Genomic DNA, 144,179 nt, shown 5'->3' with positions numbered 1-144,179 from the left:
GTAAATATGATATAACTAAATGTCCATCCAAATAAATTTCAGAAATACACGTAAATAGATTTTTTAAAAAGTTAACATATAAGCATAATTTAAATTGCAACTTAAACAAGGCTTAAATTTAATCTTAATTAAGCTACACATATCTTTGTATAATGTTCAGTGTGGGGATCTCATTAAATAAGTGTTTTCTTCTAAGTCTTCTCAAAAAGCAAGGGCATTATATTGCTTTTCATATGCTTAATGATATCTGTTTTGTAGTGTACTCTGATAGACACTAAAAAAATTCCTTTTATGGGCACCAAGATCCCTGACATCACAAGGAAATGATTCATTTACAACTTGGGTAACAGATGAGTTTTTTAAGCAGTGATTTGGGGCTATTGTTAATAACAAGGTACATGAAAGCTTCTTCATAAAACTAAAATTGTATAATAAAAATAAATAATACCATTTAGTAAATGGTAAATGTATTATGTAAATTTTTTCATGGAATCCCACACTGGGGACCTGGGCCTATTATTTCCCTTTGAATAACAGATTCTTCCCTAAATCGTTTGAAATCTGTTCCCTGTAAATTTTAAATAGGATAACATTATTTTGTTATAATAGAGTAGTTTAAATTTAAGCACAACCATTCTGTTTCAATTATAGAAGTGTCACTGGGATTTAATTACACAATTTGAAAGACTGAGAGCAAAAACTACCTGCGTGCTCCTGATCTGGGAAGGAAGGCCTGGCTCCTCTAGACCAGGATTTCTGGACTTTGGCATTATTGCCATTTTGGACGGGATTGTGCTTATGTGTGTGTCTGTGGTAGGGGGGGAGTGAGGAGGGATGCTGACTTGTACATTTTATGACATTTAGCAGCATCTTAGATGAGATTGCAATAGTATTGCACTCCTAGAATGACAATCAAAAATATTTCCAGATCTTACCAAATGTCCCAGGGAAGAATTACTCCAGGTGGAGACCTACTGCTTAAAAAAATAAATAAACACATAAAAAACTCTGAGCAACCCACCTAGCCACTTAAAAGCAAAATCCTTCAGCCTCTCTTCCTTGGAAACCTGGTGGAAACAGTGCCGCAGCTGTCACCCATTCCCTACGAAAATCACTGCCTTTGTCTGAAGTAGTAAAGCTGAGATACTTCACTCAAGAACTCACTACCAAGCAGTGAGCAATCTCCTCTCTACAAACATCATGGACTCAAGTCAGGAGCCCTTTATCCTTTACCCTCTTCCTCCACCCTCTAAGGTAGATGGAGGTAGTAACCAGATGTGCTTTATTCAATCTATGGTTTCTGCCAATAGCCACATTAGAGAAATGAAGCTGCTCTTGTTGGTTCAAAAACGGACCCCATACATAGAGTGCAAAGAGAGACTGAAGAAAGAGGCAAACCACTCCAGACTGGTATGTGGCAGGTTTAATAAGCATGGGAAGTTACATATGAGGTTTGTCTTGGGTGGCTGTGAGACAAATAGACTTCTGAACCTGCCCACCAGAATCTTAAAAGTTTATTTGGAGGCCTTTACTGGATTCAGTCACATGTACTTTCCAGATGGTCTCCATCATACATTGCTCTCTCAAGGCTGTGTCCTTGAAAACAGCTCCAGCTGTGGGAAAGGTGGTCAGAAGGTACATGGAAAGGGCAGGGGAGGGGTTGAGGAGCTCTGATTGGTGGGTCCAGCTCATGAGTCAGCTGAAGTCACATCCTCTCATTGATGACCTCCAATAGCTCTTTGTTTCTTTTTTGAAGCTCAAAGATCAATCTTTACCTAAGCCTTTATTAAGGACCTGTATGTGTTAATAAGCCAGGCCTGTTGACATTTTATATCTATTTAAAAGACCATGGTGATGTGTCCTTCCATGGACTGTGATCACATGTAACCATAGGTCCACAGTTTCTGCTCTGGAGAAAATAATAAATAGAAACAGTGCAGAATCCCACCTTTAGATGAGCAGCTGCCTTCAGATGTGGCTGACAGAGGACAAGGTCAATAAGCAGGCTAGTCCACTCTCATCCATCCTCTTAAGAAAGAAGCAACCGCAGCTCAGGATCTCTAGAATTTCTAGACAGGTGAAGAAAGCCACATTCTGGCAGGGGGCATGAATAGTGAACTTAATATCTAGATATCACTTGATATTTAATTTGTCAGGGAAAATTTATTGAAATAATTTTGCCCAATTCTTGTTGGTCAGTGTTGTATCAGTTATTTTGTGTTGAATGAAAGAAACACCTGGAAACTTAACAACTTAAAAAGATAACCATTACTTCTGTCAGGTTCTCTAGGTCAAAGCAAGTCATAGACAAGCCCAGATTCACAGAACTGAGATGCAGGTTCCATCTCTTGAATAGGAGGTTCTATAAAATATGTTAGTCATTTGTTTTGTAATTTTTCTTAGATGTTCTGAATTTCATTAATTTTGCAGTTAAAACAATTAAATGAGGTGTTTTTCAAAGTAAGAAAATATCCTTAATTTTGGCAGGAGCTATGAAATTTATAATATAGATTTGCACAATGTTTATAAATGATTCTATTTGAAGAGCAGGCATAGACAATTGTATTTTATAAAGTGCCAAGCCCAGGAAAAAGGTACTGCTTCTAGGAAAATTGACTGCAAGCCTTTTTTCTACTTATTTCTTTTTCTTCCTTTGTTCTTTCCACTCAAATTCTTGATACTTGGATGTCCTCAGGTGGTAGAACAGAAGTAGTATTTTTTTAAATAACATTGAATAAATATTTTACTATATCCACTTACACAGTTTCCTGTAATATTAATCTATAGGTTTATTTACTTTTATTGGAAATTATGATTCCTTTAATGTGCCCAGGATCTTTTAAAGAGTATTTTTGGTTCATATTCAGATAACAGATGCTCTGAGGCTATGTAAACTACATAACTTTCTCTCTGCCATGACAACAATTATAAGCACTTTGCTTACGGCTTATTTCCATAGATTTTAATATATAAAAATTCTAAATTATATCATTTTATATTTGGTGTCTGTGTATTTGCAAACATACTATTCACATGGAGATTTTGCTTATAAGCTTAAAAATGACAAAAATATTTGTATAAAATTATAGATTTAGGAGTCGTATAAAGTTTGCTATTCTATGATCATATATATATTACATATTTTTCTCTTAAAAAGATAAGATATATTCACAAATGTACTATAAGACTGTAGATCTAAGAATAAAGGCTTATGCCACAAAGAAACAAAGCACAGTATGAAAAAGGACATGAAGAAGGGACATAAGAAATTTTGAAGCCATTAAGTAAGAAAGGACAATAGAAAAGAGGATGAGGAGGAGAATGATATAGAGTAGTTTAAAAAAATTACAAAAAAGCAATGTATATGTTTTCTTTCCTCTTTTTCATAATTTTATGTGCTTTTACTGTTTTCAGAGTAAGCCACACAGTAAAAGAAACCCACATTCTACTGCTGAATACTCAAGCATGCTTTGAAAGAAGCCATGGTTTAAACTGTGTGGGACAGCAGAATAATTCGGTGGACCTGAGCTCAGATCTAGTCCTACCCCGACATTTGCCATCTGAAATGAGCTGGGGAAGCCTCCCTGAAACTCATTTTCTTCAACAGGCAATTGAACATGATAATAGTTCCCTGTTAGTGTCAATGTAAATTTTGAATTTTTTTTTAACACAATCTTTTTTTGAGGTGAGTGGGGGCCAAGGTAATTTGGTCTGTTTGTTTGTTTGTATAATGGAGGTCCGGGATTGAACGTAGGACCTCGTGCATGCTAGGCATGCACTCTACCACTGAACTCTAACCTCCTCCTCAAATCTGAATTCTTGAAAAATTAAAATATGTGCAGAAAAGTGTAATAGTCCAATAAATGGTAGATAATTTACAAATATACACCAATATATTTTTGAGGAACCACTTTTTATTCTGTTTCTGTTATACAAGAAATTTTTATATTTGTAGTAATTAAAATATATGCAGATACTTGAAAAGTCAACCTCTCAACTTTTGCTCAACCTTTAAGTAAACACGTCTAGACTGTTTAAAACTTCAGGGATGTCAAAAAATTTCAGTTGCATCTTGCTGATATTTATGTTTTTTGACAAAATCAAGGGTTTAAAAAATGTTAGTGTAAAGTTGATTCACCAATACTTAAATACTTAAAAAGTGCTTTTTTCCTCTTGTTCATCTGGACTGGAACTCAAAGCTTTCACAATTCAGTTCTCACATTGATTCCTTTGGACATCTTTCAGTACATGGTGTCCTATCTCTGTGTCTAGACAACTTTTTCATAAGACAAAAGATGTTGGAGTAGTGTGTGTGTGTGTGTAAATTTTTTAAGAAATTATCTAATAGATAATATCACTGCCTTAGAGAAAATGCTCCACTGAAGATCAATTGAAATTAGAAGAATACCTAAGACTTTTTCATGGCCAAATTGAGCCCATATTATTCCTTCACATCCACCCCATAAAACTTGTCATGGTTTTCTTCAATCCCACTAACATTTTCTCATCTTTTTCTCTCTTTCTCTCTCTCTCTCCCTCTTCCTTCCTTCCCTTTCTTCTTCAATTCTTTGGAAACCTCAAGCCACTATCCTCTTTGGAAATTAAGCCTGACATTCTCTTCTCCCAATATCCTGTTGTGGCTGAGTGTCCATTTGTCACACCCCAGCTTGAAATGTAACTCCCTAAGAGAAGACATTCAGAACACTAGCTCTAAAATAGCCATGAAAACATCCTCACTCTATACCTCTGCCGCCTTATTTCTTCTTTACTTTTTTATGTTTTGCATTCTGAAATTACTTTACTTATTTTTTTTCATTTAGAATGTCTCTCTCCCAGTTAGAATATAAGTTCTTGGAATGCAAAAATTCCACAGCCCTTTAGTATAGAGAAAATATGTGATGAATACATAGTATATATATTTGAATGACTAACCTTTTGAATCAATAGATGTATGAATATGTTAATAAGGGCTGGAGAGGGGACAGGGAGACACACTTTGACTTACTCCATTCATAATTATTTCCTAAAGAATGGGTGAGTGGTTTATCTCCTGGAACACATGTAAGTCAGTGTTACACTCCTATGTGTGTGTGGGGAGGAAGTTTATTATGACATCACTGAGTGGCTCACTTGAATCTCCTTTTATCCTGAAAATGTTTAGATATATCTGCTGTGCTACACACAGAAAAAGTGATAGAGAAAATTGCCCACCACTTGGTTTATTCCCTTCCAAGTCCATTATATTTTTCAATTTAAATATGAGAGATAATCAATACACTGGGTGCATTCCAGATGTGTTTTTAAGGCAGTCAACTGTAAATGTGATATGACCTGAGGTTGAAAAAAGAAAACTGTGTGCAGAGGCATCAGTGAATTTCAGTGCCATCACTGAGCAGAAGTAGCAAGAAGGATTTTGAAAGCAGGGAATGCAGCTTGTTCCTAGGGGCATTCTAAGTTTTAGGCAGTTTCTTCTTTTTTTCTCTTCCAAAAATATTAAATGATCTTACCAATGTTATTCATCTTTCTTACAGTAATTTTATTTTACATATTTACCATGGCTGATTCTACTAGAACCTGAGTTAACCTATCACAAGGAAATCATTCTGAACAGAGACACAGTATATTATCACAAGGTATGGGTAAAAGCAGTTTCTGAAAAAAACTATCTATCTTACTCAGGAAACAACTTAAAGGAAAATTGGATTAATTCTCTTCAGGAAGCAGAAAGTGTTTGTTTATTTAGTTATCTGCTTAGACATCAGGCATATAATCAAATTATAGATAGATATGCACGTATATGTATATAAAGTCCTGCTCTTCTTTTCTTCAAAATTCCTAGACTTTCTATGAAGTCTTTTCTATTAGCTTCATTACATTCAACCTTTTATTCATTTATCTATAAGTAAAGTTGTATTATAAAATTACCAAATGCCAGGCACTAATCTATAGTAGTGAATTCACAGGTCCCTAGCCTCACAGAGTTTACACTGTATTGGAAATTAGCTGGCATTTAAGAGCACTCCTGATACTCCAGCAGTCTTAGTTCTTTGGTGGGCATTATGTTAATATCATTTCTCATTCAAAGGACAAGGAGATGAAGTCTCAGAGCATGCAAATCACTTCTTCAAGATCATCAAACTAGTAAGCATTAAATATGAGATTTAACCCCATCCAGTTTGCCCATGCCCACAAGTCCAGCTGCCATGCTATTTCACCTTTTTAACACATATTCTTCTAATACGTATTATCTATGCTATTCACATGTTTCCTTGAGTTTTTAAGTAAATTTAATATTTTAATGGTGAAAATAGAAAACAACACAGAAATTTGGAAAATGGAGAAAATATTCATATTGACACCATGCTATAACTATTGTTCTCTAAATATTCTCATATTTCAACCTGTTAACACTTGGAATCATAGTTCATGAGCAATTTCACCTCCTGTCTTTTCCATTTTATTATAATGTTTCTATTATGTTACATGCAAATCACATACATTTTGTTATAATGTTTCCACAATGCTACACAGAGTTCATAATCATTATTTTTAGAGGCCACTTAAATGTCTATTGAGTTGATATAGCATAATATAATTAATACTCTCATTGGTAGCTATTTTACTTCACTGGAGGGAAGAACCTCATGAATTTATCACATAAAAAATGTCTTTAGAATTTCAATTCAACTTAAATTGAACATGTGCAATTGTTTGACAACTTTATGGTAGCTAGCTTTCCAGGTACTGATATGTCTCCAAAAATGCACTTCAACAAATATTTCTTGTAGCCTAACATTCACCACTCCCTGTGATAGGTCTTAAGGATGTTTAATTGGTGGGAAACAGTCTCTAAACTGAAGAAGCTTCTAAATCAGTCACAGGTGACAGAAATCCAAAACAGTATTAGATAGAACATATAAAAATGCAGCAAGTCTAGTAATGTGGTGTTGATGAAAATGGATGTGATAGAAAGGGCTTTGGAAAAGGTGATATTTACACAGAAATCTGAAAGGGTGGTAGAAATTGGTTGCTTAGGATGAGCCTGCTCATGCTACTATAACAAGATACCACAGACTGGGTGGCTTAAACAACAGGCACACTTATTTCCATACCATTCTGGAGGCTCACAGTCTGATATCTTGTTGCCAACAGGTTGGTCTCTGGGAGACCTCTCTTTCTGCCTTGTAGATGATGATCTGCTCTCTGTGTCTTCATATGTCCCCTTTTTAGTATGTACATGGAGAGAGAACCGGTATCTTTTCCTCTTTTGATAAAGACAGAAGTCCTGTGGGATTAGGGTCCTACCCTAATGACTTAATTTAACTAATTACCTCATAAGTGTCCTATGTATGGCCACAATCACATTGGGGGTTAGGACATCATATGACATCATATGAATTTTAGAAAGACAAAATTCAGTCCACAACAGATAAGCAGAAGGGTGGAGATGAGAAATGAGTTAAATCCTGAGGAAGGGAAGGGATAGATGGATAGATAGGTAGGTAAATTTCATCAATAATACATTTAGAAAATTGTTTTAAAAACTTATGATGGGGAGAGAAGAAACTAGTAAAATAACTGCATACTATCTTAGAGGAGATTAAATTGAAATTTCCAGCAAAATTAACAATCACAGTTTGAACAGGTCGCTTAAAACAAGACAGGAAATCAATTATTTAATAGCATTTTTAGTTTATAGATTTGCTTCTAGTTAGGGTCAAGTATGAATAATTAACTTCCTTGATTACAAAATAATTCTGAATAATCTGCCCATATTTTTAAAGATAATATGAAAACTATAATTATAAAATGTGAGAGAAAAAATATATAGAGAGATGAAAGAGTGTTGTTAACAAGAAATATGTACCTCCAACAGAGGTCTCTAAAGAAACTAAACTAGACCTTTGTCAGGGCAGGAGACAGGAATAAGATTGTAGACTCAGATTCTTCTTTTGACCAATATTTGGACAAACTTGATCAGATTGATAAAGATGAAAAGATGACACCTGCCTTAAACTTATTATCTAATAATGATGTACAAATATTTTCAAAGGCTGTCTGTATTTCAATATATGAAATCTCTCTCTGTATTATGGGAGTTAGAGTTCAAAAAATCTTCCTTTGTGGACTCACAATATATGTTAATATGACAGCTAAATTTTTTACATATTTTTAGAAAATGAAAATGATTTATTAAATACAATTTTAATAATTTGATTTATAAAAGAGCTGGAGGTGGCAACCCACAATAAATTAATCTATTGTGAATTATGAAAATATTAATCAGCTTGATGTAAACATCTGTGGTTCACAGAAATGGCCTGGAATTATTTATCAGTGTCATTTCTCCTTTCTGCCTCACCTAACTCCACTTAATGACTGGGACTCTCATGTCTTTGTCATTACATAGGGAATAGAATATGTGCCAAAACATACAGCTCAGGGTTTAAAAGTTAAATTGCATGAATATTTATGAATACACTGTCTATTATACAAAGATTCTAAAATACCTCAATGATTGAGGTTTAGCATTCAACTTGACAGAGTGAGAAAATGTTCGCTTTAAATTTAAAACAAAATAACTACCATTTCTTAATCTGTTAGACTGTACTAACAGCTTAACCTCCCCTATTTAATTTAACTGTTCAAAACAATTTTATTTAAAAAATACTGAAGATTGCATGGAAATGCAAACTGATGGTAAGTTATAAAGCCAGAATTTGAAATCAAGTATATCTGATTCAAGATGCCATGCTCATTTTTCTCATCTGCAAAATTGAAAAAATATATACCATGTCCTCCTTAACTCACATTATATTGAGGTTCAAATGTAAGAGTGAGAATATTGTAAACTGTGACATCAAAATAGTTGTACAATTATTTATTCAGCTATGGGTGATGGTTGCTAGTACAAGCTAATAACAACTTAAAACACATATATATGTGTATAGTTGAGTTAGAATGAAGTTCTTCAGTGGATTAAAAGGAATTACTGAAAACTAGTTTTCTGGTTGTTAAGTTCATCAAGTCATTGAAGAAGAAATGTTTGAAAAGTCCTTTAAATCACATAAAGAAGGTAGATGTTTGATCCAATTCCAAATCAATATCTCTTCCTCCTTTAAAAATATATGTCTAATTCCCAGCTCACCTTACAAATTTTTTCCAAACCTTTCAAATCTCTATGGCATTCTTCTCTGGTGTTTCTATATAAAGCTTCCTGAATGTCTGTTTTATATTGTTCTAGTACTTATCCAAATATTCATTTTTAATTAACATTTCCTATCTCTATTTCCTAAGGCTGTTATGTAACTGTGTCTATGATACCAGAGAGATTACGGACTTTGCTTCTGTAAGTCACAAAACCCTTCAACTAATTATCCTGCAATTAGTAATGCACAATGAAGAAGTAAGTTCTTAATATTTGCTTGCAGTTGACAAGTATTATGACAATGCAATTTTCTGAAAAGTTTACCAGCTCACTGGGAGTGTTTAACAACCTGGGGCCTGACATAATGGACCATATTGCATTCATATCTAACATCATGAGGCCCACTATAATATAAATGATGAAACTAAGCAAATAGCTAAACTGATAGAGACTTTATGCATGGATAAATGTCTTTGAAAAATGTTTATTGGTGTATTTGTACCTCCAGTATGTCTGAAAAACGTAGGTAATAATGTACCTTCTGGAACAGCACTGAATATATATATGTATATGTGTGTATATAAATATATATATGTATATGTGTATATATATATATATGTGTGTATGTATATATATATATATATATATATATGTGTGTGTGTGTGTATGTGAATACATTTATTTAGTTTCACATCCACACACCCACAAGCAAACATACAAAATATCCATTATATATATTTGTAAACTTATATAGAGGACTTCCTTTTTATGTGTGAACTATGCACGTGGTATCTTATTTTTAAAACACATTTTGCGTATAAGAAAGACTGCATTACATATATCCATATGTAGGAGCCTAAGCGATTGTTGACCTTTTTTTTAAATAGGACTATTACTCCATGATCTCTTATTTCTAAATCCAGAACTCTCTTCCCTACTGTCCTATGAAGGGGAAAGTGCAGTGTGTGTTGGAGAGCAGAAGTCGATGAGAGGCCTTTGTAAATCAAAGAATGAAAACTCATCATTTTGTCCTTAGATATGTGACATACAGTTTAACCACATTCATCAAAGGAAAAACATTCAGGAAAAACTTTAAGTCCCCTAGTTCCTTTTGTTAAAGGTGAAATAAGTTGATCTTTTTTATTGCTTTATGCTTTTTTTTTTTTTGAAAAATGAATTTTCCTCATGGAAGAAGTTTGCCCTGCCTTGGAAAACAGCTTGCCATCAAACATGTTCACAAGATATTTACAAGCTTGATGCATTAAAGGGAAGAATTTTTGTATACAAGTCTTTGCAAATTTTCTTGGATGAAATGCAAGAAGGGTTTGATTTGTATGAGATTCTACTTGATGGCAAACAGGGCAGAGCTATCACATGGTTCCCAGGAGGCTTACACCCAACAGCATGAAAACTTGGATGTCTGCCTGTATTACCTTATGTGATGACTGCAGAGCTCAATCGCATTTAAGATTTAATATCATTGGCAAGATGCCTCCAGCAGCCACTGAATAATATGGAGTAAAAATGTCTTAATCTCCAAAAGATTGCTACCTTGTGAAGTAAATTACTCTAGTTACATTAACAAGTTAACTAGGTACAAGGTGAGAATATAAAATCTTAGAACTAAACTCTGGTTCATATATATTCAAAAGGTAGCAGAATAAAAGCAATGTATAGACTAAGAAGGAGCAGGGAGAAATTTGTAATGTTTGGACACCAAAGATGTCTGAAATTTATGAGAAAGAAGTATCAACCTAGTTTAAAAAGCTGGGTCTCCTTTGGCTCTAATACTAAGCTTGTCATTTATAAGAAGTGTGATCTTGGACAAGTAACTTAAATTCTTATTATCTGTTTTCTTGATTGTAAAATTGTATTAATAGTGAAACCTAGCTCATGGAATTATCGGGGAGGCTTTAAAGGATAAAATACTTTAAATTATTAGAACATCTAGACTTTTATACTATAGTTTTATGTTATTATCATTATCAAAGTCATTAAAATTAGGAATTAAAAGTGATCATTTTCTTTACTTTTCTATGTGTAACTTCTATTGTTACCACGATTTCTTTATTTCTTAATGCCTACATTCAGTTCAAGCCCTAAAGAGAAAAGACTCAAATTTTTCTATTATTTTAAAGGGTTAATAATACATTCTTTAGAATGGAACAAAGTCTCTTATCCTTTATCTTAAAATGACCCACTAAAATAGTAACCTGTGAGTTACAGAGAATTTGGTAAATCTAAAAACTCACAGTGCTATTTATTTTAATAACATTAAATGAAGATGAATGCAAAGATTCTTTAATCTGGAAATAAAGATGAGAGATGCATCAGTACATATTTGGTGATTGAAGCCAAAAAATTAGTAATTTTGGACATTAGGAAACTTAAATCCTAGGATATTATTTAAGAACGTACAACTGCTAGACTGGCACTAAAACACAACCACTGGTGTGGAGGCTACCAATTGTAAAGCTAGTATTCATAAACACTAAGGACTTCTCTCACAATACTTTGATATTTTTTCCCCAAAGTGTGACCAAGGATAGAGCATTTATCGAGACTTAATTGTGATAAGTATCAGGATTATGTGTTTGTCTGAAATCCATCAGTGAAACATAATGAAATAATCTATAACCACTGATTTAATATTTCCCCTGTTATTTGATTGTAAATATGGGGAGTGGAGAATAAAGTTTAATAAAATTTCAATCACATACATGCAATAGCATTCAATCTCTATATCCCAAACAAGTGGTTCAAAACAGAATGTCATATATCAAATCACTGATATGCTCATCCAGGACAATGACATTAGCATTTGTCATCTTGTCACTCGTAAAATCCGTGAAGACCTCAAGAGGCAGATATATCCATTTTCCTGCCCCCAAAGGCCTGTCTCAGATAGGTTGATTTAAATTCTCATGTATTTAGAATCAATTGGAGTCTTTTCAATAAAACTAAAATTATATAGCAGTTTTAGAAAGAATTTTGCTACCAGAGGAAACACAGCAGTAATGAGAGAGAGAAAAAAAAATAAAAAATAACCCTTGCATTTACTTGGCATTAGTTTTTGCTATTTAGATTCTGCTTTCAAAGGATGTCCGTGATAATTATTTTTCTTTATTTTCCTTCGGATTGGCTCTTCATTTGACAATGACTGTGTAAGCTCTATGTTTTGAATATGCACCTGATTGACAACAGCAAAAGAGGAAGAAATGGTCACTTAACTTGAAACTCCACAGGAAAACAGGACACTCATATAAAGATGATTTTAAGAGCTGAATATATGTTATTCTGTTTGAAAATCATTGTACTGAGAGAATTTTAATAATAATATTTTAATTACTGTGCGATGAGAAGTCTGCATTTATGGTATTTGTACAATATTCACTTTGATTTCATGTCTTTAAAAATATATTTTCTACAGTAACATATTTGGTTCATTGACAGTCATTTATACTACTCATTAGATGATAATACATGAATGAAATTGTAGTTAAATGCATAAAATATCACTACATGAAGCAAAAATTCTAAAACAAATGTATTAAAGCTGTCTGCCATTCTGTCTGATACTCCAGTTGATCTCTGATATTTAGGTTACCATGACAACATGAAATTTGTGTACTACTTAGCATTTAAGAATTTATTTTAATTTTTATCCTTATTTGATTTTTTAATATATTAAATGATAATTTCTCACATATTTGTTATATATCAAAATAATAAAACATTTGAGTACCTTAAAATGTTCTAATAAGTTATTATAAATGTTATTTTAAGAAATTATATAGTTACTGTTTATGAAGTTACAATAAATTATATAATTAATAAAAATATATAGGTATATTGTTTTCTGACAAATTATTAAAATACTATAATAAAGGACACAAAAAATTATAGCAAATGCTTTGCCCTTATGGAATACTTCTTTATTCCTAATAATACAAATAATTCTAAGAATTAACAGCAGCCCTGATATTTAATAATTTAGTCCATACACACACATGCAGACACACATACACTCACACACTAACACAAAAAATCTTATACTGGCCAATGTTAAGGGCTCCTTCTTAAGAAGACAGTGCCATATCTAACACTTGTTTTGTTGTTTTGGTGGTTGAAACTCTCCCAGTAGGGACTTTGCTTTATTGGTAACCCTCTTTTCCCAAAATGCCATCAAAAGGAAGTGATTGATTCAACTGTGGCTAAAGAGCTTATGAGTGGTTTGTTCACAACTTATTTCTAAATGTTTTTTTCATTTTGTGAAGGTCAATGGAAGTCAGCAGTTATGATACTTAAAAATCTAAAAAGCATTAAGTGCACCACCACATAGTAGGTCCAGAAATGTTCCCATGCGTGTTTATCAGCTTTACTTATACAAAAACCTACAGCAAAACTCCAAAAAAGGACTCCATATATTCACCTCCTGCTCCTGGGAAGGCGGTGGGGATATTCAGCCTGAGGGGACAATCATATTAAAATAAAAGGTAAAGAAATGGAGCACAACCTTATACAAGGCCAAAAATAATATAGATCTTGTTTAGAACTATTACCTATTAAAGGACGTGTGAAAAGCAAGAACAACTACAAATAAACAAACACCATTTGATCCCAACAGCCTGTCTTTCCTTCCCACTTCTCTGTTAAAAACCACAAATAAACTTAATAAGGATATCAGTGTTTTCAGATGACACCTTAAACTCAGGAAATGACCAATATTCAGCCCAATTGGCTTAGTTTGTCAGGGATTGTCTTCAAAGAGAACATAAGAGAAAATACTTGGTGTTTCAGGGAACATTATTTCTTCCTGATGAAAAGGGAGAGTTGTAAGAAAGATCTCCTCTACACACTCCTTCCTTGCTGCTTTCAGATGTTGTTAACTGAGGATGTGATACTGAAACCCCAGCACCATCTGATGAATAGAGGAGTAGCCCAAATACTCAGCAGAATGCTTGAAAAGGATTCCATCATTCCATCACTGGAGCACCCTTTGTGAGATTCTCTTTTTCTAGAATCTCTATTAAAGGAAAGCATACAAGTGCCTACAGTAGAAGCCAAAATTATTCAGATTTTCTGCAACTTGAAGACAACACATCCTCACAGAATCAGATGCCCACTTGGAAATCAGAATCAGGATTACACATATTTGTTGATTTTCTCCATTCTCTTATTCCACCAGGAATCAGTTTTGGTTAATTTGTGAAACCAGAAAGAATTTGGAGCCATAGGAAATATACAAATTATGATGGCTATAGTATCTGCTTGCCCTCATTTTGTCCACTTGTAATTTTATCTGGTACCCTTCTTTTCTCTATTTCACTTAATTTTACTGCTTCATTTTCATGTGCTTTAACCTATCAATTGACATCAATTCATATTACCATATTTGGTTGGGCAAGATAAGAAATTATTACCCATGCTAATCCAAATAGCATAACATTCAACTATCAGTGAGCACACATGTATAGCATATAATTTTGTGCCTTATGTTTATCTTTGCAATTATGCTCTGTTTACCATGATATTAAAATTACTTTGATGCCTTCTACTGGTGCCAATTGAGGACAGAAAGAGGAAAAAGATAGAAAACATTCAGGAAAAAGTCAGAGCATACCACAAAAGTGCAACAAATTAGAAAGCTAGAAGGTTAATAGTAACTACTTAATCCAGTTCCATTAATAAGAAAACTAAGATGAGAGACACAAAGCAGTATCAATCCCTTGTGGTGGTATTGTCAAGAAATGAATCCGGGTTCCTATTTACTGACATGGTCCTCTCTTAATTGCATTACATGGCATGCTTTCAAATGGAGCATCTTGGATGTCACATGATTTGCCCTGTTGATAAGCCAAGGCAAGGTAGCCTTACCTATGTAAAATATTAAATGAAGGATGGATGCAGAAATGAGCTAACAAAAGAATGAGGCTAAAAGAACAATTTAATTTAATTCAAAACAGTACAGATAGATTTTCTTTTTAATCCTCTCTTCTCCCAATTCCCTGTTTGAATATTTCTTCTGGGCATTATCTTATTTAATTATAATTATTTGTTGATGTCTTCTTGCATCTGTATGTATATTTTTTAACTCTGGTCTTTCTATTCATGTATAGGCCAGGCATTTTTTCTAGGATCTAGGAAGATTGTGTAAATAAACTGACAAATTGCCCCTTCTCATGTATCTTTCACTCTAATGTGAGAAATAAATAATAACAAATAAATATATAACCTAACATTGGGTATTTTCCATGTGCCAGGCACTGTTTATAGCCCCTTAGATAAAGTAACATTATCACTATCAAGGCACTAATATTAGCCTCATTTTTAGGGTTATGGAAACCAGAGCACAGAGTGGTAAGGTAAAATTGCTCAAGGTCACATAACTACTAAGAAGTAAAACCCAGAAAATATGGATCCAAAAAGTCTGTACTCCTAACCACTATGCTATGACAGTTCTCCATGGAAGAAGAGTTCTGAAAACAAATTAGAGTGTAACTTGTTAAGAGAAAATAGAATTAATGTGTGAAAGGTGATAGAGTTTTTATTTAAGGAAGTAGATGCATGCACCCCAATGTTCATAGCAGCAATATATACAACAGCCAAGACATGGAAGCAACCTAAATGTCCATTGATAGATGACTGGATAAAGAAGTTGTGGTATATTTATACAATTGAATGCTACTCAGTGATTAAAAAAAAAAAGAATAAAATAATACCATTTGCAGCAACATGGATGGATCTGGAGATTGTCATTCTAAGTAAAGTAAGCCAGAAAGAGAAAGAAAAATACCATATGATATTACTCATATGAGGAATCTAAAAAAAAAAGAAAAGAAAAGAAAAAGGAAAAAGAGGGCACTAATGGACTCATCTACAAAACAGAAACAGATTCTCAGACATAGTAAACAATCTTATGATTACTGGGGGAAATGGGTTAGGAAGGGATAAATTTGGAAGTCTGAGATTTGCAAATGTTAACAATTATATATAAAAATAGATTAAAAACATATTTCTTTTATATAGCACAAGGAAGTATATTCAATATTTTGCAATAACTTTTAATGGAAAAGTATATGAAAATGAATATAAATATGTATATATGCATGACTGGGACATGATGCTGTACACCAGAAACTGATACATTGTAACTGACTGTATTTCAATTAAAAAATGAAATAAAATAAAAAAAAATAGCAGAGCCTCAATGAGAAGATAAGGGAGTTAGCCAAGTAACTAGATGAGAAAAACTTCAAAGGGGTCTGCAAAGGTAAAGCCTTACTGTGGGATGTGCTTCCTGTGTTCAGGGCATAATCAAGAAAACACCTTGGATGATCTGCAGATGGTGGATGGGTCAACAGAGTGAGAAATGACCAGATCATGTCAGACTTTTGATTGCAGTATGTTTTTTTATGAGTAATGAAAATATTTTGAGGAACTCTGAGCAACTAAGTAGCACATTCAGATGAAAAGGATTAGTTAGCCTGGGAAATAGCATATAGGCACTAAAAGTGAAAGAAGAATCAATAAATATTTGAGCTTTAACAGCAGAGGTGGTGAAAGGCGGTCAGTTTTTTTTTTTTTTTTTTTTTACATTTGTATCACAATTTCCTGGACACTGGATATGAGGGGTGGAAATAGCCTAGAGTTAATTCTGACTTCAAGATTTTTGACCTTAGCCCACAGGTAAATGACAGTGCCAGGTACTGTAGTCGGGAAGCCTAGGAGAGAAGCAGATTTGAGGGTAGGGTAAACATGCAATTTGTGAATCTGTAACTTTGAGACATCTGTTTTTCCTACATTGCTTTGTGTGGTAGCCTCTGGTACATAGCAGAGACCAAATTTTACATTTCATTTAATCTACTGAAGTTAAACTTAAATTTAAAGCTGCTACTCAACCCACTGAAAAATTTTCCTTGTATTTGGATCAGCTTAGGTTGTGACTGTACTTTCTGAGCTGCAAATTTTATAAAATCCAAATACAGATCAAGTAATTGTTGAAAATCTAGTATCTGAATTGGGATATCTTTTAAGTGTAAAATACATGCTAGTTTTCAAAAATTTGAGTTGAGTACCCCATAAAATATATTGTCTTCCATTAATTGGAGATATTGAGATTGGAGATACACATTTTGAAAGTATCAGTAAAAACACAGTGTTGCAGCTTTGGAACTTAATCATTTGATTAAAGAGTGTGGTTAGCAAGGAGTAACATCTTCCCATGGGTTGACAATGTGATCATGGTGAGCACCTGGCTTCTTCAGAGGAGGTCTGGTTTGCTTATTTGTGTTCAGGAGTTGGAGGATGGGTGGGGAAGGAAGAGAGAGGAAGGAGAGCTTTTATCCTCTTTGTTTTCATACAATCTTAGAAAAATAGCTAGATGCTTAGATTTCAGTCCTATTCACTCACCACTTTCAGTACATCTAGACCAATTTTGGCAAGATAAAACTAACCCTCAAATCATTTAGCTAATTTTAAAAAATTTTCCCAGAAAATTAGTGATTAATTAAGATTAGGATTTAAATACATTTCAATGTATAATTCAGCAATGATGCCATTATCCTCAGGGTGACCAGATGCCCAGGTTTTCACAAGTCTGCTCTAGTTAGAAGCATCTTGTTTGTTTTAATTATCAACAGTGCTCCTTTTCACCCTAAACTGTTTCCTGATTCAGATGATATATTATATATTCACCCAAATTATTCTACTGTTTTTCTTTAGTCTGATGAATCAAGGGGTTTTTTTTGTTAGTTTATTTCATCTGGTTTTCTGTTTTTGCCTTTATTTTGTTTTTTGGTTTTGTGCTTTACTTTGTTTAATTTCATATTTTTATTTTATATTTCCTAATACCTGTCTTATTGTTTTCTGTTCATCTCCACCACATTACTTTATATCAGATCAGCATCAATTCTTACTTGGATTATGCAATCAGACTCTTAACTAGTGTTCCTGCCTCCTCATCTCATTACTCTAATCCTATCAACACTGCAGGACTGATCTTTCTAAACTACTATAAAAGAAGTAAATGTGAAGGATTCAGAATGGCAGAAAAGGAAGAGATTGACAAAAGAAAGACAGAATTGGAGGTGAGACCAGCCTCACAATGTGCTGACATTTAAATTTGACCTTGATAAAGAGACAGACATTTCCCCATGGGGGTAAAAAATGAAAAGAAAAGGCAGAGACTCTGATAAAGATGAAAAGAAGGTAAAACCAGGAGAAGGTTGTAGACCTCCCTGACATAGGACTGTTCAGTTTATGCTTTCCTGCTACAAAGCTCTTAAACATTTTTTTAATCTCTTCTCAGAAAACATTTTTTGCAGAATAATGTTTATTTTTTACATAAAGGCATACTGAATGCACTGTAAAATGTGATAATTCAACAATATGATTCCAAACAAAGACACACCCAAAAATGAAAAGAGGTTTCTAGTGACAAATTGTCTAGCTTGTACAATGTCACATGGGGCATCTTTGAGTCACCTGCCATGTTTTGATGGACCCCAAGCATTTTACATTCCTCTACCTCTGCCAATCAAGACAAGTAAAAATGTAGCATTTTCTGCAACTCCTCTATCTGTTTTGCATATGCAATATTTCCAAATATTTTAAAATTCTCTCTAATATAGACTTTATCTTTTCCTAAGCAAATTTTCTGTGTTGTAACAGTATTTAAGGGCTGCTTGTTTGTTTGCCAGAATAAGTGGCACACTAAAAGACTGGAAACATAAACAAAGAATAATGTAACTTTCTAAGAATGATCCCTTTGCTGCTTTTATCTACCAACCACAAGTCATTTATTCTTTTTTTAGTGAGGCCAGCACACATTCAGTAGAATACATGTTATGGAAATAATTTTCTAATTAATAATTTGGTGTTTTAAATAATTACTTTTAGGACCAGAGATTCTTAGCATGTTAAAATGCTAAATGTAGCCAGTTCTTCCAAAAATACACACCTGGCTCATGGCATCATTGAGGTCACTTTCACTAGGGCATGATTGTAATGAGGTAGGCATAGTAATTGGGAATTGGGAAATCAGAACAAGAATCTTAATTCTGCTAAGAATATCCCCAGAATAGGGACTTTCTTTTATTTACTGCTGTGTTCTAGCATCTAGATCAAAGCCTGACTTTTATTAGCACTAAATAAACACTGATGAATGAACTCAAGGATACCAAGCACAGCAGTTCTTCAGTTTTCTCATCTGATGTTAAAGGGTCATATCAAAGAATACTGACGTTTCTGTTGCATCCTATATTCTATAGTTTAGCTAACAAAACAGTGTTAAATGTTATTTTTGTTGCCTATTATTTTCCCTATATCATTCTTCCTTCCTTCCTTCCTTTCCTTTCCTTCCTTTTCTTCTCTTTGCTTATTTCTCTTTTTTCCTCTCCATCTTTGTCTTTTTTCTTTTTTTTTTCTTTCTTATTAACACCTTAAAGATAGTAGCACTGAATCTTTTCAAGTTTAAATAGCATGAGTGATCTTTGCTTAGAAGCAGATGATATGCAGTGGTCCAGAAAAAAGGAAACAAGGAGCCCTTCTCTGCCTTTCAGAGAATGCACAGAACATAGGAAACACTTCTTTTCACATAGAAAAAGAAAAGCTGTCAGCCCTGAGACACAGGGAGTTGCTGAGATACAGGTACAAATGACTGATTATTAACTCAATTTTTGGCCTATCTCTCCTCCCTGGAGAACAGGGGATGAGGCTGAAAGTTCCAAACTTCTGATAATGGCTTGGTCTTTCTGGTGACCAGCTCTGATGCTGAAGGTATCCAAAATCCCACCAAGAATTTACTCATTAGAACAAAAGATATTCTCATCATCCAGGAAGTTACAAGAGATTTAGAAGCTCTGTGTCAGAAATTGGCAGCAAAGACCAAATATATATCCTATGTTTCACATATATTCATATATTCAAGATAAGGAAATATATTTAATAATTAAAATAATATGCCTTAAATGAGCATTTTACCTATATTGTAATATCAATTGCCATAATCACTCATTTGAAAAGTACTATTTTAATCCTTAGTTTTACAGATAAGGAAACTAAAGCATAAAGGCTTTAAGTTACTTGATTATATCTAGAACATACCTGAGCCAGAATTCCAATCCACGCAGTTTACTCTAGAGTTTACTATTTTAAACATTTGTATATTTATGTAGTGATAGCTGCAATTGTTTGGGTAAAACAATTATGAAATATTTTAAATAAGATTCTTTAGATAAGTGGCTTTTCATGGTTCTACTGCACATCATTATATAGTGATATCTGAGTTTACCATATTGAATGGAAACTAATAATATTGTTTTTTAAAATCATAAGTAGAAGGTTTGCCGGAAGTGTTAATAATTTCCTGAAAGTGCTATAACACTTGAGTAAAGAAATTGTTTTGATCTAGTGAGTTTGTAGATTGAAACAAATTTATCTCTGGGAGACTCATTAAAATAATTTGTTATCTTTTCCTCTTAAGGAATTATATGAATAGCAATAATTACATATCCTATAGTACTACCATCAATGACAGTTCTTTTTTTCTATAAAGTAATTTAAGATAAAACAGCTGATCAAAATGTTCATATTGATGCAAAATATTTTTAATGTATTAATGTCCATATGCATAAAATAGAAACGCTCACATGGTATCATGTAAAGGGTAAAACATATTGAAATCGGATGTGTTTTCCCCCCCACAAGATTAGTCTCCTACATTTCTAATGAAATCATCAAGACATATAAAATAAGTAAAATTTTCTATCAGCAAAATAGATTAAAATTTACTCACAGATTTGACATTTGAAAAATTATTCCCAGACAAAAAGAAGTAAAGCCAGCTTCAAAAATTTGCCAACCAAAAAATCTGTAAAGCAGAATTGAACACATAGGGATCAAAGAATGACCACATTCATGGCCTCCAGTATCACACTACATGAGAAAGCTTATTATTCTTTTTCAGATTTATTAAGAAAATTCTCACTTCTGTAGGAATCCCTGCTGGGTGCAGAAAAAAATTCATCCATTCAGGACACAAATCTCATTGAAATTCTTAGTCTAGCCCAGTCTTTCATATGCTTATTTGGCTGTGCAAGGCACTATGGGATAATTTTCATGAGTTTTTGATAATGCAGGCCACTGGGCTATAAATCCCAGCTTGTGGACTTTGTTCTAGATACATTCAATGACTTTGTCTTCAGAAAAAGAAATTTTTAGAGCAGGATGAATTTACCCACCTTGGCTACATCAGTATACAGCAACTTCCTTCCTGTTCATCAGCCATTAGCCTCATCTGAGGGCTGGAAAAATCAAACGCCCTCAGGATGGCAGAGAAGAAAGATGAGAAGAACTGGGTATTTGTTGATGTCACTGCATGTCAACAAATACAGTTTCATGATGTCCTGCCTCTAAATGTCTTGTATTCAAATAATATACATACAGTTAAATGCAAATTGTTTTGGAGTCTTCTGTTATTTGAAATCTAACAATATGTACCGGCCTGTTGTGCTTGATACTCTAGAAATTTTCCTGATGGACTTTATTGCCTTACAACATTGTTTCTGGGATGTAGAAGGTTTGTATCTAACACTTGAATTTTATAAACTATGGCCTAAGGCTTAAAATCTGTACCTTAATGTATTCTAACTTTTATTTTCAAACAGCAAAATTTGCAGTACTGAGATATGCTCCTCTAATTTTTGTACCTTCTTTATTTATTAAATACTTAGTGAAAGGAGCAAAACAAGCTGAGTTAGTGATTTTCATGTTACACGTTGCAACATCAAGTAAAATATTCACTTGCAGCTTAGACTAATCATGAAAAAAAATCCAAGTTTCCTTGGATAAAATATAATCCTTGCCATTCAGTGGTCAGAGATAAATTTATTATGGTTATTTATGTTGTTATGTTTTATTTTATCTAAACAATCTTTCAATCCCCCAAATGTGAGGTTTTTTGCTTGTGTTTTTTCTGCAATCTGACACCTATAGGTGAGAGAGAAAAGCCCTACACTCATTTCTTTCTTTATACACATTCTCTGAAAGCATTCTCAAATATATATCATGTCTCTAAAGAAAAGCATAGTACATCCTCTAAAATTATCCTGGTTCCCTCACCAGACACATCTTCAGCATCATGTTGATGGGCCTTTTCAGATTGTCAGCGTCAGTGATTTTATGCTTGCACTGTAGGGAAAACTGAATATGTAGTTAGATGATGCAACCAACCTATATACTTTAGCTTGACCATGATAATTTCAGTTAGACTTCATCAAACTATACGCACTTGGTTTTGTTCGTCTAAAGCTAAAGAATAACAAAGAAATACAATATTGAATATCTTTGTAGGACAATTTTTTTTTCAGGAGAATATATGTGCTTCTTCTTCTTCTTTTGCCTTTTACAGCAGAGCCTCTAAATACTCCACAAACAATATGAACAAATGAAACCAATGGATTTGTCAATATCTGAAATGTTGTCATAAGGAGAAGCCAAGAACTTAGATATATTGGGAAAGTCTTTAAAAACATGAGGAAAACAGATTAAACGGAGACACACATCTTGAATAATCATTTATAATAAGAGAAAAAAAAAAAGAAAAAAAAAGACTCTAGAGGGAATGCATGGAACTATTGTGTATTCATTTTAAAGGTTCTATTTGTTGGTTCTGTACTTAAGACTCACTCCCTAGAATTCTAAATAGAGCACTCAGTTTTTCTTTTGTGAAATGGCATTCCCATTCCACTCTCTCCTTGAGTTCAATGGGAATGATTAATCTTAAGCTCCATGAAGGACTCCTATTCTCCTAGCCACAGAATTCAGTTCTGAGATGACCACAAGACCTAATCCAGGTCATGTGACATTGAGAACACTTAGCTAAGACAGTAAGGAAAGAAGCTTTGTCTAACTCCTTGAGAACAACAGAATATTGGACTGGTTGGAGTAGCATAAGGATTTTAGGAACTCCTTTATATATTTTACTCATCAGATGAGCTGTCCTAATGGTGAAAGTGACTCACAGAGGAAAAAAGTGCCCAAAACATCACAGAATACACAGAAATAAAGCAAAATTTCTGAGGATGTGTGAATGTGGAAATTAACATTCAAAAGAATCCAGGGCTCTTTTTAAGCTTTTCTGCTCTGTGATCTAAACAGTTACCTTTTTATTTAAATGAGTATATATACATTTATTTACATATACTTCATATATTGAATATATTATGTATATAGTTATATTTAACTATAAAACTCTTAAATTTTTCAAAGACCAAGTTCAAAATTGAGACTACCAATAAGCCTTAGAAGTAAGTGAAACAATACTGAATTCAGATTTCTAATCACTTAATAATGAAGAAATAACATTGCAATATCTTTTATTCTAAAAATTGTACATAGTATAGTATACATATATTTTTATTTATTTTAAAATTTTGTTTATATATATATAAACAATCAAATATTTCAAGAAGGCAATTTTGCTGAGCATTTAATATGTCTCAAACATTGTTCTAAATATTTTCATATATTAAATCATGTAATCTGTAAAACAACACCATGAATTATATTTCTTTTTTATCTTGATATTATAGGAAAACACATCCAAGATATTGGGCATCAGCATCTAGGAAATTAACATTTATTTATTATATAAATAATAGGTTGATTGTGAAAAGAGATTGTAGGAGGTAAAGTATAAAACTAGTGTATCACAGGTTAAGATTTAAGTTTTACCCATTAGGTTAGAATAGCTCTATTTTTGTTTTTCCTCTCACTATTGCAGACTTGTAGTACAAGAATTAAGTACATATTTCCCCATTCTACTTTCTACATGCTTTCAATATCTCCAGTTCCCCCAACAGAGATATTTTAATGCTTTGGGCATGAATAATTGAATATATGTGTCTACACACATATGTTGGATATATATGTATCCTTTTAAGTATAATGCATTTTTCTTGCATATCTTCATTGTTTACATGCATAAATGTGATTGAGAAATGATAATACAATGACATTTTATTTTTCTTCTTGTTTGTGCTCAACTTCATGTTTTAAGATCCATCAAAATGCTCTGAGGGCCTCTAGTTTATACATATTTGTTTTGCTACCTATTATGGCATCGTATGTATTACACATATCCTACATTTACATTGTTATTTTTAGTAATCAGTAACAAGGATGGTTCCAATTGTTTGCTTCCACATAGAATGCTGTAATAAACGTCTTGAAAATATACACTAAAGGACATATCATGTACAGAGGCCCCTCTTTCCTTTGCTTATCAGTGAGCTTTGTCCTCTTCACATTTGGTCTCTACTCTTTTTTATTATGTTGATATAAACTTGTATAGTGTAGATGTGAAATATTTTTTCGATACTAATTTTGCAAATACCTTCATTTCTCTATTATCTCAGCTTATTTTTCAGTTGTGCCTTTGATTGAACAACAATATTAAATTTGCCAAAACTGAACCAGAATTTTTAATTTTTGGCCTTGTATATGTGCTTTCAAATGCTTTATTAAAATCCCTTACTGAACACAATGGTGAATATAGTTTCCTTGGTTTTATTCTATTACCTTTACAATTTTACTATTCCCATATAGTTCTTTGTGTATATTGATATGTAGAGATCCAAAGTTATAATCTTCTCCATGATTCAGTTTTTCAAATACCTTCCCTTAAACAAGCTGCACTTTGTCCAATTTTTGTGATACTTTTATCACAGAATAGATTCATTCATATGTGTCTTATTTCTATTTTAAAAATTTCCAATTTATTCCAAGAAGCTGATTTGTTTACTGTGATGTTTATACTACATTGTTTTGTTTCTTTAAAATATGACATCTTCTCAGGTAGGAAAAGTCTTCCAGGTCATTTTTTTTTTAAATGATTGAACTATCATTAAATAGATGCTCTTGTGTATGTATGTTGAGTATTTACTAAAAATAATTTGTCAGGAATTATAATTTAAACTTCATGGAAGTTATGATGTTTTGGGTAGTGATAGTGGGTGACCTGGTCTTATTGTCAATCTTAAGAAAATATGGAATGAGCAAATGCAAATTACAATATATAAAATAGATGAGCAATAAGGATTTACTGTATAACATGGGGAATTTTACCTAATGTCTTGTAATAACATATACTGGAATACAATCTGCAAAAATACTGAATCACTATGCTGCATACCTGAAACTAATACCAAAAAAACCCATATAAAATTTTCTAGTACATTTAACTTTTACAGAAAGTTATATATCATTTACATACTTAAAATAGCTACCCTCTGTTCATTGCATTAATAGGATAATATACTTTAAGTACTTTCATGTATCTATTTAAATATAAACAAATATAAACACTTGCTGAAGTTGGTGTCCCAATAGGGTAGAATAGATTTGGACTACCCCATAGAGCCTTATTCCTACAGATATCTTTTATTATTATTTGGCATGGCAGCCCCCTGTAAACCCAAATTCAACAGCTGCTTTTTATTTGATACGAGTCAGCATGTAGAGTGGAAATTTTTACCCCAGGACACGTGTTAAAAACCATCAGCCATAATTGTTTAGTACCACAACTGCTTGAGCCAATAACAACACCTGGAGCAAATGGGAAGATGACCAAAAGACTTAAAAGGAAAAATTGGAAAATAGGACCTCCATAGGGGGGTTTAAATAGCTCTGATATATTCCTGAGAATGTGGAAGGTCATGTATAGGGCAGTTTTTAAGCCCAGGAGGAACTAAGAAGGTCTTAATATCTCACTTCTGGCTGTTATTGAAACTTCAAAGTGAGAGATGAAGCATAGTGTAAACTGAAGGAGCATTAAAGATGTGTCTAACATGCACATAAAACCCCTCAGCAATATCCAGGAGACTTATTGGAACATCACATTTAAGTAAAATGTGTGCACTTATTAGGTGACTGCTAAGCTAATAAAAGAGGTAGTTCTGGTGACAAGTGATATAGAACACAGACTTTACAGATTTGTTCAGGAAATATACCAAAAAAAAAAAAAAGCAGTAAGAACAAAAATCTTATTTCCACAATTGCCGCATTATATTACTTTAAATGTTCAGTTTTCAAAAAAAAAAAAAAAAACAAATTTATGAGACATGCAAAGAATCACAGAACTATGCTACACAATAGGGAAAAAAGAGTAAAGAAACTGTCCCTGAGAAAACTTAGATGTGGGATACACTTTACAAAGACTTTATATCAACTTCTACAAATATCTCCCAAGAATCAAATTAAATCATGTTTAATGAACTAAAGGAAAACATGAGAGTTATGCCTTGCTAAATATAAAAATGTTTCCATATACTTACAGATGACATGTGAGTGGATACAGAAATTACAAAGTATTTCACACACACTCAATCACAATTAGAAGTAACAAATGAGTTTAGCAAGATTGTTGGATAACAAATCAGTATAAAATATTAGTTGTAATTCTATACAATAGCAGTGGACATATTTCATACATTTATGATCTTGCATATAAAAGAATAAAATGTTTAAAATCTATTTATCAAAAGAACTATAAAACTTGTACACTGAAAACTGTAAAACCTCTTTTAAAGAAATTAAGATAAACTTACATAAGTGGAAAGGAATCTTGTATTCATATATTGGCAAACAATATTCTGGGGGGATCAGTAGTTCCCAGACTGATTTAGATTCAGTGAATTCCCTATTGAAATTCTACCTAACTTTTTCACAGAAATTGATAAGCTGACTGTAAAATTTATATGGAAATTCAAGGGTCCAGGATACCACAAAAATGGAAAAGAAAAACAAAGGTAGAAGACTCACATTTCCCAATTTCAAAACTTTCTATATATTACATTATTCAAGATGGTGTGGCACAGTCAGAAGGATAGAGATCAAGTTAACATAACCCATCTCTTGATAAACAATGTTGGACGGATTACAATTCAAATGATATTAAAAGAAAAACATAGTTACTAACAACTTGTGAGCCATGAAAGTATAGTGCAGAATCAAATATATTGAACAAAATACAAAACACTTAAAGGAGGGTATTAATTCTGAAAATGATCTGTTCCATAATTTGGAAAATGTTTGGGAAATTGTTTTGAATTCTCAGAAGAATGTTATTGATTAAGTGACATGGGGAACAATTTGAAAAGGTTTCCCTGAATTCACAGGACAAGATGAAAATTAACAGAAAAAATATGCAAGTATCTATAGAAGCTGCAAACTGGTGATTCTAAAATGCAGATTACTGGTGATTACTGATAGAACAGAACAAAAAGGGAAGAAGTGGTAGCCAAAATTGTAGTGTGGATATGTTTTCTAGACAAATAAAAATGTTTAAAAATCATTGCATGTGCAATGAAATGCTCCCTATGTTACATGTAATATAATTCTTAAGACACCTACATGTAAATACAGAGGAGAGTGGAAGGAAATTCATCCCATAAAATATATAACAGAAAAGTCAAAGATAAAGGTTAGCTTCATACTAAAAATAGCAAATAAACAAACTCATATTCCTCACATTTTCTTTTGAAACACAAAATGATAGAATAAAAAATAAACTCACAGCATCATCCAAGGTTTAATATTGAAAATAAAAGCTCATGATCAGATATTCCTTTTCAAGATAAAATCCACTTAAATTAAACAGGACTCAAGAAGAATTTAAACCTGTTTACTTTGCCTAAAAAATAAATAAATAAATAAATAAATAAAGATCTATTTTAACCAATTGATAGAAAAAGGAAAATTAATACTGTTAAATAGAAAGATTGATTAAAATGTCGAACAATGAACAAGGCTTAATGATAATTCAGAGATGATATAAATAATTGTTAACTTTATTACAACTGTAATAGCAAATTATAATTAATAAGATAATATCTATAGCATATTGGACCTTTAAAACTAAAACTGATTGTGATTATTATGTATTTATTTCTTACATGGTTGTAACAAACACATACACCCCCTTTTTTTGGTTATCTATTATTCTACTTTGTGGAAATTTCTACCAAAATGTGTCATTTACCATTCCCAAAATTAGGCACATTGAGGTTGTTTCAAACATCTTCTCAAATTCTCACAAGATATATGAGTCTTTGGAATATGGACTGGTTTATTGACTCATTTCTAATGAATATAATGTGTCAGAAGTTACATTGTATAACTTGTGACTCTAAGAAAAAGGAAATGCAACTTCCTTCCACCTGGATCTCTTGTTCTGGAACTTTTGAGCTGACACATTAAAAGCCTGATTACCCTAAGCTTCATACTGATGTCAGGTGATGAGACCACATAGAGTAAGGAAGAGATGCCATATGATTCCTGTCTATTCTGCCCCTAAGTTGTCCAACTCCCTCTAACTTCAACCTGCAGACATATGAGTGAGAGAGACTTCAGATTACTTCAGACCCCTGCCTCTGAGATGCCCTGGCAGATGTCAAGTGAAGCAGACATGGCTTCCCCTCCATTCCCTGTCTGAAACACTGACCCACAGAACCAACAAGCAAAATGAATTTTCACAACAAAAGTTTTGATAATTTGTCAAGAAGCAGTCACTGCAAAACACAGAGACCAACATTTCAGTTAGAATGTATCTTCAACAGATTGCAATTGGTTTAAGGATGATTATGTGGTTTAAGTTAAGCAAGACAGAATTGGGATTGCTTGCTTGCCTGATTGCTTGATTAATTTGATTTATCTTGATTGATTCTTTTTTCTGGGTGGTAGAAGTAGACATATGTGGAGTTTTCAATGTGGAATTTGGAAAGGAGGATATCTCTGCATGTGAGGTCCTGAAAAATAAGTTCTTTGTTAAACTGGAACTCTGAGCAGCATTCATAATGATGAAGAGAGGGTGTCTCAGAAAGAAGTCAGAAATGAATGCAGAAAATGATACAGGTTGCTAGTTACATATTTGAAGCCTGGAATCCATTCTCACCTGAAATAAGCATTTTTCCCCTCGGTTGGCCTGCTCCCGATTCTCAGGAGTGTACTCTCTTTTAGTACCTTTTTACTTTACTAATAAAAACCTTGCTTATATCACACTTTCTGTCTCTCATTAATTTTTTTTCAGTTCACTAAGAACCATGATAATTCTTATTTCCCTTATCACAGTATCTATCCTTCTCAGTGTATGGACTGATAAGTAATTTTTTATGGCTTAAACTAGTTTGAATCAATGTCACTTTTAAACAAACGGTTACTGAATAATGCAATAGTAAAACATGTTTTATTGTCCTCTTACAAATCTGATTCTCACAGATTTCTTCCAAACAGTATTCACTTTCTATCAGTGTTGTTCCTTAGTAATTCTCCAAAGGGGCATAATACCCTCTGAGAGCTGCCCTACATCAAAGAAAATAAAAAAGTCAGTTTATTTGGTTATAATACAAATTTGGGAACACTTTTTTCTAAGGAAGTTGCTTTTTAAAAAATTTGGATTTGTTACAATTGTGATTTATTACAAGTCAATAAAACCCCAGACAATGTCAAAACTTTGAGCAATTGACAAAGGATATTTGAAAATAGATAATTGAAAAGAGATATTTGACAGTATCTCATTTCCATACTCATAAAGGAAGACAAGAAGGGTTGCAGATGATCTTTCTCATCTATTGATATTATGCTATCTATCATATCCTAATAACATATCTGATGTATATAGTTTCAGATGCATTTAAAGCTATTTTTAGGACATTCAAAAATTAATTGTTGTAAGATTATTAAAGGAATAAACTCAAAATATTTTCTTCTTTAAAATATTAAAATACTGTTTGAGAATTAATACTTTAAGAGACTAGTTATATTCTCCATTTCAAACTTGGGGATTGTAAATAAATAGAAACAAGTATGAAACTCAGTTTTAGAAAAAAATATGGATAACCATACATTTTGTTCTACTATTTTCTTTTCTTTCTTGTTTTAAACCTGAAGCTGCCAATCATGTTTTTCCATAGGACATATATTCTTCTGATTTTATTCCTTTCAAAATCTAATTTTTCCCTTAGGGAAAAATTTTTATATTTTAAAAAAGGATCTGGAATTTCTCAACAGAGTCAAGGAACCATGTTTTATGAGTCAAGGGTACAAATGGTGTCTTTTTCCCTGCACCGCTCCCACCCAATAAATCTGCATGAAACACTGATGCATGGCAAATTCCAGAAAAAAAAAATATAGTGTCAAGAGGAATAAAGCATAACAACAAGAGTGATACAAGATTCACTTTTCTGATTGTGTGCACATTCTCCATTTCCCCATTGTATTGTCATTAAGTTCTCACACTATGTAACAGTGCAGAGTGGCCAGAAGTTGGTGAACTATCCTTTCCATCAGAAAGCATACATGCATAAACAAACAAACAAACAAACAAAAAAGTACAATTGTAAAACACAAACCCCAAAAAATAAGGAAAGAGAAGAGGAGTAGAGGGGAGGGGAAGATCATAAGAGAGAATGCTGTCAAAAACCCACTAGCATAAATATTTAACACACAGGAAACAGAAGCAATGTAGCAGGTGTGACCCAGAAAGAGAGCAATTGACTTAAGATACAGGAGAAATTAAGCCTTGGAAGGATAACACAGAAAGAAGATATTCCTGTCACAGATTTGACAGGATTGTTTAATACATGTTAATTCCTGTTTTATTCTTACAACTGTATCCTACACAGCAAAGAGTGAGAGACCAAGGTAACCCTCCTCCTCAAAGTCAGAGAAGCAATGTGTCCTGGGAATTGTGGCTATTCTGGACTTAAACGGACAATGGTGAGAAACTAATTTGAATATTCAAATTTTAGAATTAGAGTATTCCAAAATGTGTAAACGCAAAAAGAGTATAACTGAAAGACAGCTGCATGGCCCCAAATGATGATTTTCATAGAGTATTTTCCTAAGCTCTGGCTCTATTACTACATGCTGCATTTGTTGCTGTGCACCATCTCTGGGTCTTGCCCAGAGCCTGCTGAGCTAAAGAGAGATAAGCTGTCAGATGTTGAAGTAGTTGATCAAGACAAAAGGCCAGATGAATGTAACAGTCAAGCCTTCTATCACTTGTTGAGATGACACATTTAGAGGTTAAACAGGAGAAAGTGCCAGCACCCATGGTGGTTCACTTTCCCCCAGGATATTGCCCAAGACAATGGTCAGGTGGATCAATGAAAATATTTGTCTTACTTTCCAGGGAGCCCTCAAACCAAATGCTCCTGTCATGTTGGATCTGAGGTCTGTGGGGAGCCAAAGGGTAAGGGCTAGGATAGCACAGAGAAAAATATTTTCAAGGGTCCCTGATAAGGTTATCAGGGCAGAGGTGCCTGAGAGCCTCCTCTGCAGTGAGACACTGATGATGAAGCCTCCAAGAGGAGGGCCTGGGCCAGGAAATGAGGTAAGCATAAAGACATGCATGACTAGGGTCCCTGGGTTCTGAGACTGCAATTCATTGGCTGGGCACTGAGTCTGGGTGGGCTGAGCAGCTTTCCCCTGTGAATTTCCTCAAGTAAATCCTTTGCAATTGCCTAAGGTTGGACTTAAATTAGACATAGGCCTTTGGCCTGGAGCCTGACAAACTCAATTCTGTCTATGTGAATGATAGTAGTGATAGGACATTAGCCAACTAGTTTGGATGCTTTCAAAAAGAGCAGAGACCTAAGATTGATGTGCTGAATAGATCATGTCAGGGAGGGAGTCTGTGTGTAGGGGAGAGCATTGTCTAACTTACCAGCCAGTGAAAGTCCCCAAGGGTCAAATGTAAAAATGCCAGTGAGGAGGAAACAGCTCCCTATTGAGTAACTTGGCTGAATAGAATAAATATTTCTCACCACATAAGGAAGAGGTGTTAATATACAAGTGGTTTGATTTAAGGAAATTAAAGCAACATACTATTTCTTAACCTGAAAGATATTCAGCAAAAATATACCCATTATACAACTATAAAAATATACCTGTGAGGATTGTATTCAGCAGAATATTACAACCTCATGTTCACCACAAACACAGGACTTTTTTTTTTTTAATTATTTAACAACATGCCAAGTGATAGATTTTACAAGGGGGACCTAATTTATGTTATCCCAGAAGAGACTTAATGTCTCAAGTATATGTAGGAGATATTCTGAAAAGTGTATCCCAGGTGACAAATATGTGGACCACAAGATACCAAGGATCCTGGGCTGCTGGAGGGTCTGAATGAGGCCTCCCTGGGCCAAGTCTGATGGCAGGAGATAAAATTGGAGAGGCAATAAGATATTCTTTTCTGATATAAAATTTAAAACTCTCAAAATAAAAAACACTCATGACATTTTTTTTATTGTACCATATGTCTCCCCCCTTATAACTGTTAACCAAAGATATGAAATATTTTTTAGTGATATGTACTAATGATTTCCTAGAAAGGCATTATAATATATTCAGTCTAGAAACCCATTAGAATTGCTCTTTTAAGATTTATAGTCATGTCTTTTTACTGTATGATTTTTCATGATTTTAGAAATGTGTCTAAATTTTCCAAATTGTGAAAATAGCTTGATTTCCAGTTATTCTTTTCCTTCCTATTTTTCTCTGAATGTGAAGCTATCATCTGAACAATGAAGCTGTCTGATCCCTCACAGCCAAAATGAAAGAGACCCTAAGAAAAGTAGTCCTTCCCTGAGAAAGCAAGAATATGCAGCTTCACTTATAAGGGAACCCAGAACATCTTAAATTTACCAACCTCACAAAGAATACAGGGATGTGATATTGGAATGAATGGCTAGAATTAATTATAAAACTTTCATCCTTACAACCCTAACAGGTTTACTCCCATTTAGAAATCTCCAGTGCATGAGAAATCAAATATGTCAATTTATGAACTTTTAATTCCTTATCATTAAGAGAATATGCTTCACATTTCATTGTAATTTTCTAAGTTCTTTCTGAAACTGCATTTCATGTTCTCCTTACACCTATCTGTGAGATAAAGTGAGCAAATGTTTTAATTCCAATTTTGTACATATGGAAATCAAAACAGAGAGAAAGGAAATAATTTTCTCCAATTTCTTGAAACCAGTCAGTGACCAAATTGGGTTTCAAATCTAAGTCTTCATTTTTCAAACACTTAATGGCCTAAATAAATAATTGGATCTGAAGGGCTGTAAAGTTAACCCAAGCAACAATAGATTTTCTCTAAGAAGCTTAATATTCATGGGAAAATTATTGCACACATCTGGGTAGATAATATCATCCAATGTAGCTCAAAGAAGCAGAAAGGATAGGTCAAAAGAAAAAACATTTAGAGATGATAAATAATCATCATCCAAGAATACTGTAAGTATCTTCTTAGCTATATAAGCAAACATACAATTGGAGAGTTGAAATTATTTAAGATTAGAAGTAGAATAAGAATCAGATGGCTTTTTTCAGGTCCTCAACATCAATTATATCTTTTCCTTTGTGATTAGTTAAAAGGAAATTATTTCTTCCCATTCAACTTCTGAAAGGAGAGTTAGGCAGTCTTTACCTGTGACTCATATTATCTGGTAAAGGTGAGGTGCTCAATAAACATTTCTCAAAAATATAGTTTTATAGAATGTTTTTAGTGCTCTTCATTTTTAAAATTCTTGTTTATTCTTGTCTCCAAAACAGCAGACAGTTTAAAAATAATAAAAAAAAAAAGAGTCATTGTTTTGGAATATGATGTATGTTTTAGCTGTGGTGTGTGCAATTAGCAGAGCAACGCTCCCCATTCTCTCTTGACTCATGAATCACAGCTGAGCCCAACACATGGCATCACCAAGTGACACACATACAAATCTTCATAAACTATAGTAATACATTTCTCACATAAATTATATTTATTGGCTATTCATCAAGTCACAGGTTCTTTCCCTGAGTTTTCACAATGATTCAGGACTTGGGACAGTTTGGTTTTGGCAGCTGTTCTCATAATTGCCTGATTGTCAGTCATTAAATTTGCCCTGTTTTTTTAATAACCTATGGGTTCACACACACTTGGTGTAACAATGATTAAGCCTACACTTATTCAATTATCACTTTTTTATTGTAAAATATTTCTAAATAATTTTGAAAAGAAATTCACTTAACTCTTGCAACATCTGTTAATGAGGGAATCAGATCACCAGTATTGTCTTTTTTGTTTTATTTTTGTTTGCTTGTTTTTGTTTTGACAATGACCAGCACCAAGAGGTTGCTGGCTTTATTTTATTTTTTTAAATTAAAGTGTAGTTGATTTACAATTTTGTGTTAATTTCAGCTGTACAGCATAGTGATTTAGTATATATATATTATTTTTCAGACTCCTTCCCATTATTGGTTATTACAAGAGATTGAATATAGTTCCCTGTGCTATACCTTGTGTGTCTGTTGATCCCAGACTCCTAATTTATCCCTCCACTGCCTTTTCCCCTTTTGTAACCATAGTTTGTTTTCTATGTCTGTAAGTCTGGTTTAGTTTTGTAAATATGTCCATTTGAATCATTTTTAGATTCAGCATGTAAGTAATATGATATTTGATTTTCTCTGACTTCAGATAATATGATAATCTCTAGATCCAAAAATAATTAATAAAAACCATTCTTAGTTTCTAATCAATTCTCTCATTTGGTGGACTCAACACTTGTAGATTTTAACTTTAAACTTTTAACTCTTCCCAAGGAACCCTACAAGTTCATAGTATGTAATATTTTGTATCTTAGTTATAGTGAAATTTAGATTCACAATTTCTCTTGCTGGGTTGAAGAAAAATGTTTTTGAACTATAATAAATTCACATGACCATCTCATATAAGAATATCAGTGCTTTTTCTGGTTCTTAATTCCCTGTCAATGCATAAAACTCGAGAGGAGTGCTATGAATAATATTTCCTAAGGAACAAAAAACATTGTTTTTAAATTTTAAAACATTGAGTGAGAGAGAAAACTTCTGCCAGAAGTGAAATGTTTTGCTATGTAGATATTTTCCCATGACATATCAAAATATAGTGACTTAAAATCACATCTACCTGTTATATTTTTGCAAGGTTTTGACTCAGTTTGGAGGTCTTGCTAATCTGAATTGAGTTGGACTGACATTGCTGAAGGTTCTTTCTCCTGTATAATACACTTATGAGTCAGTAGTGAACTGACCAGACTTGGCTGGCTTCAGCTGGGGTGACTTAACCCAGCTTGATGGGGTCTCTTAGCTGCCAGGAAGCTAGTCTCAGCTCATTCTCAGGTTGATGGTGAGGATTCAAGAGAGAGTAGGTCATGTCATGAACAGGACAATCAAAAGTGCACTCTTCTATCTTCAATTAATTTTCAGCTTATATCAAAATTGTTAACATTGCTTTGACCAGAGCTTGCAACGTAGAAAAGTCCATTGTCAAAGGGAAAAGCAGAAAATTACAAAGTAAATGACAGGATTTAGAAAAGAATTAATGAGACCATGAATGAAATTAGCCTACCACAAAAGGTGATTCACTTGTTAATAACACTGTTGAAGACCTGTCTTCTAAGACAGGGACTGATTCTCCATTGAAGGGTGAAGACAGTAGTAATAATAATTAATAATAATAATAATAATAATAATAATAATAATAATAATAATAATAATAATAATAATAATTAGAACAGATATAGCAAAGCAGAAACAGACTCACAGATACAGAGAATGGACTGTTGGTTGTCAGGAGAGAGGGGTGTGGGGTGGGGCAAAGCTATTATAGAGGATTATGGAATACAAGCTACTATGCATAAAACAAGATACAAAAAGACCTAATGGATAGCACAAGGAAAATTGTCACTATTTTATAATAGCTTTGTATGCAGTATAATCTATAAAAATATAAAATTTCCATGCTGTACACCAGAACTAATATATTGTAAGTCAAAAATACTTCAGTTTAAAATAAAAGAACTTAGTGAATGAAATGAGGGTCATTTGGTTTTTTACTATAAAATAATTACCATACAATAATTACTAGCTTCCTGATGGCATTTATAATGACTATAACTTTCAGCTAGAGGCAAACTAGGAACCTCTAAGAAGTCAAAGAAAACACATATTTTGCATGATTGACAAGTCTTTCCTTCCAAAATACACTCATACTTCAATTTAAAAAAAAAATCTTTATTAAGAGCCTGGAAATACAGTTATGTTCAATTCAGAGTCCTTGCAGTTGAATTGACAATTGAAATATAAAGAAATCCATGTGCCAATAGAGCTAAATACATGAATTCTATGGAGTGCTACATAATCAAAAACTAAACTTTGCCACATATATGCTTTACTCTAAAAGTCTTTATTGAAATACATAAATGATAAGACAAGTGCATAAAACTTAACTTTAAAGCTTGATGAGATTTCACAAATTGAAAACACTGACATAACCAGCTCTGGGATGCTTTTGAATGTTTTCTCTGTGTTGTCTCTTTCTTTCCCCTAATTATTGGCAAATACTTAGAATAGCAAGTGCGTGTAGTGAAAAATTTGTGGCTCAAACTAGACCAGATAGCTGACCATGTTTTTTTTTCCAGATGCATTTTTCTTGAGAGACATTAAAATGTAATATACTTGTTATCAGTGCATTGCCTCTCTGCTGCAAACCACCCTTAAATGACTGCTCTGAAATAATATATTTGGACCCTGTAGATGTTTCTCCTGTGGCAGATGGCATGCTTTGTTAGTAGAGAGTACCAGAGAGACACTAGAGTAAGAAAGGGGTTTCTCTTCCAAGTCTGCTGTGTTTTCCTAGGCAGGCTCCTGCACCATGTCAACTTCCAAGCTCAGCAGAGGGCATAGCTCCTCCAGTCCCTTGACTCCAGAAGTACCTGACTTATAAGCAGCTCAGGATATTCCTGGGGGGTAGATTTCTCCACCAACTCCACAGTGGCTTCTTAGTAGGGATTTTCCAGCAGGGTACCTCCTATTAAAAATTTCTTCCTGTACTCCCTGGGAGGCTTGTGGCCTCGGTGAACTTCTCCTCTCTCTCATGAGCCATAGATATACCCACCCTCTAAAAAGAGGTCTGGGTGTTCTCCACACTTCAGGAAATGAGTCTCTCCCTGTGGTTCATGATCTCATCTCTAGGAGATCTGGTTGTTATTTCATCTGTTATTTCTAGATTTTCTGTAGGACCCTTTACATTCTAGTAGATGTTTCCCTGTTATAGTTAATACTTTTAATTAAAATGTCCACATTCAAGGTACCACATGGTTCCTGCCTCTGGATTAGTGCTTGACTGATGTGCTTGCTTTCTTCAGGGTCCCAGAGCTCTTCTGATTCAAGACATGATTCACAGTAGTAAAGTTGGGTGCATTTTGCATAGTATTATATGTCAGTTGAATCTATGAAATTTAAAATATCTGTCAATGAATATTAAGCTCAACTTAGTAGAATATTAAAATCAACCTGAGATATTGGAAAGGTAATTATTGAAATTACATTGAAAGAAAGAAGCAAATGTTATTGAAAAGCAAATCAAAAGGGAGTGGGAAGGAATAAATTGGGAGTTTGAGATTTGCTGACACTACTATGTATAAGATAGATAAACAACAAGCTTATACTGTTTAGCACAGGGAAAAATGTTCAGTATTTTTCAGTGACCTGTAATAAAGAATATGAAAAGGGATATATGTATGTATATGTCTGATTGAAATATTATGCTGTACACCAGAAATTGATACATTGTAAACTGACTATACTTACATTAAAAAAAAACATTAGAAATGTATATTATTTGAGTACAAATACCGAGACATATTTTGTTTTAACATTTGAATATATAATAGCATCAGAATATAATTTTAAATTGTCTTTATTCATTATTTATATATGTTCATACAGTTAATTAATTGATTCATTGATTTGTACACTATATATGACTGGGTGATCCAACTTCTAGCCAGGAAAAGCATACTTTACACAGGATAACTGACCTTGTTACCTCCCTTCTCTGATTTCTCTTAACCCCTTTGGCGGATCATTCACTCCTCTAAATTATACATCAATTTTTTAGGCACGTTGATAACTTTATTCTGGTTCCACCTGGTCTCAAACACCTGGGAGACACCCCATTTCCTAAAGATGATCATGTAATTTTCTCTGACAGAGTTTAATGCTTCCCTTCATCTTTGGCCTTTAGCAGTATGAATTTATTTCTAGGTTGCTTTTTAATTCATTATTTGTTGAAAATTCTTGACCATTCATTTTGCAATTTTTTTCCCTCATTCTTTTACTTTCTTTTTCCTTCTGGGACTTCAATTAAATATATTTCAGACTGATTGGCCTACATCTCTTGGATACTCTGTTCTTTTAAATTTAAATTATTAAAATTTTCCAAGAATTTCCTCTTTTGTTTTCATTTGAGTAATGTCTGTTGACCTGCATTCAAGTACACCAAGGCTTTCCTTGAATGTGTCAGGCCTACTGATGAGCCTGTCAAAGACATTCTTCATTCCCTTTGCTGGGCATGTGTTTAAATTTATTCCTAGCCTGCTCTTTGACATTTTCTTATTGTTTCCATTTCTCTGCTGAAATGACCCATCTATTCATGAATGTCTTCATGTCTTTTCACTGGAGCGTGTGATGTATTAATCATAGTGATTTTATATTCCCTGTCTGATTTTCACTTCTATTATTTGTTTTATCTTTCAACAGTGGATTCTTTTTTCTTTCCATTTCATAGGTCTCATAACTTTTAGTTGAAATCTACATATTCCATGTAGGGGGTCAGAAGCCTAAGTAAATAATGTTTATGGCTGGAAATAGGCACGCCTCTTTTCCTGCTAGGCTTTCATTGAGGAACTGAGCTGTGTTTCTGTTTTGCTGGTAGTTTCAATTACCTGCCATGCATGGCCAACCTCAGGTTCCTTCAGTGTCACCTTGTGGTTAGGGCGGGAGCTAGACTGATAGACAATCTGAGTTTTATTCTGGAATGTGCTTGGTCCACCTTCAGTTGTAGATGTTCCCTGTGACCCTGCATCTTGGTCCCTGTGTGCTCTTATCCCTCTGCTGGGGGTTGGTCTGCTGTTGCTTGTTTCTTGGTCCTGGTTACTCCAGGTGGTGAGAAACAAAGAGGCTTTCCACATTTTCCTCATTTGGCATCAGTCTTATGTAGCTCACTTGTCTCTGAGTCATTGGAGCCAAGTTTCCTTGGTGATCCTGCCCTGCCCTCCATGGTAAAAAGAAATCTTTAATTTTCTGAAACTAGGAGGATGTCTGCCTGTCTCCATTAACCAAACTGTGAGTTTTCAACCCCCTGAAATTGACAGGATTTACTGTCCTTTATTTTCAGCATCTTAAGAAATTATTCCACTGGGGAAAGCATCCAGGTAAGAATTGTTTTATCCCTCAGCAGTGCCATCCCAGGGCAACAGGAACACACCAACTCTGGGAGGCTTTCTCCACTCTTTCCTGCTCCCAGGCTTTTTCACAAGCAAACAGTGAGGTCCATGGAGAAGGGGCTGCGACCATCTGTGATCCCAGGACTCCATACTCTCCCAACTGGGAGTGCTCAGCTTTGAGCAGTTCATTAAGGAGTTAGTTGATACTTTTGTATCTGTTTGCATCCCCACCTTGTCTCCTTCTGTTACCCTAAAAGAGGGAAGGAAAAGGCCCCAGTTCTTGACTTACTCAAAAGATAAGAATTCACATGGGAGATGAAAGCATTGTGCAGTGAAAGATTTTATTAGGAAAGGTGAAGTACCCCTCCAAGAACAGGAGGCAGGCTGATCCAAGTGCACACAGCAATGGTCTTTGCTCCTTCCTCTTGTACCCTCACTTAGAGGTGGTCTTTTGATTGATTGATGGCTCTTGCCCCTGGAGTGCTCAGTCATGTTTGTCCCCTTTTGTGAATGCCCTTATCCATGATGAACACAGAAAAACCCATGGAGGGGCCAGAACCTCAATGCTAATTATATTACAATGAGCACTGTGTCATGTCCGGTTAGGTCCTTGTCACTACCATGAAGTTCCAGCCTTTTAGTTCTAACTGGTTTCTTGCTGGCACTCACTTAGAAGAAGTAAAGCCCCTTTAAGCTGGAGGCAGGCATGCCACCATCATCCAGACCATCCTCTCTCTCCTCCACCTGTCTGCCTGGTGCCCCCACTTATCTAACTACCTAACACATTCAGTGCTCTGGGACAGGTGACGGATTGCCAGTGTCTTGTCTGTCTGGAGGCTCATGCCAGCGTTCCTCAAATTTTACCCTGATGGTAACCATTCAAAGTCAGCACTCTGATGGGTTCAGCAGCAGTGTGATTTTGCAGATTTCCCAGCTTCTTCTTATGGTTTGATAAGTATGTCACTCTTTCCATGTGTCTATCCTTAGATGGAACCAGGTCTCTGTAATACATGTGATTAAATCACTAATTATTCATGGTTACCAAGATTCCAGGTATTTTTAGTTATTATGTTATTAATATTTCATGATGAAACCAAAATAAAGATGTGTTCTCCTTTGAAATATGCCAAAATATAGCTTAAAATCTAATGTTTTATTTTTATTCCATTAAATTGAAAAATACAGTTCCTGTCTATTTAAAGCAATAAGAAAGAGATGTGGGATTTTCTATGCATACTTAGGGGAACCTATGTACTTTGAAATATGTGACAATTTTTATTGAATTTTTTATACGTATTGCACACATGAGGGTATCTATAAGCTACATATGACTTAAAGTAAAATAATACTCTGATAAATGTAGAATTAATAATCATTTAAAAATATACAATGGCAAAGACACTTGAAGCCCTTGGAGGCTCCTCCCCACTAAATTCTCCTTTTTCTCTAGAGGTAACTCCTACCATGAGTCCTATGTTAACCAGTTCTTTGCTAGTCTTTGTATTTTTACTGCAAATGTATGTATCTGTAAAACATGCCATTTATTTTTACCTGTTTGGAATTTTACATAAATTGAGCTATACCTCATACATGTATGACAGAGTCTGGAGTTCCATCTGTGTTAATATCTATGTCTATAAGTGTGGACTTTCAGAACAGGGACTCAAGAGCCAGAAGGCCTTGTTTTGAATATTATATCATTAACTTAACAGCCTTCATATAGAAGTTCCTTAATTTTCCTCTCCTGTTTCTTTGTGTGTAAAGCATATTGTCATATTAATTAAACAAATTAATGCAGTCGTTTCATTTAGCTAACTAATACAGCTCAAGGCTATATGACCCTTTAACTTTAAAAGCCCCTTCATTTTGAAGCGGCTCTATTTAAGAAATAGAAGACAAATTATAAATAACTATCAGTCACAAAATAAAATATTAATTACAATAAGAAAAAAATCACAATTATAAATATATTTCTAAATGTAACAAAAATAACTGACCATATAAACACATTCTAGGACTGTTTCCAGGTCCCTGGAAAGGTTTGTACAAATGAGGTGCTCGGAAACAAATTCCATCAGCTTCATGGCAAGTCTGACTCCGCATATGTAAAACACTGAATAATAGTTCTGTAAAAGTGACTGATATTTTTATGTATTTTTATTATGCATGTTAATAGAAATTTTTTACAGTATTGTTTCCTTAAGTGAAATAAAATTAATCTAACTAATTAAATGTACCATCAAATAATATTGTCACATAGAATTTTCATACTTTTGGTTTTAGTTTTCTTTTGTTGTTGTTCTCAAAGTTTATTGTTGCAGGGATTAAAAAGAAATTGAAACTAATGCTGTTATTCACTCGTGCAGTTAAATACCTTCAGGCACATATGAGACACGGAGTGAAAATTTGAAGCTTATCTTTCTGCAGTCAGGGGTTGGGGACGAGGGAGGGAAGCACGCTCCATCTCCGGGGGAGGGGGCTGTTTGCGAGTGTATGCGGTGCGCTGTCCAGACCCGGGGATGCCCGCGGGCAACGGGGTTCCCGAGGGGCGATCACGTCTCCCAGGTGCCCCCCTGGGGCTCTAGATCCCACGCGCTTGGCACGACCAGCAGCGCGCCAGCCCCTCCCGCTCCAATTCGGACTCGCGAGTGGGCGGCAGAGGACGCACATCTGTCCCGCTGGAGACCTTTTCTCTCTCTGACTTGGACACCAAGCTGGGCCCAGTCAGCCCAAAGCCCCAGCTTCGGGAGCCCGGGTTTGACACCGGATACTCGCCAGCCCTGCACTGAGGCCAGCGTGCCAGGACCTGAGCCCCCAACCTGCCTGGAGAGGTTCTACCCGGGGCCAGGGCCGGCCACGTGGGCATTCCCCTCTTCCACACCAGGCCTTGATGCTGGATGTCCCCGCTCCGCGTGTCCCGCCGCCCCTGCCCAGGTCCGAATCCCGGCTGGGCGACTTTCTGGGCGTCACAGCCACGTTAGGGACAGGGGTGCACATCGCTGAACGGTGGCGCCCGCGCCGGGCTTACGTTGGAGCGGGAGCGGCGGAGCGGTCTCGGGGGCAGCCACGCCGCCTGTGCCCGCGGCGCGAGACGCTCCGGTCTCGTCCTGGAGTTACTTTCTCTCTCGGTCCCAACCCTCCCCGCACCCCTCCCGGCCTGGACCCAGCTTCGCGCGGCCCCTCCCCTCCCCTTACCGCCTCCTCGCCCTGCTCTCCGGCTGCCCTCCCGCTGCCCCCACCCCCTGTCCTCCCTCCCCTCTCTCCAGCGGCCTTCCCCGATGGCCTGCGAGAAAACCAGCCCCCACCCCAGCCGGTAGCTGGCGCCCCACGGCGGCCAGCCCAGGCGCAAAGGGCAGGGGTCCGGCTCCCAGTCACTCAGCGTGGCGCGTGCGAGAGGGAGCGAGCCGCCACTCCTGGCTGGGGGCTCAGCTGCGCCGCCTGGTGGTAACTTTTCTACCAGATAACGCAGTTGCTTCACTTTTTGTTTGCTACCAATTTGAAATAAGAATTTTAATTCCTGTATATTTCGTTTTCTGCTGTGTTTCTTTGAATTGATACATGAAATTTTTTACTTTAGGAAAGAAAGGTGTTAAGAGTAATGTATCTATCAAATTCAATTTATATATTTAATTTATATTTCACTGTGCTATTTATTGATGAAAGATTAAATATCTAAGTAAATAGGCTAGTAAAAAATTGCCATAATTTTTAGAAAATCACATAAATTTTTAGATAATAGTATTTCTGTGACCTTCAATAATTAGAAGCTTGCCTAAATTACTTTTATTGCTATTTTATAAACATATATTGTGTGCACATTAAAAGCTAGGAAAATAGTTTTCACAATATTACAAAGTAAAAAGCATACTGACATAATCAAACTTAGAAAGGAAACGACTTTAATGTCACTGTATATGAAAGCAATGCATGTTACATAGAAAACTGCATTTAAAGTGTACTAATATGTGGAGACCATGTAATTTACAACCGTGAGTACAAACCTAATATGAAATGGGAAAATAAACTTAAATTTACAATTGACCACATTGTAACAGACAGAATTTATCTTTTACATCGTAACAAACGCCTATGGTTAAATACAGGTCTGAAATTCAGCTGCTGGAGTCCGGTGTAATCACACCTGATGTTCACTGCCTTGTACATTCTGACTGAAAAGTGCTCATCACCTACAGGTTGTCAAACCTTGTGATTATAATTCTCACACAATATATTACAGTCAATTAGCACTAGCCATACAATTTTCAAAATTTTAGAAATGTACGACAAATTTTCTTCCCCCCCACCAGTTCCCTTCTGTGCTGTCTTGAAAATAAAATTAGCAATCAACTCAGTATAATATATTATTTTAGGTATTTCCTATTGACTTTCCAGATATTAGCACCCTGAGGCAACTGTTTAATAGTGTTGAGGCCTATAAAGATTTAATCACTGAGAAAATATTTATGGAGTGTCTATTAGCAGCAAGACTATACAGACGTAATAAGGGTTCTGAATAAGTCAAGATTTTGTCCCTGAATATAAGAAGTGTCGGTTCTAAAGCCGTAGCTCTCCCTGGTGACTAAACATCACAATCACACATTTGACTTCATCTATTTAAGATTGGGAGAATGCTGAGAAAATCAAAGAGTAAAAGATCAGAAATGCTGAATCAGGATGGAGGTAAAGAGTAGAACTGATGTATCTGTGTTAAAGAAAATCTCAACAGATGATTTTGATGTTTCGCTAAAGTAGTGGAGAATTGGGAAAGAGGAAGATGGGTTAGTAATTGTAATATCACAAGAGCAGGTCAGTTCTAGAGTCTGACTGGTTGGATGCCAATCTTAGACCATTGCTTTGACGTATGTCTTATTCTGCTGGGTTGCTGTGACAAAATCCTACCACATTAGTGACATAAACAACAAAAATGTCTTTCTCACAGATCTGAGGCTAAGTCCAAGATCAAGGTATGAGCACGTTAATGTCCTGGGTGAGGGCCTCACCTTATGGCTCATAGCCAGTCTTCTCCTGTGTTCTCAAATGATGGAATGGGTGAGAGATCACTGTGGGGTCTCTTTTCTAAGGGCACTGACCCATTCCTGGGGGCTTCACCCTCACAACCTAATCACCTCCCACAGGCACCAGGATTTCAATGGATGAACTGTGGGGTGGGGCACACATTCAGCCCATAGCGGTCAATGACCCCCAAACTTAATTTAACATCAGTATATTTCAGTTTTCTTGTATATAACATGGGGCTAATAGTAGTGCATTTTAAAAAGATATTTTAAAGGATGAAGTTTATTTATTTAAATTCTTAATCACAGTGCCTGACATATTTAAGTGATCAATAAATATTTATCGAGTTTTACTTTAAGTGTAGTGAAAAGATCCATGCTTTATTCAAAGTGGGGAGGCAATATTAAAATATGACTTATTCAGAAATGCTGTCTGGAATGGTGATTGTAAAGTTGAGTCTGGAAGATTCTGCTTCCACTTAGAAGAAAGAGGAAAAAACATGGAAAGATATATAAGTTAGAAGTGATCACACAATATTCTGATTGAGACAATATCTAAATTAAAGGGATTTCCTGTTGCAGAATGACACAGCAAATTAAGATACTTTAATAAACATTCTCAAGGTTATATTCTTGGATAATTTTCACTTCACTGGGTGAAGGGATCTTGATTATAGCAGATAGCGAAGGGCTGTGCTTTCTAGATAGCCATATAGGAAAACGGTGGAAAACTTGTTTATTTCAGGTTTTAAGGGTTATTTTTAAAAGATTATTAGAAAATAGACTTTAAAAACATGTATGCAGTTTGGGATAAAATAATATATAAATGTAATTTCAAATATCAGATATACTTTGTGTTTGGATGATCGTTTCCAGTTATTTTCATCCAGCAAAGGTGCTCATCTTTGTTCTGATGTGGTCCCCTGAGCTGTTCTGCTTGTGAAAAAGCTTTCTCATACTTGCATTCCTGTGTGCTTGTCTATCTTACACACACTGGTTATCTTACTGTTCCACTTCAGGTCATCGAGAATTCTTTTTGGCTTGTGAGATTTTTCAAAATATTTTTAACTTGAATCATCCTGAATTGGCATCTGCAGAAGTTTGACCTCTTCCTTATGATACCCGGCCATGTGTCCACTACCTGTCTTGGTGTTAACTGGAGGGATGGCTCTGGCCTTTCTGTTTGGAATCTCTGTTCTACTGCCTAAGTGCTCGCCCAGGAACCCTGTTTTCCTTGATAGCCTACGGTGGTGTTGGGGGTGTTATCACACAGTAGTATTACACGGCGATGTCTTTGTTAGGGTCTAAGCCCCAGATCTTCTCCCATTGTCCAGGTCATGAGGCTTTTCCTGTAAGTCCACAAAAGCTCCCCCTGGGAGCTGCAGAAACATGATATGCATAATCTTCTATAATATGACATTGAGAAATTTTATTTTGTTTGATAGTTATTAAGAATGTATTCTTCTGGAGCTAAATAATACGGAAGCCAGAACACACAGGATGTTTCCCTTTTTCTTCAGCCCCTCCTCACCTTCACCCTCTCTTTGACTTTCTTGATGGAGAGAATATTTTCATCATTCGAGACCTAGATTCAACAGCCCCATAATAATTTTTTTCCTTGATTGCCATCAATCTGTGTCTATCAGTTGGAGGGAAGCCATTTTTAACAGAAATGCACATGTTGTGAATACAGGTAAATTCAGAAACACAATAGAGAAGATTTTTGGAGCCATGCTTTGTGGATATTGCTAAGTCCCAGAATACTACAATATTTTAAAGATACAGGGATAAAAAATAACAGATGAGGGAAAGTTTTCTTAAACAAATGATGCTGACACAATTAGTTACAGTTTAGAAAAAGAAGTAAAGATGGATACTTACTTCCTTAAAAAAATTTGAAAGGAAATGTTAAAGGGTTTGATGGAATTGTTACAACAATAAGGGAATGAGTGAAATGCATTGGGAAATGTATTAAATTAGAATGAAAAAGGGTTTTCTAATCATAAAGTTGACATAAAGAATGAAAAAAATCCCAATCAAAAATGTTCTACACAAAAATTAAAAGATGAGTAATACATTAAAAGTAAAATTGAAGAACAAACATGAAAAATAGTAAACTCAATACTTAAAAACTGGAAAAGATAATAAAGAATTCTTAGAGGGTACATCCTAATCATTAACAAATATATGAACATAAACCTTTAAATAACACCTATAGTAAGAGATTCTGAATATGTGCAAATCACAGCTTAAGAAGACAGGTGCATCATCCCCTCCTGGTCATCCTCATTCTCTGCTGCTGAGACAGTGAAGACACCACTTTTGACTCTAGTTTACAGGTTGTTGTTTCCTGACCTCAGGAGATCTGTCAACTTTTCTTCCCTTTACCCATGCATTTCCACTGTATTTCTAGCCTCTCGTCTTCAGCCCTATCAGGATATTTGACCTCCTTTGATTTGGGCATTTTTCTCTCTGCTTGCTTCTTTGTTCTCCTTTCCTGTCTTTATTCCTATTTCAGTTCATGATTGACAAGGTCAGCAGTGTGTGTAGGGGCTTAAAAGCCCGGCCTCAGGAGGAAACTTACTGGTGTCTGAGCCTAGCTCTGTTAACTAGGGGTCAAGTGAAACTAAGAAGATGACTTGACTTCTCAGTATCCCCCGCTCTAAAATGGGAGGATTGTAGTAGTCTCTTGTCATTGGTTTGTTATAAGATCAAATATGTCAATATGTATGGATTACTTAGATTAAGTATCTGGCATATAATAGCTGCTATGTAAGTAGGATTCAAATGCACTGATGATCTGTTTTTTCATTTTGCATACATAGTTTGGGTTATTATATTTCAAGCTTACAGTGTTTTGTAATTCAGTGTTTCTTCTTTAGAGAAACATATTGATCATTCTTTCTAGATTTCTAATTTTTTAAAATTCATAAAGATTCCATTAGCCAAAGTGATATATGGCTTTATTTTAATAAACTTAATTTTTCATTTTTATGTACTCCATACATAACTTATTTTTAATAACAACTTTATTGAAATATAATTCTCATATGATAAAATTAACCCCCATAAATGTGCAATTTAGTGGTTCCTAGTATATTCCCAACATTATTCAATCATGAAAGCTATTAAACTTTAGAATAATAGGATTCCATAGCTATTAGTGGTTATTTCTAGCACCCAACCCCCTCAGCTTCTGGTAAGACTAACATATTTTCTGTCTCAATAGATTAGGCCATTCTGGACGTTTTCATATAAACTGACCCCTACAATTGGAGGCTGTTTTCATTATCATAATGTTTTCAAGATTCATTTATATTTTAGTATATATCAGTACTCTATTCCTTTTAATTGGTAAAAAAAAATTCTATTGTATATAGGTATTCAATTTTGCTTTTGCCCATTCATCAACTGATAGCTTTTTGAGTTGTTTTCACTTTTGGTTACTATAAACATTCGTGTATAGTGTGTGTGTAGACATATGTTTTTATTCTTTTGGATATATGCCTAGGAATGCAATTGTTACACACAGAATAGCTCTTTGTTTAAATTTTGAGGAACTGTCAAACTGTTATTTAGAGTGGGTACACCATTTAATACTCACACCAGCAAAGCTGAAGGTTCCAACTTTTCCACATCCTTCCAAAAGTTGTTATTGTCCTTTTTTTTTTTCATTTTAGCCATCCTAGCAGGTGTGAAGTTGTATCTCATAGTGATTTTTATTTTCATTTCCCTAATGACTAATGAGGCTGGACATTTTTTACTGTACTTATTTTTTATGTGCTCTCTGTAAATTTTTTTTGAACAAAATCTATTAAAATCATCCAAGATGTACTGCAGATAATGGTTATCGTGTCTCTTTTCATGCCAATACTTTTTTTTTTTTTTTTTTTTTTTTGCCTGGCGGCACTTGCTATAACTTGGGAGTAGCAGGCCCTTTTGTATTTCTGACTTAAAAAATAATGATTTTAGTGTTTCACTGGTGATTACTATAGGTTTTTGTAGAAATGCTTTTTCAGGTTAATACAGTGCCTTTGCATTCCTAGTTTACCAAGAGGTTTTTTTTAAAAAAAAATTTATTATGAATAGATGTTGACATTTAAGGCTTTTTGTATATCTGCAAAGATGATTATATAGCTTTTATAATTAAGCTCCTAACATGGTGAATTACATTGATACATTTTCAAATATTGAACAGTCTTTTATTTCATTCTTGAGGTAAACCCTAATTGATTATGAAATATCAAGTACATGCTAAATTGTATTTGCATATATTTGGCATTTTTGTATCAATATTCAAAAGTGAGATAATTTTCCTTTCTTGTACTAGTTTAATCTAGTTTGTATATCAGAATTTTACTGGCTTTGTAAAATTAATTTTTTAGCTTTCTTTTTCTATTCTTTGAAACAGTTTATATAAGATAGGAATTATTTATTCTGTAAAGGTTTAGTAAAATATATGACATTATTTTGGGAAACATATTGGATATTTTTATTTTAAAAATTACTATTGTCAACTGCTGTAGCAGGTGTTCTTAAGATCCAGAATTTATATCTAAATCTTTAGATGAAATCTTCCTTAGATATATGGTCCCTAATAATCTTCCTTAGATTGCCCTCAGATGACTTTTTAGCACTTGGAGAATAGCATGTCTTTTCTGGTTACACACATTCTATTTTTAAAAAAAAATCTTCAAAATGTTTACATTGTTCTTTATTGAGTTTAATCTCATTAGTTTTGATTCATCATTACAGCTAACTGAGGTGTTTTAATTTTTAATTTGTTTAAATCATTTAAAACTATTTTTTTGTATTTAAAATATTTTATTTTGAAACAACTTTAGAGCCACAGGGAGTTGTAAAGAGAGTTTAGAAAGTTCTATTTACTCTTCTTTCTGTTTCCTCCAAAGGTTACATCTTACACAACTATAGTACAACATCATAACCAGAGGTTTGACATTGGTACAATGTAAGTGCAGTTCTCCGTTATTTCATCCCGTGTGTGGATTTCTGTAATCACCACTACAGTCAAGATACAGAACTGTCTCATAATCGCAAAGATCTTTCCTATGCTATTTCTTTATAATTACACACTCCCCGTCCCCTCCACCATTCCTGACCTCTGACAACCACTCATCTGTTTCCATCTCTCTAATTTTGTTATTTTGAGGATTCTTGGTATATACTAGATATGAGTCTTTTGTCAGATGTGTGTAATTTCTCCTATCACATAGCTTGCCTTTTCACCTTCTTCCCAGGGTCATTTGCTGAGCAAAATTTTAACTTTTGATGAATTGTCTTCTTGATTCATTGACTTTTCTCTATTTTTTTTTGCATTTCATTAATTTCCTCTTTTTATTTCCTTTCATTTGCTTGCTTTGGGTTTACTTTTATCTTCTTCTAGGTTATTAAGGTGAGAACATAGATTATTGATTTGAGACTTTTTCTCTTTTCTAAAATTTTTCTTTTTGGCACTGCTTTAGTTATGTTCCAAGCATTTTAATATTTTGTATTTTCTATTTTCACCCTGTTCATATAGTTTTTAGTTTCCCTGAGCCTTCCTCTTTGATCCATAGATTATTTAGAACCATGTTGTTTAGTTTCCAAGTGTTTGGGGGTATTTTCTCCTTACCCATCTCTTGCTGCTTTCTGGGTTAATTCCATTGTAGTCAGAAAGCATTGTCTGTATGGTTTCAGTTCTTTTAAAGTTTTGAGGTTTGTATTATGATCAGTATTAAGTTTACTTTGGTCCCCTGTGCACTTGAAAACAATGTGCGTTCTGCTCCTGCTGGGCAGAGTACTCTCTTCGTGTTGGTTAGACCCTGCAGGTTGATAGTATTGCTGAGTCCTGTATCCTTGCTGAGTTCCCCTCTACTTGTGCCATCAGTTGCTGAGAGAAGGGATTGAAGTCTGCAGCTGTAACTGTGCACTCTTCTACTTCTCCTTTTGGTTTTTGCTTCATGTATCGTGCAGCACTCTTCTTTGGTACATGCACATTTTGAATTGCTATGTCTTCTTGATGGATTGACTTTTGATCATTATTTAGTATCCCTCTCTGTTAGTGGTAATTTTCTTTGCTATAAATTTTACTTTTTCTGATAGCAATGTGTCCACTCATACTTTCTTTGATTAATGTTTATGTGGAATATCTTTTTTCATCTGTCTAGTTTTAACCAACATATAGGCATACCTTGGAGATGTGGTGGTTTTGGTTCCAGACCACAGTAATAAAGCAAATATCACAAGAAAGCCAGTCATATGAAATTTTGGTTTCCCAGTCCATTTAAAAGTTATGTGTATACTGTGCTGTAGTCTGTTAAGTGTGCAATAGCATTATGTCTAAAACAACAATGTATGTACCTTAGTTTAAAAATATTGCTAAAAAATGCTAACCATCACCTGAGCCTTCAGTGAGTCGTGGTAGTTACATCAAAGATCTCTGATCACAGATCTCCATAAACAAATTAATAATAATAAAGCAGTTTGAAGTGGTCTGAGAATTACCAAATGGTGACCCAGAGACACAAAGTGAGCAAATGCTGTTGGAAAAGTGATGCTGATAGACTTGCTTGATTCTGTATTGCCACAAACCTTCAATTTGTAAAACTCAATAAACTGAAGTGTAGTAAAACAAGTATGTTTCTATACTGTTAAATTGAAGTGTTTCTTATAGACAACATAGAGCTCAGTCATTGTTTTTAAATTGACTGTTATTTAACTGGTGTGTTTAGACCACTTAGATTTATTGTGGTTATTGATTGGTCCTTTTTCTGTTTGTTCTGCTTTTCACTTCTCTGTTTTGCTTTACGTGACTTCTTGTGGATTACCTGAAAATGTTTTAGAACTTAATTTTGACTTATCTGTGGTGTTTTTGAGTGCTTCTCTTTGTGTATCATTTTTTTTTTAATTGAAGTTGAGTCAGTTTACAATGTTGTGTCAGTTTCTGGTGAACAGCATAGTAGTTCAGTCATACAGATTTATTCATTTTCATACTCTTTTTCATTATAGGCTACTAGAAGATATTGAATATAGTTCCCTGTGCTACAGCTCTTTGTGTATCTTTTTAAGTGGTTACTGTAACCATTACATCATATACACATAACTTTTCTTAGTCTGCTGGTGTCAACACTTACCAGTTTGTTATGATAGTCTTGTATGTTTCCTCTTCACACACTGAGAAGTGCATCAGCATTATAATTTTTGCTTCAACTACCAAACAAAATTTAGCAAACAGAAAGGAGTAAGAAAGTGTAATTGTCCATATTTTTACTATTTTTATTGTTCTTCCTTCCTTCCTGATGTTCCAGGATTCCTTCTTTTTTCATTTTCTCTTTGTTTTGTTCATTCTTTTAGAGTAGATATGTTGGTTGACAAATTCTGTTAGTTTTGTTCATCTGAGAATGCCTTATTTTGCTATTTAAAAAGTTTTTTTTTTATTGACACAACATTGTAAGCTGACTATACTTCAGTTAAAAATACATACTTAAAGTAAAAACATTTTCTTTTGTTGAAGTACAGTCCATCTACAATTTTGTTACTTTCTGGTGTACCACAGAGTGATTCAACTTTATATATATAGGCCATTATGAGGTACTGAATTCCCATGCTGGACAGGAGGACCTTGTTGTTTATCTATTTTATAGATAATAGTTGATTTGCTCTTCATTTTTGAAGGTTATTTTTGCAGAATACAGAATTCTGAGTGGGCAGTTCTCTCAACACTTGAAAAATATGTAACTTCCTTTTGGGCTCCCTGATTTCTGATGAGAAATTTGCTGGAGGCATTCAGAATTTTTTCTTTGGTCTTTAGTTTTTAGGTGTTTAACTATAATATGTCAGAGTGGATTTCTTTGGGTTAAGATCCTGTTTGGAATTTGTTCAGTCTTAAATATTTAGTTTTGTTTATTTATTTATATTTATTTATTTATTCATTCATTCATTCATTCATGACAAATTTGGCAAAATTTTAGCCATTATTTCTTTGAATACTTTTCCAGCCCTACTGCTTTATCCTCTCTGGGACTCAGAATGCATAAATGTCATATTCATTGATATTGCGCCCATCTGTCCCTGAGGCCCTGTTCATTTTTCAGTCTATTTTCTCTTTGTTTTTCAGTTTGGGTAATTTCTATTGTCGTGTCTTCAAGTTCAGTGATTCATCTGTTCTTTTCTGCTGTTGAGTCCATGTATTGAGATTTTTATTTCAGGTATTAGGTTATTTGGTTCTAAATTTCCATGTGGCCTTTTACCTTTGCTGTGATTTTGTGTTTCTTTGCTGACTTTTTTGTTTGTTTGTTTGTCTTTCATTTGTTTCAGGTGTGTTTGTAGTTGCTCACTGAAGCATTCTGTGATGGCTTTTAAAGTCTTGTTTGGTAACTGTTACCTGTGTCATGCCAGTGTTCTTATCTATTGATTATCTTTTCTCCTTTCACTTGAGATGTTCCTGGTTCTTGCTATGTTGAGAGAATTTTTGTTATTCAGTGCTGGACATTTTGGGTATTATATTATGAGGTTCCAGATCTTATTTAAATATTATGTTTTAGTAAGTCATTTCTGTTAATGCTCCAGCAGGGAGAAGGGGATAATGCCAGTTAGGATTTGAAGCTCAGATTTTAATCTTGGCCTTTGCTGACACTCATCTGGGGAGGGGCTCCATGTTACTGCTGATTGTGGACCAGAGTTAGGGCTTCCCCCCAAGGCCTCTGCAGGTACCTTCTTTCTGGGATGGCAAGGGGTGCCCTACTGTCATTGGTGGAATTCCTGATGTTCCACTGGGCCTCCTGTCATAACCCAAACATGGAGGCAGTGAGGGGGATGGAGGTCCTCGTTCCGCATGTGGTGTCTACATTGCAGGTGGGGGCTTGTCTTCCTGTAATATTTGGCTGGAGTCAGGCAGTAACTGTGTAAGTTTTCTGTGTTTCCACTGTCCCTTCTTCTCCTTTGGCTGGAGAGAGCAGGTTTTCTGGGGACACTTTTTATTTGCTCCCATTGGCGTTTCTGGATTGTTGGCTTCCCTGGCACCTAGTGTGGGATGCATGAGACAAAAAGAAAACTCAGGAAGTCACCACTGTGTAGTTCCTCAGGTCCTGATCCCTGGCCAGTCTGCCACATTCTCTTCAACTCTCAGCATGTTTTTGTTTCTTTCAAATATAAAGCCTAGGGAGTCTAGCCATGCTTAGTGGGAAGAGCAGGGAAAAGTATGTTTATCCATCTTTCCAGAAGCAGAAGTCCAAATTTAATTAACTTTGAATGGGTAATACATTCATGTGACATACAAGTTGAGTGATATAAAAAGAAGTTACAGTGAAATTAACTTTCTCCCACCCACTTCCCCTCTTAGATGGCAACAGTGCTTCTGGTTACTGTGCTTCCTTCTGAGGTAACTTTACAGATACCAGCAGACATACACAGATGCTTTGTTACCCAGGTGGTGGCATACTGCATACACTGTATCCTGTTTTTTTTCTCATAACACTGCAATTTAGTGAACCTTCTGGATTCATACAAGAAGAACTTCTTTATCATTTTTCATGGCCTCATGCTGTTCCAGTGCATGGAGATGCCATGTGTATGTAACCACTTGCACTGTTTAGGTGTTGGTCCTGTTACCTGATATATTTATTTTCCCTTCCATCTTAGTGTCTTCTGCACATTTCTTGTGTTTTCTGTGTACACCTGAGTCAGGGTCCTGTGTAAGCTGAAGTGTGTTGGAGACAGGTGCTGGTGACTGAAGTCTTCATTTTATGATAAGTAATATGTATACTCCATAAGTATTTGGAGATACTCATTACAGCTGCTTTCCTAGACTTGGTTCTCCATCATGTTCACAAGGGCTCTTTGGTCCACAGCTTGCTTTTCATAGGTGTCAACAAAAGATTTTGGGTATAAGCTCTATATACCCTTATTCACTTTCATGGGTTTAGGTGCTTCCACATAACAGTTAACAGAATGTATGCACTTTGTTGTTGTTATTTCTAAGGGGCATGAAAACACAGGTCTACTATGATTTGGGGTCAGAGTACTTGTATCTACCTTTTGGGAAAGATGAGGTTGATTTTGTTATCATTTAAATTTTTGAGCATGGTAGTTTCATTCTCACTAAATTAGCACTTTTTCTTTAGGGTGGTGATTTTTTTCTTTTGAGTAGAAATATTGCCCTCAAATTCTTGGTGAACTTGAGTAAAGTCATGAATTGAAGAACCTTTTTGCCTTTGTCTCTTGATAGTCTTTCATGTTCTCTTGGCAGTTTAATGCTAAATCCATGCATAATTAAGTTTGATCTTGCACAGAGGATGGAGTCTGGAACTTGCACTGATAGACTGGAACTTGCACTGACAGACTGTGTAAGGATTTTTTTTTAATTTCAATTTTTTAATTTGATATTTCCAAATATATAAAACATCAAGATTCTTACACCAGTTATCTCAAATGAGACCATACAAAGCAATTTTAAAGTGTATACAACAATCATTCCCCCCTTCAGTTTTGCTACTTTATACAACTATGGGATAGACAGAAAATTGAATGGCATGTGCCTAGTTGGAAAATTTCACCTGTTTACAAAAAAAAAAAAAAAAGAAATTAAGAAAACTCAAAATCAAACATGTAGGATACTTGCTACTTTGTGTCTGCAAGTCAATTTACAACCTCTTTTTATTTAATTTAGTAGGCACTTGGGACTGAAAATTTTAGCTGCCCAGTTTTATCCAACTACCCAACAGAAAGCAGCACAAATGAAAGTCCCAACACTCTGTAAACTTTGAGGGACTGAGAGAGTAGACACTATTTTTTATCTGTAGTAGATTCAATTGTTGAGCCTGCAAATGTAGGCTTTTTTCTCTTAACAGAAATAAATATCCTCAGGGCCTTTCCTCTAGCTTCAGTGGGCTGAGTTCAAGAATAGTGAAGAACCCCTCATGTGAAATTTAAAGTGTGACAACTCTGAAGTATTCTGATGCATTATACAAAATTTTGCTAGTTGCATAGACCAAAGACAGATGTTTTGCTAAATGGCACTGAAGAAAATCCTGACCCAAGTGGCACTACTTGGTCCAAATGTTACTGACCAAAGAAAATGATACAACAATATTTATAGGCTCACCTTTAAGAAATGGTTGACATTAATACTGTACATATTTTACACATCAAATACATAGTCCAAGAGTTTATAAAAGAAATTCATGCATTATTACCTGTAAGAATATCAATGTACAACATACCCAGGCCCCCCAGTAATTGTGACATTTCAGGTGGACACAGTGTTATGTACAAATACAATCAATTTATCTTCTGTGTTAAGTATATAATTTAAAGAAACTTCAGAGATTACTGAGGAAAAACTTAGTTCACTGAAGATTGATAACAAGTGTCAATCTGTGGGATTTTTAAGTATTTCCTTAAAAAAAAAAACACCCAGAAAACATAACCTCTGTACAAAGAAAAATATAAAAATTCTGGAAGATCATGTCTGATCACACTACATAATTTAGAATGAAATGTCAGTGGTTTAAAGTTTTTCTGTCTTATTCCTTTGGCAGCCTTAATTTGTGAACTAATACTCGTATTTAGCTCAGCTGCTTTTATGGCACAAGAGCCCAGTTTCAAAATGGTGGCACTGATTTTCCTTATAACAGCACTATTTTCAGCAGCAATTATATTTTTAAAGGTTAACAATTTGTACAACAAATGTCTAACGATGCTTCTTCCTACTTTATACTCAACAGTTATGATCTTTACAAAAAGCTAATATCTACATAGAGAACCACCTTTTACTTGCCCCATCTCATCTCTGACTTGGTTGAGGAAGTACAGGCATTTCAGATTAGGTATTTATGTGTTTTAGATAGGATTCTTGGATTTATGTGAATATAAAAATAAGACAAAATAATTCTTAGGTACATTCCAGTGTCCCAGTAATTAGTTACATGATAAATAGTACCTACCTGCTGACCACCTATAAAAGATGAGACATTCCGAGGCACCCTAAAAACCTAGGTCTGTAACAGGTGAACAAGAAGGCCATTTTACTCAATTCTGATGCAGTCACCACTGACTGCTATTTAAGGTGTTTACTGGTAACCAGCAAGTTTAACTGAAGAGATGTCACTAAATTCAAACTGAAAATATATATTTAAAAGCAGCAATTTACATTGAGGGAAATATGGTTCTTGTGTGTTCTGTGTAAAGAGAGATTATGAATAAAGGGAATTGGCAACTGAGCACCCTAATTCAATTCCATGAATACAGGTTCCATGATAAGATATCTACTACATGCATTTTGCTTACAGTAACTGCCTAAAACTCACCAGCTCTATAGAGTTAAACTCTGTATTAAAGGACTATTGAGTTACAGGGGAATTGGCCATATCAAGTAGCTAGTGACATAGTACCAGTTGTGAAAATTGAGATAAATGAGTTGACAAATGGATTCATTGAATATGTTAATATTGTGAATGAGAAGACAATTCACCAGGATAATATACCCACAAGTATGTTGATCTGACAAAAACCACAGACTGACATCAAATGGATAAAAAAATACTGGGGAAAAAGTGAAAATGCCAACCAAAATAACAAGGTGGGTGGGCTGGGTGGGAGAGCACATTTAAGGCATCTAAAAAAAAAAAAATTCCACATGGCTTTGGCTTATTAAAATATTTTACACTATCTTTTTTCTTTTTAAAGAAGATTTGAAAGCACCTAAAAATCAAGCAGATTGTTAAAAAAATCCCGCATGGCAAATTCAGTTTGTAAGCGTCATTCAGATATTTGTCAAGGAAAATAAAGAAGCCTCTGCCCATGAGATTTCACATGGTGGAAGAGGTCCTTCCAACCCTGTCTATCTTATGCTGGATGGCAGCCCAGAGGTTCTCTGTGCAGCAGCTACAAACAAGGTGTTACTTTCTGGAAGGGAAGGGACTGTGGAATTTCCACTGGTTGGCGAGCAACCCAGCTTTAATTTTTCCAGATACTCTGCATGTACAGGCTTATGACACTGGAGAAATTGATGGCATCCTTTACTTTTAACCACTCTGTCTTCCTTCCTGTATTAACAGGATCTTCCCAGTCTTCTAATATTTCAGTGACAGTAAGGACATAGACATATGTCCTGTGCTTTCTGTCTTGGTTCTCATATATGCCCAGGAGTCTGCCTGACTTTCCTTTGACTCCAGCCTCTTGGTAAGCCTCCCTCACGGCAGCACTGGCAGGCTCCTCCTGGGGCTCCAGTCCTCCTCCTGGGCCAGTCCACTGGTCAGGGACCGAAGCCTGCCCACCTGCAGCACCTCGTCCTCCTGCTCGCTCCGGAAGGACAGGGACGCCGCCCGCTTCTTGAAGCCCTCGCTGTCCTAGGTCCGCGGCCTAGGGGGGCTTGGACCTCATCGCAGAGGCGGGCTCTCGCTGCCGCGGCCCCTGCGGAGGCCGCCACCCCGCCGGGGCGCGGGGGCGAGGGCGAGTCGTGGCGCAGGGCGGCGCGAACGGTCAGTCCCGGAGCCCGCCGCCCGCTCGCTCCGGTTCCCGCAGCTGCTGCCGCCGCCCAGGGCGGAGCGGGGCGCGAGGTGAGGGGAGACGGCTGCAGGGGCTCCCGCCGGCCCTGCAGCAGCGCCTCGGCTGCGCGAGGCGTTTGGGGTCGGCTGCGGGCCGTCCCGCCAGGGCCCTCTGACGTGCTGCGTATGCACAGGTGGCTGCGCGGTGCCCGTCAGTGCGCCGCCCGTCAGTGCGCCGCCGGTGGCGGGGTCTGTGTTCGGGGACGGGTGTGTTTGTGGCTGCAGTTGCCGCAGTTCGTCCCGGCCCTCCAGACTTCCCCAGCCCCACTCTCGGCCTCGTGGTCCTGGCATGCCCGCTGCTTCTGCCCAGGATGCTTCCTCTGGGCTCCGCCCCCAGCACGTCCACGTCACGCCTGCTGCCTTAGTCCTGCAGAAATCCTGCGCTTTGGATTTGTGCCACCTTCTGTAAGTTGAAAGCTTCTGGACCAAGTGCGGCAGTGAGATGGAGTCAGAAGAGGAGGTGAGCAAAGTGATTTCTGTCCTGTACCTCTTTTTCTTTCCTACCTTTTCAAGCTATTATTTCAAGTTGCCTTTCTGAGGGCAAGGGTTAAAATTCACTCCCTTAGCTTTGCTGTTATTCTTCATTTCTAATAAATTGGGAACTACAAATACTCTACTTTTAAAAATTGTTGTATATGTTTACTCATTTGTTTTGGAATAAATTTGATGAAGATGAGTTTATGGGAAAGCAAAGTGTGACCAGGGGTTAGGAATTTAAGTGGAAAATTGAATCTTCATGAAGCTTTCCACATTTCATTAGATGTTAAATTCTACAGTGAAGTTTCATATGATTATTAACTATAAGAATATTCCTAAATATCGTGGTTAAACTGTTATTAAAATAATATATCATAAAGCCATTAATATTTTTACATAATACAGTTGTTTGATTATTGAATTTTTCTCGTCAGATATTAGTCAGCAACCTCAGTTTTTTCTTTTAGTGATTTTGTAACAAGAATAAAAATATATTTTAAATCTGTGTGACACAGTTTTATTAAAATGACTTGAGAGTGTATGAGCATTTATCAGTTTATTTTCTTCTTTCACATTATATTTTTAATTTTGTGTCCTTCTACATTGTATTCTAAAATTTGGAACCGATTGATATGTGCTTTTCACTTCACTATCATGAGGGATGTTTTTTCAGATGAAACTGAAAAATTTAGTAATTCATCTTTTGTCAGTATTAAAAGCAGACCAGCTAGGCTCCTTTGTGCCGCACTAAAAATAATACCAGAACATAAGAAAGGTTTCTGTATTACTTTATGTGCTCTGTGATAGCATCTTTTCTGTGAACACTCTCAACTCCAATGAGACCCTGACATTGAAAATTTACTTGTACATACACAGGGGTTATATTATGCTTCCTTGACCCTTGAAATGAGTATGGATGCTGACAGAAATCTTTGCGTTGTTCTCCCTAAGGTATTGCCATCAGAGAGTCAGCAAAAGTGGTTGACCAAGCCCAAAGTTGGGTGCTGAGGGGAGTTGATGACCTGGACGTTTTCATAAGGGATGAAGCCATAGATAAACCCACGTATGCCACAAAGTTAAACTCCCCAACGGGATTTGCTTCTGTAAGTGTATCATCAAGAACAGAGAGTAGGATGAATCATGCAAAATGGTAGATTTCATAGCAATTGTACTTGTGAGCTGTGTATTTTATTCTTGTGTTGGAAAAGAGGTTTTGTTGTTGTTGGTTTTGAATGGGGTATTTTTCAATATTGAAGTATAGTTGATTTACAGTGTTGTGTTAGTTGAACAAGGTATTTTTCATGTGGGGAATCAAGTGAATTTAAGAAACCCCAGAATGCAGGATTGACTCTGGGAATGCTGGGCTTCATGTGAGAGCAAGATCTGCTTCTGTGGAAAATTGCAGGTTGACTCACTGACCTGACCGATGTAGAAGAGCTGTAGACTGATTAATTAAAAAGAAGCACTAAAATTGTTTAACTAGGTATTTGTTCTAAAAACCTCCAAACTCCAAATGGAATGGTATGGCGGATTAGCTGTACTTTTGCATCTATTACTTCACTGTTAAGATGATACTTTGTACTTAGAGATGTGAAGTAGAATATAAATGATAATATAACTTAATATTTCTGGTAAAGTGCCTGTTATTTCTTTACATAAATTAACATTCACCCAGTGCAAAGGACCTGTTTTCTCTAATAACTCAGTCTCTTCTGGGCCAGTGTTTTTAAAACTGTTGCTCTTACTGACATGGACTGAAGCTTGACATAGTTTGATTTCTCTTGCTTTAGTGGCCAATAAGACATGGAATAATTGAAGACTGGGATCTAATGGAGAGGTTCATGGAACAAGTTATTTTTAATTTTCCCTGAGCTGAACCTGAGGGCCATCACTTTTTGATGGTGAGTAACTGGGACTGAGAGAAGAGCCCTGTGGATTCTGGGTTGCTTAGATTTTAAACCCAGGATATTCTTCCCTGGGGAGTTTTTAATTCCCACTAAAGCTCTTTGTAAGAGTTGGAGTGCTTTTTGGGCAAATAACAGAAGGCTCAAACAAAATGTCCAAAACCAAAGAGGGCTTATTATCCCACAAAACAGGATGCCAGTGTCAGGCCACTCAGGACTGGTTACTTGAGCAGCTCAGAGATGGAGGTGAGAACCCAGCCTAATTCACCTGTTTGGCCTCTTGTGCTGCTTCCCCTCAGGCCCCAGGGTGGCTGCCCAAGTTCCTGTGCTGACTCTTGGTCTATTTACTTTCAGAGTTTTAGAATTAAGACTCTCTTCCTCAGAAACCTTCCTAGCAGATTTGCCCTGTCTGTCCATGCCCAGTGTGGGCCCTAGAGGGGAACAAAATTACTTTGTTACATTTTGATGAGTCAAGATTCTCTCCTGTTGCTGGTGAGGGGACCACATCTTATCACCTGGCCCCAAGAGGTAAGTACCTAAACCGGCCTCCAGCAGCAAGGAATGAGGAGGGAGGAATGGGTTTTGGTAGGAAACCACCTGTGTAGTTAGGTGTCCTCCTGAAATAACTGGATGGCTCTGACCTTTGCTTCTTACAGCAGAGGGAGCTGAGTCAAGGTGCTGTTTTGCCAAGGTTAAATCTCACTCTAACACTGAGCTGAGTTATGGGCCCTGATATTGTGGATGTAATTGATCATGTTCAGATGAAATAAAACAATACAGAGAAATGAAGAGAAGTGTCTCTTGGTTGTGGAGCCTGTTTTCATTGTTTTATGTTCTTTTTAAGTTAAAATTAATTACATGTATAAAACACTTACTTTAAGGAGAGCAATTGCATGTAACATAAGCTGCACATTAAAACCTACATAATTTAGCTTTGCATTTTTTCCATGCTAGTGCATTGTCAAATGGCCCCTGATCCAATTATATAACTCTTTCTAATGTTAAATATGGAATATTCTTTAGAATTATCTGGCTTAAAATATGTTAAGTACAAGGCTGTTATGGTAGTTAGTGGAATCTATATAATTTGTGTCTATTAAATCAAGTCCTTGAAAGTGCTCTAAGCTTTTTCCTGGCTGTATCTTCACAACTAGGAATTGTCACCTCCAAGTACTGTGTTTTACAGGCCACTGTGTATTTTCTCTCCTGTGTATCTATGATGGTTTATGTAAAATACATGGAGCCAGGAAACTGACAGTATGTCTGAATGGCTTTGTCTTTACAGCCAAAACAAATTACAGACTCCCACCTGCAATGCTTGGCATGTTCCCTTCTCTCGTACGTCACATAACTACCTGTTGATAGGACTCCAGGCATGGGCCTGGGGCCCAGCTTCCTCTCCCTGCCTGCCCCATCCCGCTCTGCTCAGAGGGAGTCTGAGCCTTAGGCCCGTGGAGCAAATGCAATCACCAGGACACAGCCCACAGGAAATTTTTCCTACCAGGAATTTTTCTGCTCTAGCTGGCATATACACCGCAGTACAATAAAAACAATTGCTGGGAACGAACTGGAGGTGTTTGGTATGAATATGGAAAAGCTTAAGTCCTTTGCCAAAAATGAGTATCTGAAGTGAATGTTCAAAAATAATTGTTTATTACATTAAATATAAGAAAATATTGTGTTACATTTATTGTACTTTGAAGTTAGCAGGTGTGTTTGCTGCATGATGTGACAGAGGAAGTTATGAGAAGGGTGGTTTTATCTCAGGCTTATGTCCTTCCTCATCAGTTAATGGGATAATTGAAGGGGAGTGAAGCAGGTACAGGGATTTGTGGCCATGTCCAGAAATTCATTGAAGACATTTACTGAACCACTACATCAGCTAATGGCTTCTTGGTGTAAAAGAGTCTAAAAGTTTTAAATTAAAGTTCCCTCAGTAGCCTATGAAATTGTCCCTTCTGACTGCCATGACAGACATCTGCACATCCATGGTGGGAATGAGCTCAGTAGGGCTCATGTTTTTCAAGGAGTTTCAGAGACTCAACTCATGTTGGTCACGTGGACTAAACAGATAGCAAATGGGAACCACACTCTTTTCTCTAATACTGAATTGCCCAGAGTTCAAGACAGAATCATATATTCTAAAGAACTGCAGTGCTCTTGAAGGGAAATTGAATTGTAACTTTAGAGGAGATTTGCAAACCTTTTTGAATATGAATCAGGGGAGAAAAAGCAAGCAGCAGTGCTGCCCAAGTATGCTGGGAACCAGGAGCTCTGCCATCCACCTGAGAGCAGGAAAGATGTGTGTCCCAGCTCAGGGATGGAGGATCATCCTTCCTTCATCCTTTTGTTCCAATCAAGTCCTCAGTAGCCTGTGTGCTGCCCACCCACATTGGCAAGGGCAGGTCTCCTTACTCAGTCTGCTGCATGCTAAGCTCTTCCAGAGACACCCTCTCAGACACACCCCAGAAAGAATGGTTTACCAGCTCTCGGGGTACCCCTTAGCCCAGTCAAGCTGACACATAATAATCACCATGACATGTGGCTTGTCCTGGCTTACCGCAGTAACTCCCTTCCTGGTTCATGAGGGTGGCTCAGACCTGCTCTGTCCTGTACACTAGCACTGGCCGCTGTAGAGCTGGACATCCTTGGCGCTGCTGAGTCTGTTACTGCTGGCCCGTGTTCTTCCCATTTTCAGTATATTGTCATCTCCACTCCTACTTGCCCTTCCTTGAGGATTTATGTTTTTAAAAATGTTTCTTTACTGCAGTTATGGAGAGGTTTGGGACTGGAGCAATATTAGTTGCATGTGTTCAGCTTGCTTTCTTTATCCAGAAATATGGATTGATTTTTATAGTACTGACTAATTATTCATTTTTGAATTAATACTTGATGATATTTTACCATTATTATGAATAAAATGCTTATGTAACTTGCATTCATGTGAAGTTTTAATCATATACTTCAGTATTTAAAAAATAAGAAAAACTTGATATCTCCAATTTAGATCTCGTTATATATAAATAATGGTTTTGAAAGGTTTTATTTAAATTAGTCCTCTAAAGGAACAATTACTGGTGGTAAACATAGGAGAAAAGGAGGATTGAGGAAAACATAGATTTATGATTATGGTTCTGAGAACCCAGAAGAATGTGTCTTTAATAATGCTGAATTTGATTCAGGAGCCAGGAGAACCTAATTTTATTGTAAACATTCTCTTAATGGAAGTGTATAGATTTTAATGTTAGTTCTTCACAGATGGTGAATTGTTTGGCAGCAAGTACTAAAGTGTAAAAATCAGTGATTTAAGCAAGTTAAAGGTTTTATTTTTCTTAAACTCATTTGTAGCAGGGAGGGCAGTGCTGGTATGTCAGGTTTCTGGTGTAATTAGGGATCTGTGTTCTCTAGTATATTTAGCATATGGCTTCCATTCTAAGATTGCCTTAGATCACAAGTTAGCTGCTGCAGCTCCAGTCATCACCTCCATATTCCAGGAAAGAAGGAGTTAAGAGCAGAAGTGGGTCTACTACATGAGTCTACCTTCAACCTTGTAAGGAGCTTTCCCAGAAGACACATCCAACAACTTTTGCTTCTTATTGGCCAGAACTTACTTAGCCATCCCTGTACACCAGGAAGTCTGGGAAATGCTGTTTTCTGGGCCTGTGATTGATCAGTGGTCTGTCATTAAGGCAGAAGGCAGAATAGATACTGGGTAGGGAAATTGCAGTGCCTGCCATAATGATGTGACTACAGGTATGAAGACAGTGGCAGATCAAGAATTCAGCTGTCTTCACAACTGTGGTTGGATATGGAAAGTGTTTTCCACGTTACAGAGCCAACAGGCTAGGGAAAAGCCACACCAGGATGTGCTGTGGCTTCTGCCCTGGGGTGAAGCCTTTCTTCTGTTAGCTTCTCTGCCTGTGGACTAATAAACCAGGAAATTGTATTGGGAGTTTCTGTGGCCTTCGCACACGGGCTGTAACTCAGGGTTTCACAACTCTTGTAATGAATTTTTTTTTTCTTATTATAGAACTATAAGTGCGATTTAGAAAATTTGGAAGATTCTTGTGGGGCTTTTCACACTCCTATCCCATTATCATAAATATTAACATTCAGTATAGCTATACTTAATCTTTTCACTCATGTTTTTATATGATTTTGCATTCAATATTGTGTCCTCCATCCCTCTCCCCCATTTTCTTGCACGGTTTTCATAATCCTCGCTTTAATGGTCATGCAACCATGTATCCAGTGGTTGTTTCCTGTCTGTTTAGCAGCCCCACTATTTTTAGATGTTTACTTTTGTTTCCAGTTTCTTGGTTTTGTAAGACATAACATAAATTAATATTTGCACATTTTTTTCTATATTTAGAGCATTTTTATATTAAGAATATAAAAATTATATATATATATAATTTGGAGGTCCAGATGTGTTAATAATTTTGAATCTCTGGTATACCATTTCACACTGAAATCTTCAATGTACAAGAAGCCACATTATTTGAACTCTTAGGATTGATTAATATCATTTTTGATTATTTGACTTTTTAATTTGCAGTTTGAATACCTTTGATCTTAAACAGTTTTTCATGTACTTATTAGTTGTATTTTCTCCTTTGTGAATTGCCTATTCATGTCCTGGGTTTTGTACATATCAGTGTTTTATTGCTTTTATTGTTGCTATGATTTCTTTGAACTTTATTCTACTTAAATTTTTCTTTTGTGATAAAATGCATATACCATAAAAATTATCATTTTAACCATTTCTGAATGTACAGTTTGGTGAGTTGCGTACATTGACATTGTTGTGCAACCATCACCACCATCCATCTCAGGAACTTCTTCATCTTCCAAACTGAAACTCTGTCCACATTAAAGAATAACTCTCTTTCCCCCTCTCCCAGCCCTAGCCCCCACCATCCCCCCTCTGTCTCTATGACTGTAACTATTCTGGGTCCTCATATAAGTGGAATCATCCAGTATTAGTCCTTTCATGACTGGCTTATTTCACTTGGTATAAGGTCTTCAGGGTTCAGCCACATTGTAGCATGTGTCAGAATTTCCTTCCTTTTTTAGGGCTGAATAATATTCTGTTGTATGTATGGCCACAATCTGTTTATGGTGTGAACTCTTTCATATAACAGATACGAATTTTTTGTCATAAGCAGATACTTTTTCTCACTTGATTTTTTGTAGGTTATGTTTTTGAACATCTATAATTGTAAATTTTTATGTAAGTAAACTTACTTTCCTTTGATGTTTATATATATTTTTCATTCATCTGGGATTTATTTGGAACATCACTTGACACTGAAATTAAACCCAGGAAGAATCCAGAGCCAGGGTTAATCTACTTCTTGTTGGAATGCCTTCTATAGGCTCACATTTTTTTTTTTTAAACCAGGCAGGAAGGAAACATTGCATGACTATGCTCTCACTTTGCATACCTTTCTAGCCTTCCTCTCTTCATCCTATTCCCCCCTCTAATCAGTTTAAATGTTATGTTTATAAAATTAACTTATTAAGGTGCTTGGATTCCTCTTCAAGGTAAGAGAAGACTCTAGGTCTCTGGAGTTAATACATTCAATTTCTTCTGGCCTGAGATATATTCTTGATATTACAGTTGATTGTTGATATATTCAGCACTTGCTAAAGGCCCAGCCCTCTCCCCACCAAGCATTTGCATGAATTAACTCACTTATTTAATCCCACAGACAATTGTGGGGTAGGTAGTTATTAGGCCTGTTTTTCAGGTTGATAGGAGGTGCCATAAGGAGATATATTGTAACCTAAATATTGGAATCCACAGCTATTCTTCGTGTGCTTTAAATGAAAGAAAACTAAAAAAAAAAAATCTGATATAGTAATCACTAACACAGTGATAAATGTGTACTGGGAACATTAAGGTATTAACTAATTTGATCTCAGCCCCTTGAGGTAGGCACATTAAAATAAGTAATGTGTTGTTGAATAACGTTTAGATCACTTACTTACAATCTGCTTTTGATGACTTTATTATTTCTTGTCTATGTCTTAAGATTGCTTTCTCTCTCCCATTCAGGGAGTGTATTGATTCTAATCAGAGTAATTAAAACTTACTTGGGGCATGATGTTTGAGCTTTGTATCAGACAGGAGTATAAACTAAAGCCCCCAGCTAGTTGATAGCCAGATTTGATTATTTGCTTGAAGAGTTAGCATACACACAGCACAGAATTCAAAAGGTGCAGTACGATTTCCAGTGCAAGAGTGTCTCCTTCCCACTTCTGTGTTGCCTTCCAGATCCCCTTCCTGGAGGAAACCAACTTTACTGGTGCTTAACCAGCAATAATTATGTGCAGGCACATGGATTATACATAAACTTACTTCATAAAATGGTAACAAAATTGACATACTATGGTACATTTTGATTTTTACTTTAAAAATTTTAGAAATTATAATTTGAAATATATGAAATTTACCCACTAAACACAGTTTTAAATATATCATTTGGTAACGTTACCTACATTGATATTGTGGTGTAACAGAACTCTAGAACTTTTCCATGTTGCAAGATCAAAACTTTGTGCCCATAAACAGCTCCTCATTTCTCTCCCTCATACACCTTGCTTTTTAAAAAAATGTTGTAGATACAGAAGTATATTTAAGAATATGTATGTATGGAGAGGCCTATTTTCATGTAGCAAATTTATAGTAGATATTGTTTCATATCTGCAGACACACTGCCCATCCTTTTTAATTGCTGCAAAGTGTTACATTTTATGGATGTGACCTAATCTGTGTAATCAGTTCCTTGTTATGTGCAGTTATGTTGTTTCTGATCTTGGAAGCTGTGACAACTGTGCACCTCTCTGAGGCACCTTGTTTTAGATGTCCCTTGGCTTGACAATGGAATTTGATTTTGTCTCATAGTCTTTGTTCAGAGACTTTCTCTTCAGTAGGTGAGTTTCTCACTGGTACATGCTGATGATTTTAGTGATAATAGTGCACTTTCACTGAGTACGTTCCCCATGCCAGGTGCTGCCATGAGCACTTCGTTTAGACTCCTGTGAAGTCAGTGCTAATTATGCATGGAGAGAGGAAATCACTTTCCAAACTTGGTAAAATCGAAGGTGGGTTGTAGCTGGGCTGATTGGAGTTGGAGCTCTCCCGTTGCCCGTGCTGAAATGGCCTGGGTTGTGTGGCAGGTTTGTGTGGTCACAGCTATTTTCTGGTGCTGTGCTTTCTGGTTTTAGTGTGTTTTATTTATGTATGGATATTTTAAAACTCAGGCTTGGCTTTCTCTTTGGTTTCTATTGGGTGCATATTCGTTCTGATAATTGGTAAAATATATTTTAACATAATTGTACTTTTGTGTAAGATATTTACCTGTATTTGTTTAGGGATGATTACTTCCTACTGTGCTTAGTGACCACGTTGGTACATGGCCACATTTCTTACCTCCTCCTCCTTTCTTCTATCACCTGCTTTTGATTGTTTATGTTAGTGTACTTACTCTGATATTTATGTTTGTGACTTTATGTTTACTGGTGTCTCTGCTGCTCTACCAAGAAAACAATATCTTTTGATTCCATGACACAAGGGCATCAGTGTCTTTATATTTTCCTCCTTTCCATCTGTGCCTGTCAACTTGATACTACTCCTGTTGTTTTAATTTATAGTATTTACATTCTGTTCTATAGATATACATTCTCCCAGAAAAGAAAAGCATTTATCCCTACATCTTAAATGGACTACTTGCTCACTGTAAGTCTTTGACTGTACTTTATGCATTCTTATTATTTGGCTAAAGCTTATTGTCTGATGGTTAATTCATGAAGGGTTCATAGAAACCAAATTCTCTCAAGTTGTTTTATGTTTAAAGATATTTTGTTTTTGCAACAGACTTGATTGGCAGTGTGGCCAGATATAGAATTCTGGGGTCATATTTTCCTGCCAGAAAAGCCTGTAAATGTGGCCCTGTGTGTCCCAGTGTCCTGCATGCAGCTGTGCCAATGGCCAAGACAGGCTGCCCTTTTCCTGCTTTAAGAGTATGTTGCTCTGCTCAATAAACCTAACAAAACACCATAGGCTTAGTGGCTTCAACAACAGACAGTTGTTTTCTCACAGCTCTGGGGGCTTTAGGTCTGAGATCAAGGTGCCATCATGGTTGGTTTATGGTGAGATCTCTCTTCCTTGCTTGTAGATGGCCTCCTTCTCACCAGGTCCTTGTGTGGCTCTTCCTCTGTGTGTGAGTGAGAGAGAGCTCCCTGATCCCTCTGCCTAATCCTGCAGAGATGTTAGTGCTGTCCTGTGACCTCACTGATCCTGGATTACCACTCTAGGGGCTTCATCTCCAAACACAGTCACCTGAGGGTTGCAGCTTCAGCATAAGAGTTTTGGGACACACAGCTCAGTATATAACAAAGGGTAATGTGGATTTTTATTTATTTATTTTTTTGCCAAAAGGCCTAGATTTTTTTCCCTTTCTTTGTTTTTTTTTTTTCTCCTTTTCTCTCTCTTTTTTTCCCTAGCTTAAATATGTGATGTAAATCCATATTTATTAACATGGAAAAATGTTCAACATATTGCTGAATGACAAAAAGCAGGTTTATTTATTTTTATCTTTATGTAATCCTGTTAATTTCCTCCTATTAGATAATAGTTATTATTTTAAATAGACATTTCAAAAAACTCGGATATCTATGTCATGATTTTCATCTGCTTTTTTTTTATATTTTTCTGGATACATGCTTTTTATCTGCCATTTGTTTTTTCCTATTTTCTCTCTCCCCTCTCTTTTTCTATGAGTGTTTTTATTTGATGTTTGGCTAGTCTTTTTGTGTTATTTCTTCACCTTTGAGGGGAGATCTTTCTGAACTGGCTGTGTGTCGGGTTTAGGCTGGGTGGTGGGCAGTGTCTGGCTGAAGCAGCTTCTGTCCCAGGCTTGTCTTTCTCACAGCAGATGGTGGAGGTGTAACTTCTCACCTTGTCGCCTGTGCTCTGAGGTGAGCGACCTGGGGAGCGAGGCTCCTGCAGCTGTGCTGCTCAGACTGCTCTGACTCCAAGCAAGGGCTCTCTGCTTTTGCTCTTCTCTGGAGAACTGGATATTGCCTGGTATCTGAAGTCACTGGTGTTCTCTTTCCATGTCCTCACTCATCTGGTCTCAGTGGGGCTGTTATTGCCCTTGGCAGCTCAGTGTACGTCTCTTCAGATTCACGGTGTTTGGGTGTTCTGTTATCCGAGGTGGAGTTTCCTTTTCTGTAGCTTGTTTTTGTTTTGGGGTGGATTAGTAAGAGCAGAAGTGTTTAGAGAGGCTTTGCTCTCTCAAAGATTTTAAACCTCACAGCCAAAATGTGTTTAATCAGTCACTCTGGGTGTACTCTGTCTGTCAAATTAAGGAGTTGTACAGCATCTTAATGAACATGCTTTTAGATTAACTTATTGCCATTCTCATGTAATTACATGAAATTTGGGTGAACACTAAATATAGTGGATATTTCCTTACAGACAGAACCTCCTCTGAATACACCAGAAAATAGAGAATATCTTGCAGAAATTATGTTCAAATTATTTAACGTACCAGGACTCTACATTGCAGTTCAGATAAGGACAAGTGACTTTCATGATTCCCAAGTGACCTTAGTTGTCTAATGTGGAAGAAATGGTGATTCTAGAGGCCTCTGTAAGATTGTGTGGTGTGGTTTCCTTTCCCATGCACTCAAGTGCACATGAACACATCCCATTCAGGTCCGAGCTCAAACACTGTACAGAGCAATTTCTGTGATTTATGTTTTTACTGCTGGTGTAGAGTTTGTCCAGCTTTTGTCTGTTTACGTTCATTAAAATCTAAGGTAACCTCAGGAAGACAAGATCAAAATGTAGGTGTGGTTCTTTGGCTTTTTTTACTTCTGATCATAAAAAAGAAAATATACTATAGAATCTGTTAAAACAAAACAAAATGAAACAAAATAAATGTCTTTCAAGGGTTTCCCTTTGTGGATCTGAGCTCCTGTGGTTCCATGAGTTTGCAGAACTTCCCCTGAAGCTGCTTGTTCTTCGTGGGGTGTTTTGTTGTTTTTAGGTGTAATGTATCTGCCTCTATATAAGGGAATTGACTGAAATTTGGGGGAATAAATGATAAAATTGTTTTCCAAAATGCTTCCTGCATATTCTATTCCCTTGTAGGAAAAAAGAGGAGGAGTTGCATAGATGATTAACTTGGAAGATTCCACATGCTGTGTCCTCTGTGTGGTGATTCTCAGTAGACAGTGATGTCTTAAAGGCTGTGAAAATGCCTACATTAGAAAACTCTGTTTATTCCACCACTTCCAAATTTAACCAGAAATATTCCCCCACCCCTAAGCTGTTTCTGTACCTTGGAGTAGGAGACACTTCAGGAAACACTGGCCCAGTGGTTCTCAAAGTGATCTATGCAGCAAGGTCTCCTCAAAAGTGTTTTTTCCAAAATACATATTCTCAGAATTTATATCAGACCACGGGTTTCCAGCCTCAAAATTTTGGATCGGGCAGTCCTCAGGGGAGTGGAGGTTACTGAGCTGTGTGTTGTGGGATGTCTAGCAGCATCTCTGGTCTTGACCCACCAGGGGAAGCACCACCACCAGCCTCCCCTCCCTCAAGTGTGACAGCGAGAAATGGCACCAGATATTGCCAGGTGCTCCTTGCGGGCAAAATTGCACCTGGTTGAGAACCACTATCCTGGTTCTGCCAGATGAGAATTTCTGGGTGCCAGGCCCAGTATTTTTTCTTTCTAAAGTCCCCACAAGTAGTCTTATTGCAATCCATCTCTGGACCCACACTGGGAACCAGTGGATTAGAAATTAAAACCTCCTGATTCCACAATAAAATTCCTTTCTCTCTGGCTTTTCTTTGAAAAGCTTTGATTTATCTTACTGAGAAGTTGACTCCTCCAGATTAAGTGCACAGAATTTACATGTTAGTTGTCCACTTTGGAATTTGGATTTGGGAGGAAGATGGAAGGTAGGGAAGGGAAAGGTCATTCAGACTCAGTAAGAAAGAAAGGGCTTATTGCTCCAACCTAAAGATAGGCTTGTGGAACACTTGAGAAAGTCCCCATGCTGATGGTCTCCGTGGTATTTGTGAAGGCAGTGCTGGCCTTAGCTGTGTACTGGACATCATGACAAGTTGGTGAACACACAATAACAGGAATCATCATTGACAGAAGGGATGGGGTCACTCACGCTATCCCAATGGTCAGCAGGGCAGCGAGTTCTGCTCTGTCTGTGGGCCTAACCTGATTTGAGGTGAAGGAAGCAGTGAAAGAAAAAACACCCTTCTGTTAATTAAAACACCACTTTTGAAGTCATACCTGTACTTAGCAAAGGTAACAAGAGCCTTTAAACACAGTTGTGTGAGAAAGTGGAAGATGCCTAGTGTCTGTGGCACTGGCAGTTGGAAATTTGCAGTAGCAGATTTGTGCAGTCTGGTGTCAGCAGTCGTCTGATGTCCCTGGGCTCTGCTTGGCCCCGGTGTCACTTTGCCAGGAGGGTTTTCCTGGCTTTCATTCTGAACTGTAATCTGGATATCAGTGGGTGCGGCACATGAACATTTGGAGGATGATTTTGTGTTCTGTGACAATCCTCTGGAGAGGATTTGTTTCTTGCTTTTTAAAAATTTTTTAAGAGCCAAGAAGGAGAGATTGTTCACCTTGACTTGCGGGATGCTCTGCAATGTCACTTTTTGGTTTTAATTTTCAAAATATAACAGAAGTGATTTCTAATTCAGGCTTCAAGAGACTGTATATATGTATATATACACACATATATATTTGGTAAAATGGACTAGTTAAATGAATTATTTAAAGTTTTTTTTTTTTAATTAATTGAAGCTATCTGGAGGGGGTTACATTGGGAATTCAGACCTGCCTTTCCTCCTCCACGTCCCTTCTTGGAGGCAACCCATGATACTAATGTTTGTTATTTTGTGTATTACAAGTACCTTTTGTGAAAATATAGGTTTGTGTGTGTATGTGCTAAGCTCCTTTTAAAAATGCAATAAATGAATCACTATGCTATACACTGGAAACTAACAGAATTTTGTAAATCAACTAAGACAAATTTAAAAAATGCAAACTAGTTTTTTTTTTAAAAAAAACAATTCATTTATTTCATTTAAAAAATAGTCACTGTTTTATTTCAGGACGTTGCAGAGATGATGTACTAATATGCTGGTGCTTTAATACCTCAAAGTTCAGAAATCACTGCAGGGGGAGGCTGATGTTTCTACAGTCAGGAGGAAAAAGCCAAATCTTTCCCCTCTGTCATTGCACCCTGCCAGTGTCCCCTTTGCCCGGGGGTGAGGAGAGGCAGGAGGCCTGCAGAGCATGCTCTGTGCTCGCAGCCCCTTCATCCAGTCTCGGAACACTGCCCCCTCCTGGGTGTGAGGTGTTTAGGTGCCACTTGCTGTGTGGTCCTGCCTGGCTCCTCTCTGAGGTCACGTCCTCAGAGGTCAGTGCAGGCCAAGGTCAGGGCCTGTGCCTGTGGGTCTGCTTCCTGGCCTCCCCTGTGCATCTGAAACAAGTTTCACACTACGTGCAGGCCCACAGAGAAAGTTGTTGTTCAAATTTTTCTCTGTTTCTTAATGCAGTTTTTTCCCCCTATTTATAAAAATTACATTTACTGTACAAAATTTAGGTAAAATGGAGAAATGTAAAGAAGAAAATAGAATGACCCACAAACCTGCCCAGAGGACTGTGCCACACTTTTTTGGTATAGTCTACTGAGCTCTTTTTCTTAGACACACGATACACATTTTAAGCACAGTTGGGATACCCTCCATCTGATTTTATGTTCTAAATGTACAATGTGCTCCTGAGGTTGTATTTTGCATATTGACTTATCCCTGATGTATCTTTATGGTTAAATACTCTGTGGAAAGATATTTAGTAACTACCTGACAGCCCATCATGTGGGTGTAGCACAACTCACTTACTTGTTTTCCTACCATTGGCTGTGGGTTGTTTTAATATATTTAATCTGTGATGAAGCTGATACTCAACATGGGTTGAATTAATTTTAGAAAATGTTATATGTAATGTATTGAGTATAGAAATTGTGAATAGTTTCTGTTTGCGAGAGCTACTGTTCTTATGATTTTTTTAATTTTAATAATGTGTACATATCTTTTATCTTGATCTTAAATATTTTACAATTGGCTTGGGCTCCTGAGAAAGTCTACACACTCTTTCACTTCTAGAAGTTGGGCACCTCAGAAGACATAAGAGGAATTCAGTCACCTGTTCTTGCAACTTCAGTGGTAACTGTGCTTCTACACATTGGAACTGATCCATCTGTCAGATGGATGAGGATTTGCTCCAGCCTTCTGTCTCCATGAGTGTGTGACAAGCAGCCAGTGCCATCAGGGAGCTCAGAGTGCCTCCTCTACCTGGTGCAGGTGGGGACATTGTCCACTCTGCACAGCTACTCCCACCAGCATGAGCTGGACCTTCCCAGCCTGTGGCCTGCATGTTCAGTGGCACCCCAGGGGGCTGGTGAGGACCTGGGACCACACAGCAGCTCCTGGCCCTCTCCTGCTGGTGATGGCTGACAGCCTGGTCACTGGTCCGGGAGGGCAGCTGGGTGAGCGGATCCAAACTCCCCACAGCATGGATCTCACATAGCATAGGGTTGAGGGGAACCTGCCAGACTGTTCCTTCCTACCAAGTTCAGCTCTTACTAGAGTGAGCAGATCGGTTATTGAGTCTTTAATGCATGCCTAAACCATGCTGTGTAATTGACCCGCTGCCTGTCACTGGGTCTCTTCTGTGCACCCACTCACCGCATATGATGGGTGAAGGTGCCAAGGCTGAAACATATGTGTTAACAGAAGTGGCCATGGTTACTCTGCCCACAGATGTGGAACCAGGATCTGAGTCCTGGTTGTCACACTCTAAGTCCTGCATGCTAACCAGGTGGTTGACTTTTAAATGCAAGCCAATTTGTAGTTGGTTTAAAAATTAATAGTTAAACAGCAAAAAAAAAAATGTGACAATGAATATATATATGTTCATGTATAACTGAAAAATTGTGCTCTACACTGGAATTTGACAAAACATTGTAAAATGCCTATAACTCAATAAAAATGTTTATAAAATTAATAGTTAAAACGTTTTCCTTTTTGTTAGAGGAACAATAAAATGACCCATTGTTCGGACAGACAGCAGCATTTTGGAAATTAACTGCTTTCTGTGGTTTTCTCTTCACATTCCTAATGGAAAGGCCACTTTGTTTGCTTACAGAGCATCTCAGGTTCTCCTAATGGAATTGCATGCATGGTCATTTTATTCCCCCTCCCCCAGTCCTGAGCTTTGCACAGAGTGGAGATTCAGTAAATGCTTGCATTGCCAGGGCAGGTGGGGGCAGGAGTCTAACTTACAGTCCAGGGAGGGCGTTCCTCCTGGAGTTACTCACATGGTGTTTTGCCTCTCTGTCTCCCCATGTGGAAGGTTAGCTAATTGGAAGCTGCTTCAAACACATCCCTATTGCAGGTAGAGATATGTATTTCATTCAACAGCTGCCAAGTGAGAGGGAGGTGGGAATCCCTCCTGAGCAACCACTGGAGACCACAAAGGCCATTAAGGTAAAAACAGATGGGAAATGGGCCAGTTTGGTGGTGAGAGAGAAATAGTGTTTTCACACTTCCCCTTGTGGCCACCACCCCTGCTCCCACTGTGCCTTCCCTCCCCTCCCCATGGATGTGGGTCTCCATCTGTTTACCACTTGAATTAAGGGGCTGAAAACTTAGCCTCTTCTCTGAACATGGATGCTTGTGAAGTTCTCCAGCTGTAAATGAGAGCAGCTTGATAACTGGTATTGAGCATCCTGCCTAGTACGATGTCATTTAATTGGAGCCTGATTAGACAGAACCTTCAATTAGCCAATGTGTCTTGCACCTCTCCCTCCAGGCTTCATTTCCCGAGTAAGGAGCAGACAGCAGCAGCAGTGACTGTGAGGAATCCTGTGCAGTCAGCCAGAATTCAAACTCATTTCCAGCTCTTGCTGTGTGTGGTTCTGTAACCTGAGTATTACCATTCAGAGTGATGCTGTTCTAGGGTGAATCATTGAACAGAGTCCACCTGTGTTTTCTAGACTCCGTTACCATGCTGGAGGAGTTACAGGAAGCTCTAAAATTAAATCAGTAAGATTCGGAGGAAAATGGCTCATTGGTCCTTATTTAAAATGCCCACTTGACTGATCCATCGGTTTGGTCTTTGTGTCACTCTGTAGGTAGCAGTTGACAGACCCCTTTCAAAGCAATTTTCTCTTCAGGTTGCAAAATCAGGACAAATTACTGTTTTGTTTTTGTTTTGTTTTAGTCAAAATGAAGAGATTCTTAGTAATACAAGGATAATTATTATATAAAGAGCAAAGATTTTGTTTTTGGAGAAAAATTTAAGCATGGAAGTGACATGTGACCTTGAACACACAGTTTCTGAGCTGCAGGGGAGTTTAAGGGAGGTTAGCCTCCCCCCTTCCCTCCCACTTTTGCACCCAGTAACAAGCTGGTTGAAGGAAAACTAGTGCCTGGGGGTAGTCCCACATTTTGCATGACACTCTTGGTGGACGGAGAGGTATTTTTAGGACAGGGTGCACAGGTGCGAGTCAGGGCCCGTGTGAGTAGGGTGGCTGGGTGCCCGGGTGTGCCCAGGACTAGAGTTTCCAGGGATGGGTCAATTCACAGCTTGGGTGTGTGGTCCTGGGCAGCCCATGGGAGTCAATCTTTTCCCTCTGGGGGAAGGTTTACAGAAGTAGCATAAGACTTTCTTTTTATGTTAAAATATTTCCTAGAACTTTCCCTAGTCCTTACCTTGTGTTTCTTCAAGGAAATAAATTTGGATAGTTGACCCAAGTTCCCTCACCTCCCCATTCCTGTTACCAATATGTCTCACAGCCTCTGGCTCCTGACTGTCGGGGTGGCCATGCAGGTGAGAAGGGCCCTGAGTATGCTGACTGTGACAGAGGCTGCTCTCCTAGTCCTCGTGGTGGGCTTTAGCTTCTTCACTGGCTCTCTGGGGTCCATCTCTGACCCTGAACCAGGTTTGGCCCATTTGGGCAGTGACAAGGTATCACTCAGCCATGAAGGTAGGCAGTGGAAGAGCTCCTTGTGTTCCCTGCAGGTCAGCCACCCCATCCCTGCTGTCAGTTAGTTCTTGCCCCACTTCCCTCTGTGGGAGTGTGTCAGAGTTACCCTGTGTCTTGTTGCCCCTGTGGGCAGGAGTGGGCCTGTGGATGCGTGGATTCTGTTGGTGGGGACAGTGGTGGTCCAGGACTTGGGGCTGACACACTGCACACCATCAACACTGTGGAGGCACTTCCTGCCTTCAGTTAAGCCTCTGAGTTGCTGCGAGACATTGACCTGGTGTCTTAGGACAACTTACTGTTTCTGCCCTCAGCCTGGTAGATTTGAAGTTGTATGGGGTGACCCACTCACTCAGTTATCAGTGAGCACAGGGGTGTGTAGCAAGTCTGGCCCATCAGTCTTACAGTTGTGCAGAGTATACCAAGGATGGTATTAGGTTTCATTTCAGGGATTCTAAGAAATTTTGAACTTAGTATCATGAAAATGCCTTCAGAGGTCCTCCTGAGCACCAGCTTTGGGCCTGACAAAGTGCAGGCATTGAACAAAGCCCACCTGGCCCACAGGAAGCTGACTTTCAGAATCCGGTACCCAGGGGCCAACTGCTGTTCTTGTGAGGTTAGCTCTAAGGACAGATGATCAACCCAGAGGCCCCCAGTCAGGCATCACCAGCTGAGGAAACACTTTGCACAGCACAGGCTGGGGCTGGCACTGAGCAGGTTCTCATGCCCCAATGTGTGGCAGCTCCATCCTGTCAAAGTCGGGCTTTCCTTTGGTTCATGGTCCCAGCACCTTATAAAGTGCTCTGCAATTTACTTATTTATCACTGTCACTTGTTACTCTGACTCTCAGCCAGTGTATGGGCCAGTGGGCAGGGGTCTGTGTGTGTTTTATTCACTTGTGCATCCCACGTGCCTATGCACTCACTAACTCTCTGTCATGGAGCCACTGAGTGTGCTGTGTCAGACCGCAGAGCATGTTAACCACCTGCCAATCGGATGTGGTGACCACAGGGCCAGATCTGCTGCCTTCAGATCTGGGTTCGGCTGCGAGGCGGGTCTGCTTGTCCCAGTGGGTGGCAGCAAGTGCCTGGGCAGGTGCCAAGTGGGGGCATACAAGGAGTAAGAAGAGAGGAGATGGAGTCTAGGGACTTGATAGGAACCGTCAGACATCATCTCAGATAGTAGGCAGCAACATGTGACACAGTGAGGCTGGGACTAATAGCAGAGCTGGAAAGAAAGCAGAGTACATGGCCAGAGCATAGCTGTTAGACATCACTGAGCCCAGTAAGTGTCCCTTGGAGCTGTGGCATTGGGCAGGACTGATGTCGGGGGTTTGTGGTGCTGGAGTTACTGGGTGTTTGCCGGAGGGCAGACTGGGTGGCCGCTAATGCCTGGTGACATCTGTGTGTGTGTGTCTGCAGGAGAAGTACTGTCACATTTGCCCCAATATAGTCAAGAAGTTTGCCAAGTATGACGTGGATCAGCGGAAGTGGATCAAACAGCAAACAGGGAACAATGCCATAAGCCAGAAGAAATTCATTATCGATGTTGGCTAGGAAAGTTTCCCAGGCCCTGAAATTTTCTTTCACCCAGAGGTAAGACATTTGCTTTCTGAGTGTGCAGAGAATGACGTGTGTGGAGCAATGCTGTAACCTCGTGTGTGCAAGAGTGGCTCCCCGTTGGGCTCCCAAGCGAGGTGGCCACCTTTCAGGGAGGACCTTGTGAGTGTAGGCTGCAGCTTCAGTGGCTGCTCTGGCTCCTGCATGGCCCACGCACTTGACTGGGTGTTTCATCATGCTCCACTTTGGGTCTGGCTATCTGTTAAACAGTTAATGGTTGGTTAAACCAAGAGTGGTTAGGAAGAAGCTTTAAGAGCAATAGAAGAGAATGGATTTGAAATTCATCTCCTACTGATATGAAAACTAGTTAATCTCGAGGATTGATTGGAATTTGCCTCTGTATAAGAGTACGATAGCGTACATATAACCTTCCCATCACACATGACGATCCATCCCCAGTCCAACATTTAACCCAGTACAGCTGGTCCTGCTGTGTTCCCTGCTGCAAGTTAGATAAAGCTTCTGTCGGAGGACAGCCTTGGAAAGAAGAATTAAAGGTATCATCAGTTTAGCAAGTAGTCACAAAGAATTATTACTGCGTTTGTAAAAGCAGTAACTAAGAGGCAATATTTTAAGGTTTAAGTAAAATGGACTTTATTTGTATTTTGGTATATTTTTCTGCCTCATTCAGTTTACATTTAATAGGTAAACACAAACCACTGCCTGTTCTTCGATGTGTATGATTGTTCAAGGAAATGGCACACAATGTATGTCTGACAGTACCTGATATCACGGCACTCATTCGCTCGTGAGAGTCTTCAGTTAAAATAGACATAAACCAGCAAAGTCCAGTGTACAGCTGCATGGCACCTTCTTCTTCCCTCGAGCACATTGACACTTTTCATGATTTTTAAAGCATTTTTAAGAATTTTGTAATTGAATTACTTATACTTTAGCTTATTTCACTTATGGAATTGAATGTAAGATTTTTTAGTTAATAACATGGTTATTACCATATTGATTGTTTCACCTAGAAGCCACCTCCATTCCCCATTCCCAGTCTTCTAGCTCAGATTTACAGTGTGAGTCACTGACTAGGTTTTTTCTTATATCCTGGCTAACTTTTTCATGACATTAGTGTCTATACATCACATGCTCTTTATCTACAATATTTTTCATTACATGCCACATACACTGAGCACTTGCATTTTACAATCTCATATAAAGTTTGAGTCACTGTGTATTCTAACGCAGGGCTGGTCTGTCTTTGTTACTGTTTGATTTCTTTTCCCTCTCTAAACCCACACATTTCATCTCTTGAAGGGACATGTCACCATCACTCCATGCACAGAGTCACTTGGATTAATTTGACACATTCATTCCAATGTGATGGTTTAAAAGGCATAGTGAATTCTGTATTTGTTAAAGTTACATTTTAAAAAAGTTGTTGAGAGAAATGTGTATTGTTTCTTTTATATCTGTACAAAATTCTGTTCACCAACCTGGATTTTATGCAATCCATCTCAGATGTTGTTGACAAAGTAACACAGAACTGTCCCATTGATGTCCACCATCTGCTATATAAGGTATAAGCTGCTTGGGTAACATGCTTGGATTTCATTCTGAAATTAAAGGCCCAGCATTCTGAGAATAATACACCCTTACCATCAGTCTGCAGATAGCCCTATTTGACTTCTGTTTTATAGGATTTGTTAAGGGCCTGATTCCTGGTAAAATATTTTTCTTGGAGTGAGGGTGACTTAAATGCTTGGCAATATAACTCAGTTAGCCAGAAGTATTTGATTTAAATATTCTAGTATCTCTTATTCTTATCTGCCCAGCTGTATTTTTAAATTGGACAATTTTAACCTTCCATGTTGACTGAAAGATCAAGGGGGTCCTTCCCCTCTTGCTTTCTGTGAGTTTGCTGGTCTTGCTTCATGAGTATTTAGATTAGTGCCAGATGTGTTGTTGTCAGAGAGAAGGAGGAATCTGAAATGAACAATCAGAAAATGCTCATGTAATGTTTCTCCAAAATTCTTTGAGTGCAGGGAATTTTGAAACTTGAAAGGAGAAAAAGGCAGTTCATGTAACTGTAGGATGAAAGAAGTGTTGCTGAAAGCCAGAGGGGAGGGGCAGAAAGTGGCAGTCAGCTGGCCCTGCTTCCCTGCCTGCTCACCTCTGTCTGCACATCCTGCTCTTCCCCCAAGACAACGTCTCCCCTTCACAGATGCAGGGGCCTGCACCTTAGGGGGGAGAGGACCAGGCTCAGTAGGGAGGGCTTAATACAGTTTATTTCATCTGGACAGTAGAATACTATTCAGCCTTTAAAAAGAATGAGGTAAAGCAATGTAAATTCAAATGAAAAGATGTCTACAGTATATATTGTCAAATGAAAAAGCAAGTTGTAAAATTTACACATAGTATTATTTCATTTTATTTAAAATATACTTTATGTATGTATATATATATATAAGAAAAGGTATTGAATGATATGTGTTAAACTCCTTAAAGGAAATAAAATATATCTGGGCAAGAGATGGATAACTCTTACTTTCTACTCTTTGTGCTTTAAAATTATTTGAAATTTTATGGTTAATAAATGTTATTTTTATTATTGGAAAACATTTTTAATATAGACAAATTTGATGGGTAAAAGCAAATAATAATTTGGTTTTTATTGGTATATAACCTTAATTAAACACATCTCACCTCCAGTAAATGTGCAAGGAAGGGAAAGCAAAGGCAGATGAGAGTATTAAGTTTAGTGCAGTATGTGGCTTGTTCTCCCTACTTCTTAAATCTCACATAACATCAGCTGTGTCTTCCTGTCCATGAAAGCAAGGAACAAGTGTGCACTATCTAGTCCTCATTTCATCATGGTGGAGATGGAACTTCTGCCAGCAGTAAGGATTGCTCATGCTGGGGTTGAGTTTTCTCATTTGATCATTTAGTTTGCTTTCAATAGATTTACAGGATTCTTGAAGTAGAGCTGGCCTTCTAGCCTGAGTACCTTATTTAACAGATGATGACACTGAGCCCTACAGATAGGAAAAGGAGGCAAAACTGGAGGGACCTGGGTCACATGGGGCAAACTGGTCTTTGACGTTTTTCTAATTGAGGTAGGGTTGATGTACAATATTATATAAGTTCCAGGTTGCAGTTTTTAAAGGTTATACTCCATTTATAGTTATTATAAGATATCAGCTATATTCCCTGTACTGTATAACATATCCTTGTAGCTTATTTATTGTATAAGTAGTAGTTTGTACCTCTTAATTCCTTATCCCAGTCTTGCCCTCCCCTCTTCCATGTCTCCATGGATACCCATTAGTTTGTTCTCCATACCTGTGAGTCTGTTTTTTGTTGTTGTTGTTGTTGTTGTTATGTTCACTAGTATTCTTTTTCAGAGTTCATATATAAGTAATATTCTACAGTATTTGTTTTTTCTGTCTGACTTATTTCACTCAGCATAATACTCCCCAAGTCCATCTATATTGTTGCAGATGGCAACATTTCATTCTTTTTTATGGCTCAGTAATATTCCATTTTATATATACCACAACTTCTTTATCCAGTCATCTGTTGATGGACACTTAGTTTGCTTCCATATCTTGGCAAATGTAAATAAGGTTACCATGAACATTGGGGTTCATATATATTTTTAGGTTAATGTTTTCATTTTCTTTGGATGAATACCCAGAAGTGGAATTGCTAGATCATATATTAGTTCTATTTTTAGTTTTTTGAGAAGCCACCGTCCTGTTTTCCATTGTGGTTGTAATAGTTTGCATTTCTATTGTTCCTTCTTTTCCTAGTTTGGGTGTATAAATTATACTGACTAAACCCAGAGTGAACAAGTTGCTCACAGTGTCTCTCAATGTGACTACACATTGAATCAAGTGGGAAGCTTTTCAAATCAGGATGCCTGGGCCAATTATATCAGAATCTCTGGGTGGGGGTTTGTGATTTTGGGGGACTCAGCTCCTGAGGAGACTGATGCGCATGGACAGCCAGGGCTGAAAACTGGCTTCAAGCAGCACATGCTGCCTGCAATGACTTGACCTTCTGGATAAATCACAGGCCTCCAGGACTCAGCTCTCACACACTAGTCTCTGTATAAACTATACACCAACAGTGTATACGGGTTCAATTTTCTCCACATTGTTGCTGAATGTTTGTGGTTTTGTGGTCTTTTTGATGATAGCCATCCTGGTAGACACGAGGTAATATCTCACTGTGGTTTTAATTTGCATTTCTCTGATGATTAACAACACTGAATGTCTTTTCACTGCCTGTTTTCTTGGCTCAGTGGCATGAACTATAGGTCGATTTTCTTTTGATGAAGCAAGTAGGAGGAGGCTTGCTTTAGGTACTGCTGACAACACCTGAGATCTTCTTGGTCACTGAGTGAACACCTTACTCAGGCTCATTGACAAGAAAAAGGTGGTGGAGAATATAAAATGTGGCTTTGAAAATTCAGACATTGTAGAAAACTAAATCTTTTTTTTAAGAAGTAGTCATAATCTAATTTTTATTTCAGTCTGTTCTGTAGATAAGGATGTTCACATGCTGCCTTTTTTTTAATTTATTTTTTGTTCAGTTTCCAAGTGTGTTGGAGGTTGGGTCTGGGAATGGTTCTTCTTTTTCATTTTATTATAGCTCTCTATCTTTATGGGTTAAAGATTGTCAGTTATCTGTTGTAGACTTGAAGGGCTTTTTTTAAGTGGAAGATTTCCTATGTTGGCTGCGCACATTTCCATGATATTGCTGTGAGATCTGTTTTTGGTATGGTGTGGTGCCATGTCATTCTTGTGAGTGCATTGCCTGTTATTTCTATGATTGTCAATGTGGTTTTTGTTGTGGTGAACACAATCTACTTTTGTTGTTTAACAGAGCCTCATTTTGATTAGGTGTTTATCACAGATTGGAGAGTGGCTAGGGCTTCTCCTTTTATTGGAATTGAGACTTCCAAACCATTTCTGGGGTGCAGGCTGTGGTATGTGGTGTTGGAATGTCTCCAATACACACTCATAACAGTTCATTTGCCCTTTCTATTGCCATGGGAATGTCCAAATTCTACGCAGAAACACCAGTGGAAACAAATCTAAAGATGTCATGGACTAGGGCCTCCTGTAATGATCCTTCAGTCCCCCAGCTGGGTCCTCAGTGCAGTATCAGGTCAGTGCCATCCCTATTGTCACATTTTCATGTAGTAGACAAGGCTGATGGAAAGGCTTCAACTTCCCCTTCTGTGCACCCAGATCTCTGCTCTTGGCTCTCTCTTCCTTGTGGCATGGGACCACCAAGACAACCACTGAGCATATCCACACCCTCTGCCTTGGACCCAATAAAAATCACAGTTGTGCCTATGAAATATGCAGGTTCTTTGGCCATGGATTCTGATTTCAACCCGAACTACCCCTGGGTCTCTCAGACCAAAATTATGATGATTCTGATAGAACCGTGCTTCTCTTCTATTGCAAAAATGCCAAATTGGGCCCTGGACCTGCAGAGATAGTGAATATGTCCGTGAGATACCTAGATAATCCACACCATGTGCATCAGCAATGTTGCTATTTGAATTCAGGTCCCAGGCAGTTCTGTTCCATAGACACTACCAATCACAGAAAACAACACACTCCAACCCCTTGAGACTCAGTCTGTGCCATCAGCCTCAGCCCTCTCCCTCAGCTTCAGCAGACATTACTAGCTCAGCATCAACAGCTCAAGTCAAGGTCTGGGGATTGATTACAGGGATATTTTGTGCTGGTTTCTTTCAGTTCTGTCAGCCAGGCATCTGCTGTGCACTCCTCTCACCCTCATTGGATCTCCTTCAATCCCAACTGATCTCTCTGTGTGTGTCCCAGTAAAAGAGTGTTTTCCCCTTTTTGGCTCCCTCACCAAATGTCAGGTCCTGCACTGATTTCCTCTACTACTTTTCTTTTTCCTCCTTCCCAATTTTGTGAGGACCTTTTCTGTCTCTTGAAGTAAGAGAGAGAAAAGGTGAAATTGATGTTCAACCAATGTCCAGCATGTGTCCTGAGCCAAGGGGTGAGTGTACATGGATGAGAGTGAGCTAAGAATGCACTTGTAATCAAGAAAATATATCAAACACAAGAATGTTATATGGGGATTAAGTTTTATAGGAGAAGAGGAATGAAATGAGTTCTGCAAGGGAAACAACTATGTAAAATTCCTGGCTTTTCTAGAACAGTTTGTTTATAATGTGTGTGTGTGTGTTTTTTTTTATATGGGTGATATGGTAGATACAAAATCACTTTGGTATTTAATTTAGCTTCCATTGTGTACATTAAAAATAGTGGTTTTTGTAAATCAATATTTATAATGTAAGAAGCACCATCTTTTATAATGATATAAAGTCAAGATAAAATTTTTACATATTATCTTTTTAAATGGATGAGGAAAGGACACAGTGTTTCAAAATCCTTTAAGAGGGTAGTGGATGAAAAAACATTCAGGCACTATGTTCTAAACTGCCTGGAAGCTGAGAACCTGTGCTGACCATTTAACATTTTGACCCAGTGAAATGATAAAGCCAGAGTCATTTCAGAAATGTCCAAAAGCTATTTCAAGCATCCCCTGCAATTGGCCACATCCAGAACTCTGAACACAGTAAATGTTCAGTTAACACTAGCTCATTGACAAAATATTTTGGCCATTCAACTGATATCTATTAACAGCATAAATACAATATCCCTTCTTCCTAACTCTAACCTTCAAGGAGATCTTTCAATTTTTCAAATATCAGTCAAAAGTATGTTATTGAATGAAACCCTCTACTAGATAATAAGTACACTGAATTTGGTTGTTTTGTTCTTTTCCAGATACTGATTTACATGCCAAGTATAATGCCTGGCCCAGGAAGCTCAGGAGATGAATCAAATAACTTGACCATGAAGGAGCACTGAGGAGGAGGCAGAGAAGATCTCTGGCATGGGTATTATAATAGGCATACTACAATGCTCAGAGGCAGTGCAGAGGAAGAAATGAGGAGCTCTTGGAAGTGGTGGGCAGAGGGCAAGTGTTTGGAATGTTCTTTAAGAATAGGTACACTTGAACTGACTCTTAAATGATGGGCAGGTGTTTGACAAGGCAATGTGAACACCACAGATAGAGGGGAGTGAAGCCACCTGGAATCCTTCCTCTCTGCACTGCAAACAGTTTGGGATGCTTGGTGCATATGGCACATGACTGTGCACATTCTGTCGATGTTGTGTGCACTGATGATTTAGAAATGACAGAAGGGCAAGTGGTGAAGCTGGAGAGTTGCAGAAGCACACAGAGGAAGACTGCCTTACATGGTTCTTCAAGATATTTGGACATGATCCTGTGGCAAAGCAAGTCATTACATGATTATTAAACTAAGTAGTATTGGTGTGGAATTTGCCTTCCACAACAATTATTTTCCTGCAGTGTGGATGACAAATTTGGGAGGTGGAAGAGGGGAAAGAATACAAACTGAACTGCTGGTTGGAAGACAATTATCAGTGGTCCTGGAAAGACTCAAGGAAATCAAGAAGCTGTAAAGGAAGGGTGCTGAAGGGAGGGACCTTAAGGATATGGCCTCTGGACAAACTGATTACTATTGTTTAAGGAGTAGTTTAGTGGGGAGCAAAGCAAAGACAAGCACAAAATGTGTTCTAAGACTTTTGGGGTTATGTAATTGGGTAAATGGTATTGATATTTGCAATATATATATATATATATATGGAATCAAAAAATTGGTCACAAGTTTCTGGGAGAGAAAGTATCTTCGGCACCCTAACTCCAGGTCCTCAGTTTTTCTATGAGGCAGGAAGCACAGGTGATGTTATCCCTATTTTATGTCCAAAGGGGTAAACTTTTTGCCTACTATCACATGCAGCAGGTTGGGAAGTTTACTCTCTACCAGGCTTAAGAACAGGTAAACAAGGGAGACAAGAACCATGCTTTCACAGAACTTATATTCTTGTGTTTGTGTTGGGGGGAACAGAATATGAACAAGTCAGCAAGCAATGAACCCAGGTCTGAAGGACTATGATGGTAGAAGGCAGTGGTACTTTATCTAGATATTAGGGAAAGTATCCCTGAGGTCACTCTGGAGCTGACCTTCCATTGAGAAGGAAGCAGTCATTCAGATTCTTAGGGGAAGAATTTTCTAGGTAGAGAACAGCAATTGAGAAGTCCCTGAGGTCGAAACAAGTTTGCTGCACCCTGAGGGAGGAATTCCAATTACAGAGCAATTGAAGAGCTGGGGAAATTCCTAGTTCCAATGGCATTCCTGGGAAGGTGAAAGTGAAAGGCTTGTGACGCCTTAGTACAAATACTCTTGGGGAGGGCTGGGAACCTGCCCACCGTGCACAACACTATGCCTCTAGAAACTGCATCATGACTCACAAATGCTTTTGGAAGACAAGCCCTTGCTCAGTTGCCTATTTTGGTACCTCATTTAACTAAAACTCATTTAGGTTTGCCTACAGAGATGAACTTAAAAATCTTTAGATGAATGGAATTCATCTTAAATTTATCAGCTCAGAACAAGAAACCACCTACAGTCCAATGGCAGGCAGCACTTCCCCAGAGGCTCAGTCATGCCCTAACATGTTACATGGGAACAGAGCCTCCCAGCCAACTTCCAAACCCCTAAAAGAGACCAGAGAGGCAACATTTTCCCCAAAGGATGCCCCGTTAGCTCAGCTGGACAGGACAAGGAGAAATGGTACCCCACTGCCAAGGTGCCAAGCTGGTTTCTTCTCTATGTGAACCTGGAATGCCTTGGAGAGATGGGACATTGGGGCTGCCTGCTGGCTCTGAGATGGGCCATCCCAAGCACAGTCCTGCCTGCTCTCTGGAACACACTGCTCACACCTCTCATCCTGTGGTCATCCTCCACTGCTACTTTGTGGGCTACCTATTCTTCTGCCAACAGTGTTTCTTATGCCACCCCATTCAGCCAAATGGCTTCAAATTCAAATTCTCACTACAGGAAATGCAGATCAACACTCTGACTCTCTCTGAAAAGATCCTACTTTACAGCCAATTTTCTCAGATATCTCTGCTTTATGTATCAAAAAAAAAGTATGTGAATTTAATATTTATCAATATAGCATGAATACATTATGAAATAATTAGATTATTCCTAAGTTATGTAGCCCCATCCAGAGTATCAAATTGAGAAGTTATATATCACGGGCACTTATTTTAAATACAGCCCCAAACCATGAAATGCATTCTTTGGAGTGGTGCTGGAGACTGTGGCATGTTTTGGTCCATGCCAAGGGCAGGCTCACCTTGTGTCTGAGCTCATTTCAAACCATATGCTCTTAAAGTCTCTTTACTTCATCTGACTGGTCAATTTTTTGTTCCTAAAATCACCATTCAACCTAGGATCATAAGATATTCACACATACTTTCACAGCACCGGTATGTCTCCTTCCTAACAACTTTAATAATGGCAATTTTTCATTTATTTTCAGTGATTGATTCACCTGTCTCCCTCAGTAACTGCGACTTCCACAGCAGCAGGGACCATGTGCATTTCTGCTTACCAATATGTCCCCAGAAACTAGCACAGCTTCTGGGACACAGTAGGGGCTTAACAACTAGCCACTGGGGGAAAGATGCTATGAAATATACTCATTGGTGGAAATGTTTCTGCTTCTAAGAGTGGATCTGCCAAAAATCATTCAAATCAAGGCTAAATAAGGTTAAGGCTCAGCTATGCTGTCTTTTTCTTTAAAAAAAAACACAAGAAAGACTTTGCTGCTATTTGGGTTTAAACTGATTTTGGAGACAATTATCAAAAAGTTTGACTAACAATTTAACAACACTCATTTGTATATGTATGGAGATGACCAATTTTAAAACTTTTTTTTTTAATGGAATAAGAGTTCATTTTCAAAAAGGTTCACCCAGATTAGGCCAAATTTAAAAAGATAAGAAAAACTACCACTTACTTTGTCAGGCGCTCTCTCTCTATTATTTTCATTTAATCCTCATATCTGAATCTTACCCCAGGTCACAGATGATGAAATGGAGGGAGCAAGAGGCTGGGGTTAGACACTGACTAAGTGGCAGAGCCAGGATTCACATCTAGGTCTATTTGATTCCAAGAGCTATGTCTTAAATCTAAGCCAAACTTTAAGCTAAAAAATTAATGCTGACATTGAACAATAATGTGTTTGTTGCTCCCTCTTATGAAAAGGTACAAGACTACAGCTTAGTACCATCAACTGGGGCAAGTATTTAAAATAGAATTTGGATGCCAATGATGGGGTATCAGGGAAATGAGAAAATTCACAAAAAAGGAATAAGGAGGGATATTAACTAACATTAACCAAAAGCTTGTTTTATGCTAGATACTGTATTAGATGCTTTCATAGTAACATTTATTTTAATCCTAAGACTCCTGTGAGATGGGTAATAACAGTCAAGAAAAAAGTGGTATAGAGTAACTGGTATTTGGCTACTCCGATGCTCCTTTCCCCCTTTCTTTCTAAGGATGTGAACCTCCCACATTTCAGCTGAGTATTGTCTGGAATAAGGACAACATTCCCCAGTCTCTATTCCAGCTTAGTGAGGTCACAATACTAAATTCTGGTCAATGAAATGTAACAGGAAGTGTATGACAGCCTCTGGGAAATTTCCTTAAGAGATCATAGATGCTTGCCTTCCTCAGTCTCCTTCCCTTCCTTCCTTCCTCCTTTCTACATTGCATGTGATGTATAAAGCTCCATCTAGGGCTATGAGATTGAGGACCTCATCTGATGTTTAGCAAACCTAAAAAGTGGAACCAGCCTAAGCCTCAGGAGATTTGTGAAATCTTAATACCAGTTCTGGATTGTCTCTCTAGAAATTTTTTAATGTGAAATAGAAACAAACATCACTTTGTTTATGCCACTGTTCTTTGCAGTCTCTGTAACTGGCAGCTAATTTTAACTAATCCAGAAACTTATCCAAAGTGATCATGTAAGGTTCAAACCCAGGTCCACCAGTCTGCAAAGTCCACCCTCTTAGGCAGAAGACTGAAGAACTCCTGATTATAATCTGCAAAAGATTGGTGGTGGGGGAAGAGTGTGTGTGTGTGTGTAAAACTGCTGACAAGAATTTGACAGAAGGAAAGAAGGAAAGTTCGAATATGCTCGCAATTCTGCATACCTAAGAGACAATCAAAGGGAATATGCTACTGGACAGTAAAGAATATAGTCTCCATCAGAGGTGGACAGAGAAAGATCTGTCACCTGCATGGATCTGGAAAGAGAAAGGAAAGAGAAGCTGTGTCTCTGAAAGATGCTGCTGTATTTTATTTCCCATCTATATTTTATAAATTTCCTATATACATTTATTATTCTGTTCATAGAAAATTCTAAAAGACTCAGTCACTATTTCCACAGCCAAATTTGTCAAAGTGTAAAATTGTGTTTAGAAGTCTCATCATAATTATTAAGCACTCATTCTGTGCCCATCAGTATGCTAGATATCAAGAACAATATCAAAAAGCATCAATATTGGTTTCTGACCTCAAGCAGCTCAGAACTTAGGTGAACACATAGAAAACAACCAAGTACTACTTACATGAATAGATGGATCAGTGCAGGTGATAATAATCAGAAAGAGACTCATGAAAGAGAAGTAAAATTTAGAAAGACCTAAATTCTATATGTTTGCCTTATCTGCCCCAAATATTGTCTTAAAATGACCAATCCACCCTCAGGGCTCAGTCAATCTCTTTCTGGTAACTTGAGAAAGTCCAGAAGAAAAAGACATAGAAATAATCTGTTTTCTACAGCATCCCATTGGTTTGGGGACATATCTAGTGGTAGGCTCCTCACATTCATATGATAAAGGAGATGACTGTGAGCAGCAATGTGGCCGGTTCCTCTGCCCAATAGCACAAGCAGAGTCACAAATAACAGAAATGAAAGGATCACTACAAATTGTGTTATTGAACTGCATGACCTACATGGAGCAATCAACTCACTCCTAGGTTTGGCAGGGACTTTCTGAGTTGATTCCCTGAATAACAAAACAAAACAATAAAACCCAAACCAAACCAAAAAATTAAAAAATAAATTTAAATAAGAGAGACTCTGAGTGTCATCATCTCTGCTCCATGTGGCGGCCTTGATAAGAGTTCAGATTTCTCTGTGTCATGAGAAAATTTTTATGATTAATGGAAGACAGAATATTATCCAGTATTAACAGTTATTTTCCAATTCTGTATTATAAAATTATTTCTGATAATGGAAAATTCTCTATTTCTTTCAATTAATTAAAACATTGAAATTCTACAGTGTATAAAAGAAAGCACTGGAGTTCTGGAGAGGTGAGGCAGAATACGAAGGTAAACAGGAATCATTATTCCTTTTCTCAGAGGTATGTAATCTACAGGGGAAGCATGCAGCACCTGAAAGGGGAGGAGAGGTTTGTGGGCCACGCAGGGTTGAAGGAGGAGCATAGGAACATGGGTCTGGGAAAGTTTGGCTAGCTTTACAGTGCTCAATTGAAATACTAATTTGCAATATTTTCTCAACACCAGGGTTCAAGTTTGTTAGTCCTACTGAGACATCAGGTCAGAAGAAAAGAACAAAAGTGAGAAGGCATTCATGGCTTTGCATTCTGAGAAAGTCATCCTGCTGGTTCAACTGTGTATGATTGAGCATATTGTCATTGATGAAGAATTTTTATTTATTTTTGATCAAAAACTTCACCATGTTTTCCTGACCTTTTCAATCTCCTGGTTGCAGAGTTTTAACGTGAGCTCTCCTTGGGCCTGGGAGAAATTCTGAGAATGACCCCTGAGAATGAGCTCAGTGGTGAGAAGTCCAAGGACAGGATGAGGTCGACATTGCAAGTGTTTTTGGAATAAGGTAGCTTGACTAGAAACTGTAATTGTGCAAGGCCAGCTGTGCACTTCTGTGTGAGCTGATCCCTTATCATGGTCCCAGTCTTAAATATTCAAGACCAATTACTCTGTGTTCTCAGCCCACTATGCTGAATGACCCTCTGCCTTAACTATATGACATCCCTTCCTTTTATGACAAGTGTTAGGAAGGTGATCTTCCAGGCTCTTCTTCAAGGGAAAAACACGATTTCCTGCAGCAGGATGCCCGCCATCTCCAGCTAATCTGTCTTCTTGGAAGATGTCCAAATATTTCTTTGAAAGTTTCCCATGCATCCCATTTAAAGAATATGTACTGTCATCTGGGTCCCATATTGGAATCTGCCACACAGGAGCCAGCCAGTTATTGACTATTGTCTCTTTCCCATCCATAAAATGAAGACTTCTAAGAAAATATTTGCAAGTGAATCCAGGCTGAAAGCTTAGAATTAAAGCAGAGTTAGTGCTCCTTAGCTCCTGTGAAGTGATATAAAAAAAGCCCTGATGGGTTCTGCTAGTGACTGAGAGAGTGCTTGCTGGGATCCCTGTAAGAATTCAATCTGTGTTCCCTGGACCATGTTGAAATCTGGGCAAAAGATTTCCTAATACTGTGAAAACAGCTGGTTTCTGAGGTTCCTCATAGTCAACTTTTTCATTTCTTTGATTTGAAGTAACCCAGGTCTAATACCAGCTAGGCCTTGATTCCATGCCCCTCCCATCTTTTTATCCTCAATGACTGTGTGTGTATGTATTTGTGCATATGTGTTTCTTGGCCTAATATTAGGCTATCTGTTAATTGTAATACACATTTAATACTGAACTTCAATTCTAACCTTAACTGATTCTCTAAGACTAGGACATAATATGTATGCATATGTATGTGTGTATATGTGTGTGTATATATGTATATATACACACATATATATAGTTTGTTAAGAATTTTTAAGAATCAATATAAATTGTAAAAGAACAAGATTCAGAACATTTTAGAAATAGAGGAAAAGAGATATGAGTCAGAAAGTGTATGAGAATTGGTATCTTGGCTTCTGCTGGTGGCTCTTCTGGCAGTGAGATCTGGGGCAAGCCACTAACAGTCTAGGCAGGAGTTTCTGTTTTCTATGTGTTTAATGTAACTATCCTGGACTATATCAGAAAAGAAGATAGGAATATTTCATGTTCCAGATATCTCAGACTTCGTTTCATCTTACCACTCATTTATCATCCAACAAATGTTTATTCTATGCGTACTGTGTGCAAAACACTGGACTGGTTTCTGAGGATACATTGGTCCATTTGATGGATGTGGCCTTTGCCCTCCTGGGGTCCACAAGTCTCCAAACATTCCTCCAGGGACCGTTAGGCTGGACATGATAATTCAGTGGGGACTAATTAACCAAACCCCAGTGTGTCCCCACACCACAGTTCTCTTTGTCTTTGTCTCCTGAATCCTATGTATCCAAATGCAGGCACACCTTCCAATTATCCACTTATTCTACTAATTTATCTCTGCTAACTTCTTTATCTCCAATTCAGTCTCTCCACCAAATTGTTTTTGGAGGATTTAAAAACAAATAAACATGTGCCTTCAAGACACATATAGTTTAAAAAAAAAATACAGGCAAATATGTAGCTGGATATATGAGCAAATTCAGGGCTGATTAAAATCTCCTAGTACAGGATATTGACATGTTTCAGAGCCTATGACTCAAATATGCTTTATAATAGCTGAATGTAACCAGGTCACCTTATGAAAAAGAGCAGTATGATAATAAATCAGGCGTCCTTTATCTCATTACAAAATTGAAGGGCAAAAGTAGTTGGGTCTTACATTGGTAGATGAAAGAGTGGGCTAAAGTGGAGAGGACTTCCCAGATTTCTCAGAGAAATTGAGACCTAAAGGGCAAATTAAAAAAAAAAAAACTTAAGGCTTAAGGAAGCCTGTTGTTTTTGTGAGCAGAATAGCTTTTTGTGTCTGGTAAAGGCCTCTGTGTAACTGGGGGAGTTACAGACAGATTGATTACAAGTGAAAATGAGGGGGGAAACATACTAAAGGATGAAACAAATATGTAAGTGGGTGTAAATTTTATAATTTTACCTTCATCTTTGAGTGAACTTGATTATCAGATAAAATGCCTGGATTTGCTTAATTTACTTAACCAATTCAATAATCAGATACAAAATTTTGTTCTTCAGGGTCCTCAAGGACACAAACACACAAAAAAAGATGTGTGCATTCTGACAAAACATAATCATAATGCAAATAATTTCTATTTATAAACTATTTTATAGTTCATGCATATCACTCAAACAGTGTATTACTCTCATTTCAAAATAACATTCTCTCTCCTCTGTAGTCGGCACACCTGAGAGTGACAGCATCCCTTAGCAGTCCCCAGTCTTGCTGAGTCATTCTGTTCATCCTCCTGTAGCTCAGGCATCATTCAGAGGCCCAACAGGTTGAGAATTGACAAGTGCTTAACTATGGATCCCTAACTTACTCTGGAGGAATGCTGTAAGACTTTGGACCTCAGGAGGGTAAAGGTCACATACATCACATAGACTAGCACATCCCCAGAACCCAGTGCATTTTTGTGCATATGGCAGGCACCCAATAAATATTTGTTAGATAATAAATGAATGGGTGAAGTGAAGTCTGAGGCTTCTGAAATGCAAATTTTCTCTATCTTGTATAGTGCAGGGTCCTCTCAAGATTTAATCCCTAGCTCTGTCTACATTAACATGTTCTTATTTGATTGAAGAATCAACACACTTAAAGACTGGGATTTGGAAGTGAGAAGGAGTACATGGAAGTGATTCAGGAAGACAAGGAAATGAGACACAAGTGGCAACATTTGTCAAAGTAAGATAAAAGAATACTTATAAGATTACTTATTATATTTCTCATGTCTGTGCATGTCTTCATCTTCACCTTCTGGTAACATATACATCCATGTTGAATTGAGCCATTTTCCCCAAATCGAGGATCTTGTGACTTTGAAGTACCATAATATCTTGAGATTTCTTTGATAATTTTTGACCAATGGGTTCTAGAGATGCTGGAAACCCTGACAGTATAAAATAACAAGACAGTGTAAAAACATGAGTCAGAAAATCATGACTGCCTTTAGACATAGCTACTTAAATATAGCATGGTGACTAAAAGTATGGATTCTGGAGCAAGACTACTTAGATTCAAATCCTGACTTTGCCCTTGTGAGCTGTTTGATTTTTGTTGTTAATTAATTTCTCTGTGCCTTAGTTTTGTGTTTCAAAAATGATTTGTGGTGAGGATTAAATAAACAATACTGTTAGAGCAGTTCTAGGCGTATAGGAAGTGCCATATTAATCTTAGCTCTTATCGTGATCATGGGTAAGTCACTTATCCACTCTGGGTTTAAAGTTTCCAGGTATAAAATTAGAGATTTTGACTAGATTTTCTCTAAGGCCCTCCTGAACCTACTGTTTGCAAATGCTTACAGTCCATGTGCTTTTCTACATATATGTATGTAGTTTGTGATAGGAAAGTGCATGATTAGTAAATGCTTTCCTTGATTGATGCAAGGAGATGTTATTAGGGGATTGAGACAGTCTTCTTCACTAGGCCAAATTCCTTGAGGTTAATAGTGTATCTTTTCCTCCTCAGGATCCCAAGGCCTAATGTGGTGCCTGGGGACAGTGGGTGCTCTGTAAACTGTTAATAGATATGGAATAAATGCCTATGTCTTGTGTACCCAGATATATGGGAATGGGAAATGGTTGTAACTCCTTCCTAGTCCTTATCTAAATTAAAGCTACTTATACCGAATATTCAAAAAACATTAGTGCTCTCTACTGGAGACATTCCTAGTACAGGACTTCAAGTTTGAGTTTTTGATGGCAAATTCTGATTTGAGTTCATAAGTCCTGGATTTGAGAAGTAGGGTATAGCAGATACACATAGTTTACTGTGTTGCAAGCACAGATTTGGTGTTATGGCACTGAGGATGGCATGATCAGCATTAAAATGCCAAGTCTCATTTCTTTGCCATGTATTTATGCATTTTTTCCAGAGCAGCTTTATCTATAGATTTGTACACATGTTGTGTTTGCTCTGATTCATTTTAAGTAAAAAAAAAAAAAAAAAAAAAAAGAGAGAGAGAGACATAGCATTAATTGAAAAAGTAATGTTAAGAAAATGAAAAGACAACCCACAAAATGGTAGAAAATATTCACAAATAATATATCTGATAAGGGACTTGTATCCAGAGTTCATAAAAACAAAACTAAGCAAAACAATAGGATTTACATTTCTCATTTAAGTTATTATTTTCTCTACACCACAAGTCTTTTTTTGGCATTACTGTTTTCTTTTTCATTAATTGAATATTTTCTAATATTACTTTTTAACTTCTTTAATGATTTTCTTGCTATATATTTTTAGTTATTTTCTTAGTGATTGCTTTAGGCCTTACCAAATATGTCTTATCAAAAACAGTTTCACAATTACACCAGCAATTTCAGAGAATGTAGAAACAGCATTCCCATATAGCTCTACTCTCTTTTGTTTCTTACTGTGGTATTCTTGTCATAGGTATTATCTCTATGCATGTTATAAGCCCGACAGTACATCATTATAATTATTATTCCTTTATGTAATTTTATGTCTTTTAAAGAAGCTGAGAGGAGAAAAGAGAGCAAGTTTATACGTATAATTTTTCTTTTTTTTTAATTGAGTTATAGTCAGTTTCCAGTGTTGTGCCAGTTTCCAGTGTAGAACACAATTTTTGTTATATGTATAATTTTTCTCATATTAGCCTTCTTTCCATTTCAGGTTCTATGCATTTGTTCCTTTGGATTCAAGTGAAACATCTGGAGTCAATTCTTAACCCAATGTTGGTTTGTTCTCACCAACCTCTTTGCCCTGCTATTGGAAAATATATTACATTTCTGTATGTTATATGCCCACAAATACAATTAAATGTATACTGCTTTATGATTTTTAAACAAGATAAGAAAGGATAAGAAATAGGCAATTATACTCCTTTATAATTGCATAATTACCTTTATCAGTGTTCTTTGTTTTGTGTGTGTGTGTATTCAAGTTACTGTCTTGGGTCACTTGCTTTCAGCCTGAAGAACTAACTTTAGCATGTCTTGTAAGGTAGGTCTACTGGCAGCAGATTCTTTCAGATTTTGTTTTCCAAATATCTTTTTATTTCATCTTCACTTTTAAATGATAATTTTGCTGGATATATGATTCTTGATTAAGAGCTTTTAAAATTTGAGGGCTGAGAATAGGTTATCCTATTGCCTTCAGCCCTCTATTGTTTCTGATGATAAGTCAACTGTTAATCTTATACGAGTTTTCTTAAGCAACATGTCATTTTCCTCTTGCTGCCTTCAAGATTTTCTTTGGCATTTTTACTATGTGTCTATTCATGGGTCTTTTTGAGTTTATCCTACTTGCAGTTTGTTGAATCCCTGGATATGTAGATTTAAATTTTTTAGGAAATGGGAAGTTTTTAGCCACTAATTTTTCAAATATTTTCTGCTCCTTTCCTTCTCTGTTCTTCTGGTGCTGCCTTTACATGTCTGTTGGTATACATTAGTGTCCCACATTTCTCTGAGACTTTGCTCATTTTTTCTTCATTCTTTTTTCACTCTGTTCTTGGATTGCATACTTTCTATTGAACTATTCTTAAGTACTTTTACTTTCTGCCCGTTTAAGTGTATTATTGATTCCATCTAGTGAATTTTTAAATTTCAGTTATTGCTCCTTTCAGTTCCAAAATTTCCATTTGGTTATTTTTAATAATTTCTGTCTCTTTATTAATGTTCTCTATGTGATGTGACACTGTCATCATGCTTTACTTCTAAAATCATGGTTTTCTTTGTTGCTTTGAACATATTTATAATGGCTTCTTTTCTCACATCTGGTCTCTCCTGCAGGTGGCTTTATTGCCTGCTTTTCTTCTGGTATCTAGGCCATAATTTCCTGCTTATTTTGCATGTCTCATATTTTTTGGAAAATGAACATTTTAGATATTGCAGCAACTTTGGGTACTGGCTTCATCTCTCCCCTCTTTCAGTGCTTGTCATTGTTGTTAGCTTGTTTACTTGTTTAAAGACTAACTGGATTATTTTAGTGTTGTCCATTCCCTTCTCTTACTCCTCTATCCCCTAAACAGACACAGGGTAAAGCCTCTGATGTTTTTCCTCAGGGATTCATCCTTGGACATGCCCAGCCACTTTGGGATAACATGGTTTTAGCAGGACTTAGGCAGTGTTTGTCTAGTTACCTGACTGCACTAACCTCTGAAACTCCACTAACTGCTGGTTAAAAGCTCTATTGTTCATAACAATGCCCTGGAGAATAAATTATTTACACCCTAATCCAGTCAAATTCAGGCAGCTATGAAGGGACAGTTCCTGATGGTCAAAGTTTGAAATTTATTCAGACTCTAGTTCTTGCAGCTGGTTTCTTATTTTTCTCCAGCAACTAGTTGGCTTATCATTTAGCCTGTATCTTCAATGAATTTATCAGTCTCCTCCCCATTGCCTCTCACGAACACTTCTACTGTTTTTGAAAGCAAACTTAGATTTAAACTTCATATGCTGTTGCAAATAAAGTTGGCTCCTTTGGGGAGATAATTTGAGCTCTCTGTTCTATGGTCTGCCTTTCCTCCCAGGGAAAATCTCTGAGCTACAACTCTGGTGCTGGAGTAAGGAACAATAGGTCAATTCTAAGTGACAGCCCAGTTTGAAGAAGTAAGTGCTCAGTGGATATATGGGCAAGAGCCCCAGGTGTCCTTGGCTTGTCTCCCTTGGCACAAGCCCCTGTCATATGAGCTGAGTCAATAGCAATTGGGACCTCAATGTCCTACCATGCCCAAGGTAGAACCTTTGTCTCATGAGAGGAAACATGGTGGAAGAATGGGGCCCCCACCTGTTGGCTGCAGTAGTACAGAACTTTGCCTCAGCAACAAGTATCTAGGGGCAGTATGAGAAATGCTAATGTCATGTCCTTCCCAGGAAGACAACCCTCCAACCAGGACCTGGGGGGAGTCAAAAACTTGTGTTCTCGGTTGTACAAGTCTGGGTGGAGTTCCCAGCTCAATGAGCGGAGAGGGGAAAAGTGCGGATCTTCAAATACTAAAGACTCATCATTTTATGGAGCTTTAGTAAATATTCTTGAGTAAATGTGTCTTCATTTGCTGTATATCTGTAGCGGCATTTCCATTTGTGTATGCTCATAAGGCCAACTATTTTTAAATGTGTTTTAAAAATAGTTTTCATCAGTTTTTTTGAAGAGTGATTCTGAGTTGCACACCATCGTGCCAGAAGTGGAGCCAGGAAGGGGAAACTGATACAGTAGAGATTAGCATTCTCTTTAACTGAGGGCTTGCTGTATCTTTGGTTGCTAGTGGAAGGCCTAAGATATATTTGTAGTATTAAAAATAAAAATTAAAAAATAATTTTCTAATGTTAGTATGTTAGAAGCAAAGCATAAGATGGCAATTCCTGTAGATGATTTGTTGCTTGAATCCTCTGAGAAGAAATCTTTAGAGAACAGGAGACATAGGAGGATGCAATTTCCCAGGCATTTCTCAAGGGAGATCATGTAAGCATTTCTAGAAGCCAGCACTCAAAGCATCTTGGGATGGATACTCTGCTGTAAAGAGACTAAGAGAGTTCAATATCAGCTATCAAAATCAACCTCATAAAAATAATCATATTAAAGAGTATGTAGAGTAAAGAAACTCAGTGTAGTGTTTACTAACAGCTGCTCCAAGAACCCAAATCAACCACATAAACAAAATTGTAGCAACAGTAATAAAAACAATATAACAGTCACTCTTATTGGACACTTTCTACCTTTAAGGAAGTACACTTACTATCTCTAATCCTCATGATCACACAGTAAATTAGATATTATTCCTACATTTATGCAAGTGAAGAGATTAGACTTAACATATTCTAGGTCACTTAGCTTGGTTCTAGAGCTTAGTCTCAGATGCAAGCTCTCTGACTCCAAGGCCTGTCCTCTGTCCATTACTTACACAAAACTGTCCAAAAAGGGGTGAAGAAATGAGAAAAGAAAGAAAAACAAAGGGTAAAAATAGATAAGAGAATAAAGTGGTAAGGAAAAATGTATGAAAGTATAGTCATGCATGGGAGTGCCAGGGCAGGATCAACAGGTTCCCCTGTAGCTCTTCATTAGCACAAATACCCTCCAATTTGGTCTAAGCCTTCTGAGGTGAGCTTCATCAAGGCTCAACAATGCTGAACCCACAAATGTTTTCAATGTAGCCCTATTTCTACATTGGGTTTTTGCTGAGAAGTCTGAGGAAAAACTCCCTTAAAATTTCCAGAAGCCCAATTGTTTGAGAGCATCTATGATACATACTGTATCTCCTCAGAGAGTCTTTTTCTGATTTTGTCATACTCCAAGGATGCAACCATAATGATTCTGAGGTTTAAGGAAAAGAATCTTCAGTCATGTCCTTCATTTCATATTTGACCCCTCCATCTTTTTTCTTTTCTTTTCTGGCAACACCCTGGATTTGTTCTTTGCTTGGAAACCATTCATGAATTTAATTTTAGGATCATTTCCCTTCCTGGGAACTGCTGCTTTGTGTCTTCCTATTCCCCTTCCCAAAATTGAGTTTATGGTCTCCATAAGATTATATATCATGACAAAATATCTTACAAGTCTCCTTCAAATTTCACTGCATTTTGCAAATTGTGATGAGTTGTATTTTTATTTTTATTTCATTGAATACATTTTCAAATCCCTCTTGAGACTTATTTGACCTATTTATAACGTAGAAGTGTGTTGTTTACTATCCAGGTATTTTAGGACTTTCCAGCTATCTTTCCATTGTTGATTTCTAGTTTAATTTCACTCTAGTCTGAGACATACATTATAACATTTCTGTTCCTTTCAATTTTTAAGGTGTGTTTAATGATACATAATGAGGTCTATCTTGGTGAATGTTTCATGTTAGCTTGAGGAAAATATGTATTCTGATGTTTTTGGTATTCTATAAATGTTGATTACATCCTGTAGATTCCAAATAGAAAAATCAATCAATATAATATACCACATTAAGAGAGCAAAGAAAAAAAAGGTCATCCAATTGATTCACAAAAATCCTTTGATCAAATTTAATAATTTTTCTGTTAAAAAAATACTAAAAAATTAGGAATAGAAGAAAACATCCTCAACATGATAAAAACCATGCATGAAAAATCCACAGCTACATCCTACTCAATGATGAAAGACTGAAATCTTATTCCCTAAGATAACAAAAAAGACAGTAATGCCCATTTTTCCCTCCTCTATTTAACATAGTATTAGAGATACTAGCCAGTGTAATAAAACAAGGGAAAGAAATAAAGAGATTTAAAATTGTAAATGAAGAAATAAATTCTCTCAACACACGACAAGATATTAAATATAGAAATATCAAAGATTTCACCAAAAAATAGAAAAAATAAACGAATTCAGCAAATTTGTAGGATACAAAATCAACAATTAAAAATCAGTTGCATTTCTATACACTAACATGACAATTCAAAAAATTAAGAAAGCAATCCCATTTAAAATAGGATCAAAGTGATTAATTAAAAATAAATTTAGCCTAGAAGAAGAAAGATTTGCATACTGAAAACATTGCCAAAAGACATTAAATAAGACATAAAGAAATAGACATTCATGTTCATAGGTGGGAAGTTTTAATATTGTTAAGCTGTCAGTACTACTCAACAGATTATACAGATTTCATGCAATTCTTATCAACATTCCAATATTTTTTCCAGAAAATAAAAAGTTCTAAAATTCATAGGGAATTTCAAGAGATTCCAAATAAAGAAATAAAAAATCTTGAAACAGAAGAACAAAGTGGGAGATATCATACTTCCTGATTTCAAAACTTAGTACAAACTATTGTAATCCAAATAGACATATAGACGAATACAGTAAATAAATCTTCTCATATGCGGTCAAATGATTTGGTAAAGGTGTCAAGACCATTCAGTGGGAAAAGCACAATATTTTCAACAAGTGATACTGAGGAAATTCGATATTCACATGCAAAAGGATGAAGTTATACCCTTACCTTCCTCCATATTCAAAAATTTACTCAAAATAGAACAAAGATCTAAATGTAAAAGCTAAACAAAATCTCTTAGAAGAAAACGTAGGGGAAACTCTTCATTCTATTGGGTTTGGCAGTGATTTCTTGGATATACACCAAAGGTGTTTGTAGACAACAAATGAAAAAATAGATAAATTGGTTTTTACAAAAATTTAAAACTTTTGTGCATATCAAAGGACAATATCAAAAGAATAAAGGGTAACTCACAGGATGGGAGAAAATGTTTACAAATCATACATTTGATAAGAAATTAATATACAGAATATATAAAGAACCCTGTAACTCAGCAACAACAAAAACAAAGAGCTCATTTCAAAAATAGTCAAGGACTTGAAGACACCTTCCCCAAATAACAAAGATAAATGGACAATAAGCACCTGAAAAGGTGCTCATCATCATTATTCATTAAGGAAATGAGATACATTTCACACACATTAATATGGTTGCCATTTCTTTAGAAACAGAAAACAAATTTTGGTAAGGATGTAGAGAAATTGAGAATCCTGTACGTCATTGGTAGGAACAAATTGAACAGCTAATGTAGAAAACAGTATAACTATTCCTCAGAAAATTAAACGTAAAATTACCATTTGATTCAACAGTTCAACTTCTAGTTATATATCTCAAAAGAACTGAAAGTAAGAACTCAAATATATAGTTGTACACCAATGTTTATAATAGCATTATTCAAAACAGTACAAAAAAATGGAAACAATCTAGTTATCCACTAACGTATGAATGGGTAAATAAATTGTAGTGTATTTGCTGGTCAGAATGGCTGTCATGAAAAGAACACAAGCAACAAATATTGGCAATGATGTGGAGAGAAGAAACCCTTGGTGGGCTCTTGGTGGGAAAGTAAACTCATGCAGCCACTGTGGAAAATAGTATGGAGATTTCTCCAAAAATCTCAAAATATAATTACTATATGACCCAGATTCCACCCCTGGGTATATAAAAGCAAAACCAAAACCAAAACCAAAAACACTAATTTGAAAATATACATGCATGTCAATGTTCATAGCAACATTATGTACAATTGCCAAGGTATGGAAGCAACCTAAGTGTCCATGAACAGGTGAATGGATAAAGAAGATATGATATACACACACACACACAGATAGATAGATATAGATAGATATATTATGTATAGATATTTATTGTACACTACACACACACACACACACACACACACACACACACAATGGAATACAACTCAGCCATAAAAAATGAAATTTTGCCATTAACAGCAACATGGATGGACTTGGATGGCATTATGCTAAGTGAAATAAGTCAGACAGAGAAAGACAAATACTATATGATATCACTTATATGTAGAATGTATAAAATACAACAAACTACTGAATATAATAAAAACAACAAAAAAAAGAAGCAGGCTCACAGATATAGAGAACAAACCAGTGATTACCAGTGGGAAGTGGGGCGGGCAATAAAGGTATGGAGGAGTGGGAGGAGTGGGAGTAACACAATATTGAGTATAAGACAGGCTACAAAGATGTACTGCACAACAAAGTGAACATAGCCAGTATTTTGTAATAACTGCAAATTAAGTGGAAATGTAAAAGTTCTATAATAATTAAAAATTAAAAAAATATAATAGAGTGTAGTACATTCTTACCATGGAATGTTCTTCAGCCTTAAAAAGAAGGATATTCTAACACATGTTACAGTCTAAATAAACCTGAGGACATTATGCTAACTGAAATAAGACAGTCACAAAAAGAAAAATACTATATGATGTCATTTTTATGAGGTATCCAGGGTAGTTAAATTCATAGAAACAGAAAGTTTACTCACACTTACCAGGAGCTTGAGGAGAGGGAAATGGAGACTTGTTTATTGGATACAGAGTTTCAGCTGAGCATGATGCAATGGGTTGGAGGTAGATAGTGATGATGATTGTAACATCTATGTGAATATACTTAATTCCACTATATTGTACACTTTAAGTAGTTAAAATAGTAAATAGTTGTGCATATTTCATCAAAATAAAATAATTAGGTACTTTAAGTGGGAGGGAAATAGAACTTGATTGTCTGCATTTTCTATATTAATGGACAGTCAGCAGGGGCAGAGAGAGATTGGGGCCTTAGACCAAATATATCAGGGGAGGAATTCATTACTCATGTTTTATCAGGGACCGTTTCCTGGGCTAAGAGTGAGCACCATATTCAATGCAGCCTGGGACCACTGTCCACAGAACAGTGGTTAAGGAATAAGATCACATTATCTGAAGTAAAAGGAATTCCATCCAAATAACACTGATGAGTGGCACAACCACACTTCCATGGAAAAAGAGACACAAGGAAGAATATTCCAGAGTTGTCATATCAGTCCTAGTACAGTCATAGAAACAGAATCCACTTTAGTTTGTTTAAACATAATAATTTGTACAGGTGATAAAGGAATAGAGATCAAAAAACACAAAATTCTTCACCAAAGCCTTTACTTTTTGGCCTATAGGTAATAAGAGGGATATTTATTACCCTTTGAAATAATAAACAAATGTCACACTTATTCATACATCCAAACATTAATCTATTTATTCATTGTTTCAATCACCATGCACTCTAGGTTTTACCTTACTTTAAAGTTACCATATTTGGTCCTTAGGGCTCTATAATACACAATTATATCTCCAGGCAAGATGCACTAGGTTGAAACCAAACTTAAAAAATGACTATTTGGTTGCAACTTAGATTCTTGATCACTACACATAAAATATTTATATATATACACACACACATACACATACATACACATACACATATCTATATACACACACACATCTATATACACACACACATATATATATACATGTATATAATTACAATATTTATTTCTGCCTAAATAACATTATGTAAGGCCCATACACAGTGTAAGCTGCATGAGGACAAGATCTTTGCTTTTCACTCTTTACATAATCCAGAGAAATGGCAGGGAGGACATAAGAATTTAACAAGCAATGTAAATAATTAGAACCAAGCATTCCTTAATGAGGATTAGAATAGATGTGTGAATAAATTGTTAACTACTTTTTAAAGCCTTTTTATTTTTCTAAGTGACCATTGTCAGTTTTATTATTTTTTATTGAAAGAAAATAGAAACAGTATTTCAAAGAGATATCTGCATTCAAGTTTATTGCAGCATTAACCACAGTAGCCAAGAAATGAAAGCAACCTAAATGCCAACACATGAATGGATACAAAAGATGTGGCACATATACATATACACAAGGGAATATTATTCAGTCACAAGGAAGGAGGATATCCTGCCATTTGCAACATCAATGGACCTTGAGCACATTATGCTAAGTGAGATAGGTCAGAGAAAGACAAGTACAGTGTGATATCACTTGTATGTCGAATCTAAAAAAGACAAGGCTTCTCTTTGCTCTTCAATGCAGGGTGTGTCTAGTCCAAGGGATTAGAACATCTGCTTAAGTCAAGCTCTCAGTGGGAACAGATATACAGATATTTCTGTAGAATAGTTTACTTTTCCATTAAACCCCATGATACATTGGTCACATATTCATTACTATATGGTTTCTTCTTTAAAAGGCAAAGCCATTCATTCTTCCTTCTGAACACTTGAAGCCACGACTAGACGGAGTCATTTAAATTCTCCAGTGGAGATGAGTTAACATCCTCGCAGAGATACTGAGACTGTGGTGAATAAGGTCACAGAGGGGGAAACTGTACCGAAAGAGTTTCTTCTGCTCCTCTGGTCCTTAAGTCAAATTAGAGACCTTAATCTAATATCTAAAATCCAAACAATCTATTATCTCAGAGGTTTGGTGTGATCATGGAATTCTGGCAATTGAAAACAATCACACATGTGTCAGCTTTTTGTTTATACAGAAGTTTCTTACTAAGTACCCTCTGTGCTTAAACATACACTATGAAGATGTAAAGAAAATACATATATATATATATATATATATATAAAATGGTGTCTGTCTTCAGACGAACTATATTTTTATTTGAAAAAAATACTAGACCAAGTTAGTTGCACCTGGGCCAAGACTGTGTTCATTCCAGGATGTCATGTACCTCTAACAGGGAGACTGTGATGTCTTTTCAGGATCTGAGCATCACTCCTAGCTTGGATCCTGATTCTGAGAGTCCTTGAAGTGTTTGGGCATTCTCATTTCCCAGCATATGGATCCAAGTACATTTCCAGAGGTCCCCTACGAGAGGCACTGTGAAAATCATTATCATTTATCCTCATCCCAGAGTTGCAAGGTCCTCTCTCTTGGGATCCTGCCCTCCCCTCCAGGTGATAGTTCCATCATCTGAAATTGGTTTAGACCAAGGCTACGGATTATAACCTTTTATCAATGTTACCTCTCAGCTTCCTATAAATATCCTTGATTACAATGGATTCCGCCCCATTCTTTTTTTCTCTACAGACACCTTGTTTTATTTGCCATCTTCAGAATTTTCTCTGGTCAGGTCTGCTAGCTGCCACTCCAACCAAATTATAGACTGAATGTTTGAATGTGTTCTCCAAAATCCATTTGAGGAAACCCCAAATACCAATGTCCCAATGTGCTTGGAAATGGGGTTTGGGAGGGATTAGATAATGAGTGTGGGACCTTCATGAATCTAATTAGTGCCTGTATAAAAAAGAATCATGAGATTCATTCTCTCTGTCTCTCTCTTTCTCTGTCTCTCTCTCTTCACCATGCTAGGACACAGTAAGAACCTTGTCACCTGTAAAGCTGTAAGAGGACCCTTACCAAGAAAATAACAGTACCGGCACAGTGCTTTTGGACTTACAGCCTCCAGGACTGGGAGAAATAACTGTTTGTTTGTAAGCCACACAGTCTATGGTAATTTGTTATAGCAGCCTGAGCTAAGACAAACCACGATGCTCATTACTCTTATTGTATGTACTTGAATTCTGATGTTTAAATGCCAACACCTGGCCTCTGTGTGTCTGGGTTTTTCATTCCCAATTACTATCAAGGCATCCATTTCTGCAGTGGTGCATCACCCCTTCTGTACTTGCCTACAGCAGAGACGCCACCACTGAACTTAAGGATGATGGGAATTCCTCTCACCAGTGAATATTCTTAGTGTTTAGTAATTTGTTTCTAAACACTGTAAAAGTGTAATTGAAACCTATGAAATAAAGGTTACTGTTGTTGAGATTTCAAGGGGTAACAGGAAAGTTCATACCTTATTTTTGAAGCAAATATAAGGGATTAAAAACCAAGGCCAAAGCAAAAACAGGATTAGGATGCAAACGTTATTTTCTAGTATTCTGATCTTAGTCTTATACCCCTCATTAAGCAGGCTAATGTCATTTCTGGAAGCAATGGGCAATTCCATTTATTCACATTCCATTTACTATTTTAATTATTAGTATTGTAGTTTGTTTTCTTTGTTATTCAAGAAATAACACAAGCTAACTTTGCAAAATTGAAAATATAGAGTATATAATGAAAAGCATGTGTCCTTTCCATCCCTGATGCCAAGCTGTCTTCTCCAGGTAGAACCAATGATACCAATTTCTAATGAATCTTCCAGAAATGTACTATACATACATGTGTATGAGTGCCCAAAATAATTGCCTTTTTTTTTTTTACGGTGAACACATTATACAAACTGTTTTGTGCCTCATTTTTCACTCTACATTCTATCTTCCAGATTGTTCTATATTTATACAAATAGAGCTCCACTATCTATTTACTAGCAACATAGTATTCTAGTATAAATACATGCAAAATATATATTACCAAATTACATAAATGAGCATTAAGTGGTTTCCAATCTTTTGCCATTAGAAATGAAGCCTCAGTGAAACTCTTGTATATATGTACATACACATATATATGATTTTGCACACATATATATTTCCTAAAACTCAACACACTATATCAAATTGTCCATGCATTTATTCTATCTAATGTGGGCCAGGCATCAGTATTCTCTAGAAATCACTTTTTATATTTAAAGCATTGCTGGATGAAAGTGAAAAGCATGCATATCAGAAATAGGCCAGAGAACATACATGTATATTATATTATATATCTGATTTCTTTACACGGAGAGCTACTTCTTTTTAAATAGTGAGCTCACTACTTTCATAACATTACCAAGAATGTTAGCTGGGGCAGGCAATAACGAAGCGATTCTTTTGCCAAGGTTGTCCAAGGCTTGTGCAAGCAAGGAATTATCATCATTTTTAGTATCAACAATTCTCTCTCCCAAATGATTTATCTCTGTACTCATCTCCTCACATTTCTTTCTAAATCCTTCAGTACACAGATCTTCTTGGACCTAAAAAAAAAAAAATTAGGAAGGAAGTAAAACTTTTTAAATCCCCCATTTTTTCAAGGATTACATTTTGTCAAACTTTGAAACTTTGTCAGACTATCTTTGTTTTATTCCTAAAATTGTTCTCTCTTAATCATGAAAGGAGACTCTTGTAACAAGGTATATTTCCTGGTTTGGACTGAAATATTAAGAAGAAGTGTAGTTTACAGCCTTAATAATATTCATATACCTTAGGGTTTTGCCAGGAGGCTAAGCCTGGCATGAGGACAAATGTAATATTTTCCAGTCAAAAAATGCAAATGAGAGGTAGCCTTGGTCTGACTGCACTAATTCTCAGTCCCACTCAGGATGACACTGTCACCCATATTATAGAAATCTGTTATAAACTCATGGCCCCTAAATTATAGAAATCTCTTATAAATCATGTTCAGATGAACAATGAGAGAAATCCCTCCAAGCCACATGATCGCTTGGGGATCTGTCCACACCTGGAGGCAATGCAGCAATTGTAAAATCTATCATTTCTATGTGTTTTTAAGTCTGGACATTTCTGGTAGTTTTATGTCAGAACAGATCTACCTCAGGGCCTTGGGCTGAGCAGGTCTCCTGGTAAAAGGTAGTGACCTTGGTAGAGCGTACTAGTTGTTGTTCATATTAAACACAAATAATTGGAATATCTGTTCAATCAAGCCCTGTGAGATCATTTTAAAATTCTCTAAATGGCTATTCAACCCTATTTATATTCTCTGAGGGCTTGGAGTAGAGGGGGGAATACTCATCCTGAACTCTCCAAAGTCTACTTACAGAGCCAAATTTAAAGGTTTTGGAAGGATTCAAAGGCTTCAGGGTTTTAATAAATCACAAGCAGTAGATGCACTTGTGATCTCTGCATGACCATGCTGTAACCTTCACCCATCCCTTCCTGGGGTACCAGGGCAAAGCTATCAAGCTCTACTACTGCCACAGCCTGATTCACTTTCAGCTGATGCTCCAATATCTTGTTTGGCTCTCTCAGCAGGTTTTCTCTTTCTCTCACCATCTTCTCCATCATCTGAACTATGTGTTTCTGGAGACTTCTCTTCTGAGCCTCCACCTGCTGCTGCTGCTCCTGCAGTTTCTGTTTCAGCAGCTCCTGTTCCTTCTCAGCTGTCTCCTTCCAGGTCCACTCTTCTGCCCCAGGAAGGTATTAGAGAGGGAAAAAATAGGCGAGGATTGACCTCCACCCTCCTGAGCTCAGAGGCCAAACCAAATTAAAGAGAGAGGTAGGAAATCTCTGAAGTCCTCCCCCAAAACCCCATGTCCACACCATCGAGAACACACTTCAGAATGTGAGAGAAAAGGCTCTGCCTGTCTGGCGTCCAACCACAGTTCCCTTTGCTGTTTCCAGATGCAGCAGGTTTGTTCCACAGAAAGGAAGGAAGCTCCGGTATTGGGAAGGTTTTGCTCTCACACCTGTCAGAGGGCACTGCAAGAACATACACATCCCACTGTGAGCCCAGCCCTACCCTGTACCTGCTATTTGCTTCTCCCCATCAGTGAGGGCTTTATCTGCCTGCAGGATTTCTCTAGTGCCATCTGGGACTGCAGAAACCTCTGGAAGAACTCATTTGCCTGAGGAACCAAGGAGGAGCACAGAAATTAGATTTCCAATAGGGAAATTAGTGATGCAAAGACAACTAAGTCCATGTAACTTTTGCTTCAAGTTTAAAGTTCCACAGTGGTTCTTTTCAATGAGTCCAAGCTCCTTAGAGTGACCTGTATCTCTCCAGTCTCTTGCCCAGGGCTTCTTCCTTCTCCCCACTCTAGAATCCAGCCAGTCAGAATCATGTTCAGTTCTACAAACCCCAAATTTCTGGTGCTTTTACATATCAGCTTTCCCAGTGTGAATTAGTGCCTCTAAATTGTGCTGCTGTTCTCCTCTGCCACTAGCTGGTTATAACTATAGACAACTTATTTTAACCTTCCTATGCTTCTCAGTTCAGATCTTTAAAATGTTGATAATGTAGATGCTTCTTAATGCTATTTGAAAGATTAAGTTAAAGAGTCTAGGGAAAGAGCTTAACATTTTGGCTATAGGAAACAACAGTTCAATATATATTAGTTGCATTATTATTGTTTTTTAATATTATTATTATTATTATTATTATTATTTTATTATTATTATTTTATTATTATATTTGTTTCTAACACATAAGTAGCTCTTTCCTGAGTGTTATAGCTTGCCTATGTAGTTGACTTCCTGTCTCACTTGTGATCATCCTTGTGTACAAAGACTGACTTTTAAATTGTCAGTGCTCAACACGTCAAATATGTTGTTGAGTAAAAAAAATGAATAATTTCTGTTCTGTCTCTTGTGGATTTAAGAAATCTGTACTCATGGTTGGGAGTTGACATTTGTACTCTCTTCAGGAATAAATAGCATGCAGTGAACCTTAAAAGCCACAGCTGTTTGAATGGCCCCATACACTCTCTTCATGCATGCATGGAGCTGCACTCTCAGATTTTCAGGAGACCCCTTTGAGTATTCTGTAGGTTCCCCATGTTTCCCATATTCCTCACCTTCACTCCTTTCATGGGCACTTGGTAATATTCCTTTTCAATAATTTCCTTTGCTTTCCTGTAGAGTTCATGACCTCCAGGAACAGAGAAATTTCCTGCTGAGATACTTTTTACTAGTGTCTTTGAAAGCTGATCAAGTTTAGTCTGGCAATATTTGATTGATGTCTCTTCATTCTGCATCAAGAAATCATTTTTCTTATTCTTTATGATTTCCTAGAGGGAAGAAAGATAGAGGGCTGTCACCAGAAGCAAGGAACAGAGGAAGTAAATTTCCAAAGGATCTGGTAGAAGAATTGGTCTAATTGTGTTCCTCATGAGAAAAGTATTCTGTTGGAGGACATGTAATAAAACAGCAGTCACAAGATTTGATTTATTCACAGCTCTGAAAACTCTGGAAGACCATGGGGAAGTTCCCTAACCTCCTTTGGGTATTTCATCTGAGCTGTTGGAGTTGCATTACCTAATCTCTCTGGTTCCTTGAAGCTGCCACATTCAGTGATTCTGTCTTCAATGATAGATACAACAAGGAGCAACCTAAGCTGAAAGTGGCCTGAGATGTGGATCTGAAAAGAGAAATTTTGGTTCCCAGCCATAGGAGTGTGTTCACAGAAAAAGAAGCCAGCTAAAGAATGTCTTGGGTGTTCTGGACAGGCTTGGAATCCACAGAAGTATTTATTTCAAGAGGATATCTATACTGATTTTTCATTGAAGGTCAAAGGGAGTTCCAGATAAACTGCCTGAGTTCTGGCAGTCAAAAAAGAAGGAAATGTAGTCCTTTGAAACTCTGTCCCTCATGAGAACATGGACTACATTATCCTTGAGTGAGAGATGAGCCATGGGACCGGTAACAACACTTCTAGGCTTCATTCTTCAAGGGGAGGCGACATAAAGTAAATACTAAGACAGATTACCACAAGGTTCCTCTGGAACTCCTGCTTGTCTTCCTTGAAGGAGTGCTCCATGAAGACTGCAGGGGCTTCCCTCTCACAGGCAGCATGCGCCTCCAGCAGCTCCTGCAGCATGTCTGTGGGGAAGCTCACTCGCTGAGCTATCTGCTCGCTGTAGTGGTTGTCTGCCTTCTGAATGGCAGCTGAGTTCTCCAGCTGGGCCAGAGTTGTCACTGCGTTCTCCAAGTGAGGTACTGCTCCGCTATTGCTAGTATCCAGGTAGGTCACAACCAGAGTCCTCAGCCCTGAAGAAGCCAGGAAATTTAGGGGCTAAATATCAAGTTATCAGTCAATGGCTCCAGGATTCTGAGACTATGCTTCTAGGGTCATATACACATGCACACACACAAACACACACACGCACCCCTACCTCCTTCTACTATTATCACCTTCATTTTCTACTGACTCTTCATTTTTATGGTTTTCCAGGCCACAGGACTAAAAATGTTAATATCTACTTCTATCTAACATACTAGGGGCTACCTGGAAAATACAGTTTCTCATTTTAAAAATTGAAAACAATATAGATTACATAGATAGACAGATGAGGCAAAGTGTACCATGTTTAATTTATTCCTAATTCTGAGGCTTTGAATGGATTTTCAGTGATTTATGAGCTAATATTTATTTTTGGACCACTCTAAATTCTCAAAATATCTTTTGAATTCTCCTTGTGAAGAACACTTATTGTATAGGACTTCCTTTGAAAACATGCAGTGTTCTGTTTTTACACCAAGAGAGTGATTATATTCTAAGTGGAGGATGTTTTCAGATAAGTGGGAGCCACAGATATCATTGACAAAAGTTGCAATTTAGGGAAGGAATTTGTAAATCCCCCAAAGTGAGATAATTATAAAGTATACAGATTTCTTCATGGAGTATAAATGTCTGTAAAATCAGAATCCTTTATAGAATCAAACAAAAATACTAGAAAGCACATTATATAAAATATTCAACACATAGCAGTCCCCATGGAAATGGGAAAAAGAGATTCACCTGTCCCAGTGAACATGATTCCTTTTGTGAGGTTCTTGGTCCTTGCATCAATGAAGATGTAAGAACAGAAATATTTTGTTTGCTCCTGGAATTTAGGATCCAGTTGGTCTTCAGATACCATGCCAATATTGGCTATAATTTTTTTTCTCTATGTTGGCCAGTCAAAGACAAAACACTTCCATCTTGGAAATAAATGCCTGATGCAGTCTCTGGGTAGATTGGATGTTTGGGCTTTGGGATTTTTCCCTGAGGGGCAGAAAAACAGGGATTAGAGTGTGTAGAGTCTTGAGGCGAGGGGGTTTCAGGTGTTCATGGCAGGGATTTGTGTGTCTTTGCCATTTCTACACATAGAACTCTTTTAACATAGACATTCAATACTTCTTTGCACATCAGACTTATACCAATGATATAACTGCAGAGAAATTTAGGGAGATATCTGATCCAGTAAAGGAAACCTATGGCTGGTCTCTCCAGACATGCACATAGTAGAGTGGTTATCTATGATATGTTTGCTTAACTAGCAGCTAAAAGGATGAAAGGTCACATGAAACGTTCTGCTCAACTCAACCTCATGTAGGAATTCAGCTGCGGAACCAAAAAGGAGAGCTACAAACAAGGGATCATGGACAGTAATTGGAATATTAGGAATGACATCCTCATTATTTAAGAAAAACTGTTTTGATGCTAAAAATAATTGATGCAGTGTTATGTATTTATTAGTAAAAACCTCTGAAGTATAAATGTACCTGAAATATAATTTTAAGGTATCACCACTAATCTATAATCTCTTTGAGGTAAATGTTTATATCTGGTCCTCTCCTGCCAGCCAATTTCTTAATAGCTGTTTTGAGAAATCATAAATAGAAACGTGAAAGGAAGAATGACTAAATTGGGATTGATATTTCTCTCAAGGTTTCAATAGACACACATCCTTGGAAATGTAACCCATGAAAATAATTTTTTACCTTGTAATTAATTCATGCGTAAACATGTGGGAATTAGGAGAAAGCTATGATGTGGAAGGTAAAATGAATATTCTAATAATTGTCAGTATTATTGAAAAGGCATAGATTGAAAAGACAGTCACTTCTTCAGGTTTATTTAGAACATACAGTCATTTTGTAGATGATAAAATTATACAGGATTAGAAAGTTTTCTAGCCCTCTTTGAAAAGAATAATATGTGAAATCTATATTTTGTTCATTAGATAAGCTTTTCACTGCAGTTTCATGTCTAACAATTAGCTGATTAGTTGTTTTCTTCAACAGAGAAAAATTGAAGGAACAGGAAACACAGTGTCCAGTCTTTAGAATGTTTCATTACCCATGTAAATCTGGATGGTAAATTTAAAGATGTATAAAAAACAAATTGGTTTTGAGTAATTTCACTTTACACTTTACTTTTCTTGAGTAAACTTCAACTGTAGCCCCTAGATCTTTGCAACCCACTTTCCAGCCACCATTTCCACAGACTTTGATTTAGTCTCAAATACAAATGCAATCACAAAGATGAGGGATATTGTTTAGTAGATCCCACACTCTATTGGACCGTACACTGCACAGGCCATACTCTGATACCTGGAATCAGCTTCAGGGCATTCTCCAAGTACTCATCTTCTGTGATAGGCTGACTACATAACTGCAGCTCCAGGGTGAAATCCCATACAGTCCAGATAATTTCTGGAAAGAAATTCACAAATTCTGTGGAATCTTCTACTCTATCAGGTGTTTGAGAGGATTTTGCCCTGATGTTTTGCAAGCTCTGTTGCATAACTAACATTTGGTTAGGGAAAAGAAACTCACTACCAACAATTCCCATATTTCTCTAGTATAAAAATATTATAAACACACTCTTTTGCCATGGGTCCCCTCTGCTCCACCCAAGAAACTAAATGATAGGAAGGGAGAGACTGACTCTATCCTCATCCCCATGAATTCAGTGAAACATGGTGGTTCAGGACCTGGAAGGATACTGCAGATGCTCCAGGGCCTGGTGGTTGATGGTGCTCATGCTGTTCTAGACAAAGCTACTGCACAGAACCACGGTCAGGGCAAAGATCCATGAATCCTTCTTAGACTCATCCTAGAAAGCACATTAGAACAAGAGAGTTAGAAGTTTACCCCTACATTAGAAATTCTTCTGTACACTTCTTCAATCATGGTTTCATTTATTATTTCAGCTAACATAATCACCATGCAAAGAAATTGAAGACAGATGTAAATGCAGATATCAACTTTGACAATTACAGAGACATTTCTTGTGTTTGCAAATTTTTCATATATAAAATGATTATAGTGTTCACAGTACTTTCTTTTTCCTCAATTGGATAAAGTAAAATAACATATACAGAAAAACTAATACAGTACCTGTTGTGTAATTAGGAATTCAGTGATGAGTGTGGGCACTTATTCATTCTGCATATATTTATTAATCAGAGTCCATATAAAATATACCATAGTTGGCATAACTGGTATTTAAATTATATGCAATCAATAAATACTTGCAGGAAGCTACTAAATATACCCCACTGTTCTTAGATTTTAAAAAAGCAATGCTAAAAATGAAAATTGTCTTTCAACATGATTATTTCAAAGCAGTGGACAAACATCCATAACAGTAAGTGCAACAAAGATAGAAGTATCTGTAAAAGGCTTACTCTCAGTAATGTATATAAGCAGTGAAACCTATAGCTATAACACTAAAATAAAATTTAGAAGTCTATCAAGGAAGAACAGAGCTATGAAATTTGGAGAAAGAATATGTGATCTGAAAGCTCCCTCAATATCTTGAGCTGAATATTAAAGAACTGGTAAATGTGGAACTGAAGAAATGAAGGTGATCCCATAGACAGGAAAACCCAGAGAAACATAATTAGAGATGGGAGAAGACAGGGGTCTTGTAGTTAGAACAGAGTCATTTGAGGGCAGAGGGCAAGTGGAGAAGTTAAGGTGAGTTTCATGCAGCCTAATCAAGGGTCATAAAGCCCAGGCAGAGTTGTATAAATCATAGCATTGTCTAAATGATGGCATACACTGGAAATAGTTTTTTTTTTTTATTATAAATGGCATGTAAAGTTGCTCCCAGTGTAAATGCAAAAACTGTGGTTTATGTTGAGAAGATTCTAAATGGGAGTTTGGGGGGATAAGAATCTATTCATTACTTTCTTTCCCCAAAACCCAGTTTTTAAAAATAATCAATTAGGATAAGAAGAAGTAGCATTTATGAAAACAATTATTTCAACAGCAAGATTATATCATTGTTTGATATATGGCTTTAAAAATAAGCAGACTTTCTAACTCCTGTTGAGAAAAAAGACAGAGCTATAAAAATGTAGGTACTATTTCCAAATAAATCTCAAAACGGGGAAAGGAGGGATAGTTCATTTCACCCATTAGCAGAAAGCTAAAACACCAAAAATCCATTTTAAAATGTTTCTTGTAGGACAAAAACTTACTTTTATAGAACTTGCACATTCAGAGGTGTCTCACAGATTTCCAGAACACTCTGTGAGTAGTTGATGAACTTCATCATAGAAAATGTAAACCCGTCTCTTAAATCCAACCCTCAAATACACTCTTCACCTTGAAGCTAAGAAGGTGAATCAGAAATTTTTCCTCACTCACAGATTGATACTTCTCCTCTTTCTTAGTTATGCTTAACTGTAAGTTCTCAAAACCAGTAGGTGCTGCCTGGATTGCCTTTCAAAACTGAAGGACTTATTCCCCCAGCTGTTGGGAGTGCTGGTGGAAGACAGTCTTCAGGTGTCAGCCCTCTTAATTAGAAAGGCTTCTGGAGCAGCTCTTCAAAAATATATCAGCACCCCTGTCCCAAAATCAGGATAACTCAAAAAAGCCATTCCAGCCATGGAGCTCCCATGAAATTCCCAGAAATTGGGGATTGCAATGCAATGTAATTTCTTCTCTCCAGCCTGCTTCTTTCCCAATTACATGGTATTAAATCTGACTGCAGATAATATGGTCTTATCAATTGAAATAAAGACTCTTTTAGGGCAGGACATTTACTTTAGTCACTGATATCTACAATGCTAAGTCCAAAGGCCTGGAACTCAGCCGTTCAATAATGACTTGCTAAATGTAATCAAGTCATCCACACAGTGCCAAGAAATAAAAGAATTTATCTAAGACACTATGATAACTTACCTAGAAGTGAGATTCAAACAAAACATAGTTTGCCTTATTTACTAAAATTGATTTCTAGATTTTACAGATTAAACAGTAAAATTTCTAGGACCATGGAGAGATAAGGGGAAAATCCAGAATAAAAAGGATTTAATTGTGAATTTCTGCTTTACCATTCACACATCCCCCAGGCTCTAATTGTGCAGAAGGACCACCAGAGTACGATTGGGCTTGTGTGGGTGAGGCACACACCACATCCAGATGCCCTTGGTTTCAGACTGCACTGTAGAGCCTAGAGGAAAGCCTGTGAGGAGAGGGGAGAAAGCAGCATTCAGTTAGAGCAGATAATCTAAACAACCAAGGGGCTACAGAGTCAGATCTATTGGAATGTCAGTATCCCAGCATACGAGTTGGTGCTTTCTCCATTTCCTCAAGAATGTCCTACTTTGTGTGTCATCTGTTTCAAGGAGGAAGGAACATTAATTGTGATAAAGATACCAAGCAAGGGCTCAACATAGAGGCAAAGGGGAATCCATGAATCAGACAAAATGGAAGTCACTGATAACCATAACAAGAGTATCTTGAAAGAACGGTGAGGTTCAAAGCCAGAGAGAAATGGACTGAAGACAGACATGGGAAGAGAAAACGGTGGGAAAAAATCAAGATTATATTTTTTGACAGACAAATTTTTCAAAAGAGGGGAGAGGTGTTAGCCACAGTAGTATATGACATACAGGAAATATTTTTAAGATTATAGACATTTGAACACATTTATATGTTGATGAGTATAGTCCATAAAAAAGCAAAATGTGTTTCAAGAGCGAGTAGACACAATTGCAAGAGTCCAGTGCTTAAGCATGTAAAATAAGGTAGGATTGTGAGAATTGGTAGGAGAAATTTTGCTTTACAGGAATAAAACATACAATATGATAATGAATTACAGTAAGACAGTGGTTTAGCAGTGAGAAATAGGAGTGGAAAGTTGATTTGTTAAGAGAAGTTTGGTTTTCCCTACACAAGATCAGGACAAAAATTAAGAAGCTGAGGTATTAGCTAGAATCAAGCAATTGGTCCTTGACCCTGTACAACACTCACCATGATTCTGACCTGCAAGATGGTTCATCAAGTAAGATTTGCCTGTATGATACGGCCCTACAATGGCCACCACCAGCACTGGCAAAGAAAGCTCACCAAGAATCTGCAGAGATTTTTGGTTCACTGAAAGAACCTTGACACTTTCCAGCAGACAAATGGGGTCCATTATTTTGGGTCTGGATGCCATGGCAACCTGCCAAACTAGAAGAGCTTCTTAGTGGAAATCAGATTATAAAGCCATTCTCTAACTCAGAATTATACAAAGCATCTATCAACTTAGGATAAGGTAAGTAAGAGTTCTGTGCTTTCCATTAGACAAAATGTAATCTAGAATTAGCATACTGCAGAGGTTTTCCCCCATCATTCCCTCAAGTCTCTCATGATATTGGTAGTGAAATAATATAATATCACTCTCCAAACTGTTATTTCAAAATAATAATATAATTAAAGTTATTTTTATGATGCACTGAAGGCCTACAATATACCAAGCCCTTTGATAATAACTTACATATCCAGCTAAACTGATATTCACAAGAGACTGAAAGTTAGAAATTAACATAACTACTTTGGAAATGAGGTAAATGGTTCTCATAAAGGCTGAGTGAATGTCATTGAGAAAGGATTGAAAATCTACATACTTGAGCAAAATGACAGACTAGCAAACTCTAAGCTCTTGTTTCCCCAAGGAGATATAAACAACAACCAAAATACTAGCTATAATAACCTTACAGTAGTTCCATAAAACAGTCAAAGTTCCAAAGCAACCAACCAAATACCAAATCAAGAAACAGCCTCATTCAAAATGATAGGAAATTCTGTGGTTTTTCTGTTGCCCTCGGTCCCCATTGTGGTAAAGTCATTAAGGAAGTGGCAAATCATTTCCCAATTCCCTCCCCTGATTCAGAGAGAGGGAATATTATAATGTTCTAACCTGTCAGGGCTGCCTCTTCAGGTCTCTGTTTCACCTCACATGAAACTCAGGGAAGGGTGGCAGAGGGGTAGGTGGTGGTAAAACTTGGATATCAGGTGGAAAGAAGCAGCAGGTATTTCTCAAGGAAAAATGTGGAGAGACAGCTCCACAGATGCCTAGAGCAAGAGGTTACCAGTGAATATATAAAATAGACTATCTAAGGCATCAATTGAGTTTCCAATTCCCTTTTTCAAAATAAACAGAGCAGAGCAGACTGCATTTACAATGTTCTGACATCTCATGGGCTGCCTGAAGGACTGTTATCTTTTCCCTTATTTGGATCTCAGGCAGGGAGAAGCAGTGGGCATTGCTTGGGAAAGCTGCAGGGAGAATGACCTGCAGACACCTATGACAAGATATTATGGGTGTGTGATATTGAGATGTATAATAAGAAACACAAATTTGATCAATGTCCTTATTCCTGGTATATAGCTCTTAAAACCCTATGTGATGAGAGAGATAAAATTATTTCTCTTGTAACTTTTGGTCTTTTGTCCTCAATCCCTAAAATAGCTCCAGATTGATAAAGATGAAAGGAGAGTCTTTTGTTATTTATAACAAGCACCTTTCAACAACAACTGAGTTTATGTTAATGAGGTGATTTTGTAAAGCCCCTAGATCACTACAATGGAGTTGTTTGCTAGAGGAATCAATGTTATTAGAAAGTTTCAACATTTAGCCTGATGCTCCAACCACTGGGGAGCAGAGAAGTGATGAAAGTTGAGTTAATCACCAATGACCAATAGTTTACTCAACCATATCTATCTAAGAATTCCTCCATTAAAAAATAAATAAAACCTAACTGAAAAGGTTCAGAGAGTTTCTGGCTTGATGAATATGTGGATGTTGTTAGAAGGTGGCCCATCCAAAGGGGTCATGGAAGCTCCACATGCTTTTCTTGATATCTTTCCCTTTGCATCTCCTATTTTGCTGTATATAGGCTGTATCCTTTTTTAAAATAAACCAGTAATCTAGTAAGCAAACTATCCTTCCTGAGTTCTTAAGCCATCCTAGCAAATCATTGAACCTGGGGAAGAGATTGGTAACTCCAATGTACAGCCAGTTAGTCAGAAGCACAGGTGACAACCTGGATTTGTAATTGCATCTGAACTGAGGAGAAGTCTTGTGGGACTGAGCCCTTAATCTGTAGGGTATAAACTAACTCTTGGAAGTTAGGGTCAGAATTTCTTATTGTGAAAAAATGCTCACGTATGTGGTGACCAGAAATAAGTATAGAGAATAGAAAGTTGAGAAGAGAAACTGAATTTTTCTTTTTCTTTTCAGGGTGGAGACACACATTAGACAATCAAAAGTTCAAAGGAGGCATCTTTTGGGAAATTAATATACTTAAAAGGAGCACATATATGGGAAAACTGAAAAAGCGAAACACAGGCCCAGGGAAGATGCATGCTCAAAAAAGCCTAAAAAGACTTTAGAACTTGTCTTAAGTTTAATCCCAAGTTTCAAAATCAAGAGCCAGCTTAGGAAAAGACTTCCTTGTCAAAAGGCCAGTATGCAAAGAATGGGAAAGGTGACTGCTTTCATAAATGCTCAATTTTCAGGGGGTGGGAGGGTAATAACTCAGTAGTAAAGCATGTACTTAACATGTCCAAAATCCTGGGTTAAGTACTGAGTACCTTCATTTAAAATAAATAAATAGATAAATAAACATCCAATTTTTCAACAACAACAACAAAAATAACAAGGCATACAAAATAAATGAAAATATGGCCCTTCCAAAGGAAGAATATAAAGTGGTAAAAAAAAAAAAAAAACAAACAACCCTGAGGAAACATGTTCATTAGATGTTTTAGGCAAAGACTTTAAAATAACTTTTTAAAAATATGCTTAAAAAGCTAAAGGAAAACTCAGAAAAATAACTAAAGAAAATCAGAAAAACAATATATGAACAAAATTAGAAAATGAACAAGGAGATAAAAATAATTAAAAAAGGAACCAAACTGAAATTCTGAGGCTGGAAAACACAATGAATTAATTTACACATTTTCTACAGGGAATTAGCCTTGGTGGTAAAGCTCAGGGGAAGAGCATTTGAATACATATAAAGGGGATTAGACTTGCACAGGCAAAAAGACTCAGCAAACTTGAAGACAGGACATTTGAAATTATCAAGTCTCAGGAGCAGAAGGAAGAAATAATTTTTTTAAAGTGAATACAGCCTAATAAACTTATAGAATACTGTCACATAGACAGGTATATACATTATGAAAGTCCCTAAAGCAGAAGGGAGAGGCAGGGCAGAGTGATTATTTGAGGAAATAATGGCTAAAAAATACCCAATGCAATGAAATATATAAATCTACAAATGCAAGATATTCAACAAACTCCAGTAGGATAAATTATCAGAGACCAATGCTGAAGCATAATATAATCAAACTGTCAAAAGACAAAGAGAGAATCTTGAAAGCGACAAAAAGCAGTAACTCATCACATCCAATAAGATTGTCAGTCAATTTATCAACAAAATATTTGGAGGCCAGAAGGCAGTGGAATGATATGTTTAAATTGCTAAAAACTGAGTGATGGGGTAGGGGGGAACCTACCAATGAAGAATACTGTTTCCAGAGGAGGGGGGTCAAGATGAGGGATAATAACTTCTCACAGAAAAGTGACTGAAAACTGGCAGAACTCCTATACAAACAAGATTTCAAGAGATATTTCCACATAATTAGGGAGGAGTAAAAACTTCAGGTTGGGACCTGTGCACCTAGGGAAGGACTAAGAGGAAAAGGAAGACTGTGCAAATAGACCCTAACCCTGAGGAGTGAGTAGGTCAATCCACAGACTTGGCATCCCAGTCCTGGGGTCCTGCACAGAGGAGACAAATCCCCTTGGCTACTTGGAGAAAGACTGAAACAGATAGAAAGGCTGGAGAAGCCTAGACTAGAAGGAGTGAATGGGTGCTGGTTTGCCACCAGACAGGTTGGAGACAGGTCAGCCTGAGCAACTACCACCTTACTGTACACCCCAGGAAGATTTTCTATTCAAATAACAACAAAAAGAGTACTGTTGTCGTTATATCTATATGAGATAAAAAAGTTATTTCAAGCACTGTTAAAAGAGACAAAGAAGGACATTATGTTAAAAGAGTCAAGTTTATCTAGAAGATAAACAATTCTAAATATGTATACCTGAACCTCAGAGTTCCAAAATATATGAAATAAACATTGACAATATTGAGCAACAGATCACTTAACAAAAATACAATAGTTTAATACCTTACTTGCAATAATAGGTAGAAAAAACAGAGTACTTGAATAACACTATAAATTAATTGAACCTAACAGACATATACAGAACACGCTCATCCAACAAGAGAAAACACATTTTCCCAGATGGGCATGGAATATTTCCAAGGATAGACCATATTTTAGGCCACAAAACAAGTCAACAAATTTTAAAAGGTTAAACTCATACAAAGTATCTTTTCTGAACCCAATGAAATGAAACTGGAAATTAATAGATGGAATAAAACTGCAAAGTCTACAAATATGTGAAAACGAAACAAAATACAATTAAGAATAAAAATAAACTACCTGAAAATAATGAAGTCTATGTATGGAAAAACGCACAGGTAACATCATCCTCATAGGTAAACTACTGAAGAGTTTTCCCACCCTCCTGCCTCCCCTTTTTGAGAAGGAGACTGCACACTTTAGGTCAATGTTCCCACACACTTGCTCCTTCTCCCACTTGCCACTCTTCTTCTGTTTCAGGAGGATGTCTTGAATCTTGAGAGATTTAGGCCAAGGTACTTAGCTGAGAGGGGTCAGGATTTTTGCAACTTAATCCCATAAATGAAAATAAGAATGAAAATGCAAATATTGTTTTATATTATATTGAGAGACATATACATATATTTAGAGAGAGGAAGCAAATCTAGGAAAATGCCACCAGTGGGTAAATTTAGGTGAAAAGGATATGAGATTCCCTTGTAATTGTTTTCCAAGGCAAATTTGATTTTAAAAATTAAGTACTAAAAACACAATTATACCATGGTTCTTCTGGCATATTTCTGATTGTCATTATAATAAAAGTTCCCTATAATATCTATGCATATTTCATAATCAGACTATATAAACATGATATTATATTCAAATGTCTCAACTATTCAGTTCCATATTTATTGGTCAAGTATTCAAGATGCCTCAAATACTATCAAAAATATTTTTAAAAAATACCAGCTTTATCAGTTACTACTTGTGTGGCCTTAAGCAAGAAGCCTCCCCTAGCTAAACATAAGTTTTTAAGAATAATTATAGGGGTATTATAAAAAATGGTAAGTCCAGTCTGGAGGATGTTTTGATAATAAAATCAGATAAGTCAAAGCTTATATATGAGCATAGAATGCAGCACAAAATGGGATTTCAGTGCATGCTTACTGAATTAGATGGAGATTTATTCACAATAATTGCACTAAACAAATTGGGTTACATATTTGAACACAATCTGCAAACTTCAGGTTACTAAGAAACAAGGTCTATAATTTTTTTTTTCAGAGCAAAGCAGCAAGAAAATTCAAACACTGCTCCTGTACCATCTCCTTTTTTCTGATTCTTCATTGTGGGAGAAAAGAATACAAAGGTAAAACAGGATCCTCTAACAGCTACATTATAATGACCAGAGTTGTCCAGTCCCCCTCTTTAAATGGAAAACTTAAAGGAAGCTGCAGGAAAATGTGAGAGAAACAACTTTATAAAAACCAGGTCTGCAGAATAGAATAGAAAGCCCAGAAATGAACTCACAAGCTTTTGGTCAACTAAACTTCGACAAAGGAGGCAAGAATATAAAATGGAATAAAGATAGTCTATTCAGCAAATGATTTTGGGAAAACTGGACAGCAGCATGTAAATCAATGAAGCTAGAACATTCCCTTACACCATACACAAAAATAAACTCAAAATGGATCAAATGTTTAAACATAACACAAGATACTATAAACCTCCTAGAAGAAAACATGGGTAAAACATTATCTGACATACAGCTCAAAAATATTCTCCTAGGGCAGTCTACACAAGCAGTATAAATAAAAGCAAGAATAAACAAATAGGACCTAACTAAGCATACAAGCTTCTGCACAGCAAAGGAAACCATAAGTAAAACAAAACAAAAATATAAGGAATGGGAAAAATTTTTGCAAATGATGAAACCAACAAAGGCTTGATCTCAAGAATATATAAGTAGCTCATATGACATAATAAGAAAAAACCAACAGCCCAATTCAAAAATGGGCAGAAGATCTAAACAAGCAATTCTCCAAGGAAGACATACCAATGATCATTAGGAACAAGAAAAAATGCTCAAGATCACTAATTATCAGAGAAATGCAAATCAAAACTACAGTGAGGTATCACCTCACAACAGCCAGAATGGCCATCATTCAAATGTCCACAAATGACAAATGATGGAGAGGCTATGGAGTAAAGGGAACCCTATTACACTGCTGGTGGGAATGCAGTTAGGTGCAGCCACAGTGGAAAACAGTATGGAGATTCCTCAAAAGACTAGGAATAGACATAACATATGACCCAGTGATCCCACTCCTGGGCATATATCAAGAAGGAACTCTACTTCAAAAAGACATCTGCACCCCAATGTTCATAGCAGCACTATTTACAATAGCCAAGAGATGTCAAAAGCCTAAATGTCCATCAACAGATGACTTGATGAAGAAGAAGTGGTATATTTGTACAATGGAATACTATTCAGCCGTAAAAACTGACAACATAACGCCATTTGCAGCAATATGGATGCTCCTGGAGAATGTCATTCTAAGTGAAGTAAGCCAGAAAGAGAAAGAAAAATACCATATGAGATCTCTCATATGTGGAATCTCAAAAATTTTTAAAATGAATATAAATACAAAACAGAAACTGACTCATAGACATAGAATACAAACTTGTGGTTGCCAAGGGGGCAGGGCGGGTGGAGGGACAGACTGGGAGTTCAAAAATTGTAGATACTGACTGGCATATGCAGAATAGATAAACAAGATTATACTGTATAGCACAGGGAAATATATACAAGATCTTGTGTTACCTCACAGTGAAATGTGTGACAATGAATGTATGTATGTTCATATATAATTGAAAAATTGTGCTTCACAGTGGAATTTGACACAACATTGTAAAATGACTATAACTCAATAAAAAATATTTTAAAGAAACAGACCTGTGATTTCTTAGCTGTGAATAAGTCACATAATTTTTAACATCAAATTAACAAACTGCAGCTATTCAATCCTGTTACAGGTTGGTTTTCAAAATGTGATCTACAGAAAAAAAATCACCCAGAGGGATTGTTAAAACTAGGTTGTGTATGTACAAAACATGCTACAAATGATTCCAATGTTCTTATGAAAAACAAACCCACAAATGCGGGGGCGGGGGTTGGGGGACAGGGGAAGAGAGAGAATAAGAGGGAGGAAGAGGGAGCCAGAGAGACAGAAAGAGAAAGATAGTTTTGATGTGATCATAATGTTTAAGTAATAAAGATCAGGGGTGAGGGGACTAAATTTATCTCTACATAGAGATTTACAGATCTCTCACCGTGAGCTTTCTTAAATTGACTAATAGAAACATTAAAAAGAAACAATCTCTATAGATGACAGTTCCCTATAACCTCCTTGCCAGGGATTGTCTTATTCTCTGAATTCTAACATCAGCCCACAGAGCTTGACAGAGCAAGACAGGCAGGCCCCCAGGAGGACTCTCTCAAGGAGGAGCACATCGAGGGGGACACAGTGTGTCTGGCTGTCACTTTGCAGCTGCTACTGGTCCATACAGAGAAGCTGAGCTTCCTTTGAACTAAAGCCAGCCACAGACCCCTGCATGCCAGACAGCAGGCCACTTGCCCTTCCTCAGGTGTCACTTTGAATCTGAAATCAATCTTGCTAACTACTACATACAGAATAGATAAGCAACAAAGTCCTATTGAACTATATTCAGCATCTTGTAATAACCTATAATGAGAAAGAATATATATATATCAATCACTGTGTTGTACACAAGAAACTAACACAGCATTGTAAATCGACTCTATTTCAATAAAAACAGAAAAGACATCAATTTTGCACTGCATGTAAAAGACAAGGACATACCTGCTCCACACACTGGGGATAAAAGAACGGTTCTCAGTGCCTCTCACACCTTGCTCACTAGCTCCTCCTACCAGTCTGACTCTCCTTCATGAAAGCTAAAAAAGAGCGAGGAGGTTCATCTTTTCTTGGTCCATCTAGTATGATGGTAATAAAACTGAAGCTGAAAGCAAAAGTAATTCATGCTGTTTTTCAGTTAGCAGAGTCATGCTATATCCACTGATTACATTTCGAATATGGGTGTGTAGTTCATGGTGAGAGGAGATTAGAAAAAGCTATTTAATATTCACATCTTAACACATGCCACTGCTTTCTGTGGGCTGCCCTGCACTGGAAGGCCTTCATAGCCCCCCTTCTTGATACATCTCTCCCCCCGTGTAAAGTTGCCAAAGGCGGCTTAAGTTTCCTTAGCAAACAAGAAAAATAGAAAATCCATGGCACAAATGTAAGCAAGGCTGTATACAACAAGTATATTTCAAGCATTTTCCTCTTGGCGGGGATTCCTGGGTATTTTTGTTAGTAAAGGGCTTTTAACATTTTACATCTGTTCCTTAATATATATGTTTAGTTAAATGAAAATCTTTTATCATAATTAGAAAATAAAGATTAAAGATGGAAATGAACAACCCTTCATTGTATTATCTGGAGATGCTCACTATTGGCATTTTGCTCAGCATGCCTGTACTTCCTAACACATGGACCCTCTCCTAACATAGATACCCTCTTTCCACAGGAATTTAGCCAATTGGACCAGTTCCAAAGGGATGTATTTGGTCAGATAAGAAAGTGACTGGGGGCACACATTTGTGAGAAAGAAAATGGAGCAGCGTATAAGGGAAAGATGAGAAGTGCAACAGGGAGATGTCCAAGGAAGCCAGACTGTGAGGGTATAGGGAGTACTTCTCCTTCCTCCTCTTCTCCACCTTCCTCAGCATTCTCTGTGTCTATGGGAACTTCTTCATAAAAGGCCAGATAGTAAATATTTTAGGCTTTTTGAGATATAGGGTCTCTGTCACAACTATTCAGTGAAAGCATCCATGCAATAGGTAAACAAATGGGCATAACTATGTTCCAGTAAGACATTGTTTACAAAGGTGGACAATGGGAAGTCATCCTGGTTTAAGTAAATGTGGTGCTACGATATACCAGGGGTTGTCATCAGCTCATACATTTATCATTGTCTTAAAGGCCAAGTAAAATGGTCCAAGTCCAGAATCTCAGGCTGAGTGTCTGCTTCTAGTGCCATTTTGGTTAAACAGTGTCTAACTATCCTCATTGTCTTGGAGCAGAGATGCAGAAAAGGAATCTGTGTACTGTCCATGTGTCTATGCATCATCCACATGGGTTCCTGCCTGGTCCCCAAGCCATGCATCCACACATCTATGCCAGTAACTGTCTCACTCCCAACAACATAGCACTGCCAGTAACTCCTAGATCAGCCAAAGAGAAACAAAACGTGATGGAATACACTCAGTGGTAGTGAGGAAGAGGCTGGTTTGGTGTGTGACATCTGCCCAGGTCTGCAGGCCTCTGTGAGTGTGGGAGGAAGCCTGACATCTGGATAAGTGTCAAGGTGACTGTAAACTCAATTTTGGAATGGGGAATAGGAAGACACCAAGCAGCTATCTGGGTATTTTTCAAATTCATTTGAGTTGGTAAAATATCCACTCTGTTTTCAATTAGTCTTTTCCACATGTGGTAGTTGCTTTTAGGGTCCCTACATTTCCAAAAATCCACAGAAGGGAAAAAGAAGCCTAAAGCTGAGTGATTATAGAGAGTTTAAGGGCTAGAGTGGGAAGGGGAAATTCTGATAAGGGTGGATTGAGGGTTGAAGTATATACTTATGGGAACATTTAAATAGACCTCAGGATAGAGTTCTATTAGATTTGAAGGGGAACATGTTAGCATCTCCAGTCTTGGAATAGCCAGTATCCTTTCCATTTGGCTTTTAAACCGCCAGAATGAAAGTGTTGCATGGGATACAAGTAGGAACCAGGAGTACCTTATCTAATAATTCTTGAACTATTAGCACCCATCAAGTTTCTCTTGTGTTATATTATATTGGGGGATCTTGGGGGGGTGGGCATGGACAGAACTAATTCTACTTACCATAGCATTCTATTATGGGGTTCTCCACCTCATACATGCCCAATTTCAGTTAAATTCCTTGTCTAGAAAGAAGAGAACTCCTGTCCACTAATTGACTTAAGTCCACAGTAAGATTGGTACTAGGTTGAAGAGGACAGAGAAGCTTAAGGAAGTCAGGTAAAGCCATTAGAGGTAACAAAAGTGAAAGAAATGAATAGGAGACCTGTGAAAGTAGTCCTGCAGTATCACAATGAAGTATAATACCCCAATCCATGAAGTTATTGGAGTAGTTGGTCTAAGAGGAAAATTGGGTTGACACAGAAGGGATCTTATAGATATACTGAGGGGCTGGGAGGCAAACAATGAGGGAAATTATCAAAACCCACCACTGGCAGTTTGGTGACTTTGAAGAAGGTGCCAGAAAAGGAAGCAGTGTTAAAAGTGAAATATGTCACTCCAGAATTAAAGAGAAATGTGGTAGGGTGCCCTTCAACTCACAAGGGTAACCTCACCCTGTGGATTTAGTGGGAACTGTGGTCAAAGAATGCTTGCTTCCTCAGAGCTAAGTTAGTATTCCTCCTGTGTGTTTTGGGGGCTTTTCTTTCTATTTGGAGTCTAGAGAGTCCAAAATCCAGTGAAATTTTCTTTGTAATGCCAGCAAGTATTCTATTCAATGGAAGCCCATATTTTGGGGTCCTGTCTTTGTTCAGATTTTTGCAATTGTTTTAATTGTAAAGCAATGTGATTTGATAGTGAATTTTCTATTTTTTAGAAGCGTTACCCTCACAATGCTGAGCTGATGTCTGAAATTCAGGCATCTCAGCATTTTAACAGTAAACTTTTTTTCTGTCATAAAGCTCAAGTCTTATATCATTCAGAAATCTGCGGCTAGAGCAAAGGCTACTTTTGTAATTCAGTTCAAGCCTTGACTGCTCTTTCCAAATTGTTTCTAATTGCTGGTGTTAATTTGCCACATTTCATCCTTCAGTTGTTTACAATTTTGAACACAGGACCAAACGATTTTAACAAGATAAAACTTGGAATGGCTTCTAACCCTTTTTCTCTAACTCTTACTTTCTGACTGAACTCAGCAGTAATTTGAGACCCCTCCAGGTCTTCCAAGATAGTGGTCCATTTAGCTTTCTGAAACCAAAGAAAAGTATCACCACAAATAAGTTTATAAGTTGATATAAGTTTGGGGAATCTCAGAGAGTAAGCAGCCAAGGCTTCTTGACTTTTTGCATAGTTTCCCTCTTTCCTTTTGGGACTTGGGGAAATCACTCGCCATGCAATTTAATTGAAGACAAAGGTTTAAATGCTACTTTCTCAGTTTGTTTATGGTTGGGAGTAGGTGGCAGGAGTGGTTTGAGCATTGTCTACAGAAGGTGGAGATCCAACAGATTTATTCTCCACAGTAAGCTGAAAAGCAGGAGATCATTTTGAGGGGGGAACTAAAAGAGATGGTGAAGAGGGAAGAATGGAGGCCCTGGAGGATAGGGCATATGGGATTGTGTTTGAGCAAGCAAACTCCTCTGCTGCCCTCTTGTGGATATCTGTGGCTGAGCAGCCAATCATCAGGCTCCCACTAACGAGCAACTGGTAGGTTGCTTTCCTCCGTGGCAGTAACCAGGATGCTGAATCAGTCATAGCCACACTTCAAAAAGATTAACCAGGGAGGCCGAGGGTGGGAAGGGATAGACTGGGATTTCAAAATTGTACAATAGATAAACAAGATTATACTGTATAGCACAGGGTAATATACACAAAATGTTATGGTAGCTCACAGAGAAAAAAATGTGACAATGAGTGTGTGTATGACCATGTATGACTGAAAAATTGTGCTGAACACTGGAATTTGACACAACATAGTAAAATATTTATAAATCAATAAAAAATGTTAAAAAATTAATTAATTGCTTTGTTTGTTTCTTTAGGCTCAGCTAGTCTTCTGTTGTTGGTAGCTTATGAGAAGTTTCCCCTATTTTCTGTCCTAGTCCCAAGGTTTAGAGTCAAGGAAGAAAGCAAAGCATTTCACAAATGTATGAAGCTGTTCCCTGCAAAGAGCTCCTGGATTGTGACTAGGTGGGATCAGAATGGTCCTTCTCAAGTGTCCAGATTGAACTTCATTCAGGGTGCCAGGGAGTTACTGAGCTATTTCTGCTGTTTTTTTTTCCCTCCAGGAGGGTGCTAAGCATTTAAAATATCTATATCTATATCTATGTCTATATCTATATCTATATCTATATAAAAGTCACATGTTCATTTGTACTTTGGGAAAAACAGATAGTGAGAGAAAGAGAAAGGTCTCCTGTGATGTCAACACAGTGACAAGCTGTTGGTGGTTTGCATTGTATCATCCTGTGTGTACATGTATCTTTGAAGAGTTGTATCCTATTAGAGAAGATGTTCTAGACCCCTCTTCTCACACAGCACCATAATTGCAAACATGTTCCTCAGCCATGCTCATCTTTTTCACCTGTGTAGCCGTCCTCATGCTCACATCAGTGCCTTTACACTCTGCTATCACTTGTGAGGATGGGAAGATTTAAGAGGTGTCCCCCGTGGCAGCTCCTTGTTGTCACTCAAGCCTCAGCTCCAATACTGCCACCCCAATGTAACCTTCCCTCTCCCTCAATCTAGGGAAACTCCTCTGTCATTTATTATTTCCTTCATGCCATGCACCAGTCCTATCGGTAATGAATTTTTTCATTTATTTGTTGGCTTGTTTTTGGCTCTCCCCTGAGAGCAGAAGCCTTCTCTATTTTCTTTATCACTCTGTCCTCAGGGCTTAGGGTAGTATTGATGCCAAGAACTTGCCTGGGTGGTAACTGTTCACTGATTGGCTGAATTCATTCTGTGGCTGGACCATCTGTACTAAATGTGTTTAATTGATTTATTTTTGCAGTGCATTTAGATTGTACCCTGAGTTATAATATTTTTAACAGCATTGCAAGAATGCCTTTCTACACTTGGACAGTTCTTTTCTCTCTCCAAACATTAAATTGATACATTTTAAACATACAGAAAAGTGGAAAAGATAGTGCAATGAACACCCATATACCTTCCATTAAGATTTAAAATTTGTTAATATTTTGTCACGTTTACTTTCTCTCTATACATCCTTTTTTCGATGAACCATTTAAAACTTGTTTCATGACAATTCACAATACCCCTAAGTATTTCAGCATGCATCTCCCAAGAATAAGTATCTTTTCCTAAATAAACATTTGTTATTAGTGTAACTGGGAAAGAATGGTAATTTATAATTCTCTAATATAACCTGATAGCCAATATTTGAATTTCCCCAATTGCGTCTAACATACATTTTTAGCTGTATCATTTATTTATATCTTTGAATCAGGGTCAAACCAAGTATCATGTCCTATATTTATTTGTTATATCTGTTTATATAAACCTACAAGTATCATTTTGTGTTTTTAATGTGTTATCCATTTTAAAAACAGCATTGAATTTTAAAAGAAACTAGTTTTCATATAGAATATCCCACCTGTTTATTTTCTCATGGTGTCTTTTATATTGTTTTTCTTTCCCTATGTTTCCTATTACTGAAGTTATATCTGGATACCGGCTTAGGTTATGTGAATATAATCACTTATAGTCATGAGTCTTTTTGATATTAAAATTATCCCAAACTTGCCCATGATATGTCCATTTGGCATATTTGATATGACCTATTTGATATGACCTCATTAATCTTTGAGTGTACTTTTGTTTTCTGGCACCAAATTATATCATAGCCACATGTTGTGTTTTTCCCCTACACCTGTAATCAATCTGTGATTTCTCTAAGGAACATTGTTTGCTACATTTTTTTAAGTGAACAAAAATTTGAAAACAAATATCTGGGTGTTGCATTTGTTCATTATTTCTGCAGTACTGTTGCTTCAAAAACATTTTAGTGGGCCAAACTGCTATATATATATATTATATATATTTATATATATATAATATGTATACACATAAACACACACTTTTTAATTTAATTTCTATTAAAGTTTAGTCAGTTTACAATGTTGCATCCATTTCTGATACACAGAATAATGTTTCAGTCATAAACACATACATATATTCATTTTCATCTTTTTCTTTATATGTTACTACAAGATACTGAATATAGTTTCCTGTGTTATACAGTATAAACTTGTTTATCTATTTTATATATCTTAACAAGTTTTTAAGTGTGCAGTGCAGTATTGTTAACTGTAGGCATAGTACCATACTGCAGCTCTCTGGAACATACACATCTTGTGCAACTGACAACCTAATGATCAACCAATCTCCCTTTCATCCTCTTCATAGCTCCTGGCAACCAGCATTTTATTCACTACATCTATGACTTTGACAATATTTAGGCACCTCATATAAGTAGAATCATGCAGTATTTGTCCTCTGTGACCAACTTAATTCGCTTATATAACGTCTTCCGGTTTCATTCATGTTGTGTTAAATGGTGGGAATTCCTTACCTTTTTAAAGCTGAGTAATCTTCCATTGTATGATTAGACCACATTTTCTTAATCTACTCATTTGTTGCTGGACATTAACTGTTTATAGCTTTGTCTATCTTATAGTTCTTTGTTCCTCTTTTCCTTTCTTGCTGTCTTCCTTTGTGTTTTGTTGATTTTTGTTACTTTTTGATTGTTTTCTCTTTTTCTTCTGTCTTCTCTGTTGGTATTTTCATGTCATGTGGTTACCATGAGGCTTGCATAAAATATCTTAGAGTTAAGTCTCTTTTTAAACTGACAATAACTTGACTTCAATCACATACAAATACTCTACTCTTTTACTTCTCCAACTTTATATTTGTTGTCAAATTTTACATATTTTTATATTGTGCATCCATTCATAACTTTTTATACTTATGTTTATTTTTAACACTTTTGTCTTTTAACTCTTATACCAAAATAAGCTATGATTTACACACTACTATCACAGTGTACAATATTCCAAATTTGTTTATATATTTATATTTATCAGTGAGTTTTATACTTTGGTATACTTTCCTGTTGCTATTTAGTGTCTTTTCTTTTCAACTTGAATAACTCCCTTTAATATTTCTTGGTGATGAACTCCTTCAGCTTTTGTTTGTCTGAGAATGTCTTTATCTCTCCTTCACTTTTGAATACCAATTTTGTGGGATATAGTAGTCTTATTTTACAGTTTTTCTTCTATCAGCATTTTGAGTATATCATTCTACTCCTTTCTAGCCTATAAGATTTATGCTGAGAAATTCTCTCATTTCTGGGCTCACTATCCTGTTCCATTGATCCATATGTCTGTTTTTGTACCAATACAATGCTGTCTTGATGACTGTAGCTCTGTAGTATTGTCTGAAGTCTGGGAGAGTTATTTCTCCAGCCTCTTTCTTTCTCTTCAGTAATGCTTTGGTAATTCTAGGTCTTTGATGGTTCCATATAATTTTATAATGATTTGTTCTAGTTCTGTTAAATATGTCCTGGGTAATTTGATAGGGATTGCATGAAATCTGTACACTGCCTTGGGTAGTGTGACCATTTTAACAATATTGATTCTTCCAATCCAAGAACATGGGATATCTTTCCATTTTTTAAAGTCTTCTTTAATTTCCTTCAGTAGTGTCTTATAGTTTTCTGTATAATTCTTTCACCTACTTGGTTAGATTTATTCCTAGGTATTTTATTATTTTGGGTGCTATTTTAAAGGGGATTGTTTCTTTACTTTCTTTTTCTGTTGATTCATCATTAGTGTAAAGGAATGCAACTGATTTTTGAACATTAACCTTGTGACCTGCTAACTTGCTGAATTCTTTAAACAGATCTAGTAGTTTTTGTGTGGACCTTTTAGGGTCTTCTATATATAGTAACATGTCATTGGCATATAGTGACACTTTTACCTCTTCTCTTCCAATTTGGATCCCTTTTCTCTCTCTTGCTTGATTGCTGTGTCTAGGACTTCCAAGACGATGTTGAATATGAGTGGTGATATTGGGCATCTTTGTCTTCTCCCAGATTTTAGTGGGAAGCTGCTGAGTTTTTCAACATTGAGTACTATGCTGGCTGTAGGTTTGTCATATATAGCTTTTATTATGTTGAGATATGTTCCATCTATATCCACTTTGGTAAGAATTTTTATCACAAATAGGTGTTGAATTTTATCAAATGCTTTTTCCACATCTATTGAGATGAGCATGTGGTTTTTGTCCTTTCTCTTGTTGATGTGATGTATTACGTTGATTGATTTGCATATGTTGAACCATCCTTGTGTCCCTGGCATGAACACCACTTGGTCATGATGTATAATCTTTTTTATGTGTTGTTGGATTCTATTTGCTAATATTTTGGTGAGGAGTTTGGCATGTATGTTCATCAGTGATACTGGTATATAATTTTCTTTTTTGGTAGTGTCTTTGCCTGGTTTTGGTATAAGGATGATGATGGCTTCATAGAATGAGTTTGGGAGTATTCCCTCCTGTTCGGTCTTCTGGAAGAGTTTGAGAATGACTGGTATGAGTGAACCCACAAACTTTTGGTCAACTCATCTTCAACAAAGGGGGCAAGAGTATACAATGGAATAAAGACAGTCTCTTCAGCAAATGGTATGGAGGAAACTGGACAGAACATGTAAAGCAATGAAGCTAGAACACTCCCTTACACCATACACAAAAATAAATTCAAAATGGATCAAAGACTTAAACATAAGACAAGATACAATAAACCTCCTGGAAGAAAATATAGGCAAAATATTATCTGACATACATCTCAAGAATGTTCTCCTAGAATAGTCTACTCAAGCAATAGAAGTAAAAGCAAGAATAAATAAATGGGACCTAATGAAACTTACAAGCTTCTGCACAGCAGAGGATACCATAAGTAAAACAAAAAGACAACCTATGGAATGGGAGAAAATTTCTGCAAATGAAACTGACAAAGGCTTGATCTCCAAAATATATAAGCAGCTCATATGACTTAATAAAAGAAAAAACCCAATCCAAAAATGGGCAGAAAAACTAAACAAGCAATTCTCCAAGGAAGACATACAAATGAGCAATAGGCAGATGAAAAAGTGCTCAATATCACTAATTATCAGAGAAATGAAAATCAAAACTACAATGAGGTGTCACCTCACATCAGTCAGAATGGCCATAATTTAAAAATCCACAAATGACAAGTGCTGGAGAGGCTGTCCATAAAAGGGAACCCTCCTTCACTGCTGGTGGGAATGCAGTTTGGTGCAGCCACTGTGGAAAACAGTATGGAGATTCCTCAAAAGACTAGGAACAGACTTAATATATGACCCAGGAATCCCACTCCTGGGCATATATAGAGAAGGAACCCTAATTCAGGATGACACCTTCACCCCAATGTTCAAAGCAGCACTATTTACAATAGCCAAGACATGGAAACAGCCTAAATGTCCATCAACAGATGACTGGATAAAGAAGAAGTGGTATAGTTATACAATGGAATACTATTCAGCCATAAAACCCAACAACATAATGCCATTTGCAGCAACATGGATGTTCCTGGAGAATGTCATGGTAAGTGAAGTAAGCTAGAAAGAGAAAGAAAACTACTATATGAGTTCACTCATATGTGGAATCTAAAAATAAAAACAAACAAACAAAAAAAAACAAAGCATAAATACAAAACAGAAATAGACTTATAGACATAGAATACAAGCTTGTGGTTGCCAAGGGGGTGGAGGGTGGGAAGGGATAGACTGGGATTTCAAAATTGTAGAACTGATAAACAAGATTATACTGTATAGCACAGAGAAATATATACAAGATCTTATGGTAGCTCCCAGAAAAAAATATGTGACAATGAATATATATATGTTCATGTATAACTGAAAAATTATGCTCTACACTAGAATTTGACACAACATTGTAAAGTGATTTTAAATTAATAAAAACATTAAAAAAAAGGAAATTCTCTCATAGTTATGGGTTCTCTTGTATGTGACAAGTTATTTTTTTTAATGACACTTTGTAAAGTCTGTCTTCATCTTTGATTTGACAATTGCTTATAATGTGTCTCAGTGTCGACTTTGAATCCATTCCCTTTGGCTTCTTTATGCTGTATGAATATGGATATTTATTTCCATCCATAAATTTGGGAAATTTTCAACCATTATTTCTTTCTAATAAACTTTCTGTCCCTTCTCTCTCTCTCCTCCTCCCCTCATACTGTTCTAGTATTTCCTTCTTTCTACTCACTTTGGGCTTTCTTTGTTTATTTGTTTGTTTGCTTTAGTTTCTTTTGGTGTAAGGTTAGATTGTTTATTTGCTTTCTTGTTTCCCAAGATAGGCCTTTATAACTATACATTTTTGTCTTAGAATGATTTTTGCTGTGTCCTATAGATTTTGGAATGCTGTATTTCTATTTTAATTAGTTTCAAGGTATTTTTTAATTTCCTCTTTGATTTCTTTGTTGACCCATTTACTTTTTTAGAACCTTGATCTTTAGCCTCCATGTGTTTGTGGCTTTTTTTTTTCCAGTTTTCTTATTATAATTGATTTCTAATTTTATACCATTTTGGTCAGAAAAGATGCTTAATATAATTTCACTCTTCTTAAATTTATTGAGTTTTGTTTTGTGGCCTCACATGTGATCTATCTTGTATAACACTTTATGTGCATTTGAAAGGAATATGTATCTGCTGCTTCTGGGTGGAATGTTCTGTGTTTATCTATTATGTTCATCTGGTCTGAAGTATTGTTTAAGGTCATTGTTTCCTTTCTGCTTTTCTGTGATCTAGCCATTAATGTAAGTGAGGTGTTAAAGTCCTCAAATATTATTGTATTATTGTCATTACTATTATTATCTTACTGTCTCCCTTTGTGTCTGTTAATATTTGCTTTGTGTATTTAGGTAATCCTATGTTGGATGCATAGATATTTACAAGTCTTGTGTACTCTTTTAAAAAGTATTTTATTTATTATTGTATGATTTAATTATTTAATTTTGGGGGCAGGGTAATTAGGTTTGTCTATTTTTAGAGGAGCTACTGGGGATTGAACCCAGGACCTCATGCATGCTAAGCAAGAACTCTACCACTTGAACTATACCTTCCCCCATAAAATTGTTATATCCTCTTGTTAAATTGATCCCTTTATCATTATGTAATGCTCTTCTTTGTCTCTTTTTACAGTCTTTGTTTTAAATCTATTTTGTCTGATGTAAGTATTTCTACCCCACCTTTATTTTTGTCTCCCTTTGCATAGGATATATTTTGCCATTCCTTCACTTTCAGTTAGTGTGTATCTTGACCCAAAGTGAGTCTTTTGTAGGCACCATATACATCGATCTTGTTTTTCATATGTTCAGTCACTCTATGTCTTCTGTTTGGAGACTTTAGTCCATCTACATTTAGAGTAATTATTGATAGGTATGCAATTATTGCCATTTTGTTCATTTCTTTCTGGTTGTTGATAGTTCTTTAAAACTGATTCTGCATTAATCTCAATTTGCTTCTGGAACACCCATTTCATATAGTTTAGATTTTCTTGCCTTATCCTCTAAGATGCCTCAGTTCTCTTACATGTCTTCTTCTCCTTCTCCTCCTACTTCCTCTTCTGTGTTGCACTCAGGATATTTTATTCTGACTTGTGTCCCACAACAGCAGTTCTCTTGTCAAATGTCTCTAATCTGCTTTTAATAATATATTTTGGGTTTTTAATTTCAGCTATTCCATTTTTCATTTAAAGACTTTTCCATTCCTTTTGAAATTTGTTGTCACTATATAATTTTCTATTACTTGCAAATATTTTAAAGTTTGTCTTTTATTTGTTTAAACAGACAAAGCTTATGAGTTTGTAATCTGTATTCAATAATTTTCAACATTTAAAATTTTTTAGCCACTATATTAATGTTTTTTTTTTTTGGAAGGGTGTTTGCTCATTGTTTCCTTTTGAGCTTGGCAATTTTTAAATTGTTATTGCTATTTAATTTTTTTAAAATTTCTTGTTGGAATTGTAAGATGAATAGGGTAAAATTATCTTCCATTGTGAAGGATTCATATTTAATTCTTTAAGGTGCCTGTGGATATTACCAGTCCAGAGTCATCCTAAACCAAAATTTTGGCTTGAGTTCCTGGACCATCCAAGAGATGCAACCCTGTAGTAACTATATTTACTAGCTTCTGTATTTAATGGTTTGGCATCTTGGGACTTTGCAGTCCCTGAAGAGACTGATCAATCTGGGGTTAGCCAATTCTTAGAAATAGTAAAGGACTTCCTTGCAAGTGTGCCTTTTGTAAAAAACCAACCAATCAATAGGCTATATTCCAGCCACCTCCTCTATCAGCCTTCACACTCTGGGCCACTATCCAACTGCTCTAATCACCTGAGGATCAGATATCAGTCAACTATGGACACCCCCATACCATACAGCCTGCTGAAATTATTCAAACTAACCAATCTTAACCTAACTACTTTGCTTCACCCCTTCCCATTCCCCTTCCAGCAGCAGCCACAATAAAGCTCTTGCCCAGGTTTCACCTTGCTCACTCTGCTCCTTACTGAACCTGGTACTTTCTTGTGTTGCCCCACATTGTCATGGCATGCCCTCTCCTCTTGGGAGCTGTGAATAACAAACCATCTTTTCCATGACAATTATCTCCTTATCTGTTGGCCTCACCATATTTGAATAATAACAAAACATACACTTACAAACAAACCCCTGGCTGCAAATAAATATGATAGCCATGAATCTTTTTTGCTACTCTTCTCTCTCCTTTCCATACTGTATCAAATCAATATTGAATATAATGCATTGGGAGTGAGGAAAGGCAGATTCCCTTCAAGTTCACACTTTCTTTGTAGGTGTACTCCAGTTGTTTTCATCCTTGGCTTGCAATTAAAATCACTTGGGAAGGAGGCCTTAAAAAAACACTCATGCTTAGCTCCAAGTCCAGCTCTGTTAAATCAGACACTCTGGTGATGGTCCAAAGGTCAAGTGTGAGCATTTTTAAGAGCATCCCTGTTGATGTTTATGTACAGAAAATGTTAAGAATAACTAGTTTAGTCTTTCAATATCTAAAGGAGGTCTCCCACTAGACCGTGTCTGTCCTCCTAACACCTTCTACAGACAAAGCTGAACTTTGCCATTTTGCCAAGGAAAAATACTTGAGGAGTTAAGCTCTATTTTTTCAGAATAGAGAATAAAGAGTAGACTTGGAGTTGGGAAGTCAATGAATTGACAAATAGCACAATCACATTGAGAATCACACAAGGTTTATAGTGATCACATTTAATATATTAACATTGAGTAAGTTTAGCACAGATCCAGGAATACAATAAGTGATTAATATATATTATACTGTTATTATATTTTCTAATATAACATATAGTTTTATGTATAATAAAACCCATTCTAGTTTTATTATCAAATAATGCTGGAATTCTAAATAACGACTCTATGATGTGTGAAATAGTGGATAATTTTCAGGATAGATGAGATAGCATCTATTCCCTTTAAGCTGAAAAAAACAAACAATGCACAGTTATTCATTTGCCTCATATAGTTTAGGGAGTATTCCGATCTGAAGTTATTTTTTGAAGTGAAAGTTTAAGCCCTTCAAAATGCAGCAAGAATTCTTTACTAGGGCTCTACTATGGGAATTTCAAGCTTGGAAATTTTAATGTTAAAGCAAAACATATTTCTTCATTAATAAAGACACTTTGCCATTGAAGCTTCATCACATTTTGTGTTGAATGGAACTGTTGTCATTGCATTAATCTTCAGTGTTCTTGAGAGGCAAGAATATAGAATTATACATCCCATTTTATATTGCTTTTATTTCTCATAATTGGTTAATATCATGTTATTAAAACCTAAGTCCTTTACCTTTATTTTTCTTCTTTTCTCCTTAGATATTTTAGTACATGCATTTTTACATTATTTTTAAATTGAGATATAACTGGCATATATTACTTTCAGGTACACAAAATCATGGATTTGAAATAGATATATTATATATATATATCATATTTATGTATTTGATACAAATGATCACAATAAGTCTAGTTAAAATCCATTGCCACAAATAGCTATATATATTTTTCCTATGATGAGAACGTTTAATATTTACTCTCTTAGCAACTTTCAAATATATAATACAGTATTATTCACTATGGTCATTAAGTACATTGCATCCCCATAGACTCTTTGGGTGAGCTCTGGCTTTGGAACTCTGGCTGCTTATCTCACACCTTCAAAATTGATGGCACATTCCTTTGTTTGACAACAGCTTCCATGCTCCACTTACCTCACTGAGTTCCCACTTTCCCTTGAAATTTGTCCTAATGATGTCATTCAGTACTAGTTTAATATTTTTATTGCTTTTGAAAAGATACATTTCCTTAATCCAGAAGCTTAAATTATTTTCAATACAAGGCTTTGTCTGAAATTATTATTCAGATTTGGTCACTCTATTTCCCAATTCTTAGGCTTCAGTTATTTCCAATTCTCACTGATCATCCTCTTGCCTCTGTTCTCAAACGTACTGTAGCAGAGCATTCCTGGTACCAGTAAGCTTACGTCTATGTCCTGCCTCGAGTGCCTTTCATCTATTCTGTCTCAGGATTTTCTTTAAACTGAAAGGCAGCTCACTTTGCACAAGCACAGCTTGAAAGTTTAGGGGTGTTAAAGACATCTACAAAAACTCTCAGTCAATGGGAAATGTGAGTTGTAGGATAAATCTCCACATTGCCCTTCAAAGGGATACTTCTGAAGTGCATTCTATGTAGTTCTTCAGAATATCCATTTTGGGATTGACCTCATTTCCCAGAAGGGGAACCAGTCCCATAACTCGCCTTTCTTGACTTTTCCATTTTCCCTGTCTTACTGTCCCTTTTTGCTATCTATACTTCTCTGGATTCCTGTCATCACTTCCCAAATAAGCCACATACATCCAAATATCTGTTGCTGTGAAATTGTCTCTCTATAGGAGCTTAAGATCTTACTACTTCTCTCTTCATTTCAATTAACCTTTAAAGAAACTACATTATAGCTGTTTATGTTAGGAAACATATGATGGCAAAATTATTATTGCATGCATGGGATATATTTGTATATGTGGATTTCTACTTCACTATAATTGAATTTCTATAAAATCTACATTGAATTTATATTGAATTCTGTAAAGCACTTTTCTCAGGAAAATTCACACATTACTGGATGGATGATGGTTTTGAGTTACCACACGATGTCAGAGTCAGTAAGCCATTACACTTTAGGTTTGGCCTTGTGCAGCACCCGTGGGAACTGTGTTGTTCTCTAATCTGTGCTGGGGATGAACAGACCATGTTGCACAAGTGTAGGCAGAAGTACCCCTGAAAAGTCTGTTATAACCTTCACCAATGCCCCACCCTCTCAGCCCAGCTGAGGTCACCTTGACATGTACCCAGATATCAGGCTTCCTCGCTCACTCACAGAGGCCTGTAAACCTAGGAAGATGCCACACGGCCAAACCAGCCTCTTCCAAACCACTACCACTGACTATATCCCATCGAGTTCTTTTTCTCTTTGTCTGGTCTAGGAGCTACTGGCAGTACTATGTTGTTGCGAGTGAGACAGTTACTTGCATAGTCATGTGGATGCATGGCTTGGGGACCCAGGCAGGAACTCACATGGATGATGCTTAGACAGAATGACAGTACATCTGCACCTCTGATGCAAGACAATAAGGATGTTTAGATACTGTTTAACCTTGATGGCTACTTGTATACTCCTCCCACAGTACCTCTTAATAGCAAGTGGATTTCTACAAGGGCAATTATCATCACAACTTTAGATGACCTTGGTCTGGATAAGTATTGGCCTCTATATCAACGTTTGATATCTGTCTTATCCACTTTTCTGCCATGGTATTGATATGGTTGCTTTGAAAATATTGGACTTTCCAATAATTTTTATAATGATAAAAAGTCCTCATAGTTGGCACTTTGCACCAAATACTGTAGTCTGCTTTCCCCAAAGCAGGGACACTCTCCTGAAGAACCACCATATAATGTACAAATGAGGAAGTGATATGCTTTCCACATTATTATTTAATCTGTAGGCTCACTTCAACTTTCACCAGTAGGTCTAACTGCTTGTTTTCTTTTTTTTTTTCTTTTTCTAGGATTGTTACTGAGATTCTCTCCTTTTTACAACTTTGATGGGTTTAAAACATACATGATAATCACTTAACCTGGGAGAACTTTTCTTTATGGCTTTTTTCACTAGGGATCTTTTTAGTGTGTATTACTATCATGCATTGTATCAGTACTACATTCCTGATTATTTTGATTGTGATTAAAAATACATAATATGACACAAATCATTTTAAATCATAACATTTAAATCATTTTAAGTACACACTTTTGTGGTATTAGCTGTCTATAGATAATTGTATAAACAAACTTAGTAACATGCGTACCTCCTTTAAGCATGGGAGATACCAAGAAAATTGATTAATTCCCTGAAATGGCCCAAGACATCACTTGAAATAACATCTTCATCTAAAACCAAAAGAAAGGAAGTGTATGTTCATTGTACAGATTTAAATCTTAGCCTTCTCCATTAATAACAGTGTTTTGTTGTTGTTGTTGTTGTTGTTGTTGTTGTTGTTGTTGTTTGAGATTTAGTCATTTTTCTATTCCTGGCACAGAGGTGGACACAACCTTTCAAATGGAGATTTCCATTATAAATATAAAATTGCCTCAAAAAGGCAAAATTGACTTGGGTTTCAGAGAATCTCATGGTTCTTTTTTAAGAAATCTGTCCATTGTAATCTTCAAGCTAAAGGGATCTATGTTAGAGTGTAATTTGCCATCCTTCACATGGGTATACCCTAATTATCTTATGTATTCATGCATGGAAGGATATCCTCATATTTTAAAGATTTTAGGCATTATGAGTAGAGTTGTTGTGCAAAATTGCAGGCTAGGTTTTGTTTGGACACTTTCAAAGCAGTTGTCTAAATACTAGAGACACACTGTTGGGTCCTCAGGTGAACTTTGACTAGCTTTGGAAAAAACTGCCAAATTGTCTTTCAAAGTAGCCACACATGGATTCCTCCAGCAGTGAGGGAGAGTTCCTGATTTTCTTCATTCTCTATAAATCACAGGTAATATCATTTCTTTGGAGTTTAGTGGTTCTAATAAGTGTGCATTTCTATATCATCATTTTAGTTTGTAATTCCTTAATGGTATATGATTTTCTTTGGAAAGGTGTTTGTTAAGATCTTTGCCAGTTTTTATTTGGGTTGTTTATTATAAAATTTTTGATGTAATTGTGTCCAAATCCTTAATCAGTTTTGTGTTGTGTAGATTTATTTTTCTCAGTGTGTGGTTTGTGTTTAGGTTTTCTGAATAAGATCATAAACAATGTTTAAATTTTTATTTTTTTTTAATTCCATGATACAAATTTTACTTTTGTGGATAGATTTGGGGATTTTTTTTTTAAAGTTCATCACTTAGACAAGGTTATGTAGATTTTCTTACATGTTTTCCTTTAGAATATTTATAGATGTGCATTTTTATAATTGTATGGACAATTTAGAGTACACTTGGTAAACACTGAGTGGTTACACCTGCAGTTCCCAGCTGGTCAGAAGGTGACTCCATGCACACTCTCTGACCCTTGAGGTGCACGTTTCTCACTGAGGGGCTTGGCTCCTTGTGGAGCTAGTGGAGGCTGGGCCTCTTCAGGACCCGTTGTGGTTTCAACTTCAGGACAATGCTCAGGTAAGTACACACAGGCAGGAACCAGACTTCTTCAGGAACCAACAGGAGGCAACATCATGAGAGTAAAAGATGTGGAAAAAGTGGGCAGAAGCTTTCTCCATGTGGTTACAGTCAAGGGTTTCCATTTTCAGAGGATCCAGCAGAGAAGGGGCTTTAAATGGAACTTGTGGAGTTTACTCTTAATTTTGTGTGTGATGTTGACAGTGTCTCGTGTCATTTTGGGGGAATATGGTTTCCAGTGTTCTTGGCACCATTTATTGAGGATAATGTCTTTCCCCATTATGTGTCCTTAGCTCTTTTGTTGTGAATTAACTGACAACATAAACTGGGTTTATTCCTGTGCTCTCTATTCTATCACTCTGGTTCATGTGCCTGCTTTTGTGCCAGTACCACACTGCTTAGGTGACTGTAGCTTCATCATGTTCTGTGAAGTCAGTGAGAAAGATGCCTCTAGCTGTTTTCTCCTTTCTTAGGATCATTTAGGTTATTCCAGGTTCTTTGTTCTACACAAATGCTAGGATTTCTTGGTTTTTGTGTCCATAAGAACAAGCTATTTGAATTTGATAGAGTTTGCAATTAATGTGTACACTGCTTTGGCTTGATGAATGTTATAACAATGTTCTTCTAATGTATGAGCACAAATTTTGTGGATGTGTGTCCTGTATCAATTTCTTTATCACTGTTTTATAAGTTTCCATGTGCAGGCCTTTCACATCCTTTATAATTTATTTCTAGACATTTTGGTTATTTTTTGGTACAATTGTGAAATAAGTTTGTTTTAGTAATTTATCTTTCCTGAACTTATTAGCATATAGAAAGTCAACTCATTTTTCTTTTTTTAACATTTTTTATTGCTTTATAATCATTTTACAATGTGTTAAATTCCAGTGAAGAGCACAATTTTTCAGTTACACATGAACATATATATATATATACTCATTGTCAAATTTTTCTCTCTGTGAGCTACCATAAGATCTTGTATTTATTTCCCTGTGCTATACAGTATAATCTTGTTTATCTATTCTACAATTTTGAAATCCCAGTCTATCCCTTCCCACCGTCTGCCCCCTTATCAACCACAAGATTGTATTCTATGTCTATGTGTCTATTTCTGATTTGTATTTATGCTGTTTGTTTGTTTGTT

The 144,179-nt window shown here is 36.7% G+C and overlaps 1 protein-coding gene, 1 long non-coding RNA gene and 2 pseudogenes across 2 annotated transcripts; 3 read left to right on the top strand and 1 right to left on the bottom strand.

Moving 5' to 3' along the window:
• The first annotated feature begins 41,964 nt into the window (after positions 1-41,964).
• Positions 41,965-63,762, top strand: LOC141575645 (uncharacterized). Its single transcript, XM_074355339.1, has 3 exons — positions 41,965-42,447; positions 57,659-58,490; positions 59,459-63,762. Exons 1-2 carry the CDS (start codon positions 41,965-41,967, stop codon positions 58,442-58,444), a joined length of 1,269 nt encoding a protein of 422 aa, XP_074211440.1. The 3' UTR covers positions 58,445-58,490; positions 59,459-63,762.
• Positions 58,473-79,657, top strand: LOC141575641 (actin-related protein 3B-like; annotated as a pseudogene).
• An 11,164-nt stretch (positions 79,658-90,821) lies between these two features.
• LOC141575455 (uncharacterized) lies at positions 90,822-95,953 on the top strand. The gene is made up of 3 exons (XR_012503049.1): positions 90,822-90,937; positions 93,708-93,808; positions 95,759-95,953. It is a non-coding gene; the product is annotated as an uncharacterized LOC141575455 (long non-coding RNA).
• A 6,867-nt stretch (positions 95,954-102,820) lies between these two features.
• LOC141577177 (guanylate-binding protein 6-like) lies at positions 102,821-125,357 on the bottom strand (annotated as a pseudogene).
• Between the last annotated feature and the right edge of the window lie 18,822 nt (positions 125,358-144,179).

Source organism: Camelus bactrianus, chromosome 3, assembly GCF_048773025.1.
Source record: "Camelus bactrianus isolate YW-2024 breed Bactrian camel chromosome 3, ASM4877302v1, whole genome shotgun sequence".
Lineage (NCBI taxonomy): Eukaryota > Metazoa > Chordata > Mammalia > Artiodactyla > Camelidae > Camelus > Camelus bactrianus.
Note: the sequence above shows the minus strand (reverse complement) of the source record. Positions and strands in the feature narration are given on the sequence as shown.

What these genes read in the sequence shown, in the direction of transcription:
- LOC141575645 (XM_074355339.1), top strand. Translation starts at nt 41,965, where the DNA reads ATGCGGTGCGCTGTCCAGACCCGGGGATGCCCGCGGGCAACGGGGTTC. An exon ending in TTTCTGGGCGTCACAGCCAC is followed by an intron (nt 42,448 to 57,658) that starts GTTAGGGACAGG and finishes CTTTGACTCCAG; the next exon opens with CCTCTTGGTAAGCCTCCCTC.